We start from the raw sequence: 144,179 nt of genomic DNA, 5'->3' as shown, positions 1-144,179 counted from the left end.
CACATATGTTTTAAAAACTATAAGCAAATTAAAAATATATGGCACAAGCATGTATATTTCAGGTTACACAATATTGTTATGTTTTTGTTGTTGTTGTTGTAGGGTTTAACGTCATTTTCAGCACAAGATAGTTTATACATGGCGGTCAGTATAACTGGTGGAGGAAGAACAAAGGAGAAAGAAAAAAAAAACATAGAAGAACCACCAACCAACGAGAAGCTACTGGCAAGTGTTCTCACGTACCCACGTTATTATTGTTATGGTAAAAGTATGTTACTGAAAAACTCTCTTTGCTGCTTAAGACAGTATTGACGATGATGCTTATCATCACGCTCGTCGTAATATCATAGGTCAGCAATACACACGTATAGTAGAAAAACAAGGACGTACACATTTCCAGCCTTTGAAACTTTGCACATTTGTAAATTTGTTTTAGACTACTTTTTTGCTCCAGGAATATTCACATAATGTAGATTTATACGTAAATATTAGTATAAATAATAATTACTACGTTTTGTCTTTTGAACGTTCATTGAAGTATTAACCAATTAACGCTGTGCAAACTGAATGATCAGCGAAATTAAAAAATATACTGGTCAATACCTGTAGTTAATATTTACATCTTAAGAACAAAACCAAAATAACATATTAAAACGAGTGTTAAATAGAGCTGTCTAACCTGGATTATATATATATATATATATATATATATATATATATATATATATATATATATATATATATATATATATATATATATTAATGAGGTTTTATTTAAACGTTTGCAGCATAGTTATGTATTTCCCTGAAATGTGAAATAAGTATAATCAACATGATTTTTGTAGTATGAGAGAGAGAGAGAGAGAGAGAGAGAGAGAGATAAGAGTGAGTGATGCCAGGCGGGCACAAGAAAATGACATTACTTGACAGACTTTTCGGTCTAAAACTCCCCAGATTTATTCATCCAGTTTCTGTCAGTGTCATGTGTGCATCATGGTCTATCCATATTAAACGTTTCAGTTTTATATTTTCTAAGTCTTATAAAGTAAAATTTATGTGGTCTATCTTGTTTAATGTTTCTTTTCTTTCATTCGCAGCTTTAGCTATTTTCATTAGGGAAATTTATATGATCACATTGCCCTAGCTGTGGATGGAAACCAACGTTACCTCAGTACAGCATGCAAAATATTTTGCACATAATTATATGCGAATGTCAGAAAAAGTACTGCCATTATTTCCCCGTAAAGTAATGCATATGACACATCATGCATAGGGTTAGCGTCCGCACATGGTGGCTTGATCTACTTCATCGCTTGATTAGCACACACAGACACTTGTATATTCATTCTTCGATAGTTATGCAGAAAGCAACAAATGCAACATACTTGGGATGATGCAGTCAATAGTCAATGTATATGTTTCATTCATCCAGTAAAACAATAATTATTGGCACACCACTGGTGGATATAACTAAGCACAGTGTTTCAAATTTGTTCTAATACTTTTTAAGACGATGACGTGAACCATACGTGCTAGAACATATTGGTTAACATTTTGAATTGGGAACAAGGGAATATGCGCGAAATGGCAGATTTCAAAAGCATAACCTTTTAAAAGGTTGTCATGGAGACAATCGCTGTACATTTAGCTATACATCCCAGTATATATATATATATATATATATATATATATATATATATATATATATATATATATATACCTTGTCCTATTATGTGATTCGTCCTACCCAATACATACCTAATCCTGATTTTGCAGATAAGGTCCTGCTATTGTTTACTTCTTTCATTTGAAAAAGGACTCTAATGTACATGTATAAATACTCTTTTCCCAGTTTTGTATTCATTATCATTCACCTGATTATCGCTTGCAGAACATCTAATTCGTGCACAATTTTGCCAACCTCAGAAAACAGTCCTCATAATGTCACTCAGCGTATTGTCCATTACCGATTTAGTCAACTTTTCTTTTGAATCCACTCGCATATTGATCACTGCTAAAGGGAGCGAGGCAACAGCACTTAGGTAGTTTGGACAAAAACAACAGCGCAGAAATGAAAAAGAGACAGGAAGCTTATGTTCGAACTTTTAATAGTAGGATAAGGTAAATGTTTTTTTTGTTTTCTCTCACAATTTTTATTACTGTAGAAGTAGGATTCCTTTCAATAAAATTACTCTAAAAATGAGTCATAATACTTTATATTTATTCATCATATACTACGTTGTTGTCCAGACACGGCAGGTCCGATCTCTTGTTCAGTCATCCATGATTTGTAAATATATTAAACCTGAAATGCGTGACTATTTTAATTTTTCAAATAGGACGTTAATCTATTGCATATATTGCGTCATGCTAACAGCTGACTTGTAACGTTGATTTCACTACATTGCGACTTTCAGCATATCATCGTTGTATCAGTGTGATACTTAAACATGTGTCTATCTGAGAAACAAACTAAAGGTGGGTAAGACACAATTAAGACTAATAATGTGTGTGATGTTACCAGTGCACATAGAATCACTCATACACAATCAGAAGATACGAAACAAAACAATATGTTTAATAAATGCAGCAATAAATATTGGCAGATGTGTGCAATAAAGATTGTTCATCTAACATGCAGAGGAAATTTTAAACAGAATTATGCTGAATAGTATATACGGCATAAATGAATATTAATGGATGTACATTTGCAAACACTTCAACAATATTCAATCCTCTCAACAGCGAAAGCATGTTCCTTCCGACATCAAAACAATTACTTGCTTGTTAGAGCCACATACACAACAATGGATTCTAGCTACAGTTACTGTAGAAGCGTTTACATTTAGTCGTACCAAATTAATACCACATTTATCAACGTATACAAAAACACGTGGTCTAACAGACTGTGCAGCTGCGACATATTATTGCAGCTTAAATTCAGAAACAGAAAATAACTGATATGAAACTGTCCTGGTCATTTTTACAAAATGTGCTCTAAACTAGAATAATCTGATAAGAAATGCCTATCCATTTTATCTCCCGCCAAGGATTAATTCCAGGTGAAACGTGTGAATAGCGGGTGGCATGTCGAAAACATTATTCGCAATTTCTTGATATTCGAAAACATTCTTGGATTAAGGAAATCACTATGACAGTTTGTGATCACATTATTTATAGTCTGTTCATATTTAAGGGAAAGCCAAAGCAGTAAAATTTCTGGAATGGTTACTCATACCATAATAAGTTTCTGCCCCGCCATATCTATATTGGATTAATGTATCTCTAGACGGTCACGATACATCTGTAAAAATGCTGTTTTCCGCTCTGTAACTTTTGTTAAAAGCATTACGACTTGAAAGCAAATTTAATATGAGACTTTACATTAAGGATATATTAACAAAATATACGTTGGTGTACATGCCTTTCGTTATTATTTGCATTTTAAGATGACGATCACTATGTTACCCAAGTTTAATGGAGATCAATTGAAATATTTGAGACTAGCAAAGTTCACTAGATTCTGTGGCACTGCATTTGGTTTTAAGTCGAAATGGCAAAACCTTTATAAAAGTATAGGGAGCAAGTAATTTGTCGATAGGAATATACTGAGTTGGTCTAGAACTGATTATCATAATACACATCTAGCTTTGTATTGGACGAACTGAAAGACACGAAGAATTCTACAGACCTCCCCAAAGGAATTTTTTTCTGCATAGTACCAGACCTTGTTCGAAGTTCGCTGTTTTCTGGCTTTATTCTCCCCTTTGATTTGTTCTTCAGATGCATATTATTGGTTCTTGTTTCCATTAAATACCTTATTATATTTAATAATTATATTTTTAAGCAAAGTAAAAAGTTAATTCTACAAGGAGAATATTACTCGTATTTATTTTCAGCTTGCTCGTTTGTCAGCATTCCTTGTCTACATTTGTTTAAATTTTTCCTGAGTGATTCTCATCATACGACAGAGAGGATAGGCCTGTAGTGTATTGACATGGCACAGAGGTAGCAAGCACATGTAATGTACTCCATTAAACCATATCGTCTACTAGAAGCTGTCCTTGCAAATGTGAAGAAAGGAGGTGGAGCTAATATTTTCTCCAGAGAAGAAAATAAATATATATAACATAATTCCTTTGATGACAACAATGGGTACATATGTCAAATGGGTGAAATGCGTATTTTTCTGGAACATGTTTAAATAAAGTATCAATGACAACAATTTTGCAAGCACGGATTGCGACTTATAACAACATAATTACACTGCTAACACGTCTTTGATACTCCTAGTCCTGCGAATACTTGGTTCATTTTAGCTTTACAAGTTATAAATGCATGATGCATAATTTGCTATTTACCGTACCTATGTCCATATCATTAGAAAGATCCAGATAATTCAGATGTTTAAAAGGTTAGGAAGACCAAGACACATAATGCATAGCGATAGGTAAATTAAAATCAGAAAATAAATGTAATATAACGCAAAAACGTGGATTTGTCGACGCAACAGACAATGCAACATATCTTCGTCAAACTGTTTATTTACTAAACCAGGGACAACATTGTATAAAATTTTATGCTGTCCATTAACCGTATGTATTGCCGTTGCCATGTCGATATAATCTAGTAAATGTTACCATGTGCTAAACTCTAGATACGAAGCTAGTTTGCAAAACATAAACTGCACGGGAGGATGCTTCCTGCTACAATAAAAATGAAGTTTAGCTCAAGGGACTTCCCTTTAAAACTAGTGTCCATCCAAGAGCTGCCTAAATACACACACGAAGATACTACATTTGCCTAATAAATGATGCAGATAGATCGTTTTGTTGTATATTGATGATTTTTAGACTGGCTCTACTCCTTAAGCACCCATTTATTAATCATAGTTCCAAACGATACTGTTCCGTATTATAATTTATAATGTTAATCCATGCAACGCTGTAGGACACAAAGTTACATAAACTAGCATGTCATGATGACGCAACAGATGATCATATATTAAATGCTGGTTCTCTATTTCATGCGGATTAAACATATTTGTCTTGCTGATTAGCGCCTGGAACAAATAGATATTCTCTAAATCTTGTTTTGCCAAATTTTTTTTCTGTATGTATGTATGTATGTAATTAAAAAAACATGAAATCGATATTTGTTATAATTTTACCTAATTTCTCACAAAGTAATCCTTAACTTTGTGAGGGATTTCTTAACACATTTTTACATCGACAAATAATAATAATAGCAATAATGACGACTTTGTATACAGCCTAATCTTTAGAAGCTCTAAGCGCTTTACAACATTATACAACACCTATAAGATATAAACCATATACTAATATTATTACAAAAACCAACACCGTGAAATTAGAAAAATATTAAAAAATATAAAACATGCGGATAATATTTCAGGTAGGAAACATTATAAGGTCTTTAGGTTTGTTCTTGCAGTCGAAATAAGTGAGTTTTGAGAGCCCTCTTGAATGTGATCACTGTGTCTTTGTGTCTAAGTTCAGTGGGCAATTCATTCCACGTTGCTGGGCCCTGGTACGCAAAAGAACGCTGTCCGTATGACTTTGTTTTCATAGTGGGAATAATGGGTATACTATTGTCAGAAGAGGAGCGTAAGTTTCTTGTTGGTGTATATACATGGGTGAGATCGAATAGGTATGTTGAACTAGAGTCCGACAGTGAAACGTAGCACAGAGAACAAATTTTGTGTTTGATTATAAACTTTGATTGGAAAACACATGGGTTGTTGGGTGGGATCTTTTTGCTGTTATTATTATTTTGTAAATAGTTGCTATAGATAACAGTCAAACAAACGTAGTCCGCAGAATGTATCATGTGTAAATAATTCCAGATCAGTGTCAAGTGTACGCTTATTTCCATCAAATTGTAGAAACCGTGGCCAATTCATAAATGTTGAAATTATTCTGCATTAAATTGCATATAATTCACTCTTATTGGGGAAGGCGTGTTCATTTACCTAACATTTGATTGACGGTTACTTGTTTTAGTGCACTCTTTCTCGTTATTATTATAATTAATAATAATAATAATAATGATATAATTATTATTATTATTATTATTGTTATTATTATTATTATTATTATTATTATTATTATTATTATCGTGTGCAGCGCGTGCTCAGCCATTTAACAGCGTTATCATCAGCAAGGTGGAGAGCATGTAGTCCACCAGGGAACTTTGTCCGTGATCAGTTGTTCACACTGTGTGACATGGTCTGCAGAGCTCCACAGCTACAGGAAGAGTCAATGGCCTGGCCCTATCGGGCAAGGTTGACTACACAATTACTCTGTCCTGTCCGAAAGCCGGTTAGCGTCATTAAATTGTATTTTCAAGGTGAAATCTTATTTCCGTGAAGATGTTTTATACACACATTTTCTATTATTTCATATTACTTTTGCTGCTTTGTATATTCTTGATATAATGTGAAGTAGTGCGAGCGGTCGTTATGCCTTAATTTGGTCCCATTTGTGGTCATTCTATCGGCCCTCGCCTTCTACCGTCCCTCGCCCTCGCCTCTGCCTCAACGACAATTAACCAACACTCTACCGTTGCGTGTAGGTCGATTATAGTTTTGTCCTCGGAGTTGTAAGCACCCTCTATGCAGAAAACGTCACTTTAGTGAGCCAGTCATGAGAGGTAGAGTTACGTCCGTATGAAAGTGCACCAAAGGGTTCCAAAAAAGGGCCAGACCATAGCCTTACACACTACCCTTCCGTGATTGTAGAAAACAAAATTCCCACAGAGCGTAGATATTCCAGACAAGCATACAGTAGCGGTCAATACATACACTGAATGAATCTACTTCACGCAGACAGGTTTGAATTACTATATCAACAAAATGATATGTACTAATATTTGTCCATATTTATGCTTGTCCTGACAAGGAGAGAGACTATATTAGTAAAGCTGTGATTATTTCTGTATTATAGAAATATTAGCAATGCTTTAATACAAGACTTGAGTGGTCGCCAGACCAGTGACTCACAAAGTATACAAAAGGAATTTATTGAAGTTTCAGAAAATGATACAAAATTGACAAATAATTGGAATAAAACAAATGTGGTGGATAAACTGAGATTGTGGTATCGTTTGAATGCTTAATATAGATTTATCAAAGATGCATAGTAGTGTGCATTCTCCGAAATAAATTCAGAACTCATTGATAAGTTGTTGAATCCCTGAGTGATCTTTGAAATGGAACAAAATGAATTTGGGCAAATGTTTGAATCAAATAAAACTGAAAAGAATTTGTAAAATATCGTGTTTACACATTCCAAAAAATCAAAACCTCGCCAACTGCATCTGAGGCGCGTGACGTTTTTGATGATGTCAGTGACGGGGATATTCAAAAGCAAGCTAATGAAACAAATTCTTTGGGGCCATAAATATAGCGATGACATTTCAAATGAGATGTGTACCAGTGTGATATTAAAGAGAAATAGAGCACCATCCACCCGAGAAGAGATTTGCTGCAGCGTGAACTTCGAGAACGATTCGCAGAAGCTATTGGTAAAAGCAACAAGTCCTATGAGAAAAGCAAATATATTTGAATTACTGAGACTCGTATTTTTACTGAATCAACCATTACTAACGGTTGCCACTAGAGCAACAGCAGCAACAAAAATTGCAAATAACACAATAGTAAGACAACTAAAGCAATTTGCATGTGAACATGATATCCAAAGCTGTGCATAAGTCGAGGTCCATCTCTAACCGTATCAACCCTTTCGTGGATCAAATTACATAGCAACACCAAACTGGGTAGGTCGGTCATAAATGTGAAAAATTGTGCCAACATATGCTTGAAATGGGCAAATTTGGATAGTGCTATATGCGTCTATTGACAATGAAGAATTGCCAAGAAAATATCAGCAACATCTGGGTGAACTCAACTTTGGTGATATCGAATTTCCGGTGCAGTTAAAAATATAAACACTGAACAAATTTGAAACACTCTACTCAAGTAGAGCTGTTAATGTTTTACCTTCTGACAAGTGATTTTATCTGCTGACACTCTCCACCCATCGACAGAAACGGGCGAACCCAGATTGAGTTGGTGTTGCTGAGCTGAGCGAAATGAAAGAAGCAGAAACACAATAAACATAATCTATATCGCACTACGTTTGGATAAATAATCTAGTTAGGCGGCTTAATTTGAAACAACAATCATCACGGTAAAAATTATTCATCCAGACGTTGCATGCATTTATTTAAGACTCAATAACTGCTCACTGGTCATGATTGTTACTGCGGTAGTATCAGTGAACACAGACAGTGCACAATCATGCAAGAGCCTGATCAAACAGTGCTAGTCGCCTGAACGGATTCAGTGAGGGTTATGTTATGTAGCAGTACGAATGGATGGACAAACGTCTGCCAGTCTTTTATCGTACCCAGAGTACTAGTACAATAAGCACTTTTAAGGTATTTCTCAGATGGAACGAAGTTACTTCAAAATGGATTAGGCAGCAGCATTTTTCACCAGCAGACATTAATATGACTGGAGATAACATTCGTGAGTTGTCTGCAGCCATTCATTGCTGGATTTGTGTCGAAGTTTTCACTGATGGGCACAGTCAAACTAAAAGTACCGGTTCCAATGTTAGTGACCACTGTCACATCACTGGCACGTACAGAGGTGCCGCACAAAATGAATGAATTTGCAGCTGAGAATATACCCCAAAAAGCCAAGACACCTTTGGTTCGTCAACATGAGTATAATAGACAACTAATAATGTAAGCCTTAGGCACGGATTAGAAGTCATCGATAAACATGATCCTAAACAGCATGGAAAAATACATGACTATCCGGCTGGGGAAAATGAGGATTATAGATTCGATACAGTTTATAAATTTTTCCTTGGACAAGTTAGCTAACAATCTGACGGCAGTGAATTTTAGAATATTTTAGTCGATAATCTCCAGCCATAATAGACATGCTGCAGAAAACATTTTGTATCCAGACGGGTACAATAATAACTGGAATAAATTTACTGAGAATCGGATGCCACCGATCAAAGCGTTTTATCTATCTCTGACACGTGACGATATATCGGAAGGCAATTTCGAACAGGCAATGAAAGTTTGTTCACATTCGAGTGCATATACCTTGGTGGCTACCACAATATGTATCTGCACACTAATATTTTGTTGCTTACTTATATATTTAAGAACTTTCTTGATACTGCCATTCATGTTTACAAGCCCAATACGTTGTTGTCCAAACCAAAACGATCTGGAATTACTCACTGTTATTGATCAGCATCTGTGTATCGAGGAATCACTTAGAGGCATACCATACATGTCTAATCACAGGTACGATCATTACAGCAACACGAACGGGGATGGATATGACCCCACTCTCATTTACATAAACATCATGCTTCATATGTAAAAAAAACCATTATGGATGGGCCGTGACGCAGCCACGTTCGGCTGGTGGATTTCTGTGGATCGATCCTGCACACACTGACCCACACACTCACGTGCAAAATTGAAACATCAGCAGTAACTACGGATACTTATTTGAAGTTGATCTGGAATATCCTGAGCATTTACATGAGACAAACAACGATAATCCACTAGCCGCGGAAAGGCAGTTGATGCTCAGCACGTGGTTGTCTCCGTATCAGTGATCGATCGTCGATGACTTCCGCCGGAAATACACTGAATGAACGAAACTGTAACCAAGTCTTACGACCAAACACAATTATGTACTGCACGTGCTAAACCTGCAATTGTATTTGCGATTGGGACTGCTTGTAACCAAGATCGATTGAGTACTTGAGCTGAGTCAGCAAGTATGGAAAGTGTCGCATATTCAGATGAATACATACCTATGCGCAAAGGCCACCAATGAGTTTGAAAAGGACTTTTTCAAATTCATGAACAATGCCATGTTTTTGGAAAACCGCAGAAAATCTGAGCAAACGAATTCGAGTCGACCTTGTTAATGATAGTGAGCAAGACATAGTTTAAAATCATTGATTGTCATTCAGTCACAAAATCACACAACATGCTGGCAGGAGTGGTTCGGTACTGGTAACTAAATTTGCCACAGTGCTTGTTTGGTCAACCATTTTTGAACAATTCCATGAGCAATCTTGGTCGCATTGGCTAACCTTTCCACGGCGCTTCAAATACCCAGTACCCACTCTGAATGTATTATATTGTGGATACGATCCGGCTCTTTGTGTTCAATGTTTGTTTTGTCGTTTTGCTTCTATCGGTATAATTTTGATTTTGTCCACTAGAAGCAGTGTCGAATCACCTGTGTCCATGAAGTGCAGTCTTGGCTTTTATATCTCACTTGACGACCCATCGTACGAATCGTTTCTAATGTCAGATGGATCGCATTTAAATCATAGATTAGATCCACGTCGGTATGTTGACATCCACGGATATCTTTGATGTGATTTATAAGCAAGGTCATGTCAGAAACACGCAGCATCTGCGAGGTTGATAGGTGCTTTACCAGCCTCCCAGTAATTACAGCCAGGAAGATGTTTCTCCCCTGTATATTTACTCCATGGTATTCCTGATAACTTTGTTAATGCAGCCACGACATTACTTTTGCCTTTTCTTAAAACATTTGATGCTTTCCTGGTGAATGTGAACTTTTTAGCCCCATAATGAACACAAGTTTCAGCAATTGCTAACCGGTCATTACATATTTGAACTGAAGTTAAATTTACGGTACGTATTTCAGCGTGACACAATATGAAGCCATTATCGTATGATAAAGACATACATTTATTCAATGGCTTCCCGCAAAACAAATTCGCAGATGACTTTGGTACAAAGTGATATTAAAATATTTAAGTCAGAGTCAGACAAATGCAGAATACCGGTGGAATAATTCCATTCACGGCAGTCATTCCAGTTACACCGGTTGCAAAATCTGCAGTATTAGGGGTGTCGAAACTGCATCAGGCATGGCTACGAAAATGGCGTCTAATATTCTGGCGCAAAGGTCCTCAATTACCAAGTCGTAGTAGATTGCGCCATTGACCCATCCATTGAAAATTCTTGGCAAAGTCATTGAAACACTCGTTTCGTTTATATCCGAGATGAACCTGCATCGATGGTGCCACGCACACGTGAAACTGGCATTTTCAATCTGGATTCATGAATAGTAACTGGCACTCACTGGGTCACATATGTAATAAGATCTCAAAATAGTTTGTATTTTGACTCGTATGAACTTACACCGCTAATCGAAGTCGGTAATTATTTATCCGGGCATGATAAACAACGGTTGTTTCATTCGACTAAACCAGTATAAACAAGGTATGATATCCCCAAATTAAGTAATCTTTTTATTGGAGAGTTGCGTGCATTGAGCATTCGCCATCACCGCAAACATATATTTATTTTGCATTAAAGTATTTGTAATATTATACAAGAATGTCTATTAACATTGACAACCGTTATTCAGCTCGACGACTCAGTGACCATAAACATAGTGTATTATGTTCTCACATGTTTAAAGCCTTGTAACATTTTTAAAACAAATACATTGTTTACATAGTACCAACTCTATATTTATTAGGAAGGTCATAATATTTATTCCAAGTCTTTAATTGCATTTTTTTAAAAATGTTTGTTGTCATAATTGTACAAACATTCACTAGAGTCTATAAATATCATAGAAAATATATCTTAAAACCAAGGGCCATACCATCGCTCTAAGGGATGGACCAGAGTACTGTTGTGTATGACCACTAGTTCGAAAACAATATTAAACAAGATGGATTAGGGTCAAAACCTACGGAAATGTGTGTCCAGAGAGAGAGAGAGAGAGAGAGAGAGAGAGCATATATAAATAGAGTTAGATTTCAACACATTTTTCGATACTGATGTCCCACTGAGATCTGAATTTATCGACGACAGCCAATACATGGCTTCCATTACCCACCTTTCAGAGGCAAGAAGATATTTTGACTAAACCGGCTTATCATATTTAAAAAAGCACATAACATATACGTTCTACCATACAATGGTCGGAATGGGATACTACAATCATGGGAAATTTCTACTAATTGGAAAACATGATGATTCCCACCTGGTGCGGCACATTCTATAATGCTACAGAGTTCGCGGTCACAAGGTGAAAATGGTAATGCCGCGTGCCACTTGCTTCTACTCCTATTTTGTCTGCATTCTGATTGTCGACGCTGAAACATAACCAAATATTATACAAAAAACCTTCCTCAAGACACTAGCACATACAAAATGATTATATAGACGTAGAACTACGTGATCAAAGCATGGCACAGACAAGAAAATCAATCTACACAATGAAACACTAGACACTAGAATAATTTGAAAAGTACCAAAACAGCAAAACAAAGTTTAACAAACTTTATCCATCCACGCTACACGTAGGTTTCAAACATTATATTCCTTAATCTAGCCTGCATATCCAAGTAATTATAGAATTGCGATATTTCAGGATTAAATTATTTTAATCACGGATAAATTGTAAACTAAGTACAGCAATTACATAAATGTATTTACATTAGAGGAGAATGTGCTGGAAGTACGTATTGCATCTTCTACAGCAACTACTACTACCACTACTACTACTACAACTCTTACCTATCATCATCATCAGTTCATTGTATTCCATGATAGATAACGTGTTGTTGGAATATATATTCGAATTGTAAGAAACAAGCTGATTTGCAAAAGTGTGGGATGAATATAATCTATAAGTCTTATGCGCCTTAAATTGACTTTTCAATGGTTGTAAGTATTTTAGTACTTATATCGTCAAGGATACAGAAGTACGCAAACTATGTCTCTCATAGTTTTTCCTTCGCAAAAAGGTCACGTTAGTGCTAATACATAACACACAGATGAGTTTACTACAGTTTCTAATACGGGGCAAAATTCCTAGATAATACAGCAGGATTATTTAGTTACAACAGCATGCCTTGTGTAAATGGCCTGAATTTGATAAATTTGCATAATTATTTGACGGGCATGAAACACATTTTCCCGATTAAGTTTTCCCAATTAATCCAGAACCCCAAATTAGCAAATGTCAAACAGACAATATGCTTCCCTCTTTCTGGTTTTACAAAATAACCACATGCTGTAGAATTATAGTCACCGTTTCATCCCGGCGTTCAACACTGTTCCTAACAGAATAGGCGGTTGATACAAGTATTTGAATAACAAATTTATGTTTGTGTATAATAATAATAATAATAATAATAATAATGAAAACATTAATTAGCCATGAAACTCAATATATTCCATAGTAGAAGTAATCGCCTAGAGACACACTAATATATATATATATATATATATATATATATATATATATATATATATATATATATATATATATATATATATATATATATATCCTTAGGTGCTCTTCTATCCTCCTTAGTGACCGTGTTTCTGCTCCGTCTATCATCACTGGACTTACCGCTGTTTTGTATTCTTTCCCGTGACCTTTAGGGCATCTTTCAATCACAGACTACGCCTGATAATACTTTAGCCAAGCCGCCTTGATTCTCTACTTGACATCCTCTTCGCATCGTCCCAAGGTCTTTAACACTGATCACAGATACCTGAAGGTCTTCAACTGCTTCAGTACATTTTCTCTGCTGCCAGTTAGTATCACTGTTTCCGCATTCTTTTAGCATAAAACGGTTTCTGGTTTCTAAAGCTGATACCAAGACCTTCATTTTCACATTTTAGTAGCTGTTTAATGGCAGAGTTTTGTTTGCCTCATCGAAATAGTTACAAAGGACTTTAATTTAGAACTTTATAGATAATTAAAACAGGATAATTAGTGCAATTGATTTTTTTATGGCAAGTAACTTTTAGTTATTTTTAGAATTGGGTCAAAACAATGCATATTCAAAATGTGTTAGGATGATACGCTTATAGTATCGTTTGTGTTTTACACCATGATGTCTCACGTATAACGCACATTAATATAGCTGCAATATCGAAACTTATACAGCGTAGTGTCAGGAACGACTTAGATTACAACCTTTGAGAAGACACATATAAAATGACCTTGATATCTTAAAATTAATTGTCAAATGATTGTTTAGTTTGAAAATCTATTGAGAACCCCGCCTCTGTGTGTAAGGAGGGCATACATTCTCAAAACAGTAGCATGATTGTTTCTACCTTGATATTCCTTATCTATATTTTCCACAGAATCAAGTGAATATTGCATAGTTTGTATTACATATTCAGTATTTAATGTATTAGTATGACATGCTTCATTTGAATCTTAAATGGTAGTCATGAATTAAGTAGTTGTCCCATTGAAGGACCCGTTAAGTGTTCAGTAAAGAATTAACTATTAGAGGAAATGGCTGCATTACTGTTTCAGGAATGATAAATTAATACTTGAATGATGGACTACTATAGCATTATGGCTGCTAACGGAGCAACATAGCACCGATATCATCGTCGTAAGATGTCGCCCCAGATATGTATGGTAAGATTAGGGGTGGTCATTTTCTTACTTCCTGAACAGATCGTGCCGGTGGCCTGGTGATTAGAGCGTCTGCCTCGGATGCGGAATATCATGGGCTCGAACCCCGGCCGAGTCATACCGAAGACTTATAGAAAAGGTACTAGCAGCTGGTTCCCTAGGCTCTCAACATGAAAAGGTTAATAGTAACACTGGTTGGCCTGGTATCAGAATAATGTGACGGCAGGGCAGGCCGTAGGCCGATTGGAGTGATGTTAAGTTCAATATCATATAAAAGTTTTAAGTAAAACATTATATAAAACTTGTTTAAAAGTTTATTTCCAAATGCCATGTTCACAGGGAACCCCACGCGTAAATCCAGGTGGCTCCGCAAAAATTATTCAAATCAGGTCTCCCGTTTGCTAAATCCGGTGCTATGTGACTGGGTGGGACATGATGCTTCATGTCTGAAGCATCATGGCTGTAGCGTCATGCCCCAATGCTACACATTGCTAAAAACGGTCTCACTGCATCCGTCGTAGCGAAATTACATATTTTAATACCTACATTAAAATAACCACACCCACAATTCCTGAACAATTTCTGCTGTATGCACGCTCCATTGTCTGATTGCTTTGATCAAACTGTGGTTAACATGACGCCTTTTTTCTTGTGAAAGTAAATATTGACAAAATCAAGTATTTCATTTTTTTACCACCAAGAGTTATTAGACATTCATTTTGTTAAAAGAAAATGTATCCTTAGTTTAAACATATTAGGCATATCTCTTCCTCCATAACTAACCATCCACTAAAATGATGGTCAACACATTTTGAACAACAAAACTACTTGATTTTATCTGTATATACTTCTGTAACGCGAAAGGTATGATTAGCACAATTAGAATCAAATCTGCGACGTTTTATCAATAGAGGCTGCCTAGTATAAGATATATTCTTGAAAGCTTGTCCTTGTTGTTGACTGCCGATAGGTTATGCTATGCATCAGCGATTAATCAGGTATTACATTGACCATTCAGTGGCATACATCGAGGATGATGTCGTACATGATATGACTGACTTGTACCCTAATAGCAGCTTTTTATATTGCTTTTGTTTCATAGCGCAAACGTGAATGGGTTGTTATTACTACAAAATACTGTTTATCCTGACTCTTTTGAAGATATCAACATTGGGCTTAATAAATGTCCTTCAAAACATTAAATGATGTAAAGAATTATGTTTAGGTAGACATTCAGCTTGTTAAAATTCATAAAAATGGTTTGTTTAAAGAGAAACACTTTGATTTTTCTGACCTCATTTTGAAATTAATAATTAATTTTGTTTCTTCCCATCGCGATCAAATATTTTTCATTATTTTTAAAATAAGCTGGAAAGATGATGCTGTGATTGTGCAATCCAAAGTCGGTTCGATTATTCTGCAGTGTTATTTGTCTATTCACGTGCCTTTTTGCTGATCATTATCCCAGATATGCATCTTAGCTAGACAGAATGTCTTTTACAGCAAAATATTTCTGTTTAGTGTGTTTTATTTATTTGCTATGTAGTATTCTTAGCTCCAGGAAAGATGATGATGAAATTATATGCAAATATACATTAGAGCTCATAATGTTTACGTATTTGATAGGTACCAATTTTAAAGGTAGGATTATAGCAAGATACAAAACACATACCAGGACTGATTAACATGTTATAACAGTTTTGATTAATGAAAATATAAGGGAAGTATCCAGTTCTTACATTTTATTTAATATAAAATATATTTGAAGATTTATTCTTACAGATGTTATTGAAGATCTTCAGGATGATGGTTAAGAAGAAGAAAAAGAAGAAAAAGAAGTTGTGTTACAAGTCTATTCTTTTAATATAAGTCACAGAAAAGACTCAAAAGCAATAAGCTTTGTAAATTTAAACAAATAATTGACTTCTATTGAATACAAAGTGAAATTGTAATTAAAAGGAACTTATGATATTACGCGTTAAATCCCAAATAACCCTAGAGTTACAAACACAAGTCCTAATAATTTAAAACAATGAAATAAATTAAATCCAACGCTGAGTGTGTTGATGTGTCTGTAGTGGCTTGTATAGTGTTGACGTTTCAACAATTTTTGGTTGAATCACAGTAATATAATTTCAGGTTTGAATTCACTATAAATTCCAGTGAATGTCTCTATCCAAGAATTTTATCAGAGCGATTTTTTTATTTCCCGAGAAAAAATCACTTGAATTCAATAATTTGAAGAAAATGATTCCAGCCTGAAATGATATACTGAACAAAACTTTTAATTTAACTTGAAAGTGCTAGATCCTAAAGCACAACTGAAACATCCTTTCAGTTACACGATTATACAGTTCTCTAGTTGAATTTTCTAAAACAAAACCTAATACCTAATGGAAAATAAAACGTTGTAGAATGATCCTGATAATTATAAAATAACATTGTTCGTTATTATTAGAAAGCAGAGAGCCAGGGCTAAATTAATTACACTATGGAAATTTTAAAACCTAGACAAAGACCAAAATAAACACATTTAGGTCTTATAGTAATAATGATGATGATATTAAGCTCATGCACATAGAGAATATAATAGCTATGTAATAGTTGTTTCCAAAATAAAATTTAAATAAAGTCAATTCAGGTCAAGCAGAAGATGAACTCAATTTTGGGCAGGGTCAGGTCCAACATACAATGTTACATGACAAAAGCATATAACGAAATATAAAAGTTAATAAAATAAAATAAGAAAAAATGCAAACTAAATTTACATAACAGCGGAATTTATGAAGGTAATTTATTAAATTTGATGTCCTTAGAGTTTAGAATTTGAAATAAATTTATGAGCAATGCTCTAAAAAACAAACAACCAAAAACAGATGTGATCACAAAAAACCACTAAAGCTGTCATTCCTATATCGATAGTTACCACAAACAACTAATTCCAAGATCCCATGATGATTCATATTGGAACATGATAGGAGCTTTTATATTAAGGACATTCACTTATTAATACCTGTAAGCTGAAATTACATGATTATCTAACTGTATCATACTAGATTGCTAGGACCTTTTGCTGCATCAAACTAATTATATTACAGAGCATTATAGCAACAACAGAAATATACTTTTACAAAACTACAAGTTGTTTGCACATGAAAATAAAGAAATCCCTGTTAACGCTAACATTTGTACTTTCAAGATTGTTTAATAAAAACAATCAGTGACAACTTTTTCCCACAATATTAAACTTAGCTCATTTTATATCAAAACGTATTATTCAAGTATATCTAAATCATATTTAGTTAATCGCACGGTATTCCATTTTTCATTTGATGTGTTCCTAGAGATGTGAACGATTAAATTTGCCTGAGGTTAAACATTTTACGGAATATTTACTATGCTTGTACATTTTATTCCCTGGTAGCTATTGCTGTTAAAGCAAATTAAGAGTATGTTACAGTTATATATTTGTCATTGTGAACTAAATAGCCTATTTGAAATGTCTTCTATTGTCCGTATTTTTTCCCTTTACATTGCTTAGGGCTGTTCCATTTAAACACGCATGGTACCCAAGGAAGACAATTTAAAAAAATATATGCCAGGATACTTTGATGTCACAGAATTCATATTGAAATGAAAAAAAATTATAAAATGCATCTTTGGGTGAGAACCCAACTTTAAATCTGCCTTCCATGGGTCCCATGTATGTTTAATGGAACAGCCCTTACCTATTATACAATTCCTTTTTAAAATAGTGTGTAAGATCTAAAAGTAAAAGGGATATTCATTTTTGGGTAAAAAGAAACTGCAAGTCAAGTGTGAAAGCAAAAATAAAAACATGACTAGAGTACCATGGTCTAAGGAAGAGAAGACAGCTGAATAAAGACAACTGAGACAATTTATAAGACCTGCTTCACTGCCAGGAAAAGCAGCATGTGAAGAGACAAAGAGGAAGAAACCTACTTTGGCAAGGTGGGGTCCATTGAGCCAGATTAGAGTCTTTATTAAAAATTCAAAATCTAAAATTGTGTTAAAGCTAAAATGTAAACCCTTTGCCTACTAAATTCAAACAGATGATGCATATTTGATGGCCTATAAGTTGATACTTTTGGATTAGAAAGTCTGGGCACCAAATCGACATGTTTATGGATCATACTATTAAAATCGTGCTATAGTTCATCGTGTAAAGTTTTGTTATGTAAAAACAAAACATGTTTCTCCAAAAGTATGAATAATAATTTGTAAAATAATTATGATGTAGGGAAGAGATCGCGTACTAAAAAATGTGGACCCGACATTGAGAAGAATTAAAAAATATCTACATGATTTTCTGTAATAAATGCATGTGCATCATATGTAATTAAGCTAATATTTGTAATAAAAGTTGTTTAAATTTGATTGCATATATGTGCATTAGAAAATGATTAATCATGACAAAGGTATTCCATCGCATTTTTCTTCTTGCAACTCATAATCAAAAATAGCATGCCCTGATATAAGAGAACGGTTTCAGGACAATTGTAAACCATATTGTTAAATTAGTTGACAATAATGATCATACTTCTGTATAAAGGCAAAGCTACATTCAATGATCAATTGATACAACTGTGTCAACAATAACATCTAGTTTTAATTATGATATCCATTGTCCGAAGAACAAAACAACTTTGCAGTGGTATTTAAATGCTAATTAAATACACTAATGCTAGGGTCAAGTCATTCCAATTAAAACCTGTTCGAATTCAGTGTGCGGGAGACCAGATAAAAAGAGGGAAATGAGACTACTCATAGGGTAGGGTATTAAGAATACTGTAATATTGTAATGTCTGGTGTTCACATGCCTAAGTTTCTCCACCAGTGATACATTTTGCACTCGCCGCCAGAAATGTCATTCAGAGTAACAATTATCACAAGCGAAGATAAAAACCGCATGACACCTAACTACATGAAGTGTATAATCACTTACACTTATTTGTTGGGGATGGAGAGGTTATTGTACATACAAAGAAACTTACGCAATATGATTAAATAGTCATATTTTGGATTTGACCTAAATGGAGTCTATATTTATATAAATATTATGAATATTTAAATTTGAAACAGAAGAATTATGGTATGTATCTGATTACTTTACATTTACTGTTTTGTTCTTTGCAGTTTTTTCTTTGACGAAAGCTTGAGATAAACAGGGCAGTAATGTAGAAATAGCATGAAATGCGATAGAATGCAAATGTATGGCTCATCAAAACAGAACTCTGGAAAAGACATTTTAGCATCAGTGATGAAATTTCCCTATTGCCAGTAACCTGAAATACGTACCATTAATATTCCTGAAAACGGAAGTTGCTAAAATGCATTTCACACAGCATTGCGATATTTATCCTATCTGTAACTTATTAATTTTTCAGTGCATCTGTATCAAAAATAGTAATTTGTTTTAAATATTTTGTTTGAAACAAATTAGATAGTTTTAGCAACAATTGATGGTGTTGATATGCAAATTTATGCAAAATTCAGTAGTGAAAAGGACACAAGTGAGGTATTTCTCTGGCCTCGTCTTGTATTCAGCATCTACTTATACATGGATGAAGGACTGAAACAGTAAAACATTTGCAAATTCGACTTAAACGGCATAGTGACTTAAAGGCAGAGAAATAGGGTTGGATTTTCCTGTCGTGATTACAATGTGTTCTTAGATTTATGTTTGTTAATTTGATTCATTTTCATTCAGGTCAAGGAAGTTTAAATTAGTGTTCAGATGTAGTGCTGTTATTTGTAACTTTTCATATTTTCCTTAAGCAAATATATTTCCTGGCAGTGAGGTAGTTGTTATATTTTAGTCAATTAATGTTGTCTCTGAAGTCATGATTGCTTTAGTATACTTATTCATTACGGTTTTTTAACATGATGTTTAAAGTTTGCTTCTTTCTACAAATATGCTCTTCCTGTACATGTTTCATATTAGTTTTAAGAAGTTTAGATTTTAATTTCTTTACTCATAGTATATTGAGACATGAATACTTTGGTAAGAAATATGCAGCAGTTTCGAAATGGGACATTGTAAGTCATGTACAATTTCGTAGCTCCAATTTAAATTTGTCTGAATATTCTGAATGCAAAACGTATTAAACATCTTTCAGATGAATCTGTTTATTTAACAATTCTGTTTGTCAGATGTTTAAAATGTCAATCAAAGAGATTATATCCCTTCTATTTTCTTGACTTGTATTTTAGCACCTGCTTTTAGTGTGCTCAAAGAGCTGCTGCCCACTTCTCATTTATATCAGTCTTTAGAACAGAAAGGAAAAAATCTAATTGGAATTATAGTACATATTACTTAACTTGTGTTTGCTCCTCTCTGAATTAGTAGAAATGAAATTATTTAAATTACTCAAATACATTGACACTTGACAAAATATATTTGTCTTGCTTCTTGCTGTTTCTTCCAAAAAGGAATTGACAGTTTGATGTATCATCAAGTTTGGAAGGAACTACCTTTTCCGACTATAATATAGATTGTTCATGCTAAAGATGATATTGTCGTGTAACAAAGCTGTAGTATTATATATCTTTTCCTGGGATACTATTTTTGTCAAGACTCCTCCACCTTGGATGGAAGTTGATATCCTTTCGTTCATCTGTTGCAAACAATGAACGTGATATAAAAAGAATCTGGGAAGCTCCAGTGTCTCTGAATAATTTAATAGGAATAGGCTTGGCAGAATTACCCACAGGTGATATAAAACCTGTCGACATGAATGGCTAATAATTATCAATAGTAAAATCATACTAATTTGTTTGACCCAACACATTTATTGGTTTCAATACAGGACTGTAACCATGATCTCTTAAAAATAAGAGTATTTGAAAAATCTGTCTTTATTATGCTGTTTATTTTTCAATCTGTACCAATCAGAAACATCATGCACTTTCTTGCTGCAATAAGTGCACATATAAAGAGATAAAGATTCATTGTCATAAGTATCATGTCTAAAACATGCACCAGACTAAGACTTGAGAGTATTGAAACGTGACTGAGATGATTTTTATCAGAAAACTGCTGAGATGAAAAGTTACAGACAACATAAACGTTTGATTCGAGAAATAATCATCAGCTGTATGAGCCGCATTTTCTAGCATTTCAACCTATTAGTCGCATTAGGAGGTTAGCGTTAGGACTGGTTGGCCTGATGTTAGGATACTATGACTGGGTGAGATATGATTCTACATGTATGCTGCATGATGCCCAAGTGCAAGACATCACTATTACTTCCACACTGAAGACATTGTGGCGATATGACTGAAATCTTTTTAAAGCAACATTGAACATCTAAATAACAACCACACATTCCATTTCCCTACATTCTCTCTCTCGCTCCCGTCTTTCTGCAACTCCCTCTTTCTCCAATTGCATTTGTGTTTCTCTTCTTCAAATGTATTCCATGAGTGATCCGAACAAATTCCAGTACTGAATTAGATGATGTCAATAGCCAGCCTCAAATGTACTAATGTGCGAACAAGCGAGACATATCACGGTGATGTAATCCAAAACGTCCTTGAATGAATCAGTACAATTCCTAAATAGTGATTTAATTAATGAAGTAATAAAGAGCGCTTTGAAATTGCAGTGAATAATGTAAACAAATTAATCTTTTAAAATGTTAACTGAAATACAACCTACACTGAGTCCTCAAAAACTGATGTTAAGACATGCAATAATGAAGTTATGTTTACTTCTCCCATTGCAACCCCCCCCCCGTCCCCAAAAATATAACAATAAAACAACCAGATGGAAAGCTTATTTTGAGAATACTTTAAGTTTAATGTTAGGTCTCTTACTAAAACTTCAGTAAGAACATATAATGCAGCAGGTACACAAAGGATTCCCAAGAGGAACACCAGTGTCCTAAATTAAAACTCATGTAAACACGTTTACTTCCAGTACTACAGATCTTAATATATAATCTAAAATCATAGAGAAATATTAGTCATGTATTACATTGTCTACACAACAATAGGATTTGCTTCAGGTAGACAATAAACTCAATTACTGACCAAGGTATAATGTCACAATTTAGATACACATAACAAATAATCATGGATAAAGTCCAACAAAATACAAATTAGATATACACCACAAACATTGTTACGTGTTTTTATTCCAGCGATATTTAGAATCTCGGCTACTTCCTACATTTATATTTTAAAAAATCCTTGCATTGTACCACCTGTATAATGCGTACAAGGACAGGCCACCGCCAGGTTTGTTTTAATTGTAAAATACCACTGTAACAATGCGTCAGTTGAGACTAGAGAAAAGGAAACCGAAGCTTACGACTATATCAGGTACCCGTGCTACCATTGGTCTAAAAATGTATTTAAAACTTCAGTAGAGAATGACTTTGGTCAAGGCGAACTGATAAAGTGAATTGACGTTTACAACGGTACAGAACCTTTCACCTTAGTCGAAAAATCATCATTGTATAATATAGACCAATGAGGAGGGGAATCCCAGTGCACTTGTAATATTCTTCTCAGGTAACGCCTTGTTCCCACGTTGTTATTGTACAATAAAAGCCGTTTAAAGTGTTCAGATATTCATATGCATGATCACTTTAAGTGAACTATGTTCATTGGATTTATCATAGATAAATGTGAAGATAACTCATTGTAAAGACCCGACCTTGAGGATTGTCATGACATTTTACCACAAAACTGTGTGCTATCCACTCATTATTTATTAGTGGCGTAAGAAGATAACGATAAATTAATAATAATCCACGTTTTCTGAATGAATTTAATACGGTACACAATTTCGTTGCAATCCTTTCCGCTTTCTGTTCCTCTTCACCTGTCATACATAAGGGACAACATACTTAGAAACCTGGAATGAGAGAGAAAAATAATTTGGGCTCGATGAAAACCTTGAAATTGAACCTAGACCAAGTAACCTACAAGAATATGGTTCGTCGTAACGATAAGTGTGCACAGCCTTGAGATTGATCGACAGTAATTATATAATCAATGATAGAAAGTTGCAAAACCTGTCGACATTATACGGTAAATATCTCGGTTACGTGGTACACATATATGTACTATGATGTGTGTCTTTGTGTGATCTTGAAACACATTAATCGTAAAACGAATATAACGCAATTTCATTAACTTCTCGTTTCATTCTGCATAATTTTTAAACTTTAGCTGTGATATATTGTCATATTATTGGCCAACGGCAGACCTCCAAAAGACAACTTCATTTTCAGTGAATTCGCAGTAGGCAAACTGAATTATGAATTGTATGATGCTTTGGTGTCAATCTAAACTTTAATAAATTTAATTTCTTATTTTAATACATGACATGACAAGTTAGATATGTCTGATATTCTTATGTTTTCATTGTGCAATAATGTCTAGATTTGATACATACTTTTGTTATAATGATAGTTCTCATTTTTCAGCTTGATGGTAACTTTTGATCTTGTCAATAAAAGAGGCCACAAAGTTGCAAAGCTGTGTTTGAAATGTTGTTGTTACCAAAACTATAAGATTTGAACATTTAATACGCGTATATGTCTGTCTATAGCTTTAATTGCAGATAAATTAGTTCCTATGCTTTCAAATGAAGATGTCAAGCTTCACACAAATACACGAGTACACGTGTGTGTGTGTGTGTGTGAGAGAGAGAGAGAGAGAATATTAGATTGTCTGCAATGTGACAACAAACACAAGTTTCAGAGGAAATATATTGTGTACCCCACCTGTACATAGCTGATCATTGCATGATTGTGTTTCTCTGTTTGAACCACTGCACATAGCTCCATCATTGGCTGGGGCAGGATTGTTACAGATTCTAACTCTGTAATGTTGACCTCCACCACAGGTCAGGCTACACATATTCCAATGAGACCAACTACTCCAGCCACCATTCACTGTAAGTGAGCAAGATATATCAAGATATATAAGAAAGTTCATTGGAAATGTAATGTTGCGTTTGGTGCGTAATTGAATATATTTTAAACTACATTGCTTTCTCTGTCCGTCAAATGTTCAGTAGAATCGAAACTTGTTGTACATTGAGAGAGAGAGAGAGAGAGAGAGAGAGAGAGATGAATTTCAGGAGAACCATTATTTGTGCCGCACCTGCGTATATCTAGCTGGTCATTGTAAGATTGTGTTTCTCTGTTTGAACTACTGCACATAGATCCTCCATTGGCGGGGGCAGGATTGTTACAGATTCTAGCTCTGTAATGTTGACTTCCGCCAAAGGTCAGAATACAAATATTCCAATGAGACTAACTACTCCAGCCACCATTCATTGGAAGTAAACAATATGTATCAAAATAAGACCGTTCATTGGAATTTTAAAAGTAATGTTTGGTGCGTACTCGAATTTATTTTAAATTACTGTTTTCTCTGTCAGTCATAGGTTCAGTCGAATCAAAGCATTTAGTACATTGAACGAGAGAGAGAGAGAGAGAGAGAGAGAGAGAGAGAGAGAGAGAGAGAGAGAGAAAAGGGTGGTAACCGCTTGTATTATCAAAAGAGCGACAACGATGAATTTCAGAAGAATTATAATTTGTGCCGCACCTGCACATAGCTGGTCGTTGCAAGATAGTGTTTCTCTGTTTGAACCACTGCACGTAGATCCTCCATTGGCGGGGGCAGGATTGTTACATAATCTAATTCTGTAATGTTGACCTCCACCACAGGTCAGACTACAAATATTCCAGTGAGACCAATTATTCCAGCCACCATTCACTATAAGTGAACAAGATGTATCAAAATAAGACCGTTCATTGGAATTGGAAAAGTAATGTCATGTTTGGAGCGTACTCGAATTTATTTTAAATCACTGCTTTTGTCTGTCAGTTAGAGGTTCACTAGAATGAAAGCATTTAGTACATTGAATGAGAGAGAAAGAGAGAGAGAGAGAGAGAAGGGGGGGGGGGGGGAGAAAGGGCAAATGCTTGCATTTTCAAAAGAGCCAGAAAGATGAATTTCAGAAGAATTATAATTTGTGCCTCACCTGCACACAGCTGGTCATTGCAAGATTGTGTTTCTCTGTTTGAACCACTGCACGTAGATCCTCCATTGGCGGGGGCAGGATTGTTACATAATCTAATTCTGTAATGTTGACCTCCACCACAGGTCAGGCTACACATATTCCAATGAGACCAACTACCCCAGCCACCATTCACTGGTAAATGAGCAAGATGTATGAAAATAAGAACCTTCGTCAAGAAGAGAAGGAATGTAATGTGTAGCATGTACGCGTATGTATATCACATAAACATCAATTTCTCAGTCAGCCGTCAGTAGAAGCAAAAGTGTGTTTTTCTTCTCCATCGGTAAACCATAAGATCCAATGTCGTCGTTTACTTAGTCGGTCATTAGAGCAAGCCATGCTTTCTGCTCGCAAGGAAAGAAATAAGAATCAAAGAATATGTAAGGTTTGCTAATGTACTCCTCTTTTCAAATTAATTTAGTTTGCTTGAGGTAACAACAATATAAAGCACAAAAGTCCTAAATCCACTCTTGCCTTTAAACTATCTAAATGGTCTTAACACTGTATATCGGAACAGTTAGAATAGTTAGAATAAAAGCAACGACATTTAACCGGAAATAAACAATGCATATGGTATATAAGTGAATATATATCTATATGCAAATAGCTACATGTGTCACTGTTTGTGGACATACATTATTGAGTAAGCATTCAAGTTGAAAAAGGTAGTTCATTCATACAGGGATGCGACAAAAACAGTGAAGAGGAATTGAAGAAAGCAGTTGATGATGTAGAAGGATACAATGTTGAAAACTTTGAAAAAGAAATGTAGAATAACGCGAAGAAGAAAGTTCCGTCTTTTTAGAATTTGCAAGGGAACAAAAATGTTATTCTTTGATCTTAAACATTGTACAAAATAATGTTTAGCACTAAATTAATCAATATCAGTAGACGTTAGATGCTTGTGGCTTAGGTGGAATAAATCTGCCAATGTCATAATTCGATGAAGGAGGGTGTCTTTCTGAAAGGGAAATGTCTCTCGTAATATGCAAATTACCTAATGCATTATGAATTGGTAAGTGAGTTGTTTGTTGATTGGACTGGTGATGGTAACTACCCAGGATGTCGATATATGTCACAGAGGAACAATCATCAGCATTACAGAGGTTCTGAGTACAGCATTTATTACAAAATGCACTTCTTCTCTGTCTACTCATTATTGCACCTTTCCTCCTGCGGCGACCAATAAATTGGAAAGCTCCAACATCCAGTATGCTATTTTTCTCGCATTCCTGCAGTGACACGAGGAAATTATTATCGATTCATCTCTTTTTACAAGTATTCATAATCCTGACAGCAAAGTCAATATTTTTCTGTAAATATTACTTGAAGCTGAAAGAAAAAAGAAACACTATGTTTAAAAGTCAGTTAAATTGTCCTAGATTCATCACGAGGAATGGTTTTTCTTCTATAATTCAGTTTCTTCTATAACTTTCAAAATTCCTACGATACTAAATGTCTGCATCTTGCTTCTTAACTGCATTGGCCATCAGACCTTTGACATTTGTTTTAAACATGGTGGCTACTTAATTTATTCCAATTCCCAAACACATTTGGTCTGATTTTAAACACAATGGGTGTATCAAAGACCCCCAAATCGCAAACAAGGTTGTTATGTATTTTAAACACGGCGGTCATTTAAAAAAAAACAGTTTCTATACATATTTAATTGTATTTTAAACAGGGTAGCAATTTAAAAAAACATAATTTCTGTTGTTGTGGTTATATGTGGGTTGTTTGTAGGGCTGAACCTAAAATTCAGAATTACGAGTTCCAAAAATTTGATCAACAGCCAAAGTTGGAACATTTTCTAAGGAAATCGTACTAAATGGAAAATTACTGCATTCCAAAACAAACTGAATTTGATATAGCCCTCCAACATATATTTCGTCTTGCAAATTTCAGCTGCAGTGTATTTTATATTTTCCCGCCTTATGATACCAAACTGTCAACAGCAAAATTGAAGGACGTGCAGTTTTTTGTCAGTGCTACGCCCTCAAGCGGCATATACATCGCACCCTGATATAGACTCCAGTCCGTCACAAAGAGATAAGCAGAATTTAGTTGGCTGGAACATATAACAAATTCTCGGTATCCCAGACCAGCTGTGAAGGTTGATCAATGGCGCTGTAAGTCACAATATGTCTGTAAATTATAACTTTAATTTAACCCAAACTAGGATCTATTTTTAAACGAATGATTATCAGGCCGTACGCTACCAAGATCAAATGTCTCTGGGCAGTGTTATGTGCGCATTAATACTGTTATAATTGAATGCAATTGCTTAACCATGATTGTGCAATTACGTGGTACTGTGTTCTTTATTATTCAGCCTTCGGATCAGAAGGCAAAATGAGCAAATTACAAAAATCGTATTACATGTTTATGAAATAACGAACTCGATTTTTTCTTATATACACTGCCCTAATCACCTCGTATCGTATACCTTAGATAAACTCGTTCATAGTTTCTTATACAAGTGCAGCAACCTACAATTGCAGTAGAAAATTGTATTTCCTTATGGAAAATAAGGGGCAGATTGTGTATTTTTTATATTGTGTTCCGTGGCAGAATAAAACATACTTCACACTAAAGCACACATATTAGTTCGAGACAACGTGGATACTAATCATAAAAAGACAATATCAAGCATGAACTAGAAATTGTAATCGTCAGTGCGTAGTTATAGAAATATACAAAATAAAATATAGGCTCCATTAGAAAAAGAAAGACATACATGCTAACAAGTTAGGAAATTACTAACTAAATCGGAAATTGGAGCTAAAAACCATGAACATAAAAATAAATCAGAACATGGATATACCGTTTGAGGAATGCATCCACTGTCGTATACAATGTTTGGTCCCATTATTTTGAAAGATAGTTCACATGCCTAATAATAAAATGAAAAATGCATACATCTGATACATATGAACATATACAATTTAAATTTGATTTCAATAATGATAGCATTAGCAGATACCTTGCACACACACACACACACACACACACATTTATATATATATATATATATATATATATATATATATATATATATATATATATATATATATATATATATATATATATATAAGCCTTTTATGTTGAATACCTACACATAAATGTTAGGATAACAATATAAGACAATGTTTACTTCTTACTCGACTAACAATTTCTTTGCCACACGTCAAACAACTTTTACAATATTCTACACCAATGGCTACAAGAATGTCTTAAATATCCTCAAGAACCTTCCACATTACGCACTATGAAAACAAACAGAGAAGAACCCATATGTTGAGGTTCTTCGTTCGTTTATTCTGGTAGTATCCAGATTGTATTACACATCCATATACAAAGTTTTAACGGTGCGAGATGACGACCAAAAACAATGTTTGGCACAGGAAACAATGTAAAAACAAGCGGGTGAAGGACTGAAAATCTGTTCACTGCTCCAGTTGCCTAGTGGTTAGAGCATCCGCAAAGGGTGCGGGAGGTCGTGGGTTAGATCACCGGCCGAGTCATACCAAAAATGGTACCAACAGCTGCATCGCTTGCCGCTCAGCATTAAGAGGTTAGTGTTAGGACTGGTCGGCCAGGTGTCAGGATAATGTGACTGGGTGGGACATCATGCTACATGTCTGCATCATGATGCCCCAGTGCTAGACATTGCTATAAACTGCCACACTGCATACATCGTAGCGATATGACTGAACAACTGTTAAAGCTACGTTAAAAATCCAAATCACACACACACACACAAACACACACACACACACACACGCACGCACGCACGCACACACTCACACACAATCTGTAAATGCTAAAATTGTTTGGTATTGCAGTATTCACCTCTCCTCGAGCACAATATTCAATTCTGTTGCAGGTGTTTGGATCTCTCTCTTGGTTACAGCTGTAGCATACTGGTCCGTTCTCCACGGGCAAACCTGGCAACAGTATATACATTTAAAGTCAGATGTTATGTGAATTAGAGACCTATTTATTTATATAAAAAACTATTGACCTCTTGCGAGTTTTAAAATGATATCCGTACACAGTTTGATATTTCACCACACGATACATTCTAAGAAACATAAGTGCTATATAGGTTTTCTCTATTAAGGAGACAAAAAATGTAAAAATACTATAAATCGGCCATATTCATAAAAGACAACCAAACAACAAATTTAACCAACAATGTAAGTAACATCAATAGTTTATTTGTCATCAGTACAAAACTAAAGTTCAGGAGTCACTAACATCGTTGATAATCAAACAATAAATAATCCTAAATGTCATGCTTTTGGTACCATATGATGAAATATATCCGTTTTTAAAGTAGGAAAACGAAATATCCTCTATCCCTCCGTCCCTCCGTCTCTCCCTCTCTCTCTCTCTAAAATGGCATCATTGTGGATAGGATCAATCTGTTTGCATGCATGCATCTCTCTCTCTCTCTCTCTCTCTCATTTAAGCAATCTTTCATGTTTAAATCATAAGTGTGTATTATATTCTTTGAAAATATGAATGAAGAGATATAAATACAAAAAAGCACAAAACTTCATTTTGTAGAAGACACACTGTGCAGGGATGTGAAGAGTTCATTTACTTAGTCAATACAAAGATGTCTGTAGTCAATATTAACTCCGTTCAAAAGGCAAATATTTTCATTTGATATAAATAAGAAATATGCATCGCATTACTGTGTATCTGTTGATATTAAATTCGTTATATGCATTTTTATACAACTTGTGGTATATCGGCATACGAATGGTACAGCATACATACTGAGGTTTTTGTTTTGTTCATTTATTTAATAGAGAAAGCCGTTTTGCTCCTCCATCACAATCGTTTGTTGTATATTAGAAAGTTGAATAATGCACGTATATCTTTTTAAAAGTCACAAGTTGCCGATAGCTTGTTTATAATCAAATCTGCTACTAAGGCATTTATATAACATCGAGGAGCATTTCTTCTTAAAGGGATTATCATTGACTGGTGAGCTTTTGCAACTACATTTATTAGATTAATAACCTACATGCTAAAAGGTTAAATGTGATATAGGATTTACATCAAACTGAATTGATTCCTAATAATTGCAATCAATTATATCCTATATTAATTAGCCTGACAATTATAAACCATGAAATCAATCAGTTGGTGTTATATTTCAACACCTTCTTTGATATCAATGTCCAACGGAGATCTGTTGAACTTAATCAATGACAGTCCATGTATGACGTATGTTAGCCACCCTTGAGAGACCAAAAATACTTTCGACAAAACCAGATTGTCATCTTTAAACCAGAATAAAACATATTCGTTCTACCATAAGATAGCTGGAACGGGATAATACACTTATGGACAGGTTCTACTCTTTGGAAAACAGGAAGGTGGTTCAAACCTGGTGCGGTACATCCTTTAATATTACAGAGTTCGCTGTTACAACACGAAGTGCAAATGACAATGTCCGTATTATAGCTATCCGACTGACTGTCGATGTGTATGGTGATGTCGTTTTTGTCCTGAAGCTCTTTTATATTTGATGCATTTATGCCACCTCTTTTGCGACCCTGAGTAGCTGGACAGTTCTAAAAATAAAGTATACATAAATTACACAATGCTGTGAGTATATTGCATGTACGTAACTTTGGGGAGAACTGAACTTTAGTGCCAAAAATAAAATTCGATTGTCATTGAATATCAAATAACAATTCATACTGGTAGGCAGCTGACCAATTACGTTGCTTGTCACGTATTTTAAATTCTAGTTTGTCTACATTCTGATTGTCGACTCTGAAGCATAGCCAAGCTTTATATATAAGCCTTCCTCAAGACACTCGCACACACACACACTCAATGATTATGTATAGGTAGAACTAAATAATTAAAGCATGGAATACTCATGCAAACCTTTCTAAAATAATGAAAAGATACGAACTAGAAGACTTTAATAATAATAATAATAATAATAATAATGATAATAATAATAACAAAGCAACAAAAAATAAGTTTAGCATAGACTTGGAAAATTATGTTTGTCAGTATATGCATCTGTGCTATACGTAAGCTGGAAACATTTGTTATACTTAATTTAGTCTGGTTACCGACGTCGTTTTAGAATCGCGATATTTCAGGCTTCAAACGTTTTAATGACAGATAAATTGTCAGATAATTACAACAAAAATAGCAATGTATTTACATTACAGGTGAATGTGTTGGAAATGCTTATTGCATCTGCTACAGCAACAACAACTACTACAACTACTCCTACTACCGTATAACCCTAAACTATCATTATCATCAGTTCGTTCTGTTCAAAGTTAGGTAACGTGTCGTTCGAATAGGTATTGGAATTTTTTAAATACTCTTTATTTTCAAAGAAGCTGTTTTGCAAATGTTTTGGAGTGGACATAGTTTATATGTCTCATGTGTCTTGAAGTATTACTTTTGAATGGTTTCAGGTATTCTAGTATTTATATCGTCAAGGAAATAGAAATATGCAAAATATATCTCGTAGTTTATCGTTTGCAAATAAGTCACTTTCGTGGCTTCAGGTTCTACAGAAAAACAGAATGAGTTAACTTCAGGTCTAAGTGGTGAGCGAGATTTCGGATACAAAATTCCTAGATAATACTGAAGGATTAATTAGTTACAACAGCACGCATTACGTAAATGGCCTGAATGTGTTAAATTTGCATAATTATTTTATGGGCATGAAACACTTTTTCCCAATTAAACCGGAACCAAATATCGGTATTGGTTATTGGTTACACAAAATAACCACAGAGTTATACTCACCGTATCTTCTATGCATCCAAGATTGTAATGCACATAATGGGTCGATGACACAAGCACTTGAATAAAACATTTCTGTTTGTATGTAATAATAATAATAATAATAATAGTCATAATAAAAATAAAAATACTAATGATGATGATGATGATGATAATAATAATAACAATAATAATAATAGCAATAATAATAATAAAGACTTTATTTAGTTCCATAACACATATAACCTACTTATATAGCACATAAAATATATATGTATATAAATCACGGGTTTCAGGGATTGATTAAAATAAATGCAATAAATTGAAAACGAACAGAGCAAAAACTAGCATCTAACTATTCTGAGCTCTTTCGACTGAATGAGTCTTTTCAAAGGTAAATACAAAACATAGACAAGACAAGCAAACTAAACAGAATAACAGTTGTGTTTGCAAAACTTTACATGAATTTAAAATGATTTTTATGTTATATATATATATATATATATATATATATATATATATATATATATATATATATATATATATATATATCTGTGTGTGTGTGTATCTTTGTGTAACACATTCAGAGATATACTTTTGTGCACAAAGGTACTTATAGGAGGTTGATATGCTTTCAGTTAATGATTAGGATTTGAATGTCATCCATTTAATACATATACGGTGAAAGTTGTTTTGCGACATAATTCTTTGGTTTGTTTTGGAAGAGTGCTTCATATAACTACCCTTGAAAGTAAAAAGATTGTTTACCAATATGGTTTCTCTGTATTGAAATATAGTTCTTAAATTAGCCGGGGCGGACAATACATTTCACATTAGTATGAGCTTCGAAGAAGTTCTTCTTGAAATGGTAGGAGTTTTAAAGCATCCTATGGCTCCTGGTTTCCAGTTTGTCCGTCTATAGTCTGAATAATCCTCCCAGTTCGATGTACTTAATCCTATTCGGTAAATGTCAGATAATACCATAAATTGCCGTTAATACCATAAATTACCAAAATGTTGAGAGTTTAGATTTATATCCCTATGAAAACATGAGCATAGAAATTACACCACTTGTTAAATCAGCGTGATAGGTCTATTCATAGTTGTCATTTTTTTCCATCTTTTCTTGATCGAACATTGTAAATAGTAGAAACAGACGATGTAGTATTTTCATTCTGTGTACAGACTTGTATAATTGTGCATAAGTCCCATCAATAAATATGGTCTTGTCCAGACACTGGAAATGACTGGCGAGCACATACAATATCAGTTTCGAAAGCAAAGCACACACAATAACGATGTTAGCCAACCCCTGGGATGGGCATAATCAGGTTTAACAATGTAACTCAATAAATGGACCGACTATGTTCGATGCATCTTTTATCGCATTGGTGCTTTTCGTTTTTTTAATCGGTAGTGCGGTACCAACAAACGGGGAGGTTTATTCAGATTATATTATTTAACATTTTTCTTGTTGCATCCGAACAACTTGCTTAATATTAGTATCAGATTATTTCCCCATAATCGATTACAATAGTCAAAAAAGAAGGCTGAATGTAGCTCTTCTAAGAAAACGTGACTTGATCGGTATTTAATTTTTCTCTTTTCTGCTTTGATATTATCGACGAAACCTTCGTCGTCTATTTATTTACAACTATATCATTCTCATCACGCTTCAGCGAAAGCTTCCTGAATTATTCGAATATTTGATAATGATAATTTACCCCTGTCCTCATACCATTTGGCTTATTGTTTCATAATCAGATTCGTAGTTCTGTTTGTCAGAGAAGCATTACAAATATATTTTAGAGATACGTGTATATAAATAAAGTAACGTTTGAAATATGACATGACATTCATGTGTGATGCAATGCATTTATTTACGAGACGTGTAACTACGACGATAGCTTGATAGTTTCCACTCACTTTATTACGTTAATAGCCTCAGCCATGTATGAATAATTGATATTACTGCTATTCGCTTTTCTTGGCACTCGGTCAAAAGTCTTTTCTAAATCTGCGAACGTCCAGTATATCGTATTTGTCCCTTCAAAAATCTTTTCTTGCAAGTTTTCAAATTTATTTGTTTGTATCTTTTGAAGATATCTTTTTTAAATGTTTTTGTTATTAACCACGCTTATTTGTAGAAACATACGTTTACTCGTCAGTAAATTTGGTTTAGTTTCGGGATTTATACGTAATCTCGTGTATTCGAGAAAAAAATATTTTAAATATCAATGTTAAATTTCCATGAAAGTCATTACAGTCTTTGCACTTATCAACCATTGCATTATTCCCATATCAGCATACGTAATGATTAATGACCTATGTCCCCAAACATATCCATAATGTTAAACCTATTGACGTTGTTAACATTACATTCGCATTGTCACTATACCAATCCAGTCCAAGCCGTCATCATACTATTCAATTCGTATTCTACCCATTATCTTTGTCTCCGTATCGTCATTCATAATTGAATTCAGCCAAATCGGGCTGCATGGCATTGCTAAGATGTATAATGAGACCAATAGGTGCACATACATTCTAAACTTGATCAAAGTATATATTTTGCTTCCGGTACATTGAGTTGGACGTGACAGTTGTTAGCTATATCTCCCAAGAAAATCGAAACACGTCGTCGTCTTTCTACAAAAATCCGCCTTTGAGAAACTTTTAACTCGAACTCTCGCATGGTTCCGTAATAGTTTACAAAGCGAGAATCTGGTAAAATCTTCCACTGATATTTTAAACAGATATTTTGTTTTTTTTACCCACCTAATTTGTCAAGCTAGTATCACAGGTCGGTAAGTAGTTGAATCTGTCATCCCAACTGACCAGTCCGTGAGGTTATTCGCACTATAGTTACGTCTTTCCTAAACAACATTAATACAGTTTGTAGTCATTCCTTGAGATACAGTGATTAAGTGGTATAATCTCATCTGGCGCTGAATCACGGGCAAACATTTTGAAATTTACACAGCTTCATTAATGATGACGGACGATACTATCAATTTGAAAATCGCTTCGGCAGATCGTTTTGGAAGTGAAACTATACCAGAATATACTAAGCCAATTGTACCGCATATACGAACTTTTTCTTACTGGTAAGGTGGGATTGGGAATGAGGCTGGTTTAGGTTGGTAGGTAGGTAGGTATATAGATCGATAGATAGATCGATCAATCAATCGATCGATCGATCGATAGATGATAGATAGATAGATACATTGGTAAATAGTGGCAAGTCAGTCTGACAAGGCAATACATAGCTGTACAATTTTTAAAGTAATTTATCTATTCTTTAGCAACACATTTGCTCCTTTGTTAATTGAGAGACTGGTTTATTAACAATGTATATTATTGATTATTCTTTGCTATTAACAAGTCTGCACTCTCGTGAGGAAAGTTGCTAAATTACTAGTCAACCTAAATATGACAAAAATAAACTCTAAGGGGAAGAGTTTGGTATCACACACGCGTAAGAATCCAAAAGTATAATTTATTGTTGCCTCCCAAAATTAGAGGAGTAAATAGTGCGCCGTCTATCAGACCAATTCTAAGAAAATCGAATTACAAAGCATACAATATGTTTTTCACTGAGATATTGACATCTTGGGAACAACAGTCAATATACAAACTATCGCGCTCTTTTGATATTTTTTTAGTGGGACATGCTTTTTGTACCAAGATGTATCATTCGAAGGCTTAAGCTCTTTAATTCATCCGTTGTTATGCCACGGTATCACGAGAAAGGGTAGCTACTGATACAATCAAATCGAAATGACTGGTAACTTGACAAACTAAGAAGCTAATAACACACTACACACAAAAGAAATAATTTGAATAAAAAATATACAGTATACATATAAGGATATGTAGACCAAAGACAGTTAGGACAATGTGAAGTCACCTGAAGAGGCCCGCAGGAGATGACTTTATCACAATCCTGAGGTCGGGCGATAGAAGTGCAGTTAAGGCATTTGTATCCACCTAGCATATACAACCAGAATGCAGAATATATATATATATATATATATATATATATATATATATATATATATATATATATATATATATATATATATATATATATATATATATATATATATTGATATATAGATAGAGAGAAACTACTATTCATAGACCATACTGGGATAATGATAAAAAACATTAAGTAATTTAGTAAATGTAAGGAAATAATGGTATCATATATGTTGGGGAATGTCTAAATCGTACTTTACGGAGATTCTTGACAATGCTTCGGATCCTTGTAGAGTACGATCTCAAATTTCTCTAACCTGGATGATATGATATGATATCTATCCATCTATCTGTCTCTCTCTCTATCTATAAATCTCTCTCTCTCTCTATCTAATTTTTTTCCTACATTACTACCGAATATATTTCATAGTGAGATATCAAATAGCTGATATTGTTTGTTTAGGAATGGAAATAATGTGAAAAGCAGATCGTGGTATGGTTGGAAAGACCTAATTTGTCACAATACACTATTCTGCGGACATCTCTCTCTCTTTATATATATATATATATATATATATATATATATATATATATATATATATATATATATATGTGTGTGTGTGTGTGTGTGTGTGTGTGTGTGTGTGTGTGTGTAAATGTTTTGTTTGTGTACAGTTTGAAACCAACGCCTTGCTAAATGTATATTTATTACTTGTATAAGAAAATCAGGCACACTCACTAACGAAGTATATACATTGACATGTTTACAATTTCTAATTTCTAATTAGAGGCCGACATGATGACGTTGTATCATCTGTTGATTTCCAAATACAAATAAAATGTGGTGAAATATGGAGCGAAATATACCATTTCAAGTATTTCTCCCTTTCGGGTTCTCCAAAAAAGAACCCGGTAGTTGATCGTCAAAAACCTACCTGCGTGTGAGACTACGAGCAGTAGAATTACTCCAACAGACGATAACACTGAAAATGAATAACGAAAGTGATGTGGTTATAAAACGAACAATGTGGCCTATGCTATGAACAATCAAAATGCATGAACGACAAAATGGGAAGTCAGAATTTATTTTAATCATTCTGTCGAGCAATTAGATATAAGGGGTGGGAAATAAACAAACAAAATATTCCATCGGGTACCACTTGTCTCAGGAATATCGTGGGACGCAAAGGAAGTATTAATACGACACAAATGTTCTACATTTCGCTCTCATCTTCATGCATGTGTCTTGCGTAAACATGCCCCACAGTAAATGTTAATGGGCGCCTTGTCTGCTCGAAAACCATGAATTTAGAACAGACCGATTTGGCGTTAATGGGTAGTTTAAATATGTGACGTATGAACAGCATTTGATCCATCTTTGGAGTAACCTAACATTTGTTTGTGGCGTGGGATCTATAAATGTGCCGAACTGTATGAAGATTAGGCGCCTACTACCACGACTTACTAGTCAAAGTTAATAATCAGGTATCACGTTTCTTCTGTCATTCTCATTTTTAGCCAATAAATCACTCCTGGATTAGATGTAGTGGTTTAAGTTAACATGGATACTTCGTAAACATAAACTAATTTACTTTATCTCAATACTTTAATACTTACCGTTCACTGACATTGTCGTATCAGAGGTCATTAGGTGAATTCGTGATGCATGATTGTAGAATACTTTGACGTTATGTTTGATAGACTGTTATACGAGATAAGATAGTGTGGACATTGATCCATTGCTTGCGTTCATCAACAGACAAACTATGATCGGATGTAAAATCAGTTATGTTACTCTTTCTTAAAGTTTTTATTGTGTTGCTCGATTTATTGGGTATTTGACAGTTCCTTTATGCCTGGAGATTTAAGCTACTGTTTTCTTAACACCATAAATGGCATTTTGTAGTTTATAGTTGTCAGTAACTCGTTTGGCTTGTATATCCGTGATTACTCGAACCGCCTTTCTTGTCCAGACAAAAGTTACAAGGAAGGCGCCACGTGCCTAGGTTAGGTTTTGCTCAAACACTCGAACTTTATGTGTGGCCCCATACGTTTCTGATAGGCTGTATTAACTCGTTTAGAATAGAACAACATAATCTGCTTATTTAGCTAATAATGTAGACAGCCGAAAATCACCCACCACATCATCTATAAAATGGTTGATTTATTGATTGATTTTATTTTATCGGCGCATCAGCACTGTTCGGCTATTTAGCACCGAACAAAATGTTATATGTATAATCTTTTAAAAATTATAAAAGTCTCATATCGACCAGCGATATCAAAACCAAATAGTTGAAAATAAAACGATAAGATGGCAACGGTGAAAAATAAAGCTTCCCGATCAACGGGGGATGTAAATGGTGTATGTTAATGAAGAGTGATGAAAAGGTATTAAAAAAGTGACGGTATATATATATATATATATATATATATATATATATATATATATATATATATATATATATATATATATTGCATAAAACTGATGTAGGTGATAGCATAAAAGTTAGAGTTTAGAGTAAATATTCACTGTCTTCAGGACCTCTATAATACAAGTGATTTTTATTGTATCGAAAAGTTCCTTCATGTCATGCACATTGTAATACTGATTGCGCGTAGGTTGCAGGTCGAAACATAAAGTGCTTAACGGTGAATGGTTCATTGCAAGAAACGCACTCTGGTGGGTCTTCACCGTTTGGTATGTGGGAGTGGGTTATATAGGTATGACCAATTCGGGTTCTTGCAATGACAACCTCCTCCATACGCATGATTCTGTAGGAAGGATACCATTCTCCTAGGGTTGGATTTATTGCGTGAAGTTTATTATTCACTGCATCATTCTATGACTCCTGCCACTTCTGACGTAAAGTCTTTTTGATACTAGGTTTAAAATCAGTATACGGTATTTTAAAATCAGATGGTTCTTGAGATGAGGCCATTTTAGCAGCGTGATCTGTTTTTTTTTATTACCTTTAATACCAATATGGCTAGATAACCAGTAGTATACGATATTGTGGGAGGTAGTCAGTTTAGCATTTTTGATGAGAACATTGGTCAACAATGGGTTCTCAAGTTTTCTATTGTGTTGTGAGTAAAGTACTGATAGGGAGTCGGAGAAGATGACGCTGTTTAAAATACGTTTGTTATCGATATATTGCAGAGCAAGGTCTATTGCTCTGATTTTGGCGTAAAAAATTGATGTGCCATTTGGTAAGCGAACATGTGTTGTGTAGTTTTTAAATTCGGTGAGGAATTCATGGTAAGAGTTGTGAAAGATGGAAGGTTATGTCTCTGATTTCTTTCAATCGTGTGGTTGAAAAAGTACTTTTGGTTGTTTAAGTAGCCAGGGTAGTGTTTCGGGAATTGACTTTTTCTGAATTTTAGAAAGATCACTTTTTGTACTGTCAAGACTGGATGATATGCCAATGCCAAAGGATGGTATTGCGTTTAGTTTATGTTCGTATAAGGCTTTGTATTTGGGGTGAAAAACTGCCGAAAAAGCAGGATTCAGAGGCTTTGATTTTAATTTGAGAGCATACTGTTCGGAAAGCATTTCTCTACAATGTGATAAAGGTGGTTCGTTCCCTTCAGCGAGAAGGCTTTCACACGGGGATGTTTCAAATACTCCCAGAGCGAGTCTGATTCCTTGATGATGAATTGGATCAAGCATTCTCAAATTTGACTTTCTGGCTGAACCATAAACAATGCAACCATAGTCCAGTTTGGAGCGAATAAACGTTCTATATAAATTCAGTTTGTTTCTTTGTTTGATTGTATTTTAACGGCACATCAGCAGTGTTAGGTTATGTAGCGCCAACCAAAATATGATATGTATACTCTTTTAAACATTATAAAAAGTCTCATATCGACCAGGATATCAAAACCAAATAGCTGAAACGATAAGATAATAACGGTGAAGACTGAAGCTTACACTGGACAACAAATTTTTACAAAAGTCATGTTACTGAAATAAAATTAGTCAATTCTTATCAATTTTTATGTGCTGAACACGAATATGACAGTCAAATTGCAAAATTGGCTCTAGTTTTTTTGTAATCTGCAAGAAATTAATGTTTACATAACGAAATGCATTCCAATAGAAAAGGTCAACTGTAATAGCCTACCTATAAAAAATCAAGTCATTGACTACATCTTAGATTTCTTCGCCTGTCTCTTGTACAGCTGTTCGGGAGCATCTCTGAGGAGTGTCCAGCAGTAGTCAGCCAGCATTGTAGTGGACCATTTTCCCTGGTATCTTTGTTCCATTGTTGCGATATCTTGATGAAAACGTTCGCCGTGTTCATCACTAACAATACCACAGTTGCTAGGAAAGAAATCCAAATGGGAATGAAGGAAGTGAATCTTTAGAGACATATTGCAGCCAAGTTTCTTATACTTCATCAACATGTCTTCTACTAGTTCCTTATAGTTTTCTGCCCTAACATTTCCGAGGAAGTTTGTAGAAACTAGGCGAAAAGCATTCCATGCTTGTTTCGCGTCACCTTCCAGCAAGTTGTTGAACCGGTCATCTTTGAAAAGCTCTCGAATCTGAGGACCCACAAAAACTCCCTCTTTAATCTTTGCTTCGCTGAGTCGAGGGAATTTTTCATGCAGGTATCGGAATGCTGGCAAAGTCCGGTCAATGGCTTTCACGAAGTTCTTCATCAAACCTAGTTTGATGTGAAGGGGTGGTAGCAAGATTTTCTGAGCCTCAACCAGAGCTGGGTGTTGGATATTCTTCTCTCCAATGGCTACATTCTGCCTGTGAGTCCATTCCTTCCTCATGTAGTGCATTTCCCTTGCTCGGCTATCCCACTCGCATAAGAAACACATGTATTTTGTATATCCTTGCTGCAGTCCCATTAAAAGGGCAACTACCTTCAAATCACCACAGAGGTGCCAGCTGTACTTGTTATACTCAATGGAATTCAGTAGCTGCCTTAAGTTATCGTATGTCTCTTTCATGTGGACAGCATACGCTACTGGAATAGATGGAAGAATGTTTCCATTGTGCAAAAGCACAGCCTTGAGACTCAGTTTCGAAGAGTCCACAAATAGTCTCCATTCTTGTGGGTCATGAGTGATTTTTAAAGCATTCATGAGGCCCTCAATATCGGAACAGAATATCAGATTACTTTCCTTTCTGAAGAAAGGCTCCAATTGCTGGTGGCGCTTTCGATATGCAGTAATTGTGACATCTTCTTCTAGAAGATTCCATTGTTGGAGTCTTGATCCTAGCAATTCTGCCTTGTTCTTTGATAAGTCCAAATCACGAATCAGGTCATTTAGTTCTTCCTGTGTTATTCTGTGTGGGGTTGATGATGCACCACAGTGAAAATCTGGATCACTGCATGCTGATGGACCAGGAGAAGAACAGGTCGACTCACCTTTGTCTTCGTCAGATGAATCAAGAGAATATTCTGCTGGAGGTTCTGGAATAGGAAGTCCCTCACCATGTGGAACTGGTCTCAATGCAGACGGAATGTTTGGGTAGACTATTCTCGACTTCTTTCGCTTCGTTATTCCGCCGGAAAGAGGAGGAACCAAGCAGAAGTAACAGTCATTTAGGTGGTTGCTTGGCTCTCTCCACACCATTGGGACTGCAAACGGCATTGATGACCTTTTGCAATTCAACCACTGTGAAAGCTGTGTTGTACATGTAGCACAGCATATATGCGGAGCCCAATGCTTGTCTTGGTCACCAACCTTGCATCCGAAGTAAAGATGATATGCCTTCTTCACTTGAGAATTGATACTTTTCTTCTGGTTGGCAAATGTCACTTCCCCACAAATATAGCAAAAATTGTCCGCGGTATTAACACACTTTCGAGGCATTACTGTTCTTTATTGTACGTAAATGGATAAAATAATAAGTTTTATGTAACAGTAGCTTGAACTGTCTCGCACAACGTCTAAAATATTTTAAATGCTGAACCTATCTGATTGGGCTTTATATAGTACACTGCTTACGTCAGCTTCAGCAGCCGCCTGGCATTAGTATAATAGGCCTACACATGTATAGTACACTGCTGACGTCAACTTACTTCAGCAGCCGCATGGCATTAGTATTGCATTGCATCAGAAAATGATGCAATCAACTGTGGATGATGTGAGCATGATGGTATTATGCAATGTTACATCATTATTCCGGATGTTGATGCAGTCCTACTGGAGAAATTTACACAGTGAAACATAGAAAATGAGGTATATGAATATCTTCAAAACGAGAGCCAATACAAATTTTTCACGGTTATATTCGTGTTCGGCACACCAAAATACTACAGATTAGGGCCTTTTCAAGTCAGTAATGATTTCACTGTTGACCAGTGTTATCGATCAACGGGTTATGTAAATGGTGTATGTTAATGAAGAATGATGAAAGTATTCTTTCAAAAGGTCAGGAGCAATAATGCAACTCATAATCGATTACTAAAACCAGATTTTGATATTAATCTCGGACAACAAATAACTAGATTTGTAATGAAGATTTACATCACCTAAATTGTAGGAGTTTAAAATTGTTCAAACAAATCATGACAATCATAAATATACTTGAGGGATTTGAAAACAGAATGTGGTCATCTGCTTATACATACCAACATGGGTGCCAAACTTGGATTTTCTATATCTAGTGACTTTTGCAAGAAAACGTTATCACTAAAACAGAACAAGACCTAAATGCTTGCCAAAATGTATTAACAATACATTTTTTACAGCTTTTGTGGCAGGAAAATCTAATTAGATTATCTACATGTATTCAAATATTCCTGCACAATATAATTATTCTTCATCATGGAAAATTTAAGCAACATCACTAGAGACTTTATTGGGGCAGACTAACATTAAGGATGTAAGCTGTACAGACGGATTGTACGAAAGCAAGATGTTTTCGCTGCACCATTGATATATGTGAGTGATTTTTAAAAGGCAGTTGTACAGCCACAAATGTACGACCAGTTTATTCTTGATTTCAGATTATGTACGGAATATATTGCTGAAACTGTCATCTTGAGATTAAAACTACGTGGCTCAGGTTTAATGTTTGACCTTGTCTCAAGACAAACTGGAAATTTAACTGAACACCTATAAATGAAAAATGGCATTAATTTCATACCATTTACGTCGAGATTTGCCCCAATAAAATAGTATATATGACTGAACTAAAAATTGCATTTCTTGGTCTGAATTGGAAGCACGGAAAGTTTTAACAAGTATATGTACAATGTTGACATTACTCAACATACAATGATCAATTATTGTTTTAAATACTCTTTGTGTTTATACGCAATTTTAAAAATACTAACATTCGTGTACTATTTCCAACCATTCAGAATAACGGTGGTCATACTTTTGTGGGAAGGGGAATATTTATACATATTATTGCTTCGGACGGAAAGACAATGATAAAAGCAAAACAATTCGGAATAATTTAAACCAGGCTTGCCAATCACATTGTATTACGCCTTAGTGTTGCTGGGTGACATTAGCAACCTGTCCAAAGACATGATGCGGATACAGCAATTTATCAGTACTAAGTCATATAATTTGACCCGTTCTGCAGCGTTGATATTTTCAGATACTAAAAGCACCATTCATTGTTTGCTGACCACTCAGGCCGTCACACCGCTGTGATTGATAAGGTTATCCAACACAGTCTTTACCACCTACAGCAGGTTGGGGGTTATCACACGTACAGTGCCTATTACGTGTTTCGCCGATCCCACATGTCTGACTGCAAACACTCCACGTAGTCCACATTGACCACTGACCATCAGCTGAATTAAAACGAGATTGGTTTGTGCCTTATCTATAAGTTGTATAAGTCCAGCTGTGATTAATTGATTGATTCTTATATATAAGTACAGTAGCAGTCACAAACAACAAGTGACATACTTATGTTCTTGAACCTAAAACTGCTTGCAAAATTGGACCGTCGACAAGCAGTTACCGGTTAGTTTGGGTTAAGCTGAAATACACAAAATTGCTGACTATATAGCATCAATGAAAGACTATTTGCTGAGATAAAAAATAATCAAAATGTATTTTATACTTGAATTATCTAAGATTGAGTATTGCATCTAACTTTGGGCATTATTGGCTCAATATTCAACATGGGAACACTCAGTAGCGATGGTATATTATAAAGGTCAGTTATCATCTAGAAATACTGTAAACAATTGGACTGAACGTGATATCCGTGACGACTGACCTCAAAACAATTGTTTGAACATTTAGAAAATTGACCTACATGTATACCTACTTGTAGATGTCTCTGGCATTGTTATTACGTCACTGGGTTCTCATACCGTTGTTAGCATCTAGTATAATTTTAGAACCATCGTGCATATAAGTAATGTAATTGCTTTCAAGCACAAAACAATATGTCGATCTAGAATCTGTCACGATGAAGAAGGATAGACAACACTAAATACTTGTACAAAATACATCACTCTTCAAAAACATACGATTAATAATTTAATTGTTTATCCTTCTTTATTTCTTCTCATATATTTTCGTTTCCACTGATATGCAAAGTAGATTTTATTTCCAAACAATTTTATATATTTGGTGAAAGAGTGATGATTAAAGGAGGTAGACAATTGAGACTCGTCGGCAATCTTTATACTAGAACTGCAACACGAGACTTCGTTGGCAATGGGAGGGGTGGTGGTGGTGGTGGACGAAAACGCAATGTGCAAAATACCGAGAAAAAACCGTGTCATGGAAAACAGTTCTGTCATTGTCTTACATACAATATTGTTTTGTATATCTATATCGTGCACCTAATATTTGTCGGTGATTGAAGGTAGCTTTTTCGTTCTGACTTGTATCATATTTATGAAGTGATTTGCTAAATATTTCTTTCAAAGTCTAATCTTGATTTCGAGCTTAGAATGGTCTGAAAGAGAACTTCTTACACTTTGGTGGTGATTTCCATCGCAAATGTGGGTTGTCCAGAGCAATCTACTGCGATATAGGTTAACGGAAATATGTTTGTAAGGCTTTTGTAAACACTAATTGATTCATGTTTATAATCAGTCTCTGCAATCTTATGTACCTGTGTTTAGATACAATATAGGATGAAAAATTTATTTAAATTATTCATTGGAATTACAAAGTGGTCATTGACTATTGTAAACGCATTCAAAGACATTATGGATTATATCAGTGTGGTTAATTAGGACAATCAAGATTCTTGGTACATCAGGACATTCAAGATAATTGCAATTGGAATTAATTGGCAACATTGTATAGTTTTGTTTTTATGATAGACCATTTGGGTTTATTCAGGATAATTCGGGAATTAATTCACAATAATGTGTCTTTAGAGTTTTCACTTTGTATTATATATAAATAAATTGTTTGTTTATTTGTAGGCTTTAGTGTCTACACTGTCTTTGTTTATCAAAAAACTTTCTAATGTCAGAGTAACGTCCCTTACACGGTGTCTTCTATAGCGTAAACTTAATCATCCCACTTTAGTTGCAGCTTTTAGATGACACCTTATGCAATAAAAAACATACACATAAATTCTAGTTGGGCAAGGTGGTGACTTTTAAATATTGGGAGGAGGCGAGGGGAGGAGCTGCGATTATATTCTGAGCCATTATGCTTTCATTTACCTCGATATATATTTTTACAATAATATAATGAACATAATAATAATATTGTAAAATTGTGATATAAATGCTTGCAATATACATTTCCAGCTATCGGCAAACAAACATTGTCAAAAACATAGTGCTAAGCGGCTGTCATATATCACTAAGTTGTATGTCTTCAATGTATTTGCATTCACGGTACATACGTTTTAGTTGTACTCAGCTGTAAAGTCTCTCCAACGAAGTTACTAGTGTAAAGCAAGAAGGCATCTGAATTATCATACATCAATTAGGTGAAAAGATGAAGCCGTATCATTGGTTTTTCTTGCTTTATTCGAGAGAAGAGTGAACAATATGATTGGAAAATAATTTCCTGACAATGTCCTGACAATTAACCCAGTTTCACTAAAATTGTCTAAAGATTTCTTCTCAGATTGATATTATAGTTTGAGATGCTCACGATAGTTCAGAGAATATCAACATGTTTGTCAGTGATAGAACATGAACCCTATGTTCTTCTTCGGGTTTATAAGTTCCTGTTCAGAGGAACGCATGCACCCACAAATCGGCATGTAATCTCTATAATAATGAGGTACTGCTCGCATTTTTCTGAGGATGAAATCAAGAAAGATTATATCAGATATCTGCGATTTTTATTTCGTTCCAGATTGTTAACCCGTACTGAACCAATGTCGAGGTGATTTAGTACACTTTAACTTTGGCCTTGTGGAAATTATATACAACCAGCGTATACAGTCGTGTATATACAGTAACGAAAAACCCAATCTTCTTTTGCGGTTAATAACAGCGCGTGATCTTGGCTTATCTTTTATTTCTCTACTTATCAAATTATTATTAGTAGTAGTAGTAGTATTATCACATATATTTGATTTAAGTTGTGTTTGATGTTATTTGATTGTTTGTGGGTTTTGGGGTCTTTTTATTTTTTTTACATGTCAATGTATGTAATTTTGTTACTAGGAATTTGATAATTTCCAGAAAGTTCAGTTTGACTTGAATGTTTCCATAAATGCCTAATAATGGAAACACTTGTTTCTATTTTTGACTTAGTTCCAGGCCTTGATTGAGGATCAGGTAAACAACTTCTAGGAGGGGAAATTCTTAGTATTAATAGTGATGTTGAGAGAGAGAGAGAGAGAGAGAGAGAGAGAGAGAGAGAGAGAGAGAGAGAGAGAGAGAGAGAGAGAGAGAGAGAGTTCTTATAGTCCGGGCTTTTAAACACTTGATGGTAAGTTGTTTTCTTCTGTTGTGACCAATATTTAAGTTTTGAGTTTTTGAATTATATGTAAATGTTTCTTCAGATTATTTGGACTCCAGAAGATGATGTCGTTACTCTGGAAATATTAATGTATTCATAAAGAACTCTTGAGCAAGTACTTTTCTTGAAACGTTTATTTGGATTGTCAAGACCGGATGATTAATTATTATGTTTCAACAAGAAACTGTAGACGTCAACACAGTACGTAATATAGCATATGTCATCGCCTTCCATCTTGGATTATTTGTCTTGAATCTAACTTGGAATCATTAGAACACTTCAATATTAGGACTTCATAAATTGTATTCGTAGATTATTCTTGTATTATTTTCCGAATTGATTCTGGAAACTGTAAGTTCTCATATTTCTTCCTTTTCACAGTATTTTTCCAGGGAAATACATTATTTGTTATATTTTCTAAAGCTCGTTGTTTTCACTCTTTTGTGTTACTGTTTATTCGAGCCTAAGCACGTAATATAAGATTATTATTATTATTTGTTGTTGCCATTAGTAATTGGCTGGTGCTATTACTGTAGTGGTAATGTTGCTTAGGTTGTTAGTTTCTTCAATTTATTAGCATATTAGCTGTTGCTATTGCTTTAATGGCTGAATTCATGAAATATTGAAGTTAACTGATACGGTTAGACTTTTATGTCAATGCTGTGCAATACATTTATGTAAAACAATATAGTGTTTTAGGGAGAAATGTCGCAATAACTCATATCATTTAAAGGTCCATACATTTGTATGAAGAAATGAATGATGTGAAATATTTTCAAATCGATGAAGACCAATAAAAGATTTATCAGTAATTTGCGTTTTCGAATGATATTTGTCATACAATAATTTCATCAAATGGGAATAAGTAAATAGTTACAAATCCCTCTAACATGATACATACCTGTAGTTAAAATATAGAGTTTCACATTGCCTATCGCAAGGAAATGCAGCAATTACTTTCACCTGTCATTCCACATTGGTTTGTTCTATTATTCACTATATATCGTGTTCACACAATAGGTAGAAGTTAATGGCGAAACTTTATTAGGATGAGCAAATTACAGCACATGGAACAATACGAAGCGAACCAAAAAGGTCATATACTAGTCACACACGGAACCGCTGCCCAACTGTTATTTCAGCAACTTTTTTCTACCGTTCAATAATTGAGAAAGTTACATGTATCATATTTTATTCAGGATACCTTGCGATTTAACTGTATACGACTGCCTTCGATTAAATCGTGCCTGTATTAAAAAAAGCACACAAAAACTGATTTCATGCATAGATAATTAATCTCTAACTGAAATAAGACTTCCTTTATTCGACAATTCTCATTGTCATTTGAAATTAATTTGTTAGTATTTGCAGCCGCTTATACTTTATTCCTGCAGCTTTGGTTAGATTGTACATGTTATAACTAAGGCATTGTCAGGCTGCAAGGTTTTTAATGAAGAAGTGATAGGTTTACATTTTATAACTAATGCAGTTATATATTGTAAATTGTATAACTAAGGCAAATCTAGGTTATACATTTTATAACTAAGGCAAATGTATCGTGTAAATTGCATAAATAAGGCAAATATAGGTCGTAAATTGCATAACTAAAGGCAAACATATGATGTAAATTTATAATTAATGCAGTTGTCTCAGAATAAGGTAAAGAAATAATTTGATTTTGTCTTAAAACAATTCGACTATTTCTCGTTGTACATGCGTACAACGTTATCTAGGGTGAATGTGTTTTTCCAGGTAAAGGACTGTATTAACATATACCTAGCCAGAGATTACTTGTGACGAGGTAACATGACTCACATGATATGCACGGGTATTCTACCCTGACTTGTACCCAGTCTCCTATGGATTTAAGTAAGACCAATTTCTAAAACCACACTGGTCGTTTCTGGAATCACGTCAAGGAGTATACACTATCCATTGTTCTCCAGCCATAGGGGTAAGTGTTAAATTTACATTTTTATTTGATATGCGAAGCTTATTCGGCTTGTAATGTCTTATCGCGTAATAATGTATTTATTACAATGCAGATTTAAAATATTATCATATATCTAGAGATTATACAGAAACTATTATTATGTTCAATTTGGTTTTATTGTAGCTGACTGTTATGGTAGCTGACTGTGTTTGTAGCTGACTGTGTTTGAAGCTGATTCTGACTGTTATTGTAGCTGACTGTTATTGTAGCTGATTGTGACTGTCGCTGTGATTGTGTCTATGAAGTGTGATTGTCAATGTGACTGTGAATATGACTAGAGCGGTCTGAAGCTGTCCGAAGCCGTCTAAAGTTGCTTAGAGCTATCTGGAGTTTCCAGAACATTTAATGCTACGTGCTGTCGATACGTATGTATGTATGTACGTATGTCTGTGCCACGGACGTAGACGCAGCAAAATTGAAAACGTGCTGTATGCTGTCTGTACGTGTAACGTATGACTGTACTCGTGGTGGATTCATAAAGGGTGCGAGTGGTCAATAAGAGTGTGGACCAACCCAAGGAATCGTGCGACTGTACAAGGGGTCTAGAAGTATACTTTTGGATCAATTGTTGTTCCATTGCATTTTTTATATCCATAAGATTATTTTGAATCTTCGTTATGTTCATTAGATTATTTTGAATCTTAGTTGTGTTCTTAAGATTATTTTGAATCTTAATAGAATTCATATTCGAGATTATGTGAATCTCGGTTTTTTTTCGGCGACAATGGTGTCAGAAGTGGGATCTTTGGATTAAGTGAATCGTCATCATATTGTTTGTGAAAGTAAACACTTATTGTTTATGTTCGAGTGTGACCTTCTTGACAAGATAATAATCAAGTAGGTGTTTATTTTGTTTAGTACTTCTAGGTCTAGTATAAATACTTATTCATTTTTGTTTTGGTTGCCTTCATTAGGAAAAGTTTCTTTTGTAAAATTAAATCTGTTTTGTTACTATTAATCATGTCATCCCATAAGGACTTGGTCGCCTTAGGCAAAGAACTTGGGTATGAGGAAGGACGTTTAAGGGAATTTGTTAGGGAAGAACAAGCCCGGGGGAAGGATGGAAATGGTAAGGGCGATGGAATTAGAACAGGAGGAACAAGCCCGGGAGAGGGAAACAGAGGAAAGGCGGGCAGAATTAGAGAGGGAGAAGATAGAACTAGGCAAACAGGCCGAAAGGGAAAGGATAGAATGGGAAAGGGGAGCTGAGAAGAAGAAGATAGAAAAACAAGCAAGGTTAGAAGCTTTGGAGGTAGAAGAAAGATCAAGGCAACGAGATCATGAACGTAAGGTAGAGTTAGCAACAGCTAGAAAAGGAGAACACGATTCTGCCTCTAGTAAATTAAAGGGTCCCAAACTACCCCCCTTTGACGATGAGAAAGATAACATGGAAAGTTATTTTCATCGGTTTGAGCGGTATGCCGAGAACCAGAAGTGGAGTCGAAATGACTACGCACTGCATCTCAGTGCTTTATTAAAAGGTAAAGCGCTGGACGTGTACTCGCGACTTCCTAGAGACGATGTGTTCAAATACGACGTCCTGAAGGAAGCACTTCTAAAAAGGTACGAGCTGACTGAAAAGGGTTTTGGTAAAAAGTTCAGGTGTAGCAAGCCCGAGAAGGGAGAAACCTTTGATCAGTTTATCGTTAGAATAGCGAACTATTTTCAGCGGTGGATTGAATGCGGCAAAGCGGTGAAAACGTCTGAAGGGTTGACTGATTTCTTTCTCAGAGATCAATTTTTTAACACAGTTGGGTGGGAACTAAGTCAGTTTCTGAAATAGAAAGTCTATTCAAACGTACAGGATGTGGCTAAACAAGCCGATTTCTATGCCGAGGCTCATGGGGGAACCCAGAACGTGGTTTCAAAAGACTTTAAGTCTGGAAACCAGTCTACGAAACCGATGCCTAGGGTGCTTGTGAAATCAGCGGAGGCAAGTAGGTCAGTTAGGGATACGGGTCGTCAAGGTATACAATGTTTCTTGTGTAAGGAATAGGGTCATATTCAAGTAAAATGTCCTAAGAGAAAGGGACTTTCGCATAAGGTAGCCGTGGCTATACAGAGTAAAAGTACATCTGGTAATATGGTGCAGGTAGAACCAGGTATTCATACACTTGGCATGTTTCTTTTTCCCGAAGCGCGAGTACCAACCGCGAGAGGTTTCGTGAACGGTCGAGAAGTTGTAGCATTACGTGACACCGGTTGCACGGCGGTAGTGATCAAACGTAGTCTCGTGCAGGATAACCAAATGCTCATATGGGAGTCCCCATGCATGCTACTCGATCAAACGATCGGACGCATTCCCGTAGCAAGGATCACGGTAGAAACACCTTTTCTAACCGGAACTGTAGATGCGCTTTGTATGGAAAACCCTATTTACGATCTGACGATCGGTAATGTTGAAGGTTTCCGTCTTCCAACAATGGCAAATTTTAGGACACCTTTGGCCCAGGCAGTTGAAACGCGAGCGCAAACCAGGCGAGAGAAAAACGCGTTTCAGAAATTAATAGTCCCTGAATCGATCTCCGGAATTTCGCGTGATGAATTCAAACGAGAACAAGAACGTGACGAATCCATCAAAACTGTTATTGGGAAAATCGCGTCCGGCGCAATTAGACACTGCAAGGGTGGGGCAGCTCGAGATTCGTTCGTAGGAACGGGCTAATTCATAGGGAGTTTATCACTCCGGAGGGTAAGAGGTATTGGCAAGTGGTCGTACCCCAGAGATACAGATCTAAAGTACTTAGGGTGGCCCATGAGTCTAGCATGGCAGGACACCTAGGTAAGGCGAATACCACCAGTAGAGTAGTCGCTGAATTCTACTGGCCTGTTGTTAATGGCGATGTCACACGGTTCTGTAGGTCTTGTGACGTATGCCAGAAAACCGTATGCAAGGGAAGGTTACAAGGGTGCCCTTGGGACAGATGCCATTAATAGATACACCGTTTAAAAGAGTGGCGGTGGATATTGTAGGTCCAATACAAGCAGTTACAGAAAGGAAGAACCGGTATATTCTTAGTCTTGTGGATTACGCAACCATATATCCCGAAGCTGTAGTGTTACCAACTATTGAAACGGAACGGGTGGCTGAAGCATTGGTTGACATCTTCAGTAGGGTAGGGGTGCCAGAAGAAATCCTTACGGATTGTGGTGCCCAATTCACCTCCGACCTCATGGGTGAAATAAGTAGACTGTTATCAATCAAACAGCTAAACACTACCCCATACCATCCGATGTGCAATGGACTGGTAGAGAAATTTAATGGTACCCTAAAAAGCATGCTACGAAAGATGTGCGCGGAACGTCCGCAAGACTGGGACCTCTATTTTAACGCGGTCTGTTCGTGTACCGTGAAGTACCGCAATAAAGTTTAGGGTTTTCACCCTTCGAATTGCTGTACGGAAGAACAGTTCGAGGCCCGATGCGGATACTACGCGAACTGTGGACAGGTAACGTCACGAGCGAGGAAATAAAACTACTTACCAGTACGTGTTAGATCTGCGAGATAAACTGGAAAGTACATGTCAGATGGCACGCGACGAATTAATGAAATCGGGACGCAGATATGCCAAGTATTATAACCGTAGAGCGCGAAATAGGAAATTTCTTGTAGGAGATCAGGTTTTCTTGCTTCTTCCTACTAGCAAAAATAAGTTACTAGTCCAGTGGAAAGGTCCCTACGAAGTTAGGGAGGTCAAGAATGACATGGACTATAAAATTGACATAGACGGTAATTTAAAGACATTCCATGCTAACATGCTTAAGTTGTACATCAAGAGACATCGACAATGTAGAAAAAGGGGTCTTGAATGTCGTTTGTACGTCAGTCATCGACGACGACTTGGGAGAAGCAGAACACGAGGTTTCCCTTGAGTGTCCCTTGGGTGTTGCAAGGGAAGGGGTAGGTCAAGTCGATGTGAGTGCAGAGTTGACCAAAGACCAGCGTCAACAAATTAATGCGCTTTTGGTTAAATACTCGGATGCATTCACCAACAGACCATGTTGTACAACCTTGGTAGACCTCAAAATTAAATTGAATACATCTGACCCCATTAAAATCAAAGGTTATCTGGTATCATACAACGCACGAGAAGCTGTGGACGAAGAGGTGAGCAAAATGTTAGATCGGGGGGTGATTGAACCCTCCAACTCGCCATATTCTTCTCCCGTAGTGCTAGTCAGAAAAAAAGATGGGACGAACCGATTCAGTATCGACTTTCGACAGTTAAATAAAATCACGGTGTTCGATGCGGAACCAATGCCAGATATGGAGGGTCTATTTGCGAAGTTGTCGGGCAACCGATTGATTTCCAAATTAGATCTGTCCAAGGGATATTGGCAGGTTCCCATTGTTCAAGAGTCCCGTACATTTACAGCATTTGCGACCCAGAAGGGATTATATCAATTCAAGGTAATGCCATTCGGGTTAGTAGGTGCCAGTGCCACCTGTTGTCGTTTGAAGCGCAAATTGCTAAGAGGTTTAGCAAACGTTGATAGCTTTGTAGATGTCATATTTGTGTACACGAATACTTGGAGTGAAAACGTGTCCGTCTTGGAGGAACTCTTCGATAGACTCCGCAGAGCGAACCTCAGTGAGACCCACTAAATGCAGTATTGGCTATACAGACTTAGATTGTTTGGGTCATAGGGTCAGTGCTTCGGGTCAGTTGAAACCTCACCCCAAGCAAGTGGAAGCGATTAGGAACGCACCTAAATCAGACAACAAAACGCAAGTTAGTTCGTTTCTAGGTCTAGTAGGGTTTTATAGAAAGTTTATACCAAACTTTGCAGTCATTGCTAACCCACTGTCTGATGTGACAAAGAAGGGGCAAACCAACAAAGTAGAGTGTGGACCACCACAAGATAGAGCTTTTTGCGCGCTGAAAGAGAAACGAATCAGTGCACCTATATTAAAATTGCCAGATGTTAGCAAACCCTTTATTTTAAGAACAGATGCCTCGGAAAATGGGTTGGGAGCAGTTTTACTGCAAGAGCAAGATAGCAATAAGTTTCCCGTAGCTTATTCGAGTAGGAAATTGCTACCCAGGGAGAAACACTATGCAGTTATTGAGAAAGAGTGTTTGGCCGTAGTGTGGGGAATTGGGAAGAAATCATGCATATCTTTTTGGGAGAGATTTCGTTCTCGGGACTGATCACCAACCCCACTGTATTTTAACAAAGCCAAGGTCGCTAACGCTCGATTGATGCGTTGGGCGCTGGCACTACAATCATATCGCTTCCGTGTAGAGGCAATAATAGGGGTTGAAAATATAGGGACAGACTACTTGAGTAGGGCATGATTGGAAATTTGGATAAATTTTTACCCAGTATAGAAAATCCAGATTGCAGTATTACCCGTGTAAATAGTGTAACATACCGTTAGTAGTTATTTTTCTTTTATTCTGTGACGGTTTTAGAAAAAATGTGTACATTTATTTTTTTCTCTTAGGGATAAGGTATTGTCACAGAATTAGGCAAAGAAATAATTTGGTTTTGTCTTAAAACAATTCGACTATTTCTCGTTGTACATGCGTACAACGTTATCTAGGGTGAATGTGTTTTTCCAGGTAAGCAACTGTATTAACATGTACCTAGCCAGAGATTGCTTGTGACGAGGTAACATGACTAACATGATATGCACGGGTATTCTACCCTGACTTGTATTCACTCTTCTATGGATTTAAGTAAGACCAATTTCTAAAACCACACTGGTCGTTTTTGGATCACGTCAAGGAGTATACACTATCCATTGTTCTCCAGCCATAGGGGTAAGTGTTAAATTTACATTTATATTTGATATGCGAAGTTTATTCGGTTTGTAATGTCTTATCGCGTAATAACGTATTTATTACAACGCAGATTTAAAGTATTATCATATATCTAGAGATTATACAGAAACTATTATTATGTTCAATTTGGTTTTATTGTATCTGACTGTGTTTGAAGCTGATTCTAACTGTTATTGTAGCTGACTGTTATTGTAGCTGATTGTGACTGTCGCTGTGATTGTGTCTATGAAGTGTGATTGTCAATGTGACTGTGAATATGACTAGAGCGGTCTGAAGCTGTCCGAAGCCGTCTAAAGTTGCTTAGAGCTATCTGGAGTTTCCAGAACATTTAATGCTACGTGCTGTCGATACGTATATATGTATGTACGTATGTCTGTGCCACGGACGTAGACGCAGCAAAATTGAAAAAGTGCTGTATGCTGTCTGTACGTGTAACGTATGACTGTACTCGTGGTGGAGTCATAAAGGGTGCGAGTGGTCGATAAGAGTGTGGACAAACCCAAGGAATCGTGCGACTGTACAAGGGGTCTAGAGGTATACATTTGGATCAATTGTTGTTCCATTGCATTTTTTATATCCATAAGATTATTTTGAATCTTAATAGAATTCATATTCGAGATTATGTGAATCTCTTATTGTGTAAAATACTGTTTGAAGCGTATGTGCAGTCCATGAGGTTTCTTGGATCTGTACTTCATTTTGATTGAATATTTTTGGTTTATTTTCGATGTATGAATGTTGTGTAGTGTGATTTGAGTAAATCGTATGTTGAGAGCGTGAGAGAATCATTGTATTTTTACATCATATATTTATCTTTTTTAATTCATTCATAAATTTCCATCTTTCTCACATTGTGTTTGTCTTATTCATTTAGTCCAAAGACCCACTCAGTTTTTATTCGGCGACAGCAGTAATAGGTTGTAAATTGTATAACTAAGGCAAATATAGGCTGTAAATTTATAACTAAGGAAACCATTAGTTGTACATTTTATAACTAAGGCAGTGATAGGTTGCCGCATTCCTTTAATTATTTCCAGACTAGGAGACTAAATCAGTTCGAAAACACGAATCGCAGAGAAAGGCTAATTGTTTTTATCTGCGTTTCTTTTTTCAACTAGTACAGTCTGGACTTTTTTGTCTTGTGTACTAGTCTAAACCGAAATGGTGCATTAAGCATGTAAGAACCAATAATCGATATAGTCTGCGTTCGTATGGCATTGCATCATTGTAAACGTTATGTGGTATGTGACAAGCTGTAACTATTAATGTATCTGACTACTTGTATTAGGACAAACAGTCTTCTAGCTGTGTTCCAGAAAAAGCATAAAATATTGTAAGCGAATGAACGATATCCATATGCAAGATGACTCGAACATTCCACAGGAGAACGTAAATTCTTTAATCGATATATCAGCATGGTTCTAAAGCCTTTAATAATGTTTCCCAAAAGAAAATTGTATAACATCACTGTTTATATGCAACTGATATCGTCTTTCCTTCTTTAAACCGTTAGTTCTTAATTTGTAATAAACCTTTTTCCCTTTGGGATTTCTATACCAAGCTTCTTGTATTAGATTCGCGTGTACCATTATATTTGCAATGTGAATGGCTCATATAATGTTGTAAGAACTTGAAATCCGACCCCATTTTCACAATTTAGCACATTAGGTATGTTTAAACAATGAAATAAAAACTTCTCTACAACTGAGTTTGAAAACGAGTTTCCAACCACGATCTAATATATAACAATCTTGAATGCTTTACACCTAATTTAATTGCTAGCTGATTCTCAAAATTTGTACTAGTCTGATCCCTAGGACAGGAAAATCTCGTTTCCTATTTTTTAAAAGAGTTTAAGAACAACAGCCTGACAATTATATCAATTACACAAACAATTCAATTAAATCTCACATTGAGAAAATAGGGTCGAAACAACTGTTATTTCTACTTAAGTATAAGATATTGTCTTTGATGGAGTCGGTGTAATCCATGCGAATCAACATATTTTACAATATGGTAATTACAAAAAGCAGTCACTCAATGCATTTATTGTCGTCGGTGTTAACGACGTAGACGAAGGAGTTCAGGTTTTGCACAGACACTGGTTCCTATGGGTCTGTACCCAAACAGTGTCGTAGGAGGTAATATGATCGCAACGCATTCGTTGATTATAGTTCTACGAAAGACTTGACATCTGATATTAGAATATAATTTAAAATATGCCTTTTGCTTTCAACTGCTCCGTCAGGTAAGTGGGGGTGTAGGAATAATATTTATTCCACTGCTTCAAGAGAACCTCCCATGCGTTTAGTTTCAGTCAATTGGGTTTTGGTAGTCTTGAAAGTTTTTATAACAGTCGTTCACCGATTTATTTTACTTGATAAGAGGTAAAGCTTCAAGGCTTACTGCAACTTTTCGACTTGACAAATCAAAAGTCACTTGTCTCAAGCAACTGTTGAGCCCGACTGTGTAATTCTTGGTATAGTAAAAGAACTGTTCGTTTTCTACCTAACCACTCTGACTTGATTTTGATTGCTGTATGTCATTTTATTGAACGTTTATGTCCAAGACTTTAAGATAAATGAATTTGTTTTGTGTAGTGCAGGATCATGTCTGTGAAAATAGTGATTTGAACTGCATTGTTGAATCCTGCAAAGACGATTACTACTGTCACTTGTTTGTCAACATGTGGATTATGCCACATTTCCACATGCATTTGTCCTGATGTTAAGGGTTGGAAACTTCATTCAACACTGCCTTTATCTAGGTGAAATCGTGTCCTGACAGTCGTAGTATTCTGCATAACTCTCGTATTTAATACCATGTGTACTGCTAGTAACTAATTGCGGATGTGCTTCAGGGTCACGTTAAATGTCAAATAATTCTTCAGGATTAAATTAGGTTCAAATGGTCTATTACACAACGTCTCGCCTTATCTGAAAACGTCTGCCATGGAAACAGTGTAGTGACTGACTTGAAAAGGATAGTTATATGTAACTCCGTTGAGACCTGCATTACTTAGATTGCCACTGAATAAAGGTGAAGGTAACTGACCCTGAAACATATGATCATTGATCAATGATTGGAGTCCAGCCAGTCATTCTGATTACTGCTTAAAGTATGGGATCCGTTACTTATAACTTTTATTCAGATCAGTGTAGTCTTCGATTTTAAACTAGATTTGAAATAGTAGTAATAAACACACGAAATTGCATTCTTCCAACTAAGATTCTTGCGTTGCCATAATCGTAAGTGGCATGATTTTGTTTTGTCGTGAAAGATTTAGAATTATCTTGATACATCATTGGTTTCCTTTTTACAATGATGTAATGTAAATGTCAACGATTTCCACGATTGTTCACTTCTGCCTATTCAAGTTCTGCATGTGGAATTTTAATTGCTTTTCCACGTTTTCCTACGTATTTTAATTCTTTGGCATGAGTAACAGAACAATGGTTTTGGCACACGTATTTTTTGTCCTAATAGATGTTCAATCGAACTTCTTTCCCTGACGGGATCAACACATGTTGTTTTCCGAGACTCATTAACATTATCGTATGAATTTGGTGTCTGACAGTAATGTTTTGGTTTATATGTTTTACTACACGCCACCACGCAGGTAATCCTGGGTAAGTAAATAATTTATATTAATGGTGCGACCGCATGGCCTATCATACTTTCCAACATTCAACATAACTTTCAAAACATCGTTTTTGAGGTACTCTTAGGTACATGTGTGAGAATATCCTCGGAATCGGTTTTGGAATAAAGAGGCGTTACCAGGAACATTACTGCAAGAAACTCATTTAAATGCAGTTGCTAAAAATCATTAAAAGGTTAAAAGAAATATATGGATAGGTCAACCTTCCCATTTTTATATCTATCAAATCTTGCAAGTGGGACTCGAATTGTAAAGTTTAAAATTTAAACATAAAATTCTAAAATAATATTTATGAATTAAAAATAAATTAATATATCTAAATCAAAATATATCAATGAACAGGTATAACTTTTGCTTTCATCCACTTTGTTTTATATCCTTCCCTTAATTAGCAGGTGTGAAGTATTGATAACATTTTGAACGTGTTAGAGACTTATATTGCACTGTTGACTAGTAAATGTTGAATGGTTAAAAGTATATGTCCAAATGTTGATCATTGCAATGGTGTGTAGATGTTGTAGTGCGTGTTGGATAGTAGATATGTGAGCATTTTATCGTTGAACATGGCATGGTTGAGGTGTTTGGTAGTGGCTGTGACGTATCGGAGGTGTGTGAGTTTGACTAGATCAACGGGAATTGAATACTCAATGATGATGGTATATATTGGTGTCAGATAGTAACTCGTTGGATATTGTTCCCTCAAGAGGTGTTGATGTATAGTCTGGGTGTTGGGTAGTAGATACGTGGACAGTTGTTGCTGCAAATGGCGTGCTGTATAGTAGGTGTTGCGTGTTGAATAGAAGATCACTGTATAGTGTTGCTATTTGATAGACGTTCAATGAATCTTAATCAATCCAACAGATTCGTGATCTTATAGTCTGGGTATAGTATGTTAGATCACATGGTGGTAGATACTAGATAACAGGTCAATTTAAGGCAAGGCAAACGGAAAGAAAAGAAAAACAGCGCGCAGGAAAACCTATGCCACTGAAGAAACCTAACGCAAGACAATCAGAAGACACAGCAGATGAACCATAGACAGCGAGCACATATCAATGAAAGAAAGACAGTCAAATAGAATAAATTAGGTTTTTGTTTTGACATTTAATTGCCAATTTTATTCATCAAAATATCCAAAAATGTTTAGTTTTGCTTTGTATTGATTTGTTTATTTTAACTTATGGATACGATGTTCTCTCTCTCTCTCTCTCTCTCTCTCTCTCACACACACACACACACACAAACACGCATGCAAAACATTTTGTAATAGATAAACTCTCCTTGCTTATGTCTCTTACGTAGGACAGATTTCATTTATATTTATCTCGAGTGCAGAGTTTTAGTTTTGAAATTTACTTTTGTAATTATTTTTAAAGCATATCAATATAAAAAGACTACATGTCAGAATCTTTTAAGAAAATATTTGCTATTTTGCAAATAACCAAACATAAATTGTTGCAACCTTACAAGAAAGTGTCAACTTCGTAATGCCAAATCTCTTTGTTTGATAATGTACCAAATCCTTTACTCTTGTTAAGGCTAGAAAAAATAAATCAAACAAAATAAAAACACAAAACAAACAACGACAAGCATGCAAACAAACAATCTAAATATACGATTTACAATCACAGTTAAGATGAGTTCTAGGCCTCGGATATCAGATAGTATGCGTACACTAACCGTATGATGGGAAATTGCTTTGGATCTTATGAACGCAAAGTGTAAGAAACGCAAAGGAAAAACCAGCGTTGTATAATCACGTATCACCTGGATTTGTAAATACGAATGCTCGCAACAACACTATAAAGGAACCTTAATGATAATGTATTGACCTTCACGTGACATTCATGTTAAGAACTGCAACTGATATGTTATATGAAGAAAACGAAGAGAAATCAAGATCAAAACTGGACGAATCACAACGCACTTACTGCCCATCCCTTGGCAGTTTCTGGTTCCCGAATGCTGAGAGCGATCTAGTATTTCTGGCAATACAAGGAAGTTCTTCATTTCATAACATTAGACACAAGTATAGACTGGTCAAATGTTCTTATCGCTTAATCCAGGTTACGGGAAAGGAGCTGCGTCATCTGGTAGTATTGTACTTCAAATACTGTTAGGATGGGCAGTAGGTAATTCATCTATCATCTAATTCCTACATTATAATTCACTTTACCCTGTTCTTATACACACGTATGTATAAACAAAATAGCAATACGTTTATTTGTTTTTTGTTTAAAGATATACAAATTAAAATTATATGGCACAAGCGTGTATAGTATGGGATACAAAATAATGTTATGTTAAGGTATGTTACTAAAAAACTGCTTTTGCCGCAAAAGAAAGACTGTATTAACGATGTTAAGTATCATTATGCTCGTCGTTGTTTTCATATATCATCAATACACAGGTTAAAAAAAAAACAAAAAGAAGGACATACAAGTTTCCAGCCTTTGAAAATTTGCATGTGTGCACATTGGTTTTAGACTAATTTTTCGCTCCAGACTTTTTTTAAAACATAATACAGATTTAAATACTAGTATATAACTAAGTACGACCCATTTTATTTATTAAGTTTATTGAAGTTTGAAGCAAAGAACGTTCTGCAAACTATGATCGGCGAAAGTAAAATATAAACTAGTCAATCCATATAATTAAAGTTTAAATCTGTAAAGAACAAAAGTAAAACATATTAAAAAGTGTGTTAAAAAGAGCTTTCTAACTTGGTTGAACAGTGCATGAATACATACAAAATAGCAATCAATACCCGTAATTTGCATATAGCCAATCAGCTGAAGGCAACCAGTTGTTTACAACATGGTATAAATATTACCTTTGGTCGTTGAACCATACTATGAGCAGCATCCTCTGAACAATGATGTTCGGCTACTTCTTAAAGTGAACTCCATGGTGGACATATACACTTATCATTAAACTGCAACAATAATGTCTATTTTATTCATTTTACCCATATTAATGGCTGTGTACATATTGGAATATCGCCTATTGGACCTTGGAAGTGTACAACTCATTTAAAAGAGTATTAACTTTAATGTTTGCACTATAGTGGTTATTTTGCTAAAATGACAAATAATAAAATTTAATAACAGGATATCTGAGTTAAAGAGAGAGAGAGAGAGAGAGAGAGATATATAGATAGAGATGAGCTTGATGTAGATATGGGCGTGTGTGTACAAGACTGCGCACTCCAAAATAACATTACTTGACTTATTTTTGGTCTGAAACTCACCAGTTTGATATATTCAGTTTATGTCAGCTTCTTGTCTACACCAGGGTGTATCCATATTACAAACTATTTCGAAATATACGCTTACTATCACTTCATATTCCAATGCTAGATTTTATCTTCAGCTGATACTGTTTCTAAAACGTTTCGAATACAGTAAAAGTAAGCTTCTACTGTTTACATGGGTATAGCCAAGTCCAAACTATCAAAATCGTAAAGTTATTTATTTAGATTGGAATAAAAATGGACGAGAACGTTAACTTATTTCACTTTTACACTTACGCCCCTATGAATACAAGCCTACAAATATATTGTTTAATATTTATGAGATATCATCTATTTCAGTCCAACTCTATTAGCTACAACCTAAAGAACAGTTTGTTTTTTACTCTCTGTCTCTCTCTCTCTCTCTCTCTCTATATATATATATATATATATATAAACATATTATATTACATTTATATGTGAAGTCAAACTTGTTTCTTTTTCTTGTGTATTGTTTCTTTTTCATTGATACTCAGCTTTGCTTCCTTTGCACAGGAAATATGATATCATCACAATGCCGTCGTAGTGGATGTAAACCAACATTAACTCATTAGGGTTTGCGAATATTTTGCACATAGTTATTTACGAATGTATAAAATAAATATTTTCTATTTTCAAAGGCATGAACAAAACAAATTCCAAAGCTCCTAAAAATTCAGGTTGCTATAAATAGGTAATCAAGAAATAAAATAATTATACACGAGTTTGAAACGTAAATTAACTAATGAATATGATGTATTCCGTGTAAGCTGTTTTATAGTACGTGATGGTTTGATTTACCTCGTCGCTTGAGAATGACCAGCACATGTACATAAAGAAAACAAAACAAATGGCAACTAACAATCCTTTCAAGTACACCCAATCCAGCAAGGGATCACATGTGTCAGGGATTGATTAAGATAAATGCAATAAACTGACAAAACAGTAAAAAAAAGACTAGTATCAAATTAGCCTGAGCCATTTCGACTCTTAATGTGTCTTTCTCAAAGGCAAATGCTAAACATAGTCAAGACGAACAAATGAAACAGAAAAACAGTTGTGTTAGCGAAACTTTACACGGCTGCTTCTACAGGAATAAAACCTTTAAATTTATTATGTTTTCACTAATTTATTTCAACTTGTTGCACATGCCGGAAAATAGTTTTATTAACCTAGCAATGGAATAGCCATAACGACATATGTTATTATATGTAAATGTATGCATTCGTAAATGATATCCCGGATATTTCATTGTTATAGTAGTTTTATGAAGAAAAATGGTTTGTATCTATCGGAATGTTTTTTTTATCCATAGACTTTTATGAGATGGATTTTCTCGTAAACTCTAAGTCAAGCTGTTTCCAAAACAGAGAGAGAGAAGGAGGGAAGTTCAATCCTCTGGAAAGAGGTGTCACTTGATGATGAAGATGTGGCTACATCTGGGGAATTTGGCTTGCGAGGGTAGGGGATCGAGCTGCAAAGACAGAAGCTGTTTGAGTTTCCTGGCTAGCAAATTTTATTGAAATACTCAACATATAAAATTACATTCCAATATCAAACTACATAAGCTTAAATTGCGGATATAAGGAATACATATAAAACTAGGATATTCTTTCACTTACCAACATCATACACTGTATAATATCTGCCGTTTAGAATATAATACAGATAAGTAAATATCGAAAAAATTCTCGATAGCAAATGAATCTAAAATTCAATATTTCAGAGAAATACCGTAATTGAAATATATGTTACTGAATTTATTCTAAAATGTCAACATATTAAATTCTATTATTTAAAGAGTATTTTATTTCTAAATTAACTATTACTGAGTATGAAGTTTATAGGGAACGTTGCTTTTTACTATAATCAATAATATAATTACAAGTAAATATAAGTTCTTCAAACAATTAAACTTTCGAATACATTATATTAAAGAATAGCAAAGAAATATTAAAATAATCTAATGTTTAAACATACTGATGTTAGATTAACATCTTAACACTAAAAATTATTATAACACTAAAAAGTCTTCTACTATGATAAATTGTACATAGACGGTTATCTTACCTGCAAAGACAGAAGCTACTTGAGTTTTCTGGCTAGCAAGCTGACGTGCCCTAGGGTCGGGGTCTTATATATCAGTTTCTTAAGACAAAGCCAAATATGGACATGAGCCTAGTTCTTTTGCGTTGGCCAGAATCTCAAAATGAGGCTTCGTAGTTTCTATAGATTATCGTCTGGGTCTATGTACATTATTACATAGGTACTTCTGCAAGATCAGCGCATTTGGAATCTGTCTAGTTCATCTATTTACGTAACCTAGCAAATGTACTTTTTGCTGACTCTGAGATACAGGGCAATATATGTATAAGACGGTTCGTACTTGATCATAAGAGCGCGATCATTGTTAAATAGTACACAATCATAATACCGAAATAAACAGATTCAATTTCAATATATTTTAATAGAAAATTACTTTCAATATAATTTAATCAAAACTTACTCTTAATACAATTTAGAGAAAATTTCAATCTTGTTACTTGTACTAAAAAATTCTGTCCTAATAATAGTAATTATAGGCTAATAAGCAAATTTAGAAAATATTTAAAAGAAAACGTGTCAGCAGTAAAATATAATTTTATTTGTGCGTGGCTGTCTTGTTCTAGTCTGCTTGGTTTAAACCGCTTGGTTTCAATGTTCTATGGCGGCATATCCAGTAAGATTATTCTCTCTTCTGGTTTCGGAACTCCAGTTGGGGTTGTGAGCAATTGCAACAAGTGTTACATCACTGAAAGTGTGGGCAGGGGAGGATAAGTATTCTGTGGCCGGGCGTTTTTACAGCTTCTTTGTCATCAAATCATATATTTGAGGGATCAATCTTCTATGTGATTTGCCATACGTGTAATGTAGATTTGAATTACATATCAATTAGTTTGTGCTGTACATAACAATGTCCAATGAGGGATGTTCCTTCCTCAATTGCAAACTCGGAAGCTGTCAGTTACAACACTGTTTACTCTTGGAACAACAAAGCAGTCATCCACGTGTTCGATACGTTAATTGATATATTTCTAAAGTTCACTCAGCACAGCAACGTGAATAATATGCCGTATGGTTCTCCTTGAATTATCAAGTCAGGTTCTCGAAATGGATCTAAATTTACAGAATTTGTTTCGCGCACGAATGATTTAAATCTAATTTGTATCGTGATACAGTTCAAAAGCATTCATTATATACATACTGATAACGATTGGTATGGTATTCACCAAGATTGTCTTCGAAGGGTTGGAGTGCCATTTTCGATACAGAGATGTACCTCATTGGAAGCGTCGAGTGCTAAATGTAAACAAAGAGCAACATCGGCTAATGTTTCCTTTTATTAATGATTTCATTATATTGTCAGTGTCAACAGACTAGTACCAATCAACATATTCCATAAATTAAATGTTATCAGCCTCTAAATATAGCGAATGTACATGGATAATAATAATAATAATAATAATAATAATAATAATTTTCCTTTTGATCAAATTCACAAATGCTATATTAAACATTATTTTAAATGATTACTGAATAGCTTGACTTCAGTGCATTGTCTATGACATTTTGAAACATAAATGATTTAGTTACCTTAGTTATTATAAACAAGAATCCCCTCTTATAATAAAACACCTTCGTATTTTCCAAAGTGCCTTTATGGTCGTCAGAATGACCTTTTTGGACCTAAATGTCTTTCAATCGGAAAAGGCAGTGAAGCTACGAATCGGAAAGACAGAACCAAATTTAAATAATCGAAATTTCCAGAACGCACAAGAAAACAACTGCTATGTTTGTCAAAGACAATTTGGATGGACTTTGCTCCTCTGAAGACGTGAAATGTCACCTAAAATATACAAGATCACAACCACTGGAGTTATTCAGGTTATTAAATATCATCAACGAGACGGTAAAACGATTCCCGCTGTGCATACCGAGCCATGCTTACATTGTAAATAATGTTAGTATACCCATTCTACTTGTATATCAAATCTTGGATATTGCATGCTCTCTGAAGTGAGTTGTCTGCTCTGCTTCTCGATATAAACGACATATAGAGTTACCAAAACATTTTGTTTCAATTAAAAGTCCATCAGCTGTCGCTCAGATGAATATATAAGTTCCTGTGCACGTTTTATTTCTAATCAACTCTGCATCTGTGTGTTATGTGGTTTGCGGGATGGGCGTGCAGCTTTAATGTACCTCTAGTTTTAATTTTCATTGAATGTGTATAATTATACCAGTACTACATAATCTATGGAACGTTGGTCTGACACACAGTTGGTTGTAGTAATTAGTTGAAGGACCAATGTTTGAAACACAATCAAATCAGTTGAATTTTGGTTTATTTTGCAAAGCATCATTGACAAGAAAAAGAACATAAAAGTAACTTTATGATGCCAGTGTGCGCAGGGTTGTTGTCGTTGCGGGAGTAATGTGTTATTTACGAAAGCCAAAATACGAGCAGGACAAAAGTATCGACAAGATTGACAATTTTGCAATGTTGTAAAAAGACTGCCCAAGCATCCGATTGCCACCGATTGCCAAGAAGAAATTTTGTTTTCTTCAAACTTTCAAAGTAATATATGTAACAATCTCAAACACATATGTATTTGTGCAAACACGTACGCATTCAATGAGTGTTTCTTCGGATATTATATATGTCGTAAGAAACGAACTTCGGTTATATATTAATCAACAGTTAGGTATATGGCATAACGTTATTTAATAATATTACATAGCATATGTATTTCATATGTACGACGGAATTAGAAAGCTACAAGATTCTTTAATGAAACTTTAATACGTGGAATCACCATCTAGTGACAAACTGTCGTACTTACAATTATATGTTTTACTACAGATCGATTCTTTTAGCTGTTATAGAATGCTCTTTTATTAAGGCCATTAGAATATAATGTATATAAGGGAAGAACAAAGAAACTTTCTTTAAGCAGTCTTTTCATCTCTATGGACCTAATATTCATTTGCACGAAAGATAAATCACGTAAAGAATTTTTATTTGAATTAAACTATATTGACTCATGATTGGAGAACTGAAGATCCACTTGACTTGAAAGCTGTGATTATTAATTATCTTATTACTTTTAATGATCTGCATGGAAATGGCACTACAGTCATTCATGTATAGCTATTGTACGTCTTGTATTACCACGTGGGCGTCCGCGCAGATAGAAAAATATAAATATATGCTCCTTAACTGAATGTAAACCATTCTTTTTTATAGGTGTTAGGAAACAGTTTTGAGGTTTCCTTGCACCCACATCCACGAATACGAGGCTATGGGGGCTAAATTTGCACAAACCAATACATTATGAGCACATTCTTGGTTACGTGTTTGCGTTTAGCTCAGGTTTCTGCACATTGTGTAAATAATGCTAGTAAGAGGTTTAAATTTGATGAATACGGCACTTTCATTTGAAATGTAACTGACTGTGAGCTATATTTCACGCCTCACTGACTTTTACTAAATCAGATAATTTAAGTTTATTTCTTGAGCTCTATTTATGTTTTAATCATCCAACTATATGATTGTGTATATCGCTATTAGTATCACAGGCTTACTAGAATGGAAACTTACTGTGACCTATATTGCAATGCGCTAGGTTACGAAATAGTACTCTGTAAATATACTTGTTTACATAGATTGAGTTAACTTGATGTCGAAATTTGTCATAACGAGCTCTACATTCTAATATAAATTACTGTATTATGTTAAAATATGTAATTGAAGAGTAAGCTCTGTTCATACTAGAATCATGCAACTTGATTATTTTATGTACCTAGATACTGAAAAATAAAGTCACTGTGACATGCATTTAACGTTTTACTGGGTTAGGTTCAAATGTGCGTTTTGACCAAAATAGATTTTAGCTCCCTGTATATATATATATATATATATATATAATGCATGACCTAGATTTATGAACGTTACGTGAAAATATGTATCTTGTGAGTACTACACACTTATTATTGAAGTAGAGCAATGTCATCTATATTGTATGATTCATTATCTTTTTATAAACGTGTGTGTTTTAGTGTATTTTAAAGCCTTGTTTGCGCTATAATAATATAAATATGAGAGAACGAGCATTTATATTGGTACCACACCTTAACAACTATAGACTGGCGCTATAACCTAAATTTCCTATTTTACTGACTTTAGTTACGTCTTTTGCATTTACCTCATGACCGCACCTTAATTATTTACTGTTATCCATAAATTTATGAAATTTGTTGCATAAGTGCGTCGTGTTTCACTTGCATAAGCATATCACTTTGACATGTGTTCATGCTTCACTTACTTTGATTATATCTTGTGGTTTTAAATGTATTTGTTGGTTGAATGAAATACAGAGCACCTCCAAAGTCAATGGTATCGATCTCCGGTCATGAATGAAAACGTTGCTGCTATACGAGCTGTGGAACAGACGGAACCTGACACACATGAAGGTTACCAGGGGGCGGTAGAAGGGATGATTTATGGTCTGGCCTTAGGTGGCTTAGAGGAAGAAAAACATGTTTAGTCTCTCCCTGCTGATCTGTGTGATGTAGGATTAGATGAACTCAAATTGCTCACGCTGTCTATATCATACTGTTGTGTCGGAGTATATTCTTTATTATATATTGTCATTCCGTCTCTCGTTTTCGACGAGACAAGCTGAGAACGGATTTTGTGCTGACAACTATAGAGGCAATTCATGAGCTGCCTGGTTTTGTATTTCCCCTATACGTCTCCCAGATGTCAGTTGGATCCCCAAAGGGAGGGATTGCAAAGTCCCTACGTGGTATAATTTGAGCGATTCAGAGTATTAGTTCTATATTAAAGCAGATGTTAGCCATCATCATATGGACCACCTTATTAATGACTTTGGAGATGCGACTAACATCATCCCAAGAGTGATTACTCACGACCTTCTCTCACTGGATGTACATCGCGAGAGATGCCACGTCCAATATATATGAAATAAAAACCATATTTCGGACAGAGGTTGATGCGGCATTTAAAACTTGTCTGTGTGTAATACAGGTGGGACGATAGTGAACTATACCATTAGGGAGAAGAGGTGACCGGAAGTTTACCTGAAAAAAAGACTATTTATTATCAGGATCGGTGATATTTCTCTGATAAGTGACCGGCTATTTCCACATTCTTCAAAGATGTGTGCAAAGGGCTAAAGGGCGAATGCACGTCATCCTCATCTCATCAACCGAAATCTTGACTTTGAAAGTTATATTTGTAATTGGTGGTGGAGGACATTCCACAGGGGCTATAAGACGAACATCATCGTCTATTGTCTCTTAGAAACTGAATTGAGTTCTTTCCGTGGCATGATTGCAATTATTTGGAGACTCTATGTCGGAGTGGTCGTCGACTTGATAGTCATTTTCATCCAATGGGTATGACCCGTGATATGTCAAACTGTACGGCAAATACGACATAGTGGGGGAAATAACTCATTTTGCATAACTTATAAATATATATCAGCCTGAAGGCATCTACGTATCTGTGTCATACGAAAATGCGTTCTTTTCATCTACTATCTACTTTGACCAAAAAATGTATATTCATATCTAATTTATCTATTTGCATTAAAACTATATGCGTCAGGAAGGTGCAATAAGACCATCACATGAATAACAACAAATATCATGCTACTATATATATATATATATGAAGATAAATACACCAAACGACACATATAAAATATGCCTGTAAGTAAAAGAGTAAATAAAACCAATAATCATACTTTCACAACAGAATAATGGTACTCCGTAGGGAATTTGACGCATATCGGGATATATTTGTTCTCGAACCTACATCATCCTGTAATAAACTGTTTCATTAAGAATTAAAGCAGTTTATCCCAAAAAAGATATAGTCTCCATAAAATGAATAATATGAATTTTATATTATCGAGGTTTAAATATTTCCGTGGTAAATGAATACACGCAGAATGAATTATCATTGATTAACTACAGAGGAAAATTAAACAAGTGAATGATTTCAAAAATTAGTTGCAATTCAATCATTTTCATGCCATGAAAATGGTATATTTCTGCCTTGAGAATAGGAGTGGATCTACTTTATAATAGTAACTGTAAACACACACAAGTAAGTTTTATTCGTCTTTTTCAGTGCATGTGCACTATGCGCATTTGCTATATGTGTGTTATGAACATGTAATATTTTAATAAGGCTTTAGTACCTTATGACCCCTGACGTAGAAGTTGACTTTACCCGAAAGCCTCCTCTCCAGTATTAAAACTAATACCTATCACTGGTCATTAATTTCAATGCAAATTATGTAACGAATAATGTAACCTGATTGTGTTGTACTTGTATGCATTATACTTGTGGGTTATTTGTTCTCCCGCCAACGAGCTTGTTTAGCTAGAAACGTCGGGAAACTTGTATTGGAGCTACGTGGTTCTCTGTCTCTCTCTCTCTTTATATATATATATATATATATATATATATATATATATATATATATATATATATATATATATATATATATATATATATTAAGAGAGATGGACATACGAATAATCCTGTATGATTCTCACCACATTTTCCTGCTGTGATATATTGAGTTTCTTTAGCTACACCACTGTATTCTGCTTCTCCAGGAGTGCAATCAGCTTGGAATTCTTATCATAGGAGCCATTGACTTGGTTGGACGTAGACGTGGCTTTGATAAGATGAGCAAAGTAGAAAGGGAGATGTTATGTTATAAATGTTGCACTATAAATCTATGTAACGCAGACGTTTGTTATTCGTTGGCTCATCTTTCCATCACATCTGCAATAACAACACATGCAACCACAAAAGGTCTATAGCAAAACGTATATACCATTGACACATCTATTTATGTCTACGCTAGCATAATTTGTGATACTCAAAGTAAGAATTTATTTCTAAACTATGTATTAAGTTTATATGTCACCATTAGGAACATTATGAATTTTAGATTCTTTCAAGTTCTCGTCAATTATTGTTTTGGTGTTTCTTTGTGTTCGCACTGTTTTCCCTTTATCTCCTTTTGATCTTTATATTGCAAATCCACTGAATGATAGAACGAGACTGCTAGTTAAACAGTGCTCAGTTATGTGCATGTGCATAGTTACAAAGGAAATATAACGAATTATGTATCCTTAGAATTAATAATACTTTGCTAAATTCATTGAACAGTGCCAGTAGCTAGCTATTCGACATGTTCCTGTGTAAGTAATGAGATTAAGACTTTGTGCTTAGTTTAATGGAAGATGTTACATCTTCATGTATTTCTATTAAAGATAGATAAATTACCCCGTTATCAGCAGCTTACATATATTACAGATGCAGCAGTACTTGCTTGCTTTTTCTTTTTTTATTTCTTGTATCCTATCCTATTAACTTGCTAAATTGGCTTGCATACTATAATAAGCCTTTTCCATTGTTCATCCGACACTTATTTTACCTGTACGTTTAGACACCAGGCCAAGCAATTTAAGCTGTTGGCACATGTTCGAATTTATTGTAAACCTTGTATTTCGTTCTGGTTTGCTTTTGTAAAATTTGTCCACACTATATTACAAACTTGTTCGAATAGATAATATAATTAAAAATCTTTTCGAATTTGCCGCCCTTTTTGTCAGCCACGTTATTTGCGCCGAAAACACAGGCAACATGAGTTACTGTTTTATATCCTAGCGCTAGCATTTATAAAAAAAACAAATGACATAATGTATCCCTGGTCTCATTGGCTGAAATTTAAATGAAAGCTTCAAGCTATGCAGTTATTCTAAACAACTAAGACATTTGTGTTTTAAAAACTAAATCATGCAATTTAAGTTTATTAAAGTAACATATCGAATACCTTAGCATATTCTGCCACACAGTTTAATGTACCAGTTGAACTGCAAATGATTTTAACGAAATAAAACAATTTTCCATATTGCTATTGGAATACAAGCCACTAATTACCTTCACAAACTTCAGTGCACAACTGACAGAAATGAATCAGGAAACGTATATATGGCAGTGAGCAATATTACATATTGGTGATATAAATTGACCTCCAGAGTAAAGTTGCCAACTTAGGTTATGAAATCTGTCAGTGGTATTTAACTGATATAGACATACCAGTGTTAGGAAAATCAGTATATAGGTTTCGTAAATATTTGTCATATACCAAATTAGCTGAATGTACAACACCATTAGCATATGATCACGCATTTAATCTGAAAGCAACAATATAATTGTATTTCTGAACTAGTTTGTGATAACACTTGTCAACAGAGTAAAATTGGATATATTTAAAAGGGAGGAATTTTATTTGTTGATCGTGGGTGTAGAACATGTTACAAAACAGAGTTGGAGATAACTTGAATGCAGGTAGGAGACCTACAAACGAGGAAATTGTGGATTAGACGATGACGGATAGTAAACAACATTGAGACATGTATCTCTAAGATAAAACCAGAAGTACGATGGACATATCTCGAGAGTATTATGGACTCATACAAGAATGAATAGTGGGTCTACATCAGAGTATTATGTCAATTGAAATTCATGATGTAGTTGACCAAGTACAAAATATAAAATCTATTCCAAAATCTGAATATGCTCTTGATGGGCCAACAAACGAAGCAATGAGTTTCAAATGTTGACTATTTCATTTAAGTTGAAGAGGTCATGATTCAGATGAAAACATTAAAGTAAATCTTAAACGATTTGTTTCAAATACAGAATGTTTGTCATGCTTTATTGTTGAATTTATCTACGATCTAATCGAGACTGCCGCTGATCGCTTTTGAATCCATATTCAAAATGTGTTATGCTTAGGCCATCATTTGTTGCATTAATGACATCAGTTCATGTACAAAACAGTCCAGTATATTAATGATATCTCTATTAACGATACTACTAAGTTAGAAACACTGTCTTTAAAAGAAGAAATTTCGATGACATATTGTCTCCTTTCGGAGTAAGTTTTTCTACTTAGTGCCCTTCTCCTGGTTTGTGACATGACCTGAACATGTGCATCAGCCCGTAACGCAACAACATTCATAGCGACTTTATTAATGCATCCATTAGTTATCCTACTCACCACTCTGCCCTCAAACATTCAATGTAAACCAAAACATTCCAAGGACCTCAATCTGGATGGATGGGTGGATGATTTAAGGTATAAATGACAAGATTTGAAACATATGCATTACAAATCCTTGTATATGCGTACAGGGCATTACACTGGTGCAAAGAATGTCATCACTCTGTTAGTCTTTAACATTTTGCGATTAGAATCACGTAAAATTTGTTTAAATTCTTTGGCAGCGTTCTTTTGGTTCACAGTTGTTTTCCTTAATATAGTTCAACATTATTCTTTTTGTGTTGAATCAGTTAATGAAATCTTTCCAGATCCGGAAAAATCATCCATTGCAAGAGCAGGGGAGCATTGGTGCTTTTTAATAGTACTTTGTCTCTTTTTTATTGGTTGAAAATGGTGTATTCAAGTTGTATTACATTTAATGATCTTATTTAAGACATAGACTTTTAGTCTCTTTAATAATTCACAGTAGATATATACCGATTAATCTAATTTCTAATATATATATATATATATATATATATATATATATATATATATATATATATATATATATATATATATATATATATATATATATATATATATATATATATATATATATATATATATATATATATATATATATATATATATATATATATATATATATATATATATATATATATGCATGTTAGAGATACCAGACTTTAGGGACATAAAACTATATCAGAATGATTTGGATAAGTCCTACTATTTAATATAGCAAGTGCCTACGTTATAAGTAAGGAAATAGCACAGTTGAAGCCTGGACCAAAAAATGTCCTGGAAGAAATAAACTCATAGTGTATCAGTCGTAAATTATTCGGATTGACTTATGTTTTAATAAACGAGAACAACAGACTAACGATGAATGAAGATATTGACTAAACTAAAGTATTGTATCTCATACAATATTTATCTTAGTGAGAAAACGTAATAGTATGTATTATTTATTGTTTTCCAGTGTATTGTAAACTTTATGTCAAAATCAATTTTGGGTGATCCAGTTATGACTCATATGAAAATATGTAAAATGATGTCCGAAACATATTGCAATTACATTAATCTATCCTATTGGTGGTGACATAATTGTATTACCATTATATATGGTAATGAATATAGATAGTATTGGGGGCTACACGAACAATTTACCAAAACCATATTTTTATTCAAGGAATAATTAAGTGCTAAAATGCCGTTGTTGTAAAATAAATATCCGGCAGCTGATAAACGATCTTTTAGAGTTCACGGAAAGATGATTGATGAAATAAAAATGAAGACATATGTATAAAGGAAGGACAAAAACTAGCAAACGTTTGTAATTGTAACTGAGCGTGATATTATACGACAGAAAATGAAATAATAAACAAGGGTTAATAAATATAACATAATTTAAATATTGGGTGTAATTTTGCTTTTACATGTTAATCTTTCATTAGGCATGTTTGTTTTATTCTTTTTATGTTGCCAATAACAAATCAAGAAATGGTACAACAACCAAAGCTCTTTTGCCAAGAAATAAGGAAACAATTTGTTCCGCTACATATGATACTGCCAGTGATTCCAGGCAACAGTAATACTATACTTTTGTAATTTAAACGAATAGCTTGCAATAATATCCACACGCCTTATGAACTTACAAAAGAATTACTTGGTACTATATTCAAAAACCAGAACCACCAGTACAAATCGTACTTCCGATTCCTCTTGTTAAACCTTTTGTACAATGTATATGTTTAGACCAAGACATAATGTTATGATACCATTAGCTACACAAATCAAATCAACTGTTACACATTTCGTTTGACCAGTTAACATTGTATCTAATGTAACGATTTATATGGTTGATATTTTGTCTAAAATAGTTTTCTGAATCTGCGGAATGTCAGGATATTTGTGTTATTTAACTCTCAATATTATATAACTGTTCTTTTAATTTATCACTTCTCACTCAATATTATATAACTGTTCTTTTAATTTATCACTTCTCACTCAATATTATATAACTGTTCTTTTCATTTATCACTTCTCACTCAATATTATATAACTGTTCTTTTCATTTATCACTTCTCACTCAATATTATATAACTGTTCTTTTCATTTATCACTTCTCACTCAATATTATATAACTGTTCTTTTCATTTATCACTTCTCACTCAATATTATATAACTGTTCTTTTCATTTATCACTTCTCACTCAATATTATATAACTGTTCTTTTAATTTATCACTTCTCACTCAATATTATATAACTGTTCTTTTAATTTATCACTTCTCACTCAATATTATATAACTGTTCTTTTAATTTATCACTTCTCACTCAATATTATATAACTGTTCTTTTAATTTATCAGTTCTCACTCAATGTTATATAACTGTTCTTTTAATTTATCAGTTCTCACTCAATGTTATATAACTGTTCTTTTAATTTATCAGTTCTCACTCAATGTTATATAACTGTTCTTTTAATTTATCACTTCTCACTCAATATTATATAACTGTTCTTTTAATTTATCACTTCTCACTCAATATTATATAACTGTTCTTTTAATTTATCACTTCTCACTCAATATTATATAACTGTTCTTTTCATTTATCACTTCTCACTCAATATTATATAACTGTTCTTTTCATTTATCACTTCTCACTCAATATTATATAACTGTTCTTTTCATTTATCACTTCTCACTCAATATTATATAACTGTTCTTTTCATTTATCACTTCTCACTCAATATTATATAACTGTTCTTTTCATTTATCACTTCTCACTCAATATTATATAACTGTTCTTTTCATTTATCACTTCTCACTCAATATTATATAACTGTTCTTTTCATTTATCACTTCTCACTCAATATTATATAACTGTTCTTTTCATTTATCACTTCTCACTCAATATTATATAACTGTTCTTTTCATTTATCACTTCTCACTCAATATTATATAACTGTTCTTTTCATTTATCACTTCTCACTCAATATTATATAACTGTTCTTTTCATTTATCACTTCTCACTCAATATTATATAACTGTTCTTTTCATTTATCACTTCTCACTCAATATTATATAACTGTTCTTTTCATTTATCACTTCTCACTCAATATTATATAACTGTTCTTTTCATTTATCACTTCTCACTCAATATTATATAACTGTTCTTTTCATTTATCACTTCTCACTCAATATTATATAACTGTTCTTTTCATTTATCACTTCTCACTCAATATTATATAACTGTTCTTTTCATTTATCACTTCTCACTCAATATTATATAACTGTTCTTTTCATTTATCACTTCTCACTCAATATTATATAACTGTTCTTTTCATTTATCACTTCTCACTCAATATTATATAACTGTTCTTTTCATTTATCACTTCTCACTCAATATTATATAACTGTTCTTTTCATTTATCACTTCTCACTCAATATTATATAACTGTTCTTTTCATTTATCACTTCTCACTCAATATTATATAACTGTTCTTTTCATTTATCACTTCTCACTCAATATTATATAACTGTTCTTTTCATTTATCACTTCTCACTCAATATTATATAACTGTTCTTTTCATTTATCACTTCTCACTCAATATTATATAACTGTTCTTTTCATTTATCACTTCTCACTCAATATTATATAACTGTTCTTTTCATTTATCACTTCTCACTCAATATTATATAACTGTTCTTTTCATTTATCACTTCTCACTCAATATTATATAACTGTTCTTTTCATTTATCACTTCTCACTCAATATTATATAACTGTTCTTTTCATTTATCACTTCTCACTCAATATTATATAACTGTTCTTTTCATTTATCACTTCTCACTCAATATTATATAACTGTTCTTTTCATTTATCACTTCTCACTCAATATTATATAACTGTTCTTTTCATTTATCACTTCTCACTCAATATTATATAACTGTTCTTTTCATTTATCACTTCTCACTCAATATTATATAACTGTTCTTTTCATTTATCACTTCTCACTCAATATTATATAACTGTTCTTTTCATTTATCACTTCTCACTCAATATTATATAACTGTTCTTTTCATTTATCACTTCTCACTCAATATTATATAACTGTTCTTTTCATTTATCACTTCTCACTCAATATTATATAACTGTTCTTTTCATTTATCACTTCTCACTCAATATTATATAACTGTTCTTTTCATTTATCACTTCTCACTCAATATTATATAACTGTTCTTTTCATTTATCACTTCTCACTCAATATTATATAACTGTTCTTTTCATTTATCACTTCTCACTCAATATTATATAACTGTTCTTTTCATTTATCACTTCTCACTCAATATTATATAACTGTTCTTTTCATTTATCACTTCTCACTCAATATTATATAACTGTTCTTTTCATTTATCACTTCTCACTCAATATTATATAACTGTTCTTTTCATTTATCACTTCTCACTCAATATTATATAACTGTTCTTTTCATTTATCACTTCTCACTCAATATTATATAACTGTTCTTTTCATTTATCACTTCTCACTCAATATTATATAACTGTTCTTTTCATTTATCACTTCTCACTCAATATTATATAACTGTTCTTTTCATTTATCACTTCTCACTCAATATTATATAACTGTTCGTTTAATTTATCACTTCTCACTCAATATTATATAACTGTTCTTTTAATTTATCACTTCTCACTCAATATTATATAACTGTTCTTTTAATTTATCACTTCTCACTCAATATTATATAACTGTTCTTTTCATTTATCACTTCTCACTCAATATTATATAACTGTTCTTTTCATTTATCACTTCTCACTCAATATTATATAACTGTTCTTTTAATTTATCACTTCTCACTCAATATTATATAACTGTTCTTTTCATTTATCACTTCTCACTCAATATTATATAACTGTTCTTTTCATTTATCACTTCTCACTCAATATTATATAACTGTTCTTTTCATTTATCACTTCTCACTCAATATTATATAACTGTTCTTTTCATTTATCACTTCTCACTCAATATTATATAACTGTTCTTTTCATTTATCACTTCTCACTCAATATTATATAACTGTTCTTTTCATTTATCACTTCTCACTCAATATTATATAACTGTTCTTTTCATTTATCACTTCTCACCCAATATTATATAACTGTTCTTTTAATTTATCACTTCTCACCCAATATTATATAACTGTTCTTTTAATTTATCACTTCTCACCCAATATTATATAACTGTTCTTTAAATTTATCACTTCTCACCCAATATTATATAACTGTTCTTTTCATTTATCACTTCTCACTCAATATTATATAACTGTTCTTTTCATTTATCACTTCTCACTCAATATTATATAACTGTTCTTTTCATTTATCACTTCTCACTCAATATTATATAACTGTTCTTTTCATTTATCACTTCTCACTCAATATTATATAACTGTTCTTTTCATTTATCACTTCTCACTCAATATTATATAACTGTTCTTTTCATTTATCACTTCTCACTCAATATTATATAACTGTTCTTTTCATTTATCACTTCTCACTCAATATTATATAACTGTTCTTTTCATTTATCACTTCTCACTCAATATTATATAACTGTTCTTTTCATTTATCACTTCTCACTCAATATTATATAACTGTTCTTTTCATTTATCACTTCTCACTCAATATTATATAACTGTTCTTTTCATTTATCACTTCTCACTCAATATTATATAACTGTTCTTTTAATTTATCACTTCTCACTCAATATTATATAACTGTTCTTTTAATTTATCACTTCTCAGTTGCATTTTTTCATTTGCCAATATCTTTGATGTTTGTGTTTCGTATTCTCTTAATGATACACTTCATCGTCTGATATTGGTATTTTAATTTTAAGTAAACAACTTCCATTGCATTTAACCGATAAATTAGCTGTCTTTTTAGCTTATATAACCAGGAAGATGGTCTAACTTAAATTTATTTGTGATCGGCGTCTATGGTAATCTATGATTTTCTTGTTTACTGGACATATTGGTTATCTATGCTACTTTCTAAGGTTTGAAATTCATGAAATTTGCATAGGTCCAAACATGGTAAACGTTAGTTTGTATGTTTAAGTCATCTGAATATATCCTGTAACTATTTTCTTGAGGTATTTGTAGTTATTGTCTCACTATCTTCATATAAAGGGTTAGCAAATGTGTGTACCTTTGCCAACAGTGTTTAGACTTTGTTTCTTTAAATAATTTACCGAATTAAAATTAAGATTAAACTGCATTGAGTTTTAAATTTCCTTGAGTAATACGTAAGTTCTTTTGTCCAGTTCTTGCTTTTCTGACGATATTAAATCTCTATCTTATTTTGTACACGCTTTAGCATATTCATAGATTGATTAGACTCTTACATATTTATTTACGCTGAATGCATGTTTCCTCCGTTTGAAGGTGCGAACTGTGTACCTATAGATAGCTGATTTTTTCCAACGCATCCATATATAATTTATCAGTTTCTTGTGGCTCACATTTGTCCTCCATACTAACTTGTGCATCTTGTCGCTTTTTCCGTGGATCTTATTAAAGCTGCAGATGATAGAATGTAAACATCATAGCTGAAAACCGAAACAAAAACAAAACAACAAAGTTGAAAAATACGAACAGGAATTCAACATAGAAAAAATTAGTTAAGAAAACACGAAATGTTGCAAGTTTACGAATTAACAAATATCAAATTCATTATGAAATTCAAAAATACTAGGAGTACCATCTCTGATGCGCGAAGTTCATTGAATTGACATTGTGAACGAATTACGGACAAAATTAAAAGAATAGTATATGGCAACAAAGACAATATGACATTCTCTGGATTAACTCACCTTGGAACTACCTCTTTCTGCACTGCATATTAGTATAATAACATTTAAATAATCATATTGAAACAAACAATAAAAAATAAACAAACCAAGAACTCATTAAATAATACTAATTGTGTTCTGAATATTTTGTAAAACATTGATTTCTAACAGCAATATGTACTTGTTTAGTTTTTGAGGCCAAAAGGAAGACACTTAAAAAACAAATTAAATTATGTGATTCAAAATCTCATAAATGATTAAGTTAACAGTTTCTCGTTACCTATTTGTCTCTTTTTTAGTTGTATTATGACATATTTTCAATTTTTAAAGTTAAAATTCATTGTGGGCTTTAAAATTAGAGTTTAATAGGATTTTAAGGAGAGCAGTGACTTTGAAGGAATGTGAACCCTTGCAAGTGCAATGAATAGTAAGGAAGCTTAGTACAAATGGAGAGAATAGCTAGCAGCTAGACCACTGTCAGGAGCCCAGTCTTGTTATACTACTCAGAGCAGACAAAAAGGCTTCACTTAAAGACCCATTTTAAAAACAGCATGGATATGGTTTGGCTGTTTCATTTCCTGCATCCAGCCTTAGTTAAAATTCTTATAAATCCTGTGTTCGTTTCTAACGAATAAAATATGTTTGACCGTGCTCGTTTTGCTGTTAATAACATTTTTAAAAGTATATTTCAAAAGATGATAAATAGAAAACCAGATCATGTATTCATAAGATACATGTGTAAGATCCTTACTTTAAAGTATTATATTCTACTGATTAAATGATTTTTACTATGGCATTTACAACTAATTATCATGTGTTAATAATTCCAGTACTACTAAGCTTATTCTTCTAGTAATTGTCCGATATCTGAAACAGTATGCATTTTCACACTTTAGACGTCATTCGTGTTATTGTCCGCTAAACGACATGTGTCTGATGCATCATCTTTTTATTCTAAATATAGGTGTCTAACTTGGAACATGCCTAGTGTGGGCACACGGAGCCCCCTGCTCCAGGCAAGTGCTGTCCCAAACCTACATGTCCAGAAAACGTCATGATCATTTATCATGTTGGCTACCAAGAACTTTAAAAAGCGCAAGCTCAACACTTTTGAAATAGAATCGCGAAAAATAAGTAATTGTTTTCAGTAAAAGTTACTGAATTTATTCATATCCAGCGAAACCAATTTAACTTTCAACTTTAAATCTGAATTATGCACGATATCTACACTTAGTATTGCTGTTGCTCAAGACATTCTCTACGTAAAGCAATTAGATGAAGCAGCTTTGGATCCGAGTTTTCAATTTTTATGAATGTTATTCCGCATGTTTAACAATTTCTCTCTTTCTACGATATTTGCCAAGGGGACTATTTAACAAGGTAATATCTGTTGTTTTTTTTTTTTTAAATTGAACACATTGTCAGCGTTTCCTCAGCATATGAATCACGTGACATTATTCATAGACTTGTTATGTCACTGTTGCAATATAATATAGGGGCTTATTGACGTTTATAGCTAGGTTCTCTGTATCTTCGTTTATCAACATGTCCATAGACAACTTCTGCATAAGCTTTTGTGTGATAGCACAAACACAATTATCCAAGTTCTGCGATCGGAATATATTTCAAACTTTTCCCAGTATAACTTTGCGGTCTATGTTAAGCATGATATCATATTCTAATAGGAGATTCTGATGGAACTATGTTCTGAATGTGATATGAACTATCACATTTTGTAACCCTTTGAATGGGGTTTGTTAAAATTATTTGCACTCCCACTTATCGTGTACGACAACTTAAAACCACTGATAAGAATATTTGCTGAAAAATAAAGTCAAATATTCGTTTTCTCATTTCCAAATATAAAATCTCTTATATGGTCTTTTAACAAAAGAAGATTAAGGAGAATGATAACGTTTGGAAGATTTATGTATATTTAATTTGTTTTATTTGATTGACCTTTATCCATAAATCATCCATAAATGAAAGCAGGGGTTTAATCCTATCTCTCTAATGTCTTCTTTTTTCCTTGAGGACATATTACATATCCAATTATTATATACGATTTTAGATTAGGTATTAAGATAATTATTAGTTTAATCTGAATTCAGAACATTGGTATTCTCCTCGGAAAAACGTTGTCTGCCAGTCCGTTCCCAGTTAGGTTCCTAAAATTTAGGCAAACAGACCTGGTCATGCGTATGAATATGATGGAAAATTCCATTAAAGTAAAGTGACAGAGTATTGTGATAAACTGTTTCTTTTATTGTTTTTGTTTTTGTGTTTTACACCAGTTATAAGCGCAAGACTATACATGGCGGCCAGTATTGTTGGTGAGGGAAGAACGTGGGAAAACTCCCGGTAGGTAAAACCAACCCAAGGGAACCTACAGACGGCTTTCTCATATTCCCATACTGGCTGAACCCGAGACTCTAACCCACGCGGACAGAGATGAAATGAAAGTGGTCGGTAAAGGCGAGCGCTGTAGACCACTCGACCACACAGCCCCTTCAGAAAATGACTATTGCGACCTACGTCTGATGTGGGAGATATATAAAATTGTTTATATCAGAATTATAATTTTAATCTTAGAGCAATCAATTTTAGTTTATGTTCAGTCGAGACCATTAAATGTATTTATTTAAAGTATTCACTCGAATACCAAACTATTAATTAATTCAGGCCTAAATTGCTATCTTCGAAATTATTTTGAATTCATTCAAGGACATTTTGGATTATATTATTATGACCCGTCAATACAGTTGGCTCATTTGTAACTTCGCGACGACTTGCAAATCAACAAGTTCAATAGTATGGGAGTGTGGAGGAGGTGGTGCTGCGGATAAGCGACCACAAACAAACTAATTAATAGAAGAACAGTCAACAAATATGGAGAGAGACAAATATTTTTTTATATCTCAATAAATCTTTCAATTACTTTTTGCAGCTTATCCTTTTCGAAGGCTATGGTCATCATTCATACGCTGAAAAAATAATCTATATATCTAGCTCTATCTCTTCCTGTCCATCTGTCTGGCTCTCTCTCTTTCTCTCGATATATATATATATATATATATATATATATATATATATATATATATATATATATACATATATATATATACGTGCTTGTCTGTGTGTGTATCTGCGTGTGTGTGTCTGTGTGTGTTTGTGTTTTTGTTGTTGTTTCAGTTTACATAGGTGGTTGTAAACATTTTTCATATTTTATTTTGTTATAAGGTTCCAGTGGTAATTTGTGCAAATGTCTGTGTTGAAATCGTAATTCGTAAATCAACCTTGATCATATAATTAAATATGCGAGTTTCAGGGTTCTCACAACACACTTCATTTGCAGCGCTAGATATATGAAAATTTATCTTTTCCGTAAAAGTATGTTGTATGGGATTTGAATTGAAGTGATGCAATCTGGATACTTCCTACTCGGTGCAATGTGAAATCATAAAGCTGTTTACATAACGGCATATGTTTCGCTTCCTAAGGCATTTTTGTTTCTCTATTACTTACTTTGTTCGATTCATCCATTCTAGATCTGAATACAGTACTCTTTATTCATTTTTCTTTTAAGTTCAATGTTGTCTCCATGTTTTTGTTTATTTCAGTGATGAGATTATTAATGCTACCACAAAGTGCATGTTTTTTTTGTTCACTCCAGTTTTTTTTAATGCATCGGTACCTGATATTAGAAGTGTTCCAAATTATAGACTGGGCTTTACTTTAAATTTCTTCTTCCATTCATCAGGCTAATATTACTAACAACTTCTTTATGAAAATGTTGTTTGTACCTCATTTAAATTATTCAACCTGATCATGCAATTTTATGGTCATGATTTTAACACTTGAATTATATTTGCTAGGTCATGTGTTGCTTTATGACAAGTCCACTTTTTGATCTCGTGAATGTTGTGTTCTGTTTCGCTTATCCGCTCTTATTGTTGATGTTAATGTTCAGAAGTTAAAGTGACATAGTTTTAAGAGAAGTTTAGTTTTCTTAATGGCAAACTTCAAGGCATCAACCTCATTATTTATCCCTTGATAGACCTTCAATAAATGTTGTCGAACTTTAGGTAAATTATCTTCACTTTCTTTTGTTAATTTTAGGACTTTAATTAAAGTAGGTAACGTAATGAATAGATTGAAACAAAAATGTTCATGGTTTGCCATAGTGTTGCATCATTTTCATCATGTTTTCATCTGTTGTTTTCTCAGTGTTTAAAGTTTCACTAGCACCTCAGAAAGACATCATTCCAATAATCAGTTTTAATCAACATGAAGACAATAGTTTCAAATATGACGTGAGTGTCTGTCAATCTTTGTGTTTACTATGTCGGTTAATTTAACCATTTTGTAATTGTTAATAATTACCGATAACATTGTATGAATGAACAAAACCTAGGTAAAAAGTAACTATTCACTGGCAAGGACTCATGTACACACGAATAATACGCATTAATAGTTTGTTGTGTCATCCATTTTCTTGAGAAAATATATAGATTGTGCTTTTAAACCGGAAACATGATTCAGCAAAATCTGTTACAGTATTATAGGTATTAAATCCTAGAAATGTGTCATTGTTGTTTGCTATGCATACAGTAGTTTTGTTACTAGAAGTAATTGTAATTGTTTCATTCGGTTCTCTGTTGTTGCTATTTCCACTTGTTCCTTCTTTGACTTGTTTTGTGTACATATCAATGTTACAATAACATTCTTCTTTGTCATTTTTGTTGTTATTACCATGATTAGCATTATGTGTTATTTTATACAAAATAAAGTGTTCAGACCAGTAGAGATGGAATCGGGTCGATTACGGTATAAATATTATATTTTGTGACTCCAGTTTAGAACAGAATTGCACACTATCCATGTCGTTGCATAGATAGGTACTATGTCAGAAGAACTAAATAAATTATATATTTTACAACACAAATGTGTTTGTGATTTAGATTTTTAACGAAGCTCTAACAATTTTTCAGTCTTATCGCAACTATGTCTGCAGTGTAGCAGCGTACAGTGATGTCTAACACGGGGGCATCATGCTGCAGACATGTTGCATCATGTCCCACCCAGTCACATTATTGTGACACCAGGCCGACCAGTCCTAACACTAAACTCTTAATTCTGAGTGCCTAGCAAGGCAGCTGTTAGTACCGTTTTATAATCTTTGATATGACTCGGCCGGGGTTAAATAATGACGTAATACTGTTTCAAATCAATGTATAATATTACAAACATATTCCTACCTAGTATGCACATACCCTGCCACTGACACATACTCCTACCTATTATACACATATCCTGCCTATTACGCACATACGCTGCTATTCACACGTATTGCTGGCTATTACACACGTACACACACATACACACACACTACCTATTATACACATATCCTGTCTATTACGCACATACCGTGCATGCAACAAAAGCAAGCAAACATATCATGCTCCGAGTACTCTGATTTATAATTATGGATTTTATCTGCAGTCACCTTGAAAAAAGAGACCAAATAGTTATCATCACCGTACATTATTCCACTGCAGTACAAAGCTTTTCAAGAAATGAACCCCATGGTATTCTCTGAGCTTAAAACAGTTGTAGTCCAAAAGATGTTTTGAAATCAATCCCTTCACTAAACTCGATTTTATACAGTTTATTGGTATGTCTTATGGAAGATTTTCTCAGACACATTTTTTGAAAGAGATCATTTTGTGTTATAAAGTATTGTGGATTACTGTAGAAATGCTACAGTTTCATGACATAACTGCTTCATTATAAAGCGGTTTCATCACTGTCAAAGCGATATCATCTTTCTTTACGATGTTTATTGAGACAGTTGTTTTTGCTGATATCCCTTCTGTTGGCAGGGATCGTCCTGGGCTTCGCCAATGTCGCAAATTGCGATTTTTTTTCCTAATTGGCGACAAAAATATCCCATCTGGCGATTTTTTTGGCCACAGACTTTTTGGTTATTTAATTTGTACATACAATCATAGATTTGGACTGGATAAATTAAAAGGGAGAACGAAAGGAAGCCACAAACTTGACTAAGCAATGCATTGGAATCAATCTGTTACACAAACAATCCTTTTTTCGTATTGACAACCCCATCTTTACAGTGCATTGTTACATCATAATCTGCTTATGCTGACATCTGGGTTGAGTATGCTGTGATACAGTCAATCATGCTACCGAACTATACCTACAACTGACCGACTTCTAAAGACGCGAATAGAACAGATACAATTAATTGAATGGCTAAATCTTCTGTTAGTTTTTTTTTTTTTTTTTTTTTTTTTTTTTTACATATACCAGTACAATAGTTTTGCTGAACCTTCATAGAAAACTGATAACCTTTGAAGTACCGACTACTGTGTATAAATACAAAGCAAATGGAAAAATCTCAATCACAATTATGTATGTCGCCAGTGCAGCATTTTACTCATTGATCTTTTCCTTTTGTCATCAATCCGTGTTACGGCTGCTGAGACTTAAACTCCGAAACAAGAAATAGCACAAAACAAAAACAACAACCAGTTTTGCATAATTAATAATAATTATTTATTTCTCAAAATACAAGAGTGAAAGAATCTCTAAATTGGGTGTGAATTTATGCTTATATATACGGTCCAATATTGCCAGGTGTTGATTCGTGTAAGTTTCATTCGTGGGAATGTAGATCCTATTTTGTTTGTCGAGAAAATTTATACAGCATTCAGCGATCATTCTTGGGATTTAGGAAGCAATTCACTACAAGCTTTGTTAAGCTAGCCATAAGGGGGATGGGGGGGGGAGGCTGCTGATAGACTACTGGTGTCACCTGTCAGTGCTGTGGACTGTGAAGGTGGATTCAGTAAGATGAACCTCATAAAAACTGACATCAGAAATAAACTCTGCATCTCATCTCTCGAGAATTTCATGAGAATCGGCATGTACAGATGTGAAAAATTAGACTTTGAAACTGCATTCAACAAGTGGGCAGCCCTAAAATTGCGACAAATCTTCATGTAACACTTTGTAACATTTTGTTAATGCTTGTTGTAATTAAAGAATTAAGTAACCCATCTTTTGTAATTTTCATTGCCTGTTACATTAATAGACTAAATTAACACTTGGAAAAATGTACACTACTTGTTCTGGCGACACTTTTTGAAAATTGGCTACAAAATATTGAGGTTGGCGATTTTTTTGGCGACAGCTTTTTAAAAGCCAGGACCATCCCTGTGTTGGTTTCTACATTATACATGTAATTCAAGGATAAATGCTTCTCTGAGTGGGAATGGGGTGGAATAGTTGGACGGGTTTCTGTTTATGTGTAACATCTTTTATACAGCGTAGCGCAAAATCACAACGTTGAACGATTGCTATCAAGTGTCGCAGAAAAGTTTCCAAGACGTATTTGAGATTCAAATGACAGGCTCATTTATATTACTTTATGTGTATCCTGATACCTGCTTCACGTCATTTATACGCACTATTTATGTTGTTAAATCAATTGAACAATAGAGAATTTTAACATAAACACTAGTTATCAGAAACAATTGTCATGACATACTATGCTTTCTAAAAGCACCCATGCATGAGTGGGCTGTCTGGCGACGTTAAGAGTGTCTAAATCATATCTTTCGTAAATAATCAGCCTATCGTTTTCCTAGATTCTCACTCTATGTAAACCTATAACGCTGTCACTGCCTGTTGTCGATAATAAGAATGTGTACAATATTTTACGATATATACTAACTATATGGTCTCTGAAATGGGAAAAGTGAAAAATATTCGCAACGAGAAAAACAAATGTGATTGGCTACAGAACTTGGATATAGAAGGGATGGTTATTCTTTAAATATTTTTGATAACATACATTATGACAAACACATACAGCTTATACAAAATTCCAATTTAAATAGCCAATGCCTCGAACTCATATTAGTACTATATGCTAAACGTATTTGTGAAATAAAATCCAAATTTTAAAGCAAATGAAAACAGTTTCTAATTCTTGAGGATTGCGCGTGAAACTGGATGTTGTACCATTTCCTGATGACAGATCCAAGTTCTGATCTTGATACGTCATGAACAAAAGCTGCTGCATAACACCAAGCTATATTGTTCAATCATGTTTGTAAAATGAATGCAAAAGAACAAGATTTTTTTTGACAGCGATTAAAATCCATAATATGGCTTCTAATTTCCGAGTCTTGAGTATAAGGTTAATTTGTTTCTACTCATATATTAGTCCCACATACATCTCTTTATGGCCTGAATTCTTCGAATGCTTCCATAAGTAGAATAGTATTCTAAGGAACTCATTTGTTCAGTATAAACTAATCAAACGTTAGAAGCCTTAATCCGTCTCACTAAATGATTGATTAGAAATGTCGGCTGAGCAGCTTACAATCTTAGACACCAACAGACTTTTGAATACCATAATTTTCATCAGATAGAACAATATGTTTTGACATTTTATTATCACGTTTCCTAAATGCATGTCCAATAAGATGACTGGAATGGGCCCTGAGAGAAAAGATGTTGACGTGAACTAATGACCTTAAACACCACTATTCGAGTGTTTTGTCTCACAAAATCAATAATTTATTATGCAGTTTCAAACCAAAATTTTGCCTGCTTGATGCAAAGTCAGAGGTTAACTTGATGGGTACGGTATTTAACAATAGTCATACACATTACAGAACCCTACACTATTACTACTGATTGTGTTATTGTTTTTCTTGTATTCAGCAAATTAATGACATGTACTTAAAACAGTTTCAAAAGTCTGGTACCGAAATTAGTTATATTGCTCTGTTTATGTATATTAATGCTGTTGTTGACAAATAACGATAAAAGTCACAGTTCAAATGTTAAAGCCTTTATTACGTTAGCTTAGTACAGTTCTTGACTACTGTATACTGACCCAGAATTTGGCTGAGTCATACGTGCCACAATTAGTAGTTAATGTACAAGAGTACGGTCCGACATTTTCCAACGTCAACCTGTCAATACTGAGGGATCCGTCTGGTAATTGTGCCACATTTGTTGGTATGGGATGACCAACTATCTGCAAAAGATAATGGCGGTTATCACCTAAGGTAGTAGAGGCCGTTTGTGGTGATAGCGGTTGTTTCCACAGTTGTTTTAAACGCATGGCACATCTCTAGCAGTAGAGTTAGTTGGACCAGCACAGAGATAGTTATGTAGGGTGTGAAACGAAAAAGCACAAACATCTAAACTAATACAGGCAGACATAATTATAAAGAGTAGATGAATTATCAGCGGGATAACATTATCAGGATCAAAAGAGAATTTTTATTAGAATATTTTGTGAAATAAAGTTATTAAGATATTTGTTAATTTCCATTACAACATGCTCAAAACTAATTCGTCAAATGGCACTAAAGGAATAATAATAATAACTCTCAACTTGTATCAAAATAATTCATATCATATCATACCATTTTGTGTTTTGGCCCTCCTGAATGTATCCTTCATAATTTAATAATATTGTAGCAAACACCAATGTACATAGGACGTGACGCGATTAATTGAGTAGATTAGACAGGAGAAGACAAACGTGTTCAAAACGTTGACGTGATTGATCAAATGGAAATGGAGTGACGGCGACATTTCAACATATCCATTTTACAGTGGCCCAGGAGAAGTAGAAGAAGAGGACAGTGAATGTTTCATATTGATCAATGGAAATGCCGTGGAATGGAACATTTGGAATAATAAGCGAGTGTGACTGATGCAAGTAAATAATAATGAGTGACTTTTTGAAGGTTAAACTTAAATTAATGTAGAAGATTATTAAAGACAAAAGAATGCGCAACTCACATTCTTAATGGGCATCCATTGGTATTTACTGTCTCATTCACCCATACCATTTATATGGAAATCTATATTTGCATCCATTGTTATTGGCCTTGTATCGCTTATGGAATATGTATCACGATACGAACCGTTAGGTTTGATTAGTGTGTTGGTCCTACATATCACTGAGCTACATACGCGTGGGATTTTGGTAGTGCCCCTCTACCACCGAGTCTATAAGATAAACACAAAGCAAGACCTACCTGAGGAGCAATCCATGTGATATTGGGAGCCTGTGCTGGGGAAGCACCACCTGACACAAGACAGTGTATCACAATCTGTGAACCAGTTGGTTTTGTAAAGTTCTGTGCACTCTGAATAACCTGCGGATCTGGAAGTAGAAATTGTACAAAATAATCGGAACTGCAACATGTGTCAATCTCCCACATTTCAAACTCTTGATATTTCATATTTGCTTGCTACTGTGAACAGAAATGAATCTAAAACTACACGTAGCATGTGTTGGTTATATACTAGTTTACATTAGTTACATTGCAAGCATGCATGGTCCCATTTACTGTAGGGACTGACCATATAGTTTTTTCTTAGTAGGGCCAAGGATTTGGCAGTTACTCTTCTTTATATGCCCCTAAATGTATTGAAACAAAATTGTTGCTCTGATATGTAGAAACGGTGCTATATTTATAAATCATAATTGCTGATGAAATAAGATAACATGAGGTGAAAGGAAACAAATATCTTGAATTAATACAAAATTCTAGCCCCACACCATCACCTCTAAAACTTTTCACATTTATGTAATTTCTATTACGCTTTTTTACTTTAAGATTATCAGATTCTTTTTGAATTTCACTTTCAACTAAACTGTATTAATACTATGCTTTTATTGTCATTAGTTTAAATCTTTCTTGTTAACATTTTCCGATATGTAGAGTATCAAATAATTAAAGTGTACAGAATCTTGTATCGATAGTTAGGTGAGAAAAAAATCAATAATTTTTACATTATTTATCCTTTTCTTCGAATATTCTATAATTTGTATTTGCAGACTTGAACCTGAAGAATATATATCAAATAATGTTCTTATGACTATATTTTTATGCATTGATATGTCAATTTTACGTGCAATACAATTCAAAATTAAAGAACGATTAATGTTTATATATGTACGGAGAGCAGGAGACTGTTTGTAAGGATATACATTTCCATATAAAAGGTACTGCTTTCAGTACACGAGTTCAGTAGATAAACTGTGGTGTTTTATGTATGAGAGTGGCTAAAATATATTTTCATGTGAGTCAAAGTGTATTGCGTTGTCTAATCACCAGTATTCAAGTTATTAAATGACTGTGTGTGTGTGTGTGTGTGCGTGCGTGTTTGTAAGAAAAAAGATTCTGACCTGAGTGAAAATGTCTCTTCTCCAAATATTGGAAAAGGGAGTAAAGGATTTGTAAACATAAATAGGTCATGTATCCATTAATATCAGTATGATTGCTAAATGTGTTTTAACCGTATCAAGTAGAATTTGTGAAATCACACATTATTTCCCACTCCGAAAAGAATAATTCCCAAAAATGTGAAAGAAAATTCTTAAAAATGAGCAAGAAATATCGTAGTGACTTGAATGTTGATTCATTTGTTATGCATTAACTGCTGGTTAGTTAATAGATCGAACGAGATTATCGGGATCAACTGGCATTTCATAAAAGCATGCGGATCTCCTGTAAAATAGGAAGGAATCAACATACAGAGAGAGAGAGAGAGAGAGAGAGAGAGAGAGAGAGAGAGAGAGAAATGCATGATGAACTAAGATGTATTTAGAGGAATCGTCATATCGGTTATGTCACTATTTCAATTTCCGGAGACTGTGCTTCGTGGAGTCTAGCACCCTCTTCTTTTAAAACACAATTATTACGCATCTTCCATTTGCTTCTTACGATCGTCTTCGCTCAGTAACTGTTACACAAACAAGTAGATCCTTGTTGAAGAAAAGTCGAGATATGTTTATCTCACTCAAGACAATGTTGGTGTAAATTTATACTTGGGAAAGGTACCGGGGTGGATACAGCTGGTAATGCTACTTTGCCGTTGGTTCAGTCAACTTTGGGTGCTTGCCTCCGCTAAGGTTCTATGTTGGCCTCGGGTTGATATTTCACATCAGGGTTCTTCTAATGCCACATTTCTATTTGACCACTAACACACTTATATACCTTATCGCACGAATGTTTAGTAACACCACTTTGAAACCGATATTCCTCAAGAGGTTGAACGACAATTTTGTTATCAATCTTAGCGTCGACTGAAATATGATCAAAAATGGGTCGTTAATGTCCACACCATCATCACCGCACTCAGAATTGATCAAGAATTTGTAATAACAAATCTTAGACACAAAAACCAAAGATGGTTACGTAGCCGACCGGATAAACTTTGAATGATTTCAACTGAATTCATCTCAACTTATGATGTTGATATGGCATGAGTTTAAAATTCATAATCGTTCGTTTTGTAATACGTGTTATAACGGTCAATATAAAAAATGATGCTACTTAATCGGTGTTATATGCATTGGTGTGTTGATTACACACTCGCATGACGACCTAGTAATTAATACTCATCTATCTACACAACAATTCCGGATTCCTCTGAAAGAAATCAAGGTATATATGATTAAATATAGATGATAATGAATATACACACAAGTGGATATAACACCGATTAAGTAGCATCATTTTTTGGTGAAATGTTCTTAGTCGTGATGAAATATAGGCTGGTATGTGCAGGCAAGGCGATGAGTGCCGCTTACCAGGGGACCTGGGTTCGAATTTTTAAGATATACACAAGACAGAACGGAAAGTGATATCCTTGGATTCCTATAGAAGAATGCTTCATAATAGTGGGCAGAATTAATATTTTAATACAAATAATATTACTTCTGCTTGGTGTATATTTATTTATAAGTCTCTATAATTAATTCTATATACACCGATTTCTTTCATAGGAATCAGGAACGATTGTGTAAATACACGAGAATTAATTACTAGGTCTTCATGCAAGTGTGTCTGCTACACACGAGCGCATATAACACAGACTGACTAACATAATTTTTTGGTGATGTGTGCTTAGTGGTGAAGGAATATGGGGTTGTGTGTGCAGCCAAGACTATGGGTGCCGTTTACCAGCGGATCTGGGTTCGAATTTCCTTAGTTTACGAATTAAAAAATTATCTAACCTGTGTGATAGCATTTTTATATATATATATATATATATATATATATATATATATATATATATATATATATATATATATATATATATATATATATATATATATATATGTGTGTGTGTGTGTGTGTGTGTGTGTGTGTGTGTGTAAGGTCGATCAATACTGAAGCGATCGATGTCAATACTAATTTGAGGGAATATATAATTATCTCTGCGAATCGGGTTAGTCGGCAAAGTGATATGCAAATTAAACATGAAGCAGAAAATCTGAAATCGCTATTTCGGTTGCATGCAATAGAACGAATTTTGAAAGGGTTTCAAAAAATGTTAAATGCGTTTTCAGATACACAATGGTTGCACATTGATAAATCGATTAATTTAGGAAGGATCGTAGAGCTGGAAAGGAAAACATGGCCAAGCTTACGAGCAGAAAAAAAAGAAATGATTTAATAATAGTGCAATAATAAATGGAACCTCTGAAGTTTAGTTTACCTGAAGCGAGCGAGGAGAATTTCATAAATGAAATGTCTAATGATGTGAGCAGTGCATATTCTAGCATTAAGGTTGAACCGGTCTAAGAGCGAATACATTAAGCAATTATTTCTTGGTATCATATAACAATAGAATCCGGACTCACCTATTTTCAGCCAATGTACTAATCTGATTGCAAACAAGCAGAATAAGAGCAATGCTAGGACTTAAAGAAACAAAGCAACCATACTGATAAAATTTACCAACTCTATAAGACATTGGATACAAACATACAAAGTCTGGTAGCGTACGAGCTAGTGAAACATTCAGTCAAGGGCCATTTGAGTCTTGCATTAACCTAGTTAACACCTCACTGACCATGACTACTACTGTGGTTGAGTAAGTGACAAACTACAGCGGACAATAATGCCCTAATCTGGCAAAAACATTTTCAAATTTCTGCGTTACAACAAAAGATGAAAGTACCTTATGTCATCAGTGCGGACTTGGAACGTTTCAGCGTTCCATTGGGAAGCTCTGCTTCCTCTGAAATGTTCAACAACGATCAAACAATACAAATTACCGACCAAGCACCATGCTGATCCTGTTATACAGCAGTTACGTGTGACGGGCAATTTGAACAACGATTTGTTTGTTTGATGGATGTGTTTCATATATCGCTTGAGGTTACGGTGAAATCGATTTCATGACAGCTCGATTTCATGACAGCTCGATTCACCCGGTGACTTGATTATAACCTACAATAATATTCGTGAGTTTCCACATCCACTTTATGCTGTAAATGTGAATTGAATTTTACAAAACTTGATGGTGTTCGTCCTTTTTTGTGACTTTGTTTAAATCAACTGAGTCTCATCACGTTCGATATGACAGTATACCTCCTAGTATTCCCTTTAAAGACACATTTGTTTCAAGTCGTAAACTTGCCAATTCATATAGAATGTTCACCAGTCAAAGTCTTCAATTGCCAGAGCTGATCACCAATATTCACTCATATCGTAATTTATCTAGTACACACTTTTCCTTCTCAAATCCGATTAAGAAAGGATGACCTGCCTCTCTTTTACTCCCGCTCAAATACATTTTTTTGTAAATGATGTTATTAGATTAGCCACTAACGGAATTGGTCGAATATATCACATCATTACTTTTTGAGAATTCCCGGAAGAAAAAAAAGCGGAATTAGGAACAACTTCGGTGACTGAAATAATGGGCTACACCTCTTAATAATAAACTGAATATTTTAACTTCCTTTAAAGATAACGTCTTTATTATTTCAAAGAACGGTTTATCATAACACAAATTAAAAATAAATAATTTATTTCTATCCAAGCGTTAGTTAGATTGGAATAAAGGTAAAGGTTTGTGACAATTTCTTTTAAAAATAAATAATTTACTTCTTTCCAAGCTTAGGTTAGATTGGAATAATGGTAAAAAAAATTATTAAAAAAAACAAAATCCGAGACATTGTGACTCTAATACTTAGCAATATTGGTACACATCATTAGATTTATTTGATGACATGAAACATTATCCAGGTTCTGAGAGTACTTTTCATAGTCTTCCTACCTTTGGATCCCGAACAGGGCTGCGTTTCAACATGTCCGCCAACACAGCCCTTTCCTCCAGCAGAAGGTGCGGGATTATTACAAGTACGTTGCCTGGCAGTTATTCCACTGGTTCCGCACGTTTGACTGCAAATACCCCAAGCCGTCCATGCTGACCACTGGCCATCAACTGAAAGGAAGAGATTACTGGATCAGTCTTGAAATTTGCATTGATATAAGACGTTGAAATACTAATTAAGATGATATTTGTTTAGTAAATCTAATTTATGCGACTACAGCTATTCATAAAACAAATACGATACTTCATCCACAAGAGAACGTCGACTAACATCCAGATGCAAAGGAGGTTGCTTTGTTGGGCACATTTCACAAAAAGCGAGGGTAATTTGAAGTTTTGTGTTGATACATTTGAAACTCATATTTGTCGCCAACCAGAGGTATGATACAAAATTGGAACTAACCTGAAATTTCTTAAGCTCTGTTTACGGTAGGAAAATACTTGTGGGTTGATTGATATAAGTTAAGTTATGTGTTGGAAGGTCTGTATTACCAGCTTGAAGAGTTATCAAATTTAACCATCAAATATGAGGACTTGAAGTCTTTTATCACGTCATTATTAGTTAACAGCATCCATCCCGCTAAAAGGAGATATATATATTAAGATTCTTATACCGTCTCGAATAGTTGTGAATACCAGCTACAACAAGATAGCTAGTTTTTAATTTAAAGTATTTCACATTATAAGAGGTTAACACAATATTAGATAAGCAAACACTCCCCCACATTGAAATCCAAGATAATCAGGCCGTCTTCCCTTCGTAATATGTTATTTAATATTCTACTCATTTGATGAAGCTTTATCTTTTTTGCGAGTACAGTGATTCTCTGATTTTTCCCATGCATTCAAACACAATTTTAAGCAATAACGGCAAATAGGGGTATGTAAGAAAGATGCATTCGTCAATAATATTTATTGAACATTTCGGCCAAGAAATTTTACTGACATTAATTCTGAGTGTTGTAAAATAAAGGGGGAAATTGTTGAGCGCAATTTGCAAACGATTGTTTTCAGACGGAGATCTTGAATAATGCAATTTACAGCGGACATAATTATACAGCGTAGGAATATCTTAGTTTATCACCCTCTTAGTAAACTAAATTTGTATCATTAGGACGACAAGATGGACATTTCCTTTTAACCTTTAATTAGAATCAGTTGAATACCTAGTCTACTTGTGCAATTGGTATGACTATGTGCATGTCGGATGTGCAAGAGACAATTCCTTCAAACTGCACAGGCGATATGCATGCCCTGCTATACCTATTTTTTGAGTGGACCTGACCTTACGAATATTCCATTTAAATGTTACAAGGATTCGGAATTACAAAGGTGCCTGCCACTGCTGCTTTCCTTAATATGTTGGACCTTAAGCATGTTAGCCTAAACATACTCAGCTTCTAAAGATCTTCGAGGAGTTATACAGAAAGCACACAGAACGCAGGTAAAAATAAATACAAAGACTTAAATTGTGCATATGGGTCGACTTTTCTTTAATAAATTATGCCGACATGTTTTTGAACTTGCTTTCAATGAGTCCTACTCCGAATATGTTTGTACATAATTAAACAACACACAACGTCGACATGAAGCGTACTTATGATTGTTAAATTTGGTGCATGAGATTAGTTCTGTCATCTGTGTTAAAAAGAGTATGTATCTTACGTCAATACCGTGACATCGTGAAGTGCGCTGTCCATAAATTGTACTAACACCGTTATATATCTTAACTAAACATGTAAGCATAGTCTGCTGTGTGTCAAAATTTACCAGAGCATTCTAGACTCAAGGTAGGACTTTGGACTGGACATGCTTTGCCTAGGGGCTAAAAGTTTACGTTCTGTAGCCAACGATTGTACCTAGTAAATACGTGTAGTATCCTTATACTAATCGACAAAAACTATTGACTGTTTTTACATTGTATTGTCTTAAACTCGATTGTCCTAGCGCTCACAGCCAATTTTGTGAATACTTGACACAGTGGGGAAAATACAAGTGACCTAGAAGATTTTTTCAGGTACAAAACGGTTTGTCAACGTTTCCACATGACCAAGCTACTCGTCCAAAACAACCAAGGCAATACTAAATGCCCCCCAACCCTACCCCAATACACATACACAAATAAACACACTCTCAGACCCACATGCAATCCAGATGCTTCATTGAAAGGAAAATATATTTAAAAAAAGAATTAAATAATGCAATTTATGAGGAAAAAACATAACAATATGTAACATAGTGATCCAGAGAGAGTGCTTTATCTGTGTATGGTTTGTCGTTGAAAAACTATGAGTTTTGTAACACTGTACGTAGGTCAGCCATTTGCCTTAAGATACATGTTATTGACACGCATTGTGCAACGTGTGCATACACCAACACTTATACTGCAATGGAGCCAAGTATTCCAGCCTAGTGGAGAAAGCAAGCAAGTAAATACGGTTTTCAGCTAGCATGTCTGTAGCAGTTAAAGATATGTGTGGCATCTACTACAAACTATATGATTATTACAAACAAGCACGCGTACGTTAAGAAGAGAATATGTATCTAAGTACTTCAAGTAATGTGTCATTTAGCAAACAACCTCTCAAGAAGAAGAATAATGGAAATCAGCGCAATACCCACGTTGATCGTAATAAAAATGATGAAAGGAATTAACAGTGTTATATTAGATTGAAACTACATCAGGATCCGATGTTACGACAAAAATCATCGTTTGGATAAGTAAGCAGTTTGAATGTTCAGAGAAAGAGATGACATGAAAGTACCTGAATGCGAAACTACCGGTGCAATTGTTACTGAATCGGTTGTCATAGGCGGATTCGAAACTGCATTTATGTGGGTCAGTGAAGTACAGTTGTCTAAGTTGCAAAGGTTATTAGAACAGCATTTATGACATCGTGGCGCCCTCTTGCGTCTGCTTATCATCTCGATGCTTTTTCGTCGTCGACCAAAAATGGGTCCTATGTCTAAGGTTCCATGACACGCCTACAGCAGTAAAAGGTACAAGTTTAATTTTTACAATTGTACGTTTTCTCCTTGATAATTTTCTTATGGATGAAATGGCTAAAATATGGCTGCTCGAAAAGTACCTAGACACACATTTTCTCTAAGTTGGTGTTCGATTGGTTCAATCTGTAATGACCGAAAAACCAATTTTGCTTTTGAATCTGTTGATAATTATTTCAATATCAGGACTCTGTCTCGAATCTACTCCCTGGGCGTGTATCCTTCAGAACTCACGATAATAATTTAGTTTATATAGTAAACCTATGGCAACACCGTGATATTAAACATTAAATAACTAAACATTAATGAATGCTCATGTTCAAAAGCATTATTTTTCTCAGTGCCACCCATTCTTGATATAAATGAGAAAACCATGGTAAGCCGCGTCTTTCTTTAAAACAATTTTTTTCTTCTAAACATGTGTTTTCAATTCGCTCCTAAAGAATCAGGAGATAATTTCAGTAACGTGGTTTCCAAAATCAAGTATGAACAAGGACTGAAATTACATCAATAAAACATTACTTCTAGCTTTTTTTCCTCAGTTAAACATAGAATAAGATCTAAAACCTTTCTTTTCACTAAACTTTAAATTTTCATATCAAACAATCATGGCTAGCAATAGCCATATATAGTAAATTGTATCATCGCCCCTTCCTATCCTGGTTCCCATTTATCATATAATTAGTATCTTCAGTCTTATATCCACCCATGATTTACTTTTAAGACCATTGTATAGAATCAGGATGCATAAATAAAGAGTGCACGTGGATCCGCTTATCAAATATTATATTAGTGACTATAAAATTATATTGCCTGTTAATGTATACCATCACTAGCAAAGGTTCATTTATGGTAACATTTAATTTTTTTTAGGTTTTCCACATAATTTCTTGCAGACAATAGACACATTCTGTGTGTGTGCGTGTGATTTGGATTTTTAACCTAGCTTTAAACATTTTTCAGTCATGACGCTTCGATATATGCAGTGTGGTAGTTTATAGTGATCTCTAGCACAAGGACATCATGCCACAGACATGTAGCCTGATGTCCCACCCAGTAACATTATCGTGATACCAAGCCGACTAGTCCTAACACTAACCTTTTCATGCTGAGCTCTAAGTGAGGCAGCTATCAGTACCATTTGTCTCAGTTTTTGGTATGACTCGGTCGGGGTTCGAACCCACGATATCTCGCATTCGAGGCGGAAGCTCTAACCAACAGGCCACACGAGCGGTCCTTGACGAGTTCTAATAAATGTCGATTACACAAACTCTGAATAAAATGTATGAGTCAATGTTAGTATACGACACTTGTAACTCATCTTCAGAGTTAATGTTAATATTTCACGTGCAACATAGCACCGACTCAACGTCTTCTCAAGTAATAAAAATACACAATTCTTCCGCGAACGTGAGTCGAGCTTTAAACAAATGGAACCTGTACAGCGCTTTAGCCGATTAGACTGCGCTTAGATCTTATACATCAGAAAAAAAAACCTCCTACATAAACTTAACAACGCTGGCGAACACTTGTGATGATCCATAGAAATTTATATTGAAACTGTAAACCATATTCTGTTATTTTGCTTATACAATTGGTTCTTTTTGTCGGTCTTAGTGTATATGTCTCTTTAGAACAATATTAAAACTCAAAGAAATAGTCGTACTTGTGCAAAGCGGTGTCACGTGAACGCACGCTAGGAGGACTGTCGCCCGATTTGCTGATCAACAAAATTAGCGCGCCACACGTGCGGTTCTGGTTCGTGTATCCACAGAAAATCTCTACGTTGCAATCGTGTGTGAAAGAAAGGTTTAGTCATGGATACAATTTGCAAACGCCCTTTCTCCACTACTATAACCGAATCGCAAATTGAACCATGAATATGGAAATATTAATTAATAATATGTCAGAATGGCAGCAATATTAAGGATCGACGACTTCCGATAGCAAGTAAACATTTAACAGAGCAGTAAATTATAAGCTGCATTCCAGCAAAAATATATTACTGTTGCTGAAATCAAACACTTTACATACAAGAAGGCAAGATGGATGAAAATAATTGATATCTCTGTTTTACATATCTTATTTTCATATTATTACACTTTTGTTCTCATGGCTTTAAAATCACCCATCCTCAACACATAGATGTATACATATGTCTATGTCTGAACCTAAGCAAAGTATCCATCCATCCAGCCATCCAACTATCCAGCCATCCATACACACACGTACATACAACATACATACATACATACATATTTATATACATACATACATACATATATGCACGCGCGGGCGCATGCACGCACACATGCGCCCGAATGTACGCGCACGCACGCGCACGCCAGCACACACATACATAGATTTAAAAATCTTGTGTTATATACAAAGACTGGATTGAAAAAGGAATTATGTATATAAACAAGTTTGTAAATAAAGGTCGTTCTTAGGTTACTATATACAAGTTTCTTTGTCAATTACCTACATTTTTCATAAACATGAGCAGAAATAAAGTTGAGGTCGTCATCGATCCTATTACACAACCCATGCGTACATTTCTCTTTCAATAATGGTTAAAAAGTATCGTACAAGAATTTGCGAAACACTAATTAGCAATAATCAGTAGCTAGCTGCAACTGAGAAAAGGAATAAAATATTTAAACCTTTAAAAAAAAACAATGAACGGAAAGGTCTTTTCCTTGGTTTGCAAAGAATTCAGATGTAAAAATCTTAAAATGTATAAAAGTTCAACTTTTACACATAGGTTTGGTTACAAATAGTTTCTTAAAGATCAAAATGGAAACATGTAAAATAAGTTTTGCTCGCCTTGCATTATCACTGTAAAAGTCTTAGCTCATCTTTCATGCAGAGTTAAAAATTGAAACAATGTTAATAGAGAGGATAAAGAGCAAGAGCAAGTGCAATGGTCTTTGCAACTTATTTGTATGAAAGAAAGGTTTTCTTTTAGGTAGAATAAAAGCTTATTGTGTGATTAACATGTTCATATTACAGATATATAACTATAGACTTGATAAATAAAAGCATGCCTCGTTGTAATAAAATAAAAAATTACACATTCTTTAACGAAAGTAGCATGCATATACAAGCTGCACATCGGAAAAGTTAGATAAACGTAGCAAGTATACAGAGAGATTATTTAATAAGTATTGTTGCGATCCTAGCAGCAATAGGGTATGTGTTCCTTTATTTGTATATTTCGAAATGGTCCATGATTTCAAAAAGCTATAATATTATAAAGATGTGCACATTTATTGTACCTTGAATAGATAGTGTCACATAGACACACACCCCTATCCTACAAATAATAAGGAAAATCGAACACACACTACTGAATATGTTATTTTTGTATGGCTTGCTCCCATAGATATATAGATAAACACGATAGCTTCAAAAGCTGCAAAAGACGAATACTGAGGACAGATACAGATATGGTTGAAAAATAGTATGGAAAGGGCAACGATCAATTAAAAATTAAACAGCGAATGCAGAGCTAATTCTGATAGGGGCACTTTCGAAAATGAAGGAGATAGAATATGCGAGCAATGTTCGTGGTTACATGCAAAAATGAAAGTCTTAAAGGAATATAGATTATGATTTAAAATAAATAAAGGAACCATACTGAAAAGTAGATGAAAACCAAAATACATGTTCACTTTATTTTTCTTTATAGGTAAAGCATGGGGTCAGCTTATTAAGGCCGCTTAAAACAGCAGTCAAAAGTAGTATTTAACAAAGTCAAATACAACGAGTGAGTAGTCCAGAGCCGACAAGAGGGTGGGGCAATCCGGGATATGTCCCTGAGGCCAAGGCCCGTAAGGGGGCCAGGGCCGAACAACACTTTTTAATTTTGTAAAAGAAAACCTCGTTTGGACAAGAACTAGGAGAAGCCCGGGTGTTTCTTACCCCCTTGCCCGTGATCGCTCTCTACGCCCTGGAGTAGTCCATTGAAATGTAAAACTTATGCACAGTATTATGTTGAAGAATTAGTAATGCTAAATAAGCCGATTTCCAAATGATGTTAGGTAAATGTGATATCAAATCAATATTCAAAAGGAAGAAACAAACAAATGAAAGGTTCAGATTGATGTTACATCGTTGTGCATAAAAACGAGAACCAAGATACCTGTCTGGCTGTACATTCGCTCGTGAAAACTAAATCAGATCCTACCGCATTGAATGACAAATGGCATACCTGGACAAAAAGGGAATAGCATCAATTATTTATGTTTCTCTGTGATAACAGTATGGCAGTCTGTTCTGGAAGAAGCTACTGTATTATAGTCGAATATTGTCATGCATAGTTCATCATTGTAAGTAAATATTTTATTTAGAACATTCGTTGTGTTACTTGCAAATAGATGACGCCAATATTTAATCTCCTTTTGCACGTTTGCAGTAAGAAATCATGGTTTGTTAATTAGTCTTGTCGAAGCGCAAATTATTACAGTCCTTACTGATTCTGTTTTTTTGAACTACGACAATTTCGTTATTTTCTGTTGCTATATGCAGCAAGGTGCTTATTATGAAAAATGAAATGAATACACTATTTTACTCGTACAGTTTTTCGGCGTGTACAGAAGTATAGAATATGACACGTAAATACACTTTGTGTCTACATCACCTGTTCTTATTAGGCGAAGTAATATATATATATATATATATATATATATATATATATATATATATTCACATCTTCCAGTTATTAATAGTATTGTATCCTTAATGAAACATGCTTGTCATTGATCAAATTTTATTATTTGCTACTTTAATATCAAATGTGGAATTTAACCAATACATTACAGAAACAACGACTGTTGTTTACTTCATGTGTACCGCACATTTTAATTACATTTTGTGTCCACAAATCCGTTGTTATTGGACGAAATTGTATGTATGTATGTATGTATGTATGTATGTATGCATGTATGTATCTTTCTATCTCTCTTTCCATATATATATATAAGGTAACAATTGTATTATTCACTACTTTGATTTGAATGATGTAATTTAATCAGTATGTAACGGAAAAGAAACAAAGGTTGCTTACTTGATCTATGCCGCACGCTTTAATTTGATTACACTCGTCGGGACGCTGCCCCTGAGCACAGTTGTAACAGATGGGACCGATATCTGATGGATATCCTACGAATATCAAGAAGACTATAACGCTCAATATACTGCCAACATTTATATGTCTCTGACGAATGTCTCTTCATATGATCAGCTTCTTATATTTGTCAACAATTTTTACAAGCTAAAACCAATATATACTTTCGCCACGGTTACAAATGCCAATACATTATTTATCACAATATTGCATCAACATTTGATACTATGAGTGCTATTACATTCTACCAAAGAAACTAACCAAGAGAGACTGTTGTGGCTGTAACGCAAAACGACAAACCAAAGAGCAATTTAGCTATAAATTGGAGCTCTCAACGCAAAACGACAAACCAAAGAGCAATTTAGCTATAAATTGGAGCTCTCGTTACTTAGGAATCTGTATCGGTAGAATTTATTCCACCATTAATGTAGGATTGGAAACAAATCTACAAGGTTATATGAATATCTTAAGGAACGGTCCTCGGATTTAAAAATATAAATACGTATCTAATAAACAGACCAAACTATTCAGTAAGGTTACCTCACAGCGACATATGCATTCTATACTGACTTCCAGCAGATAACGAAATAGTACTCGGTCTTATCTCCGTATTATGGTAGTTTTAACTTGCATATGGTGAAAATGTAATTGCAGGTTCGCTATGTTTCTGACCAATGAAAATAAAGTTAAATCACAATTTAAACTACAGCAACAAAAAGACTGTACACGCCGATTCCTTGAATATGAAAATTATGCATAACCTGCGAGGAGTATTTAAAAGTTCTGTATATTGGTGAGTGTACAACAAAGTTCTTTAGTAGCAACCATAATGTCGGTGTATCCACAGAAGGCACTCCCCATACACCTCAATACACGTTCTGAGTCAGCTTATTCAGTTATAAAATGCCATGTGGAAATCACGTTTTGGTATGTTATTCATACATACGAAAGGTACACTCCCATTCGCTTGACAATTTTCAAATCATCTGCCTCACAGCACATCTTTGTAAAAATGATTCATCCAAAAATTAACGTTTTGTTAGATCAGGGTTGTATGGAAGTAGTGGCATCAGTACCATTACTTAGACGGGTGGTCATATAGTGTTCCAGAACTTAAGACAACTGCTTAAGTCCATCTGCCTTGACGGAGTCTGAGTACAAGAACATTTGCATTCAAAACTAATGTGTATACAGTTCTCTTTACACTCCAACTCCTTCGATCAATTTGTAGTCTCTGCTTAATTTCTTCGATATGAACTTTATTTGTTTCTGTTGATTCGGGTTCAAGAAAGTAAATTCATGCTTTATCAGCAGTCTGATTCTAACGTTCTGTGGTTGCTTTTTTAATAGTTGGTCAGTGGTAATACTTCCAATTCATATCACTTCCATAACATGGATCATTTTCCATGGATTCGCGACCATCTTTACAGGGATAAAACAAACTCAGTATTGTAGAATATGTCAGGGAATTACACCATTAAACGTTGTCCAGATCTGGTTTAAAAAAATTTCAGAGAGTACTCTAAGAGTGCATGGATTTTACAGAGAGTCATTTGTTCACTGGCGAAATTGTTATTCTTCGCCGACACATTAGCCCACTAACAATTAGCTATTTCGCGTCACAACAGATATATGTGTCCGTAAGATGCACAGTCGAAGATGATTATTTTATACAATGCTATGTTTGCCTATGTTTACTTAGAAGTTTAAAGGAATACAAATGTTGCAAGAAAATATTCGAAACTCTTAAAAAAGTCCTCGGTCGACATCATATCATATATTTGATGTGCGGCACACAGGTCTAACATACGCCAAGCTTTAAATTCACTGTCTTATTAATTACATATAAATGTACTACGAATTTATCCGGCAGCTCATAGTCTTGATCATTTCAATACTCCATGCGATTCGGTCGGAAATACTTTCATTCTAAACAAGATAAGGTAAATTTCAACACTGTCAACAGAGGTAAAACATTTTGAACACCGTCTATCAGGCATACCTGTTCATTTTATTAAGAACAATTACTTCAGCAAATTAAAACTGTTAACTATACATAGTGCTGGCAGAACACTGGCTACTTTGTGCATGTGGAGATATGCAATTCTCGCTAGGCACTGTTTTGCAAGGCATTATGCACACAAATGTCTGCTATTATGATCTCGATTGTGAAGATGTTTGTGAATATTGACCCAAAGCGTACAAGCTAGTGTACAACATTGCATCAATTTTACTCACAGCGTCTTACAGACAATTATACAAAATAACTTGCCAAAAATGGCGGATCAGTACAGACAATTTCTGCGTCTACCGTCGCCTACTATAAATTATATTTAATTATGTGTAATATTTCTTTCACAAAATAGAAACTATCACAAAATGTTAAAATAATTTTAAGATACTTTCAAAATGCATATAAAGCTGAAATTGAGCTAAAAATAAAATTGTTATAGAAGAATAGATTTACTCTTCAGCATACATTGTTCGAAGCGTGTGATAAGAGATCTATGTTATCTTTAACCAGTTTTAATTGTTAATAAAATGTACAAACTTCAATTGCTATTATTTCAAGGATATTTATTGACGTGATTGCTTTAATAAGACATTTTTATGTAATGACATTTAAAACAACGATTTTCCCTGAATCCCTGGATGCACGTCCCACTTAAGTCAGTGCAGGGTTTCGTGCTTTTATATTAGGTAAATCACCAATTATGTAACAGTATCACTATCTTTATTCTTCAGATTAAATACTCCGTCTCTTCACAAGCGACCATCCATAATTGATTGATTGTATTTTTAACAGCGCATCAGCACTATTAGGCTATTTAGCGCCATACAAAATGCTATCTGTGTAATCTTTGAAAAATTATAAAAAAGTGTTATATCGACCAGCGATATAAAAACTAAATAGTTGAAAGTAAAACGATAAGATGGTTAACGGTGAAAAAAAGCTTCCCGATCAACGGGGGATGGAAATTGTGTGTGTTAATAAAGTCAGATGAAATGGTATTGAGCAAAAAAGGGACGGTAAATACATTATATAAAACTGCTCTAGGTGATGGCATATACGTTAAAGCTTAGGATACATGTTTACTTCATTCAGGAATTTCACAATACAAGTGATGTTTTTTGTATCAAACAGTTCCTTCATGTAATGAACATTTTAGTAGGTTGCACTCCATCAAAAAGTGCTTAACAGTGAATGGTTCATTGCAAGAAACGAACTCTGGTGGGTGTTTACCTTTTAGTATGTGGGAGTGGGTTATATATGTATGACCAGTTCGAATCCTTGCAATGACTACCTCCTCCCTACGCATGGTTCTCTAGGAAGGAGTCCATTCTCCTAGAGTTGTCTTGATGGCGTGAAGTTTATTATTCACTGCTTCATTCTCTTTGATGCTAGGTTTACAATCAGCATACGGTATTTTAAAATCAGACGGTTCTTGAGTAAGGGCCATTTTAGCAGCGAGATCTGCAGCAGCGAGATCTGCTTTTTTATTACCTTTAGTACCAACATGGCTAGGTAACCAACAGTATACAATATTGTGGGAGATATTCAGCTTAGTATTTTTGACGAGAACATTGGTCAACAAAGGGTTCTCCAATTTTATATTGTGTAATGGCTGAAGTACAGATAGGGAGTCAGAAAAGAGGATGTAGTTTAAAAAAGGTTTGTCTTCGATATATTGCAGAGAAAGATCTATTGCTCTGATTAAGGCCGAACAATATTGATGTGCCATTTGGTAAGCGAACACGTGTCGTGCGATTTCCACTAACGAAAGTCTCGGCAGCCTTTTCCAAGTCTTTTGATCCATCAGTATAAATTCTGGTGTAGTTTTTAGATTCGGCGAGGACTTCATGATGAGAGTTGTAGAAGATGGAAGGGTTTGTCTCGGATTTTTTTTTCATCGTGTAGCGAAAAAATTACTTTTGGTTGTTTAAATAGTCAGGGCGGTGTGTCGGGAACGGACGATTTCTGAATTTTAGAAAGATCAATTTTTGTACTGTCAAGGCTGGATGCTATTCTAATTCCAAAGGAAGGTATTGCGTGTGGTTTATTTTCATACAAGATTTTGTATTTTGGTTGAAACACAGCTGAAACAGCAGAGTTCAGATGTTTTGATCTTACCTTGAGAAAATACTGTGCGGAATGCATTTCTCAACGATGTGATAAAGGTGGTGCTTTCGCTTCAGCAAGGAGACTTTCACACGAGGATGTCTTAAATGCTCCCAGAGCGAGTCATATTTCTTGATGATGAATTGGATCAAGCATCTTCAAATATGGCTTCCTAACTGAACCATAAACAATGCAACCCTGGTCCAGTTTGAAGCGAACAAACGTTCTTTATAAATTGAAGATCATCAGCCCCCCCCCCCCCCCCCCCGGTCAGTGTGCGCTACTACGTTGAATCGATCTAGAGATTTCAAGCATTTAGCTGTCAATTTCTTTATGTGTGGAATAAAAGTCAGTTTTCCGTTGAAGATAATACCTCAACAACTGGAATATGTATTCCGTCCAGCGTGCGTTTAGGTTCATCATGATGTCTTTGTAACTTACAAAAATGCATACATTCGGTTTTTACTCCGCTAATTCGAAACTCAATTGTTAATCTTAAAATATTGTCATGCAGTTGTCTTTCAATTGAATGCATGTGCTTTGTCGATATCGTATAAGAAAATCATCAACGTATAACGAGCAATCCGCACCTGAAGCCAAACACTTGGTGCTGCTATTGATTTTGATGTTGAAAAGCGTCACAGATAGGATACTGCCCTGGGGCACACCTATCTCTTCCTCGTGCAAATCCGAGGTGTTGTACATGAATTTTAAACGTGACGTTTTTTAAAAAAAAATCTTTGGAAGGCTGCTGAATAATTAGATGATGAGGAATGTTTAGAGAAACTGTCGGCAGGAATATTTGCTCCGTCACGTTTTGAACTAAAAGTGTTATTATTTATCTTCAGATGTCGGAGAGAATTGAGTTTTGACTTTCCGTTTATTTTGCGGATAATGTCCCAAACTTTCTTAATAGAGGAACAGGAGTTTAAAGAAGAAACATATTTCTTCCATGATGCTGGTTTACATTCGTTGATTGTGCGGCGAGATTTGGCCCGGAGAATACGGTATTTACTTAAATATTCTGGGTTCGGATGAGTGTTACATTTTGTTCAATGCTTCTCGGCGTTGTCTAATGGCTTCCTTATATTCCTTAGTGAGTAAGGTTTTGGGGTTCTTTTACAGTTCGGTGAGGATTTCGGAATGAATGCTTCTACAATCTCTATTCAAACTGAACTAAAATGCTGAATAGGTAACAAATGTTGAAGACTGTATCCACATTCAGCCTAGCTTTACAGAATGGTTCAAACTTAGCCCAGTCGGGCTTCTTCACATTCCATTGTGGATTTGAGTCACCAATAGTAGAGTTGATATTTTCAAGGTAGATTGGAAAGTGATCACTGATATGAAGGTCATCAGCGACCTTTCATTCATAATCCAAAAGCAACGACGGATAACAACTTGTCAGATCGATAGCCGTTCCTGGGTGTAAATAAATCGGTGATTTGGTGTTAAATAGACACAAATTGTGTCTAGAGCTGAAGTGTTCTACTTTGTGTCCCCTGTCACTGACGTGATTTAATCCCCATAAAATGGTATGGGCATTAATATCTCCGAGTAACACAAAGGGCACGGAAAGTTGTTGAACAAGACTGTCTAATTCATTTGGTACTAGGTTGGTGTTTAGTGGTATGTAAATAGGACCAAACGTAATCACTCTGTGTAGAGTGACATTTACAGCAATAGCTTGTACATTTGTTTTTAAAGGGATGACATTGTGAGGAGCACTATTGTTCAAACATACAGTAACTCCTCCAGAGGATATGTCACCATTTTTAAAGTAGTTATTAAAAACAGAGTAGATTTTAAGTGTTATGTTCTCCGTATCTTTCAAGAAAGTTTCCTGCAGGCATAGTACTGCAGGATGATGTTCATTAAGGAGCGGAAGAATATCATTGTAATTGGATTTAAGTTCTCCACAGGTCCATTCTATGATCTTGTTCTTCATTATAAGTTTAAAGTAGAGATAAGGTAGCTAAGTTAATCCTTTCGCGGTGGCACTGAATGTGGTTATTTTTCTGGAGGAAGTATCCAGTTAAATGTTTTGTTTGCACGTCTTGAGCTGCCCTGCGAACATGGAGCAGTTTCTTCAGCATCCATGTCCCCAAAGTCGCCAAACCTATTGTGTAGCTTAATGGGGTCGTCAGACCCCTTTCTCTGCCTGTTTTGTTGTTGTTTTTGTTTGTATGGAGACTTAGATATGGGGGGGTTGTTGAAATTTGTATGTGTGGAGATTGTGAGTGTGTGCGTGATTTGGATTTTTTACGTAGCTTTAACGATTTTTCAGTCATATCGCTACGATGTCTGCAGTGTGACAGTTATAGTGATGTCTAGCACTGGGGATTGATGCTGAAGACATGTATCATGATGTCCGACCCAGTCACATTATCATGCCACCAGGTCGACCCATCATAACACTTAACCTCTTAATGCTGAGCTCCATGCAAGGCAGCTATTAGTTCCATTTTTGTTGGTCTTTGGTATGACTCGACAGGGGATCGAACCCACGACCTCCCGCATCCAAGGAACGTTTGTGATTTGTTGTGGCTTGGAGTGTGGAATGCTAATAGCTGCTGTTGAATCTGGTAGATCAGTTTGAGTTTGTCCATCCTTGGTTGTATTTGGACTGGTTTTTACAACATTTGAGAATTTTTGGCCATGTAGTTGGGTTTTAGATTCGAGCATCTTTTTGGCCTCTGGAAAGGGATTGTGTAACGTATATTTTACCCTCTGGATCTCCTTCTCTAATTTCCAGGTCTAGCAGTCGTTTGAACTGGCATGATGACCTTTGCCACAATTTGCACATTGGTGGTTTGCGACGCAGTCTCCTTCTCGATGTCTGTTTTCTCAGCTTTGGCCGCACACAAGTCTTCTGGAGCATCACTCATCGTGGTGACCCTACTACTGACACTTGAAACAAAGTAGAGGATTTGGAATATACACTTAAACTTTAACCTGAAAAAGCTGAATTTTCCTACGTTAGGTAGTGTTGGTGTGTTAAAGGTAAGTATGATGGTGTTTGTGTCCTGCAATTATGTGCCCCGTTTGATACGAATTCTGCAAATTGCAGTAACACCTTGATTCCTCACTCTCTCGATGATGTCAGTGTCGCTGTCCGTTGCAAGGTCTCGGTAGCGAATAACGCATATGGAAGAGTTGAGAGTCGAATGAGCGAAAGTAGTAACCGGAACTTCATACAAAGTCTGAATTTTCCTGATGTTCTCGGTCTGCACCTTGCGCTCACATACAACGAGCAAGCTACCCGATTTGAGTTTTTACGCTTTTACGAGTGCCAACTAGGACAAGTATAGTCTTTTCGAATATAAATGGTGATAGCGCAGATTTTGATTTTGTAGGATCTTTTGAATGAACAACCATGAAGCGTGGGAATGATTCCAAGCTACACGGTACTTCATCTGAGTCCGTTAAGGATTTAGAACGTTTCAGTTGATTTTTGCTTTTGTTTTCCATTACGTCGTGTTCTATATTCATCAACCATGTTCACCCACCCGCCACGGAGTCCAACAAAGGGACACTTTTCGAGTGCCAGGGATTATAGATGGTATACTCGGCAAGTAAAGATACCTCCCGATTAAGCCATCGCAATCTAGGAAGTCTTTTGAGAGTAGGACGAAGGAAAAATAAAGGGTTAGATAGCAGGGGTAACGGTGGTATCAAGAGAGATACAAGGGGAAAGATAAAGAAGGTGAGTGACCAAAACAAGACGTCCTATGGCTGGTGGTGACAAGCCGATTGGTCAAGAACGGGCCCAACCCGCCCACCCATCTAAGGCCAAAGTAGTGTACTGCATAGGAGAATCCTCTGCTCAACTACCGGGAGCCTTTCCTCCCCCGACACCGGAAGCATCCCAGGGCAAACTGGTTGCCTCTACTTAGCCGCCTCTTACGACACGTAGTGAGGCACATGGGGCCAATTCTATAACCCCGGACCCGCACGGGGAACCATCCATAATTACAAATGCTAATATGTGTAAGGGAAACAACTGTGCCAGCAAATGTTAAAATCTTCATCACCTCGCAAAGACCGTGTATTTAAATTAACTGAATGAAATAATCGAATGATTACACCATTCCCACGCGATGCATATATTTACATATCTATTCCTGATAAGCAGATACAAGGACGACCAAATAATTAACTTTCGTCTCATACGGGGTCATTTAAATTCTTCTGAAAGAGATCGAGATATATAGAGATCAATATAGAAGTTACTAATACACATCATACAAAGCGGAAAGTGATATCCGTCATTTGTATCTCAAATATCAGAATATAAGAAAGCATATTCAAAACTATGAATCGTCAGTATATCGTTAGTTTTATTGTTAGACCTATTTTACCGTACCGCCAATATTACGTTGTAGGTCTTGAGTACTTCTTAGATAATACAATCATCCAATTAACTAACGATGTTCAGGACTTGACACTTCCACTAAACTTATTTTATCATGATTGCACAAAATGGTCCTTACCTGCTTCACCACATCCTTGAGCATTACATAAATCATTAGTGCAACATTCAGCACACAGTAACGAGTCTTTGTTATAATCATCCCATTGCTCGTCAGGAACTACGGCAAAATTATCCTTCTGTTTAATCTCCTCAATAACACTGCCGTTCAGTAGAGCTCTTTTTGATCCAAAAGCTGCACATTTCTGGAAATATGATCGAAGCTTACACGTGAACATTGAATCGTTGACAGCTATGGTTACTTGAAATAACGAAAGCGTCTTAAAGCGTGTCATTGATACATATCAGGTTTCAATTGTTGCTGCAGCAAATTTCTTTGCAAGAGACTGAATGCAAAATGGTCTGAAACCCGTGAGAGATTTTAATATATATATATATATATATATATATATATATATATATATATATATATATATATATATGTATATATATGTATATATATATGTATATATATGTATATATATATGTATATATATCTGTATATATATGTATATATATATATATTCAAATCTATCACGCTTGATTATTCTATTTCCTGTCCTGTTTATTGGTGATTTCATAGACAACAATTGTGAAACTTTTCTTCATGAGGTTTTGTATGCTTAGTTTTGCAAAACAAAATCAGAATAGCATATAGAGTTCTAATCCCTTGTGATGAACGGATACCTATAGAATAATTCTTTAGAACTGCAGCTTTAAGTTCGCTGTCTCTGCGAGTACGAAATAGATAAGTTGAGGGTGTATTTGAGTACAGTTTTGTGCATGAACAATTACATACAAAAGGTACAGTATATAAAAATTCTACCAAATGTACATATAACTATGTCAGAATGTTTTACAGTGCCATTACTCGAGTTGCTGTCTAGTGCGATAAAGGTATGATATTGAGTGCAAACATACAAGCCGAATGAAGATAAATACCACTTCATTCATTCATCTCTTATATATTGTATTGTATCCAACCATATTTCTTATAATGCAATGTTTGCACTTTGCGAGAAAATAGAGAGCGTGTTCTTTACAAAGTTATTCAATTCAATTGTTTTTTGTTTCTTGTTGTTCTTTTAGAATCGTAGTTTATTGTATTGGGACGCTTGGTTCAATAACAATCAGCAACAGACATACATTAGTAATACATTTGAATGGTGCATTTAGCTGCTTTAAGTCAAGTTCAGGAGGAGCAGTCTGCCTGTATAAACATAAGGGTTCAGGCACAAAAAACAATAGTCCCCAAAAACCTATAATCCTATGCTGAATTATAATACAAGGCATATATATGAATTTAAAGGAACTGCTTAAGAATTTTATTGAAGTCTGAAATCGAAAACAAGATAGAAACTACATATCATTTAGGTGTTTTTAAGGAAGTATCGGCCAACTGTTAATTAAATTCTTGTAAAGTAAATTTTCATGTTTAGATCTCATTCAATATTATGCACACTTTCGTCCCGATTGTTGCAGATTATGAAATTTCTAGCTTGCTGGTTCTTCAAACTCACTCAGAAAAAATCAAGACATGAGTAAATGCATCGGTAAAAAAATACATTGTTGTTGTTTATCTCTAAACATTAGCATATTAAAAGAACTATTAACGGAAGGAAGAGTAATTTCGATGGATAATGAACTACATGTGTACAAAAATGATAAGTATGTACATTTCTTTATAAATAGAGCCTTTCATATGGCGGTTTTCACTGATGATCGCTTAATCATTCCAAACTTACTTCATAACAGATTTTTCAAAGGAATGCTTTATGGAAACGTTTGTTTCATACTTTGATACACTGGCATACATTATTGTTCTTCAAGGTCCTAGATGTTACTGCAAAATATGTTCATTTATACTATGTTGTACCTTAAGGCCACTGAATGTGGATCAGTGAATCCTGTGTAGTTATTAATGATACTGTATCTTGATTCTAATATTCCGAACGAGTGCCAGTTGCACCGAAATATATTGTGTTTATCGTCGTGAACGCTGAACATTTGGTTTTGACTCAAATGAAAATGAACACAGCACTGTTAATGTTTCGGCATGTCAGCAAGTTCTGTCCTGTTACCAAGTAGGACGTTTTAAGTATATTACTACTTGATGCAATAATTCCAAAATCTCTTTGGAAAAATATCAAACCCAGTCAGTGTGATCTGCTCTTTATTAGCCATTTATTTATTTGACAAAGATATTTAAGTGCTTACAAGTCCTGGGCTTCCCGTTCTGTGGCGATGGGCGAGCGAATAAGTAGCATGTGTGCATACACTGTAAGCTGCATCTGTAGAGCGTTACTCACGAGGATCTAGATACAGGATCGCTTTTCGCTGGAAGGAAGCAGCACTAAAATTTTACTTCCGTCAGTTGACTGAGCAGTCTGATTTAGAATCACAGATAATGACATCCGTAAGACAAGCGAGGTGCTACAAAAGGCGCTCTTAAAATACCCTGCCAAACGTTGGTGCTTGAAATGTGTGTATTGTAAAAGTCACTGCATCAACAGATAGACCAGACGACAACCAAATCACGTTGGGAAGAAAGGAACTTGCCATCTTTAAGATCTAGATAGCAGCTCTGATTAAAACATGTCTTGACGGAAAATTATATTTTGGAGGTTTATCAGTCACCTACACTTTGCCATCAAATTACTGCTGCTCAGCAAACTCACAGATTGTACAAAGTACAAGAATGACAGATTAATGCAAATGAGAGAGCAGCTATCTTTAGGGCAGATTCTCTCAATATGACTAACCCACATGAGATCAAGGCCACATTTTATGAAGCCCGTGAGTCACTAATAGCAGTGGCACCGAAGGCAGACAAGACGTTTTGTATGCATCCGCACTACCCACGATGGTTAATCTTAGTCAAGACAAAATACAGAGAGGTTGCTTGATTGATTGATTGTACAAGCGATATTTATTGTGTCAAAAAGTCGAATCAAGTCATGTACATTGTAATACTGATCGCGCGTAGGTTGTAGTCGAAATATAACGTGCTTAACAGTGACTGGTTCATTGCAAGAAATGCACTCGGGAGTGTCTTCGCCTTTTAGTATGTGCGAGTGGGTTATATAAGGATGACCAATTCGAATTCTTGCAACGACTACCTCCTCCCTACCCATGGTTCTGTAGGAAGGAGCCTATTCTCCTAGGGTTGGCTTGATTTCGTGAAGTTCATTATTCACTGCATCATTGCAAGATACCTGCCACTTCTCAAGTAAAGTCTCTTTAATACTAGGTTTAAAATCAGTATACGGTACTTTAAAATCAGTTGGCTCTTGAGATAGGACCATTTTAGTAACGCGATCTGCTTTTTCATAACCTGAAATACCATCATGGCGAGGTAAACAGCAGTATACGATATTGTGGGAGGTACTCAGCTTAGTATTTTTGACGAGAACATTGGTCAACAATGGAATCTCCAGTTTTCTATTGTGTAGTGACTGAAGTACTGATAGGGAGTCTGAGAAGATGATGCTATTTAAAATAGGTCTGTCCCATTTTTTAATGCAGAGCAAGGTCTATTTCTCTGATTTCGGCTGAAAAAATTGATGTGACATTTTTTAAGCGAACTTCTGTTGTGTGATTTCCACTAACGATGACTTCAGCAGTATTTCCTCATCATTTGATCCGTCAGTATAAAGTATGGTGTAGCATTTAAATTTGTTGAGGAGTTCATGATAAGAATTGTGGAAGCATACTGTACGGAAAGCATTTCTCTACGATGTGATAAAGATGACTCATTCGCTTCAGCTAGAAGGCTTTCACTCGGGGATGTCTTAAACACTCCCAGAGCGAGTCTTATACCTTGATGATGTCTTGGATTAAGCATTCTCAGATATGACATTCTGGCTGAACCATAAACAACGCAACCATGGTCCAGTTTGGAGCAAATAAACGTTCTATATAAATTGAGGATAACTTTTCTTTCAGCACCCCAGTCAGTGTGCGCTACTACTTTAAGTAGATCTAGAGATTTTAAGCTTTTAGTTTTCAAGTTCTTTAGGTGTGGAATAAAAGTCAGTTTTCTGTTGAAGATAGCACCTAAACACTTTTTTTCCTCAACAACTGGAATAGGTGTTTCGTGTAGCTTGAGTTTAGGTTCATCGTGATGTCTCCGTAAAGGACAGAAATACATACCGTTTTTGATTTCGAGAATTTGAAACCGTTAGTACTGGACCGATTTTTGATATTGTTTATCTTTTGCTGTACTTGTCTTTCGATTGTACGCATGTACTTTGATCGAAAAGATCACCAATTTATATCGAGCAATCCACACCAGGAGCCAACAACTTGGTGATGCTATTAAATTTGATGTTGAAATGCGTCACAGATAAAATACTGCCCTGAGGCACACCCATCTCTTGCTCGTGCAGATATGAGAGGGTAAAGCCCACTCGTACTTTGAATTCCCTGTCTAAGAGAAAATTTGATACCAAAGAAGGCAGAAAGCCTTTTAGACCTAGATCATGCATGTCATTTAGTATCCCGTATTTCCATGTTGTGTTAAGGGCCTTTTCTAAATCAAAGAAAACCGCTACTAAATGTCCTTCTTGACAAATGCATCGCAAACAAATGTTTCCAGTCTAACCAGATTATCATTGGTGTTCCGGCTATATCGAAAGCCACTTTGGAAAGGAGATACTAAATGGTTAGTTTCCAGGTACCAAAGAGGCCGAGAATTGATCATTCGTTCCACTGTTTTGCATACACAGCTTGTGAGAGCAATATGTCGATAGATGTTAGGGTCTGCGCTATCTTTACCTGGTCTGGGAACTGGTATTACTGTTGATTTTTCCAAATGTTTGGAACATTAACAGTAATTCATATATTATTGAAGATTTCCAGAAGAACTGTTAATGATGGTTCTGGAAGGTGTTTAAAAAACTGGTAATGTATTTATTCAGTCCCAGTGGATGTATCCAGGGCCTTATTCAGGGAGTCCATCAGCTCAAACAGTGTAAACGGTTGATTACAACTTTCTGAGCCATTCGATGTGAATTTCAACCGAATCTTTTCCTTTTGAGTTTTTAATCTTCTTAATAATTAACCGATGAGGACTTTTAGAGAAACTATCAGCAACTTTATATTAACTACGTCAAGTTTGGGATTAAATTCTTTTAGTTTAGTTTGAGATGTCGAAAGGAATTGTGTTTTCCCCTTCCATTTATTTTGCGTATCGTGTCCCAAACTTTCTTTATAGAGGAACGAGAATTTAAAGTTAAAACATATCTTTTCCATGATGCTCTTTTATTTGTTTTAATCGTGATACGATTCTTAGTTACATTTTCGAGCGTATGACGATTATTAATTTTTTCACTACTTTTCGGCTTTGTCTAATGGGATCTTTACATTTTGTTGTGAATCACAATTTTTGTGTTCTTTTACAGTTTGGTGAGAACTTGGGAATGAATTCTTCTGCAATGTCGTTTAAAACAGAGGTAAAATATAATTTAAAAAAAATTCTTTTAAAATGATATCCCTGTTAAGCCTAGCTGTGAAAAGTGTTTCAAATTTGGCCCAGTCGGCGTTCTTTAAATTCCGTTGTGGAATTGCTTCGTCAGTTGCAATGTCGGTGTTCTTAAGAGAGATTAGAAAGTGATCACTGCTATGAAGGTCATCAGCGACCTTCCATTCATAGTCCAAAATCAGCGAGAGGGAAAACATTGTATGTACCCGTTCCTAGGTGTACATATGTCGGTGATTTCGTGTTATATAGACACAAATCGTTTCTAGAAATGAACGCTTACACTTTTTGTCCTCGGTCGTTTATTTGATTTGATCCCCATAAAATAGTATGAGCATTAATCAGGTCACTGGAATGTCGAAGAGATTTTAATTTTCTTGATATTTTCTGTTTGACCTCGTCGCTCACACTCAACAAGAAGGCAACACGGTTTCAACCTTTTAAAACACTTTTACGTGCGCCAATTGATTTGGTGATTGTTTTCTCGATGACAAACGTAGATAGTGCAGCAAGCGGTTTTGTGGCATCTTTAGACTGTATAACCATGAAGCGTGTAAATGACTCCACACTACATTGTTCGTCATCTGACTCAGATCAAGTTTTGGTTCGTTTATGTTGAATTGTTTTTAAAATTTCCATGTTGGCTTGTTTAAAATTCATCACTCGTACTTCCCGCCCACCATAGAGCCCAACAAAGGGACACTTTTCAAGTACCAGGGATACGCAAATGATATACTCAGTTGATAAAATTACCTAAGTTTGACCCGTGAAGCCACGCCTTCTAGGAAGTCTTAGAAGACTTTGGAAAGGGAAAGATAAAGGAATAGACTGTAGGTGCAACGGTGGTATCAAGGGAGGTACCAGAAGAAAGATAAAGGTAAGCGAGTAAATAAAGACTTCCTAGGGCTCGGCGTGACCAGCCAATTTGTTGAGACCGGGGCCATCCCGACCAATCTAGAAGAAGCAGAGGCCAAATTAGTGTACTTAGCCGCCTCTTACGACATGTAGTGAGGCACGTGGGGCCAATTCTTCAACCCCGACCCGCAGGGGGAGATACTGACAGGAAGTATGAGTTAGGAATACCATGAGAAGTGCATAATGCTAGACTAACCGCTGGCTCATAGTCTCTAAGTTCGACATCCGGATACAGCCTAGATACGAATTGCTCAACGTTTTCAAATTGAGAAAGGAGCTTCTAAAACTTACATTTGTCATTAAACTGTGCAGCCAGCTTGAACAAAATAATGTGACCTCTAAGAACGTCAAGAACAATTGGGCAAACCGAGGTTCTGCTTACTCATTTACACGAAGACCCTCGGTTGAAACACGCGTACATATTACCGATTTGTTGAAACACATGTAACCATTGGTCGACCTCTGGCGAATGTGTGGGAGTGCAGAAACGTTTTTGGAAACAATCCTGAAGGTCTGCAAAGTTATTTGCTGCCGACCCTGCTATATAAAAACAAAACCGGGATGGTGTGTATATACGCCATGCCAGGAAGATGACCCATTTTCACACATGATGTCTGAATAAACTGATTCGGATAAAATACCAGAAAAGGTGACATAATCAGATGTTCTTGCAAAAGCAGGCATTCGAAGCTTCTACTTATTAATGAAATGTTCAGATGTTATAGGCATACTATAACATCAGGATGTGAGATGAGTGTCAATCAAAGATGGTTTTCAATGGCGAGCTGAAGGACAAAACCGATTTCAGGGAGGAAAGATAGATCTATTCAAGTACACACTAAAAATATCAGTAAAATATTTCAATACTGAGTGAAGATATACATATATTGAGATAAGGAAATTGCAGAGGCAGTGCATATGAGCGAGCAGCGTAAATATTGGAAATGAAGAAATTCCTTTACTTAAGAAGCATCAACAAGACACACCTACTTGTTTTGTGTGGCACAGATTGTTTACAGCGCAAATCAGTCTGAAACAACCACCCTACTCGCATATGCCAAAATCAGTTATTAATGCTATGGTCATCTTTGACGTTTGAAGTGCAACACGGACAAACAAGATATTTTGGAATTGAGATATTTTCTGTTACTGTAAAGAAGCCCTGCATTTTATAGACATTTACTGCACAATATCATGATGTTGTAGTACATCCTACCATTGTAGTATTACTTATATAACCTGATATGGTGATCTAGCCAGGCATGTTAATATAGCCTGAATTTTGTTTTACCTTTTACGGTAATGTACTATAGTATTGTAATATAGTCTGTTGTTGTAATATAGGCCTGCAATTTAATACAGTTTTTCACTTTTGTAATTTACTATGGTTCTTACATATTTACTGGTACTGAAATATATTGTTTTATTACACCATCTCATAATAGTGTTAAATACATCTTGGTTTTGTAATTTAGCCTGTCAGTGAAAAATAGATGAAGGAGAACGCCTGCTATGAAAATAGATTCGCTCTGGAGAGAGAACAAATAAAACGATACTTCGTTATTTATGGCATCATTGTCTCTGAACCGTGTTGATTTTGTGTGTTTTCTAATTACAAGTTATTCAATATATTATTATGCATTAGTGTTATAGGCACAGGAAAGAGTTTTTATGTTGTCTAGAAGTAATGTGTACGAAACTGATGAACATGAGCCATTTTTGAGCATTTTCAACACTGACAATTTTCCAATGTTCACTCCGAGCAGACACAATTAGAAATACACATTCAAATGAGCCATTGCATGACCCATATTAACCATTCTTATCCACAAATAAAATATGGTTATGATGTACTGTTCTCTATTTGAAAGTTTCTCATTTCAAGGTATCAGATGAAACGGTGAGTCAAAAATGTTCGAGCGATGCCCTATTTCATAAGTATAAAGCAATCGAGAGTTTGGAAGCCATACAGTAACTGATACCATAATGATAAGTTGAATAAGCATTCAATGCAAACATTTAATTTCATGCATGTTAACAAAAATGTTTGCATCTTTAATAAGGAGACATTGATTCTAACTGGTGTTATCACTTCCCGTTAATGAGTTTTGATTTCCACGAAGCAAAGAATTCATCGACCGTGCTGTTCATTCTAATGAGTATTGCTGCACTCAATAATAACACCAACTAATGATTACTATTTCCAAAAATTTAAAACATGATACTTACGTGGATGTCCATACAACCGAGATCGTATCTGATGTAGCCCGTTGTCGTAAGATATGATTCAATGGAGCATTTCTGAAGAGTAAATATAACAGAGGGTCTGCACTAGTTACAGAATGAAATCCAATTGGCGCATATATTTTAGTTTTCATTATGAGTAGTACTACATTTAAATTGGTAGTACAGTGAAATAAATATTGTACTATATAAAGGATAGAGAGATTAAAATAGTTGACTAAGAGGAAGTTCATCACGTTAGGAAATTTACGTGTACTTTTCTGCCAGCATAAGATTGTAACTGAAACTACTGTTTTGAACCAAATTGTGTATGATAACAGTCACAGCATCTGCCGGTATAAAAATCGAAACAGAAAATTTCCAACATTATATTTTATTGAAATACAATCAATATAGATTTAAGTCCACATTTCCATAATATTTGTTTCCTTTGACAATTGTTAGTGTCTATTCTGTTAATTTTAAGTTTTCAGCACTTTCTAAAACGCAGGGATGTCATGTTTGAAGTTGAAGAATATAGCAAAGATATATTTTGGAGACATGTACACGTAATAGTAAGATCGAATTACATACCTCATGCGGACCACATTCCTGGACAAATTCACAATCGCGTGGTCTAGCACTTGCCTTGCAGCTAAGACATTTGTATGTATCTAAAATTCAACAGCAAAAATAAATTGATTATTTAGACAAAATATTTATCATAATTTCCTTCATATTTTAATTGACACTACCAGTCTGAACTCTTTATCGATGAGTTTTATGAATATCCATTTATATGATGTGAACTTTCTGTACCCGTTCATAGTTCAAATACGCTTTATTAATATAAATGTTGGGGATTCAATGGATTGTTTCATGAGTTCCCATGACTTAGAACAAAACCTTTCCCTACATTAGATTATAAACTTTATGTCATAGAAGCTCACCAAGAATGTGGTTTCACAAAATTATATGTACAGATGCATGATAGAGGCAAAAGATGCAAGAGAGAGACAGAGAGAGAGACAGAGACAGAGAAAGCGCCCGCAACATCGCGAGACAGACAGACAGACAGACAGAGGAGAGGCTATATAAAGTAATGAACTGTGGTATATTTCGAACACATAGTAAATTCATCAAACAGTAATTCACGACACAATCGATAACTAGGATTTAAGAATGTCATGTTTTATTGCGAAATAAGAGAGCAATATATTAAATTGAGAAATCCTCCTTTTAGTAAAAGTGCTTCGTGAGTTTAACATAGGTCTGAAATTAGTCTAACTAGCGAATGGTTGATTGATTGATTGATTGCATTTTTGACGGCGCATCAACACTGTTAGCCTATCTAGCGCCAAACAAAATGTTAATCTATAATCTTTTAAAAATTATAAAAAGTCTGAAATCGACCAGCGATATCAAAACCAGATAGTTGAAATTAAAACGATAAGATGATAACGGTGAAAATTAAAGCTTCCCGATCCACGGGGAATGTAAATGGTGTATGTTAGGATCTGTGCTATCTTTACCGGGTTTGGGAACTGTTATTACTGTTTCTTCTTTCCAAATGTTTGGTACATTACCAGTAATCCATAAATCATTGAAGATTTCCAGAAGGACTGTTAATGATGGTTCTGGAAGGTGTTTCAAAAACTGGTAATGTATTTCGTCAGGCCCAGTGGATGTATCGTTGCCTTATTCAGAGATTACATCAACTCATACAGTGTAAACGGTTGATTATAACTTTCTGAGTTATTCGTTGTGAATATCAACCGTGTCTTTTATTTTGAGTTTTAAGTCTTCTGAAGGCTTCTGAATAATTAGAGATTATGAATTTTTAGAGAAACTATCAGCAAGTATATTAACTATATCAAGGTTGGATTTGAAATTCTTGTTGTTTAATTTGAGATGTCTAAAGGAATTGAGTTTTCCCTTTCGATTTATTTTCTGGATCGTGTCCCAAACTTTCTTTATCGAGGAACGAGAATTTAAAGTTTAAACAAATTTTTTCCAAGATGCTCTTTTACTTTCTTTAATTGTGAGGCGTGTTTTGGCCCGAACAATACGGTACTAAGTGAAATTTTCGGGTGTTGGACGATTATTAAATGTTTTCACTGCTTCTCGGCCTTGTCTAATGGCCTCTTTACATTCTTGTGTGAACCACGGTTTTCGGGTTCTTTTATAGTTTGCTGAGGAAATGGCTATAGATTCTTCTGCAATGTCAGTTAAAACAGAAGTAAAATATTGAAAAAGGTTATTCTCGTTTAAAATGGTATCCTTGTTCAGCCTAGCTGTGCAAAGTGTTTCAAATTTGGCCCAGTCGACTTTCTTTAAATTTATTTGTGGAGCTGCTTCGTCAATTGTTGCGTCAGTAGTATTAAGAGTAAACGGAATGTGATAGCTGCTGTGAAGGTCATCAGCGAATTTCCATTCATAGTCCAAAAGTAGCGATGGGGGGAAAATTGTAAAATCGATACACATGTATGTACCCGTTCCTGGGTGTAAATATGTTCGTGATTTGGTGTTATATAGACATACATCTTGTCTAGAAATGATGTCTTCTACTTTGTGAAGTCGGTCACTTATGTGCTTTGATCGCCAAAAAAAGTTATGGGCATTACAATCCCCGAGTAAAACAAATGGTGCGGGAAGTTGTTTGTCTAAATTGTTTGGTACTACATTGGTGTTTGGTGGCAGGTAAATAGAACAAAATGTAATCACTCGATGAAGAGTGACGCTTACCGCAATGGCTTGCGGATTTGTGTTTAAAGGGATGACGCTATGAGGGGCTTTATTGTTCACAAAAACATAAACTCCCCTGAGGCCCTGTAAACATTTTGTGAGTAGGTGTTAAACAAGGAGTAGTTTTTAAGTGTAATGTTATCCGTATCTTTCAAGAATGTTTCCTGAAGGCATATTATTGCAGGATCATGTTCTTTTAAAAGGAGGAGCATATCATTGTAATTTGCTTTAAATCATCAGCAGCTCCATTGTATGATACTGTTCTTCATTATAAATTGAAACTGAAGATTGTGGAGCTAGGTTAGACCTTTTGCTGATGCAATTTGTGTGGTTATTTTTCTGGAGGAAGTACGGGGGGGGGATTTTTTGTTTGTAGGTCTGGAGCTACCTTGAGCGCATGGAGCAGTTTCTTCTGCATCCATGCTCTCAATGTCTTCAAACCTGTGATAGAGTTTAATGGGGTCATCTGACCTATTTGTGTTGTCTGTTTCCATGAGATTTGGTTTTATTCTTTGGTGATTTCGATGGTAGTGTATTATTAAATGTTGTCTGAGTAGATGCCGAGTTTTTCTGTGCTTAGTAATGGAAATATTATAGCTTGGTGTTCAGTCGGGTAAATCTGTCTGTATTTGTGCGTCCTTCGCTGTTTTAGGATTGCTTATCACTACAGTGGAGAAGGATGGGTCAGGATTGGCTGTTTTGGCCTGTACAAGTCTTCTGGCTTCTGGATAGGGAATGTTAGCTGTGTACTTTACCTATGTATTTCCTTCTCCTGTTTCCAAGTATCACAATCCTTGGAAATGGCGTGGTACCCCTTTCCACAGTTGACACAATGCGGAGTTGCTCTACAATCAGATTCCTGATGAGAATGGTCTCCGCATCGGCCACATATTTGGCTTTTTAAGCAGCGGTCTTCGTAATGGCCATATTTCTGACATTTATAGCATCGAAAGGGATTTGGAATGTATATCTCAACCTTCGTTTGCAAGAAGCCAACTTTGACCACTCTGGGTTGTTGAAGGTGAGTACAATGGTGTTGGTGTTCTGCAGGTTGTTATTACGTTTAATACTATTCTACGGACTGCAATGACACCTTCGTTTTTCATTCCTTCAATGATATCGATGTCGCTGACTCCATCCAAGTCTCGACAACGAATCACGTTTCTTGACATATTGAGTGTGGTGTGAGCGAATGAGGTCACTGGAATATCGATGAAAGTTTTCATTTTCTAGATATTTTCTTTCTGACCTCATCGTTTACACTAAACAAGAAGGCAACGCCATATCAAATTTTTTCACATTTTTTCGTGTGCAAATCGATCCCATTACTGTGTTTTCAATCACAAATGGAGAGAGTGAGGCAAGAGTTTTTGAGGCATCTTTGGACTGTATAACCATGGAGCGGTGAAATGGCTCCACTCTACATGGTTCGTCATCTGACTCAGATCCAATTTTAGTGCGTTTGTGTTGATTTATTTGTTGACGTTTTCGTGTTGCATTGATGAAAATTCAGCACCCGTGCTCTCCGCCCACCATGGAGCCCAACAAGGGGACGCCTTTCAAGTGATAGGGATAGACATATGCTATACTCAGTCGACAAAATTACCTATGATTGACCCGTGAAGCCACCGCCTTATAAGGTCGGTAAAATTACTTCCTGAGAGGCCAAAGTAGTGTATTGCATCGGAACGCCTCTGCTCAACTAACAGGATCCTTTCCTTCCCCGACACGGAGCGCAACCCAGGGCAAACAGGTTGCCTCTACTTAGTCGCCTCTTACGACACGTAGTGAGGACACATCAGATCCTCAAGGGGTGGCATGTGATAAATCTGCTAGTGTGATCAATCTGCCTAGCTTCTTGTGGTTGTAGCTTCTTGTGGTTCTTACTGGAGTATACTCGAGTTCTTTCTCCACCAGTTATAATAGCCGCCATAGTTTTTTTTTGTGGAAATAGTGACATATAAGATTCCCCTCTTTCCTACGAAAACGGTCCTCCTTCAACGCGGAAAATTTGTACACACGTTTATTAACTGCTCGTTTTTAGGGTCAATTTCTAGACCTCGCTGAGTCTTGAGGTGAAGAAAAAATGACACACGATTGTGGAAGCAAATAACGCTTGTACCCTTAGATTTTATGGGAGGACGAAAAACTGAACTTTAGTTTTCACAATAGGTAGGTGGAACGCCATCATTGGTACTATAAAAGGATGCCTCACTTATTTCATACTCCTAATCTGGCTGAGACGTATAATTTACAACAACCGTTCATGAGTACAACAGAGTTGTCAAAACGAGAACTGGCTGCGGAATGTCCAATGATTGCAACATCTACAGCTGGTTCACCAGAAAACTTTAGTGGAGACGGCTAAACCTACTTAGAGCATTCAAGAATGGAGAAAAATATATCAAAGTGGATGATAGAAGAGAATAAGGAGAAAAGTTTGAAGACTTTTAAATTCTACATCCTAAAGCACCAATATGACAACTTCATCATGCATTGGTTTGATCAAGAAAGTTAGCGTCTTCGCCAAGAGAAACTAAAGAAGTGAGGGAAGAGGTCGGATTTATCGTTGGACATGGAAAGGATTTTGTGTCCCCCTCCCAAGAACAAAAAGTATAAGTGACGAAGAAACGTTGGCTAACTTAGTGAGGGACGGGTACAAATAGGATACACTTTTAGCGTGCATTGATTATATTTACAGGATCATCCAGCTGGCTACGTTGGAATTGAAACATCGTGTCGTGCACCTTAAGCCAACAGACAAATCTATGATGAGGATTATTACAATTAGAGTATACGTGATGCAAACCCATTCGACAAAGGTTTCCAGCAAAGTTTGCTGATATCTCTGTGTTAGCCACGCAGAATCGACGTTACAAGTATTTGTTTTGTGTTATGTATGTGTTTTCACAGGCCAGACGGAAAAACACCAGACATACAGGAGGAGACAGAAATTCTGCGAAAAGTTACAGCCACCCCGGATCTCTAGGGAAGGAAACAGTTATTCCTGGACCTGCAAACTGAAAAAGATGACGTGAAACTACATTGGAAAGAATACCTTTCCAGTGCATTCAGGCATTTTCCAGGCATTGCAGCATTTGGAGTAGATCAGCCTGCTCGATGGCTTAACCTGGAAATGAGCTGAGATCAAAGTCTGTAGCAGTGAAGTTTTATTATCGGCTTATTTAAAGAACCCTATTGATAAAACCTTTTTATATGTCAACTTTGACCCTTCTGACACCACCGCAACAGAATTAACTTTACTTTGAGAAATACTGCGTAACATTAAATTTAAATAAGTACCGTTACTCATGCATTTCAATAATGTTAGAAACATTGATGTACATCTTATACACAACATCTATATCGTTTCAAGGAGAAGGGTTACGTCTGTTGCCCCTTTGTTTGGTACTGTTCCTTCTTTTCCTAGTCCGGGCATTGTTTTTTCGGGTTAAAATGCAAATATTAATTAGGTTGTCTGCAGTGCAAACACTATGTGAATCCTTCCTGCTCGATGGTCAATAGATTAGTTCGTGGTGGTTACAGTTTAGTCCCCGAAATGCGTGTTGGGGACAGGGGACAACGGCGAATCTACATTGAGAACGTACTTTTGCAGACCCGAATAATATCTTTGCCGACCCTTATAGAACACAAATTAAGGGTAACGTATTCCTACGTGGTTATCCACTTTCGAAGTTGACTTGAATAGCCGAATGGAGGAACATGTTGTAAATTCAGGATTAGTTGGCAGTCTTGGCAACTATTATAGACATGTTCACAAAGAACATTAACGAAGAAGCTAGCAAACAAATTAGTGTAGCAATGTAATTGTTGAGTTTAGTGAAGTAATTACTGAGCAGTGTATTTAGAGAAGTTTACCCTTAAAAGCGCCACTTCGAAAAGAATATTGGCAGAGTTTTAAACAACTTAAAATTTTACAAGGTAAGGGAAGTTGTAAACCTAACTCTAAGTCATATGTCACTTAAAAAAGATCCATCTTTAGTATTTACTCAGACCAATGAGAGACATTTGTCCTGGATATTGGTGGAACTTTGGTCCAAAATAAAAGCTACAGTGAGTGTCAGTCGTCCTATATATTGCTCTAAAATATAAACCACGAGATACTACTACTGCTTTATGTTTCTATATGCTGTGCATTTATCTTATACCGCTAAAACGTAATCCCGCATTAAGAATATTGGTGTGTTGACTCTGAGCACACATACCCTTGTATAAAATAGTATGTTAATGTAAGTGATGATAAGTGTGTGTAAAATGAGTCATTTTATTTTTTAAAAAATGTTTCACATCCTTATTATTTTATCTCTCTGCTAATCTTTGGACATTTTTAAGGAGGAGTGTTCCTTGTTGTCGGTGTGATTTCATCAGACCTGTTTTCTGTCTTCTACGTGCCCAACACCAGATTATGTTCCCTTCATGCCTGCGGCTCCAAATGTGAGGGATATTTTCATCCACCTATGCGTCTTTAGCATACATATTGGTGTGTTCAGAAGTTTTGCCATCCATAGTCAACTTCTCAACACCATAGAAAACGAGCAGCCTGGCTTCCAGGTTAAGCTATAGTCATATCCTAGAAACGAGAGCGTCTCTTGGACCAAAATAAGGAATACTGTCCTACCAAATCAAGACATTTTGAAAGGGAAATTATCCCTGTGTGTATGTGAACAGAAAAGAACATATCCACGAAGTAATGTAAGATTATATGGCCAAAATTAAACTAGCATTAGGTTGAGGAGTAGAGGAAGCAAGAGGGACAGAAAGATAAGAAATTTCGCAACATCAAATACAGCTTAGTTCAGGAGGAAACTTGCAAGGGAAATAAAGAATCCGAAACCATCCGTCAATCCTTGGTGCTACTCCAGATGTGGTAGACAGTGTGCAGAGATTTGTCCCTATCGTTCATCGCATATTAACCTTCATTGATTGACAACCAAATTGCCATTTTCATCGCCACCTAGATGTACTACTCAGCCATTGCTAATGTTTTGTGTGTTTTATATTAGTGCTTGTGTGTGAATGTCTTTCATAACTGAAACTTAATCCCTCATTTGGATATGATGGCATGGTCTTATTCGTGTGAGGACTCCTACACTTGTGTGCGATGGTGTTTGGTGTCTATGAAAGCATTCATATACTTCTGTGTGAGAATATCAGCATGTGTGAAAAGTCATACCCTTGCGACATAGTATAAATGCGTGCTTATGTAAATGTGTCAGATTTCATCCACTTCTTTTGTGTCACATAAATGTGTTCATTAGAAGTATTTTGTAATGGTTAGTATTAACCTTTGTTTTGTTACCTCGAATATCGTTTTGTTTTGTAAGTGTCGGTTACGTTCAATTTATCAGTTGTCGGCAGTCAGTCCAATGAATAATTATAATATTGCCACTTTCCTTTGTGCCCATACATTTTCATCGCGATAGTCCAATGACTAATGTTAAATCCACACCCATATAGAATCAAAGCAAATTCTAACGTTTAACATAGTCATTACTCCGCTATCCATACTGTCCGGTCATGTAAATCATAAGCATTAAACGTCTGGGCATTTTTAACGTTAAATTTGTACCCATAGGGTCTCGTTCTAAATATAGCGGCCAGCGACAATTTCCTTGTACCCATACGATCTCCATTTGAACCCATTTGGTCCCCTGATACTACCCAAGACTCCCGTGTAATCCGTTGATATAAGCATTCGGATTCCTGTGTGTAATATAATGACTTAAATCAATCTGATTCCCCTGTGCAATGATATATTTATTCAGATTTCCTTGCAATTAGCCCACTTGAATCATTCTAAATTAGATCAAACTACACAAAACTTTACAACTGCAAACTCTAGAAAAACTAAATCTTTTAATCACTTACCAGTTCTGGAAATCAATACGCTGATTAAACATCCCAGAATAAATATAGTACCTACAAGAATATCATGCAAATAAGTGTGTTTATTTATGAATATATTGGCATTAGACATATAGATATACAGGTTCATGGATAGGCAATGAAGATACATGACTGTTTTGATGTCACTTATACAAGTTCTGCTAATATAGCCAAAGTACTTTCAACTTAGAATTTCAGTCTGTATTTTAATGACGATAAATGTTCGACAGAAAGTTAGATTAATAGATACTAGAAATTAATAATGTACAACGTCTCACGTCTAAGAATACGATGAATGAAAAATGTATATGTTAAAACTCATAAGGTGGGTCTCACTACATGAACACACATGAAAACTACTTAAATAACGTATATATGAGGATGTTATTTTTATAGATTTCCAATTGAAAACAATGTTGTTTAACACACAACAAAATTACATTAACGGTAAGGTACTGATCCTGATACGAATTAAACAATTTTTTGTAATTATCTCATGGAATTAGTAAGTGAAGATAAAATTTATTAAAGATAAGAACAATCTAAATAATTCCTTCAAGGCATGCAGGTAAAAACAAATACGTTTCGAAAACTGGAGAAAGGGCACGACTATCACTAGCTCGATTGGGTTAAACTTACTATCCATCCTTTGGCTTAATAAATCCTCGAGTGCAATGGAGAAATCAGGTACTACTAATAATACAAGGAAGCTTTTCTATTTATATAGATAAGACACAACTCACAGTTTGGAGTATGGTTCTTATCAATTGGACCAAATAGCGTTAAAGGCATATTGTCATTTGCCAATATTGTACGGACCGATACTTTAGGATGGGCTGTTCTTAATGAACCTATAACATAAATCGCATAGATACTATTTACTTTACCCGGGAGGAGGGGAGAGGTTGGACGAGTGGCCTAAGGCACTCCTCTTGTAAATAGCTTCCCGTTTTCTGGTAGTCCTTCCCCGATTGTCTCCGGGTTCTGTCTCTACCAAATATACTGACACCATTTACAGCGTATCTGGAGCTACCCATGTGCTGAAAAATGGCATTAAACCAAGATACCACCCCAAATCTTTACCCACGTATCATGCGAACACTTCGAAAGCCATTATTTGCGACAAGAGAAACAATTCAAAGATAATCAATTCTAAGATTGCGCAACTAATCGGAATTAGCTACTTCTTTCACATGTTTGTTCATGTATCTATTAAATTGTTTGTTCATTCATTCACACACACAATGTGTCCCTATGGTATTTGCATGTTCATTAGTGTTTGCTTCTCTAACCGATAGCCCAGCGTCTGGCCTGCGTCAGCTTCTTATTTTTTTTAATTTTTTTTTTTGCTAGTTATCCTAAACTACATAGAGAAAATCCTAAAAAATGTGTTACACAATTTTATTCTTGAATTGAACCTGTCAGTTGAAAATGGTTTCCCTATGTCTCCATAAGGACAACAACGCAGACACATTAGGTCAGTTACGAACCGGTGTTTCCGCAGGATGACATCCCATCCTCCGTATCTTACGAACGCTGCGTAGAACATTGATTAAAGATCAACATTTTTGCAAGGAACTCCTCCACGTATGGGAAATATGTAGGATTCTCGTTTATTCTCAAACAATGAGCTAAGAGCAGGATAGGTGACCCCTAGGCGGCAATCTTGGACATCTTGTTATCGCTACTTATCCTGAAATGAGTATGATAAACGTGGCATATAAATTATGACCTAAATGAACAAGGTGTTATCTCGCTCAGCCTGATTATCGCCTAGCGTGTTGGGATCTCAGCTACACGAATGATCTTTGTCTAGCCGAGATCTTATGGAGGCATGTCAAAGGTCTGGCTGAAAGAGACTAAAAGGTAGTATTAATCTAAACTTCAACATGGCTGTCACTTCAAGATCTTGCTCTTACTTTTTCTCCTTAAAAAACCGATTGTAATACTTTGTTCTCTAATATTCTCAACCTCAGGATATACATCTAATTTTATATAACAACTCTGACCTTTTTTACAGCCAATATGGCCACGGCAGCAGCCAGCATCATAAATCTTGCTATTGCTTTTCCACCTCATTAGTCGACAATATGAGCAGCGAGCTTTCCCTAAAACACAGTGGTAGTATTAAACGGCCGTGGTCGAGATATATCGTGGCACTTCTAAGGCAATCTAAATCCAACAGAAGCCCTATCACTATCAGCATGTATACCTTATCAAACACGCTAGGAAAAGAAGAAACGAAATCGGTAGAAAAAATAAACACAGCTAAGCTAATGTTTTAAAAGCTCGCTATCTGTATAATTGCACTACGATAGCGCAACAAAAAGCGTTATGGCATCACCACTCCCTATTTTCAAACAAGAAAAGGCAATGAAAAACGTTCCACATATATTGATTCAAAGACATGGAGAGTGGACCATAAACGGAACAATTTCAAGCAAAACCACTCATTCTGAGCATTCTGGTACACGCATAAAGACACAGCTATGAGAAAACGGCAAGGTTCTTATGCAAATTTAGCTACAAAATGATTAAAAAATGTTTGGCACACACATCTGTCTCCACCAGAATCGACCATTTTGGTAACCAAATTGAAACCAGACATTCACAACATCAGTATCGATAGAGAGAAACATAGAAAGTGTTGATGCCTCATCGTGCCTTCCATCAAATTATCCAGTATAGGTGTAGCAATGCAACCTAAACTTCAAAGTATGAACTATTTTCAGTACGTATTTGGTTCAAGGTGAAAATAGTGCAGACTGACCTTCCATTTGCATTCTATTTTGAAGTTTTAAAATATTGTTTCTTCTAATCATGTTTCTTTAATGTTCACTCTGCTGTCTTTTACATGGTAATAAGGACTATAAGGGTTAACACTGTGTTGGGGAAACGGACAATGTGTTATATTAGACTTTTTAAAAGTCAAGCTTGTAGGTTACGGGGAAAAAAAATCTAACTGAATTTAGCTACGTTCTATCTCGTTCCTTTGAACCATTTTGACTCTTTCGCTGTTGCGCTAACCACGCATAGGAGGTACGCAATTTGAGCCAAAGTCAGACTTATATGATCTAATCACGATTTAAAAATTTGAAGAATTTGATACTGAAGTAACACTGTCTGGGTTTGTAAAGTAACATGAAACTGAGACCAATGCAAGCGAATGTTTCAAATTTGAAACTTAGCTTTTCAGGCCTTTTCCATGGGCAAAACACAAGTTGTGGAGAACGAGTTTTGGGTGATTTTGTAACATGTATAAAATGAATATTGTTCTCCATATCAGAGAACATAATACAGTGTTAAGCAGACAGTGGTAAGAAATATTTTAAAAGAGTGCTTTTTTATTGCTTGTCTTGTAGTGTTGCAAAACATTGGATGCTTATTATAGGATGGGAAATGTATATACGTTGGCTTATAGTCCCTGATATTTATCTATGTAAAGACATTGGTAAGAAATATTTTAAAAGAGTACTTTTTCATTACCCGTCTTGTAGTGTTGCAAAACATTGGACGCTTATTATAGGATGCGAAATGTTTATACGTTGCCTTGTAGTCCCTGATATTTATTAATCTAAAGATGGAGTAACCCAGTGTGCTAGAATTTATCATGTTATTTACTATGACACAGGACGTTCTTTAAACTTGCAAGTAACACACTCGTACTAGGACACACGATGTGCCTGAAACGTTCAAATCAGGCATTCGTAATGTCTGCAAAAACACAGCGAAGCTGAATTTATCGTGTATTGCTGAAAAAAAAAATAACTGAGCTTAAAAATATCATGTCTCAGACTACTTATAACGCTTGATCCATGAACTATCAAGAGCTACTAGTTACATAAAGTAACTCTTCAACTCGTATGCTATATATATATATATATATATATATATATATATATATATATATATATATATATATATATATATATATATATATATATATATATATATATATATATATATATATATATATATATATGTATGTATGTATGTATGTATGTATGTATGTATGTATATATATATATATATATATATATATATATATATATATATATATATATATATATATATATATATATATATATATATATCGATTAACATAATATCGTTACTATTTGATCTATTAAATTTGGGGAAAAGACTGCCATCTTAATAACAATATGTAATGTATAATAATTAGTATCAGATTAATCTTAAACATGGTATCTATTAATCCAATTTTTACAATATATGTATTACTAATTTTTCTATACAATTAAACATTTTCCTTCCATTTTTTATGTCAACTTTTTTAACTTATTGGTATCTCTTTGAGGAGAATGCAGATATCAAAATTAAGTTATTCACTCGTCACTTAATTATTTTGATAATTGATATTCCAGTACAGTAATTGTAACAGTTTGTATATTAACCCAATAGATAAAGCGTGCAATGGCGACAAGGCATCTGTATAAAATATTCAACACTCGATGATATTTCTATGCAATTTTGAAGTAATTTATTGTTATTTTAAATCTGCTAAAAGGTCGATTCTCTTTCTCTCTTATTGTAGACTATTATTATCACCTCTTTCTTAAATGTATTAATTTATGCGTATATGGAATTTTTAATAGTTTGCTCGGTAGGTCGTAGTTTTATTAATTTAATTGTTAATTTGATGTGAGAATTTTCTTTTGTCGGTTGACCCTAAACATTAGTACAATTTATTCATTTTTAATTTCTTTACACGTTTGTTTGACAATAATTCTAGGATTAATGATGGGAACATGCGATTTAATCAATTCTGCTCTCTCTATATATCTCGTATTACTATTTATGTGTATTAATTGATTGCTGATTTACCAAGATAAGCATAAACGTCAATTTCAGTTTCATGCATTTGGTCAAACTGTAATGCATAATAGGGCGTAGATCTCACTGTAGATCAGACTTTCAACAGTTTTCAACTTACTACTAACCCGAAGTTATTTTCCTGGAGGAACGAGTTGACAAACCCAGAAGTGTAAGTTGCACATTTCAATTAATGTTTTGCACTGTACACACACACACACACACACACACACACACACACACACACACACATATATATATATATATATATATATATATATATATATATATATATATATATATATATATATATATAATCGATCCATGATTGTCACTTATAGGTACCACACTTTAATTTAAATATATCACGCAAGTAATGAAATCGTTTCACCTACCATCACATACACTTACAAAGCAACCAAAAGAGTATGAATATTTTGGCATACACATATTCATTTTTACAACATTAGGAATATTTCCAAACATACCTACTAAGTGACACGACGTATAACTGGTAAACACCTCTCATCTACTGACCTTCCCTTAAGCAAAGAAAGAGTTGATTTGTCATGGAATTGTGTGTATGAAATATATTAGCATTATACCTAAACTAAAATGTGTTCGGCTTTCAATAACGTTGCCCGCAGTGAGAACACCGAATACCCTTACGCTATTTGGTTGAGGATAGCAACCATACTATCGTATTCATATAGAATCAACTCGGTATTATCACAACACAGCACAAGTTTTGTCATGAAGCTGTCCAGTTTACGGAACTAATCTTCAGCTGTAGAGGTATCGGAAATATAAACTTACATTCTCTTTTATGCTACCCGTACTATATGATATAATTTTTTGATATATTAGATGGTCAGTATTTATTCTAAAGTATACAGATAACAAATAATCTTTTCCAAGTTAGCCAATTTATACTTGAAGAGGCAATTTAATTAATTTATATTCGGCACATATTAAAGGATGAGATCATGTTCGATTTATTATTATTCTGTGTCACTCTTCTTGTCGGATACGAACCTGTTGATTATAATAATAATAATATCGTACAGTAGTTCTGATGAAATGATTAAATATGTTATAAATAATTTCACAAGCGTGCATGTGAAACGTATACCATTGCATTTACGATTTGTGGTGTTTTATGTAGTACATACCTCTAGTCAAATATTTTAGCTAAATTTGGAAGTACAAGTGGGCTGAGATCGTGGATGTGAAGTTGAAGTCATATAACTTGTGTGCTGCTTTTATTGAAGACAAAGGAAGATAGTCGGTTTCTCATGGTGAGAGACCAAACGTTTCGGGACCAACGGGTCTGCAGCCAATAAGACGGATTTTAGGGATCCTTAGGCCGATTGGAATGCGGGTCATGCGTGATGGCCTTTTGAAAGTACAACGTTGTGGTCAACTGGACAAAATAATTATATGTTGCGTTCTTAAATAATTATTAAGAATAACTGTATATAATACATGTGAATGAAACATTATTCGTATTTATTTACACATTCCATACATTCTTCACACCTTTTGGCATATTCATAACTTATTCAATGTTAACTGAATGAAATACTATACAACATTGATCATTTATTTGTTTAAGTTCTAAATATTGATCATCCATGTAATTGATGGAAATATCAATCATTTGTTTATAAGTTACATAGATTGATTTATATGTCAATACTCGTTTAAGTTACATGTTCTGATTAGCTCCAGTTTGGAAAAAAATAATTTCATTATATCAGTTGTTTAACATGTTGCTCATCATTTCTTAGATCAATTGTAGGATTTTATGCGCACGGATTTGGTGTTAAATTCATTATTTTTTCAATCAAATCAATAAACAATATATTCTCAAAATTGATTTCAGAGTTTTTACCATAACCTAGTCCCAAACCGGATAATCATTTCACAAGAATGTAAATGTCGCGTTGTGAAAGAAACGTGAAACACCTTACAAACCACACTAACCTAGCTCCTTCTATCCAAACTTTCCTTCCCTCTGGCCAGTACTAGCACCTATTGACCATTACTCCGTCTGACTGGTCACTTACTGGCCAAAGTCCACACATCTGCTAACCAATACGCCATTTTGCCCAACCAATACCAATACCTACTCACAAAAGGGCTCACACCAGCATCCGGTTTGCTACTGACCAACAGCCGCATTTAATAACCACCATGCATTTTAGACAGACAATCATTTAATGACCAATATCTAGACGTGATAACAACGACACGGTCTGACTCTGGAGCACACACTCATCTATTCAGCATCAGCTACACGTACTCATAAAACGGGATTTTGCTAACAAAATGTATATTAAAATTCCTATAAGTAGTAGAAGTAGGAAAAGGTAATTAGTGACAGTCATCTTGTATTTGCACCTAGAATTATTTTAACATCTCACCTGAAATCAGATTAACGTCAAGAACGTTTATAACAAGACAAAACTCCTATGACGTCGAATTTAAATATTTCTGACTGGAAGTTTCCTTGTTTTGTTTCTTCTCGTTTCGAAGACAAAAATGTTCACAAGTGGTTTCTAAATGATTTATCGATTTGATCGCTTCTAAATGTGTCACATTTTCTTTTTGGTATATATTCGGAACCGGTTTACAACACAAAGTTAGAACCTACTCGGTGATTCTACATGGTATAGACATAATTAATAGGGACATAACTGGCATTCTGTCGGGTTCAAATTTCATTAAATATACATGTTAGTTCTACTGGCATCAGAAAACAATAAATAATATATGCATGGCAGCTGGGGTGAAAACCAGTGAAAGTATAACCAAGTTATCCAAATAAATGCAAAATGCAAACAAAAGCGATTGTGAGAGAAACAATCATGATCATATACAATAATAAATGCGATTGAAATGTGGTGTATTGCAACCAACAGCGAACGAATCAACGCTGAACTTAGGTTTCACATCAAGGATAGTTAAATTCAGTAAAATGACTGGCAATCGAAGGAAGCAACATATGAAGCATGACACATTTTAGTTTCGCAATATAATGCTGATTCTAGCTAGGAAAGGTTTTCAGCACCAAGTTTGTAACTCGTGAAGACTACACTATCTAAACTAATTAGGTTCGCATAAGGTTATAGTGTACTTTTATTTCAAAGTGGGAGTTATTTTTTCAATCGGCAAAAGTAAACTATATTGAAGTCGTACATGGAACTTTGAGCGCGTCTGTCACAAAAAGATGATTTTGTAGCTGTGGATAAAAAAAGCAAAGTACACAAAAATAAAAGTGCGCAGTGCTATTTTCCAATACACGACACTGCCATTATAGCTCCTTTGCGTTCAACAGTTAATCTGGTTTTTACAAGTTCACCTCTTTATGTTAGGGTTCGTCAAAATTTCTTTGGCATTTAAATCATGGGGAGTTTCAAAGATGAACTTGCAAGAAATGTTGAGTGACATGAACAAGAACAAAACTGAATAATCGGCATTTAACGGTTCGTGTGGTAAAATTCTAAAAATGTTACCTTTACCTAAAATAAGCCCAAACCATAACTAAGTCATGTCATTGGATCTTTGAAAGTCAGGACATCGTCTCAAGATAAACCTTTTGTACAATTGTAACACACATTCAAACACAATGGCACAAATAAAACACATACGCACTTACATTCATATAATTTTGATTTACGGTGACTGTTTATTTCAGCTGTGGGATCCTAAATATGATATTAAAAGTAACTTTGCAATCTAATTATGGAATTTGCTTTATTAAAATTACAGTTTGGTATAATTTCGAACGTCACTGCGGTATACTGACCTGTATAAAATAACAATTAAACAAATATGCAATACGTTTTCTAATATAATAATAAGCGAGACATTGTATAATGTGAAACTTAATTTACAATAGATAGTCGGCTAATGAACATTGCATAAAGGTCACATATGTTTCTACATTTACAGCAAGCACACGAAGTATAAAACGAATCTAATGTGCATTGTCTCGCTATAATAACATTTTCCGCTATGTGCGTATGCTGTCGTCAGTTTCGTTACTTTTCGGGTCTAATATCTTCCAACGTTCCGTTTTATCCGCAAGTTCTCAGAGATTGTAGTGGCTAGATAAGAACGTGTTGTCTGCCTCGTCCATTTAAAATCATATGTGAAGAAAGAGTTTTAGGGTCAACTGAAAAATATGATTTACATTATTTACTGACACATTGTCTGGTGTTTTGAAATATACGGTAATTTTAGTGACCGAAGGCAAAAGGCTCTTTTTTTTGCTTTCATTGCAAAAGTTCGCCATGATAGGTGCGTTGAATGATTGTCGTTTTCTCACGACTGCCTGTGATTACCAACATAAGCGAGAATTAAATAGACAGGGATATGCTTATATAGTTGGTACTGTGGTAAGGTTTGATAAGCTAGAAATGTAAGCATCAAATCTATCTGTATGGTGTACATGTGGTGTATGGACAAACCAGCATGCGGATAAACGATAGGCAAGCAAGCGGGCTTTTAATGATAGACGAATGAAATACGGACCTGGTGTTTGTTTGTTGTTTAACGTCACAACACCACAACTAGGTTATTTATTGCCAAGGTAAATGCAGTAACTACAGAGCCCAAGCATATACAACGGAAGAAGAGTATGGCAAGTTATCCACTGAGTCATCGTGATTATTATAGATCTCATACAAAAATGTTTGAGTTGGAGAAGGGTTTTAAATAAATGTTGTCTTTATTTATAGCTGTAATTAGCACACTATTCAAACAAACAGTTCATTTCAGGTCCACTCGGTACTCTACAAGCAGTAAATGGATATTAATTTAGTCTATACTGGCTCAAGTAGTATCCTTGTCTTTTCTGCATTGGATCCCATAACATTAAATGGTAGACTCATTTTCAAGTCCTCGTGTCTGCAATTTATTGCTTTTATTGTCATACTTGTAATATGATGGCCGTAATGTTAATTACGTTTGACGATATATCGCTATTTAACGACATAGTGTGCCCTGTTAACATGGTGACCTAATGTTAAATTCCACTTAAAGAAAGGGGGATAATTTGGACCGCACAATGTCATACTTTCAAAATGAGGACCGTAATGTCAATTCTCCTTTCGGCTAGAGTGACATTTTAATGTCATACCAACACACCTAATGAAAATTTACTACATTTAATGCTAGAAAGATTATTATTTATTTCATATGATATAATGATATTAAATTTCTTTTCTAAAAATAATACCGTACTTCATTGCAAAAGCGATCGAGAGGTATATGGTATATTAGATGAGATATTTTCAAAGTCGCCCAAAATACTTTGCAACAAGTAGAATTTGTTTGACCCTGTGCGCATTCCAGTGCATTATACATACTAAGCGAACTGTAGCTTTTGAAACCTCTAAGCTTATGACATGCTGACCTCAAATATATTACAAGTTTGACAAAATATTGCATACTCTTCATTGGCGAGAGAGAGAGAGAGAGAGAGAGAGAGAGAGAGACTATGTTTTGCAAAAATGCGATCATCATTTCTCAAATAGGAAATCGGTATGAGTAAAAGTAGCATAATTATGCTTGATCAAAAGGCAATTATTATATAATATCGTAAAATGTATGATTTAAATTTCAAATGATGAAGTTGAAATGTTGTGAACAAAAATGAGATAATATAAAATTTTAAATTAATTCACAACTGTTGCAAATCTCTAAAAATGTGAGTCTCATTGGATCTTTTCCTCATGTAGCTAATTTAATCTCCAATTTCTAACAAAAAGTAAATACTTAAGCAATTATTGGCCTGAACATCCTTACTATTATACATTATTTGTAAGCATTGTTTCAAGTGAAGTATCAGTTGACGATGGTTTTGCTTTATATATTATTTATATATTTCTGTTAATAAATCAGGCCTGAAATTTGCACACACGTTTAGTCCGACACAGTCGTTTAAACTCGAAGAATCATAAACTACGAAATGTGCATACTAAATATAACCGCATTCTCTGCTTAGACTTGAGACTTGTTTTCTCTACATTTGATCGTGTAAGTATGTGCCGAAATACAAAGGTTCTGAAAAGTTTTGAATGTTATGAATGTGATATAATTCCTAAGTATCCATTCCACGATTCTATTTCGTTTGGACAGACTTTGCTCAGACTGTCTTAAGGACAAAGAGGCTGGTGGCATTGGATATGGATCAATTAATTTCTATTTATATTTCTACTGAAATGCAAGGATGCCAAAACATCAGAAACAGTGTGAGGTTGCATGGTCATCGCTATGATTCTGGTTTTTCCTTGGAATGCTGTGATCGATTAATGACGGCCTGCTAGTCAAGTTTAATTTGCTTTGTATCTCTCTCTCTCTCTCTCTCTCTCTCTCTCTCTCACACACACACACACACACACACACACACACACACACACACACATCATTTTGGTCGGAGATTCAGTGAGTGTCATTCAATAATACACCTATAATAAGATTTCTAGAGAAACTCCAGACTATTTTTTCCAATTAAAAGCGAACATACTTATTAGGTCCCTCGGGAGAAGAAAAGTTGGTATACAAATATCATTAACGTCAAAGAAAGGAACCTCAATACAGCAGAAAATGGTCAGGGAATAAGATAAATTTACCTGTTATAACTGTCGAGGAAAACGACATTGATATTTAGTGTGTCCCATGCAAGAGAAAAAACGAGAAAAGGGAGGAGCTCTCGGGCACAGAAGAAGATACCGGGAAATAAAATATTGCAGCAAAGAAATTCATTGCAAGACAAGAAGGAAAAAATCAACACTATAACCTGTTCTGATGTAACCGTACAATGGTTTGCTTGGGGGTTATTATAATTCTATACTGTGGTGATTTGTTATGTTTGTTTTAGCAATGTTAAATAATATTGTATTTCTAAAATATCTGAATGTTCCTAAATTACCGCTGGGTTTTGAAATGTATGACTTTATATAATGAGGTTTGTTGAATCGTGTGTTACCCATTTTATCTAGCTGCGTTCTATGGCGATATTATACAAGTATCTTAGCTTTGCATGTATAGTGTTTGAATATCTCACCGTTTTCCTCTCTTTTCATATCACTCCTTTTGTTACATGGGTTATAAGGATAATGGATGGTGCTAGTACAGTTTATAAGGGGACAGAGTAGTTGAGGCATTTAGTTTTAGGGGATATTTCAATAGGTGGATTTAGTTTTGTTTACCTGAGGTTAAGCTTCTCTTTCGTGTTCTGAGTGGGTGATGGGTTGTTGGTTAGTTAGTACAGTTGCTGGCTAGTCCAAACGGTGTGTTATTGAGCAGGTGTAGGCATCGGTCAGCAGATGGGTGGGTTCTCATTAGTCAGCGTTGTTAGTATGTGCAGATATTGGTCAATCCACTGAAGTATTGGTTAGTAGGTGAGTCGGTATTGGTAAATACAAACGGCGTATAATTTACTAGGTTTAGGTGCTGATCAGTCAAACATGAAGTTGGTGGGGTGGTATATTTGTTCATGCGGAAATGGTAACGAAATTATATGGGGAATGGGTAGTGAGGAAATTGTTAGCATTGTTTATAAGGAGGTTCACTTCTAATTCATGCCTTCTTTTTACAGGCTACAGTGTGTATGAATTAGAGTATACGCTTGTCTCTTGATGTGACAGTAAAAGGCTGCTTTGTTTAGTAGGATATATTAAATGTGTGCATATGTAAACACACTCCTACTCTTTACGATCGTTAATAAGTGCATGTTGAGATCATTATATGTGTGGTGGTGGTCATTCTAAATGGCATGTTAGTTAATAGGTTTAGGTATTGTTCAGTCCAAACAGCGAGTTAGTTATTAGGTGTGGGTGTCGGTCAGGTTGATAACTAGATGCTAGTTAGCCAGGTACCGTGTTGGCTTTGTTAGTCTCGGTAATGTTCACAAGGACGACGTTTGGGTTGGTAGATGGGAAAGGTTTGGTCATTAGATGACGGTGATGTTGAGACAAACGGCGTACTGATTGATTGGTGTGGGTGTGGGTGAAATGGAGATTAATAGCCTTTGTTATGGATGTAGTTTTTGACTAATTGGGGACTTTAAGGAATGCATATAGGGTTACGGGTAGTAGGGGAAATTTTCGTTTTCTTTATAAGTGGTTTCACTTGAATTAAATCCACCTTTACTTTCATTCTCTTCTTTGTGAGAGTTAGAGTAGGTGCTGGTCAGTAAATATGTGGGTGTTTGTCAGTCATAGAATGATATTATGCATGAATATATGTATAATCACTCCTGCTCTTTTTATTGGTTGGTAGTATATGTACTAGTCAGTGGATGAGTGGGTGCTGGTAAGTCAGACAGTGTGTTGTTTTGTATGTATGTATGTATGTATGTATTTATGTATGTATGTATGTATGTATGTATGTATGTATATATGTATGTATGTATGTATGCATGTATGTATGAATTAATATGCCAACTGTTTATAGCGTGATTGTACGTATGCATATTTTGCTGTTAAGATACGTGTAGATACGTGTGGGCTGGTCAGTTAAGTGGCACATTAGTTACTGTGTATGGGTGTATGGACGGAGATTACCGCTATAATTATATGCATGCATTATCTATTAGCATATGATCTATATTATATTCTGTGTGTGTCTAGAATGTACATTCTAGATCGTATCTTTACATCTACCAGTATTTATTTCCAAATGTGACATGCGTCATATTTGACTAGTACAGTTTCATACCTTTAAACTGTATATGCATTTTTTAATCATTATGCCAACATCCTAGTTTGCATCAATCCATTTCTAAGTCTCTCATTTCTTTCTGATAAATTGATGATGACATGATAATGTATATAACGGTAAAATTATTTAACATTGGAGAAGTTACAAAAGTAGCAGAGTAAAAGCTACAAGTGCTATTTTAGCATGATGCAAGCTGGGGTATTATAGTAAACGCCATCTGTTTTCATACTAAAGCATTATGATAACATATGGGGCTGTTGGACTAATCATTAAAGATGATCAACTGTCCTGGATCAAGTATTTTGGAAATTCGAAACATGGAAAATATACACAGAACACCTATTTCACTCACAGGTATTTTTAACTTGCCTTATCTTTTGCGCGAGAAACTGTTGGTGGAAGGAACGATGGAGGGAGGGAGAGAACTTATTTATTGTTCTAAGGATTTTCATCCGATTATATTGGCAAAAAGGACATATTTGTATTCATGGATATAATTATTTATTTTCTTTTTTAATACCTTGATGGGTGTTATATGATTGTTCATTGCAATCGCATTAAAATCGGATCATCAGTATATATAGATGTCCTCGTAAATATACACGTACATCATGATCTAAAACATGTCTTATTGTCAGGGAAATCAATGATCCCCTTCTTCCTTTAATAGCATACAGTCTGCAAATATAGTCCAGCTTGGATTCTAGTTGGTATTTGCTGAAATGACTCCATAAGTTGCTGGTATTAGACATATATGTAAGAGGTGCAATATGAGCCTGGCGGTGGTCTCTCTCTCTCCATTTATATATATCTATATCTATATCTATCTATATATATATCTATATATATATATATATATATATATATATATATATATATATATATATATATATATATATATATATATATATATAACATGCTCTTTCAATCCATACATACAAGATGTTTGCTGACGATGTATCATGAAATTCTAAATAGGGTTGAACGATTTTCAACGTTCTACTTTATGGTGCTTCTGTGGTGGAAATGGCCTGAATAAAGGGCCACAGTCGACGATGTATGTTAGTAAATCAGCAATGAAAACTTTACGCCACATCTATAACTGTTCAGTGATAGTTTTTGTCCTGGATAAAACATTGTCTTGAACTGGCAATTTCATTAAACATGCAGAAGTATGTATCAGATTACGTACACATCGGTTCCATATGAATAAATATTTAATAAACTACGCAGGTATTTGCGACAGCGTTAAAATGAAGTTTGATAGAGACACACTAACACTGCAGGTATGTTTTTTTGACCTGTAACTGTTTTATTGCCGAGTAACCATCAGAAGTAAAGAAAAAGGTGAAGTTGAGGAGTTGTTTTTGTTGTAGTACATCCATTTGTGAACCAAATATTTGTAAGGGTTTTTCTTGTTCTTCTGTTTTATTTCATTGTGTTTTGTTTATTTGTTTAGCCTTTGTTTGTGT

General features: G+C 34.9%; 1 protein-coding gene across 1 annotated transcript; it reads right to left on the bottom strand.

Annotated features, from left to right (window-relative positions):
- Positions 1-23,367: 23,367 nt before the first annotated feature.
- On the bottom strand, positions 23,368-129,830 carry LOC149793255 (uncharacterized). The gene is made up of 21 exons (XM_089968973.1): positions 129,781-129,830; positions 129,124-129,174; positions 121,084-121,163; positions 120,496-120,567; positions 111,895-112,078; positions 103,222-103,316; positions 102,298-102,366; positions 97,913-98,132; positions 95,091-95,258; positions 90,047-90,174; positions 88,884-89,031; positions 36,259-36,338; positions 32,373-32,444; positions 30,976-31,162; positions 29,424-29,518; positions 28,396-28,464; positions 26,569-26,803; positions 25,533-25,703; positions 25,094-25,264; positions 24,265-24,435; positions 23,368-23,390 (listed from the first exon to the last, which is right to left on the bottom strand). The coding sequence occupies exons 1-21, from the start codon at positions 129,785-129,787 to the stop codon at positions 23,383-23,385; spliced, it is 2,481 nt and encodes an 826-aa protein (XP_089825099.1). The 5' UTR covers positions 129,788-129,830; the 3' UTR covers positions 23,368-23,382.
- Between the last annotated feature and the right edge of the window lie 14,349 nt (positions 129,831-144,179).

This window comes from Sinohyriopsis cumingii, chromosome 8 (assembly GCF_028554795.1).
Source record: "Sinohyriopsis cumingii isolate HCF-2022 chromosome 8, ASM2855479v2, whole genome shotgun sequence".
In the NCBI taxonomy this organism is placed as follows: Eukaryota; Metazoa; Mollusca; class Bivalvia; order Unionida; family Unionidae; genus Sinohyriopsis; species Sinohyriopsis cumingii.
This window is presented reverse-complemented; position numbering and strand designations above follow the sequence as displayed.

What these genes read in the sequence shown, in the direction of transcription:
- LOC149793255 (XM_089968973.1), bottom strand. An exon ending in CGTATTGATTTCCAGAACTG is followed by an intron (nt 121,164 to 129,123) that starts GTAAGTGATTAA and finishes GTTGAATTTTAG; the next exon opens with ATACATACAAATGTCTTAGC. An exon ending in TCTCCTGCGGGCCTCTTCAG is followed by an intron (nt 32,445 to 36,258) that starts GTGACTTCACAT and finishes ACATACAAACAG; the next exon opens with AAATGTTTTATTCAAGTGCT.